This window comes from Myripristis murdjan, chromosome 18 (genome assembly GCF_902150065.1).
Source record: "Myripristis murdjan chromosome 18, fMyrMur1.1, whole genome shotgun sequence".
NCBI classification, from domain to species: Eukaryota; Metazoa; Chordata; class Actinopteri; order Holocentriformes; family Holocentridae; genus Myripristis; species Myripristis murdjan.
The window spans coordinates 2,122,124-2,243,362 of record NC_043997.1 but is presented as its reverse complement, the minus strand read 5'-3'; the positions used below and the strand labels follow the sequence as shown (position 1 = coordinate 2,243,362).

General features: G+C 42.4%; 2 protein-coding genes and 1 long non-coding RNA gene across 5 annotated transcripts; 1 reads left to right on the top strand and 2 right to left on the bottom strand.

The window, feature by feature from the left end:
- Positions 1 to 6,554: 6,554 nt before the first annotated feature.
- On the top strand, positions 6,555 to 51,092 carry LOC115376648 (uncharacterized). The gene is made up of 13 exons (XM_030076368.1): positions 6,555 to 6,567; positions 22,563 to 22,740; positions 37,185 to 37,327; positions 38,151 to 38,186; positions 40,192 to 40,449; positions 41,250 to 41,486; positions 42,631 to 42,825; positions 43,564 to 43,653; positions 44,430 to 44,495; positions 47,106 to 47,195; positions 48,192 to 48,536; positions 49,521 to 49,610; positions 50,684 to 51,092. The coding sequence occupies exons 3-13, from the start codon at positions 37,297 to 37,299 to the stop codon at positions 50,725 to 50,727; spliced, it is 1,482 nt and encodes a 493-aa protein (XP_029932228.1). The 5' UTR covers positions 6,555 to 6,567; positions 22,563 to 22,740; positions 37,185 to 37,296; the 3' UTR covers positions 50,728 to 51,092.
- LOC115376661 (programmed cell death 1 ligand 1-like) lies at positions 10,887 to 114,981 on the bottom strand. Of its 3 annotated transcripts, none has more exons than XM_030076397.1 (5): positions 114,859 to 114,981; positions 114,014 to 114,409; positions 112,635 to 112,636; positions 71,069 to 71,426; positions 10,887 to 11,122 (listed from the first exon to the last, which is right to left on the bottom strand). In XM_030076397.1, exons 1-5 carry the CDS (start codon positions 114,929 to 114,931, stop codon positions 10,932 to 10,934), a joined length of 1,020 nt encoding a protein of 339 aa, XP_029932257.1. In that variant the 5' UTR covers positions 114,932 to 114,981; the 3' UTR covers positions 10,887 to 10,931. The 3 variants fall into 3 exon arrangements, with proteins under 3 accessions (XP_029932257.1, XP_029932256.1, XP_029932258.1); XM_030076396.1 differs by lacking the exon at positions 10,887 to 11,122 and adding an exon at positions 70,358 to 70,661; XM_030076398.1 differs by lacking the exons at positions 10,887 to 11,122; positions 112,635 to 112,636; positions 114,014 to 114,409; positions 114,859 to 114,981 and adding exons at positions 70,358 to 70,661; positions 73,080 to 73,183; positions 92,482 to 92,497 and having other exon boundaries at positions 71,069 to 71,434.
- On the bottom strand, positions 80,381 to 96,971 carry LOC115376751 (uncharacterized). The gene is made up of 3 exons (XR_003929843.1): positions 96,961 to 96,971; positions 93,224 to 93,227; positions 80,381 to 80,466 (listed from the first exon to the last, which is right to left on the bottom strand). It is a non-coding gene; the product is annotated as an uncharacterized LOC115376751 (long non-coding RNA).
- Positions 114,982 to 121,239: the final 6,258 nt, after the last annotated feature.

The window sequence follows — 121,239 nt, the reverse complement described above, 5'->3', positions numbered from 1 at the left end:
GCAGGAAAACACTCCCTTTTTCCTGCAGATCCAAATTGCTAACAACATGCCCCTACATGTGACAGAGGCAAAGTTTTGATCCAGAGCTACAGATTAACTTGAGTTCAGGGAAGTGAATCTCTGACATTATCTTAGTGGTACACAGTATTTTTTTTTTTATTTTTTTTTTTTTTTTGATATTGGCTTTTTTTTTTTTTATAGTGGCTGAGGGACAGTTTCTATCATGGTGGACAATAAATATATTTCATTTAATTGCATTTTTTTTAATTGGACCACACAACTCAAGGAATCCATTGGTACCAAGCTTGTCATGCAAGACGGAGCAAGGCAACAACTGGCCAGTCTGTTTCCAGCAGGTCCCTTGACCTCTGACCTCCAGCTGTGTGAATGAAAATGGGTTCTCTCCCCTTTGCAGACACGCCCACCTTCTGCTAATCCCATGCAGTTTGGGCCCCAAAGCCTGCAGTCCACATGTGTTCTTGTGGCCTGTTGTAAAATGGTGTGTGTGTGCAGACTGGGGCCTAAACAGTCTTGGAGCTGCATCAGTTGGCTTTGACTGGAAAGCTGAGACTCTTGTGGATTCAATGAGCCACATTTGATTCCTGTGTGATGATGTTGGCCCCCATAGCAGCCATTTCACTGCAGGCAGAGACTTTTGTCAAGCTGGACGTCGCTGGAGAAAATGACCTCTAGTGACCTCTAGGAGAATCACAACCTCATCAAACTTTACAGACACAAACTAGAGAGCGAGGCTGTTCAGAGGAGCTCTGCTTCTCCAGCTGGACTGACAGTGAGGGCCAGTTTCTGACACATTTACAAAACACAATGCTCAACATCCAATCAAAATGCATTTCTCACAGAAATCTCCAAACATCAAAAGTTTTCCACACAAATCACAGCATGGACTTTTCCTGTGGAGTTCCTCAAGGTCTCGGTGTCCTGATGTGGGATTTTGGAGGATTTCTGAACATGTTTGTCAGTTAAGTAAGTAAGTAAGTAAGTAAGTACACTTTATTAATCCCACAAGGGGAAATTCCAATTTAAGTTACATCCCGTCCAAGAGACACCAAACAGACATGACAAATACAGGGTTACAGGATCAGGAGAACTTCGGGTCAGCCACCGTGCGCGGCGCCCCTTCCATTAGATGAGAAAGGAGGACATTAGGGAAGGAGAGGGGGGAAAAAAAGGTCAAATGTCAAACTGGGCTCCAAGGGGAGCACAACATGGCATTAGCAAAAAGAACACACCCCAGCACAATGAGCACATAATAAAACAACATGACTCAAGACATTGCACATGTGGAAGGGGGGAGGGATTTGGGAAGGGGGAGTTGTCCAGCACAGACGAGGGCCGTATGCAGCCACTATGGTGCTCCGCACCCACAAACTGCACTGAAAACGGGAGGGAGAGGGGGTGGGGGGCCAACGAGGCGTTGAATTTCAAGGAATGCGTGCATATGTATCCTTGTGTATGTGTGTGCATAAGTCCAGGACCATCTTCCCCATACAGACTACACATTGTCTCTGCCGTCTGATAAGATGACACCCCCGGCCGTTGCCCGGGAGACGGCCTCGAGAGTCCTGCACAGAGTTGAAGATCCCGGGTGGAGGGAACTTATGCTGTCTGCATAAACATCCAGGAGAAACTGAAGATAGCGGCCTTCCAAGGTCGCTGGGGCGCCGAATTGTGGATAAGGTGATTGTTTTGGTCAGGCTGATTCTGCAATTTCCATCAGCCTTAAGTCTCTGTGGTTCTCTCTGTGATTCCGAATAAAGTTATATAGTTATATATATATATATATATATACTATATATATATAGTATATAGTATATAGTTCTCGATCAAATCAAAAAGGTGAAAATTTGTACCAGTGAGACTCTTATCATTTGAATAAATTTGTGTGTTCAAGTGTGATGCCAACTCAACTTTGGACTTTTATAGGAACTCACTAATATTTTTAGGACATTTTTGGGTTTGAATTTTCCAGTATTTTCCATGCCAAGAAAAGGAGCCTGTAAATGTCTGGGTGTTCCAGGAAGCCTGAAAGCTTTGTATATTTAACAAGTCATATCCTGTTATGATGTTGATCATGTAAACCCTTTGGCAGGTTCAACCAGTTTCTGTCACACACCTTTAAGTTTCCTTTTTAGTTGACTTTTCTCAGCAGGTACAATATAAGGCACCAGGCATCAATAATAATCAGAACCATAATCCTTCCTTATCTTGTCTTTTCATTTATGAATCGAGGCGACTCTCCCTGTCTCCTTAAATGCAGGAGCATCAAAGGTCCAGGTGCAAGTATTTCTCTAGTGTCTGATGCTGAATCTGCCACTTGGACAGTCCTCAGTGATATGAGCTGCACATCATAATTATTGATCAGGTTTCCCAGTTTTGTTTTTGAAATCTGAAAATACTGTGATGTGAAAATAACAGCACTTTAATTGCAGTTTTTTCCAATTGCTTTACCTCCTCTGTCAACTCAGAAACCCTGGTAACAAAACAGTAAATCCATCGGCCTAATGAGAGGCGCTCTGCCCAAAATAACACATTTTGTTTGCAAAAGGCTCTTACCATGACAAAACATTTCAAACATGCAGCAAAAGCACATTTTGTCACCGCCCAACACAACTAATCCAGCCACTCACTCACTTCATACTCAACACCAAAATGCAACACACCCTTTTCAGTCTGAGCAGGTTCCACTTTCCTTTCTCCTGTGTGTATTGCAGTCATTTTTTTTTTCAATTTATATAGTTATATATTGTAAAACAAGTAGGAAAGGCCAATATTTCCCTCAAACAACTCAACTTCTGCCCAAATGAGTAGATTCCTTCAGTCAGCTCTACTGTCCTGTAACACAGCTGACAGCAGAATACAAAATACAGCTGTCAGTTTGAACAAGGTTCTCCTGTGAGCTACACATTCAAATGTGAACTTACAGTAAAGAACTGCATCCAAACTCAGAAAGACATTGAAGTGACATTTTACTGTATTGGTGGCAAAAACTGAAATACTGTAATTCACATACAGTATTACACAGAAAAACTCAAAGGAGTTGAAAAAAATACAGAATGCAATTTGTAGGCCCCTTTTCTGTAGGTGCATCCTGATTGATTGGTGATTGGTGGAAAGGGCAGTGATGCAGGTGCAAAGTGAAACGTGTGTGAATCCAATGAAAAGGCATGAACACATTTTCAAAAGAAAACTTCTGCTATGGTTTGGAGGTAGAGATGACGACAATGTGGATCCCACAACTGAAAGAATCTGAAAATGCACATGTGGTTACAGGTAGACAGGCAAAAGGCCAGTAAAAACATTCCCTGCTGGTGTCTAAGCAGAATTTTTGAACCGAGGCCAAGTTTGCTGAAGTGAGAGCAGCAAAGTTATGATCTCAACCGTTAAAGACGCGGCAGGTGTGGCTGAACTCGTTTGGCTGCAGTTTTCAAATGTCAGTATTATCAGTTTTATCTCATGGAAAACAAAGTCTGCCCTCGGAGTCAGCTCATGCAGACGCTGCTACAGAGCACAAACACACACTCACACACAAGGTCACCTAAAATGAGAATGTACAGGAGCTCAAATCCACATCTCCATCCCAGTTTAATCCCAATGAAGCTGAAAAATCCTTCCACACATCAAACCTCTCATTAGACCTGCCATAATAATCATGTTTTCATATACACAGATAAATGCCAGGTGTGGCTCCTCTGAGGCTTTAGGCGAGACATGTACCAGCAGGTTTGGCTTCATGTTTTTCCTCTGAGCACTGACATTCACTCCAGCACAAAGAGAAACAGGCCCTGCAGCCTGTTCACTGTGTGTTATAGAAAAAGACATTAATAATGGTGAAGAGTCATAAGGATCGCACAGTGGTTATCTACATAACCTACAACCAGCATGTATATTTTTGTATATATTTTGTATATTATTGTACATTTTCAAAACCATTTATTTATTTAATATATGAAAACTGCAATTGCAGCTTTCGTCAATGTATTGATCCTATTGACAAATCCTTGTGTAAAGGCAGCTTCATCAGCCACTCCCTCCACTGAAACCTAAACCTCCCAGCATCCTCCTCCCTGCCCTGTGGTGACACAGACACAACACTGAGTCCTGACCAGGAGTCTAGAAAAACAAGGTGACTCAGCGCTGGGCTATGGGCTGCACTCCAAAGTCTGTCTTCCTTCTTCCTGTTCGTTCACTCGTTCTTTTTGTTCATTCTGAGCAACATATTGTTAGTCCAAAACAACAACAACAACAACAACAACAAAAAACCCTAGGACAAGAGAAGCAAGAGAAGCAAACTCAACTGATGTCGTATCCTCAGTTTGTCCTGAGTGAGGGGGAAAAAGTCCCAAGGAATCCCACTGGTGGAAAGTTTTGAAAATCACCTATTTATGACCATAAAATACCAAAAAACAAGGTTCAACATTTTACTTTCAGATATCACTATAACAATTCACAAGTTGATTACACACACAAAGACAAGAAAAAAAGTCAGTTACAAGTTCTTTGAATTATTCTGTTTACACATGCATATCACACATTATCTGATTTGATATGCGCTAATAAGGAATATAAGGAATAAATGCCAGAACAGATATTTAAACAGTGAATTAAAAGGTTACTATATATATAGTAACCTTGAATTAAAAGGTTACTACATATATAGCAACCCTAATTCACTGTTTAAATGTCTTTAAATGTCCCCTCACTCAGGACAAACTGAGGATACAAAATCAGTTGAGTTTGCTTCTCTTGCAGTTTTTCCAAGGTTGACCCCAATTTTGGCCTAAAATGACCGGACTATGTGGTTCATGTCGGGGGTTTTTTTTCAGTATGTGGTGGTTTTGATCAGCAGGATCATGTTGAAGTGCTGCTGTATTGATCCGGCTTCCAATCACAGATCAATAAACCGATCAGAGACAGCAGGGGGCAGCATGTCTCCGCCTCTCGTCCAGATAACATGAGGAAGTTGTTTTACAAGAAGAAGGTCACTATTATGAGCATTATATATACAACGACATCATTACAGTGGACTACAGTGTATTAGGGTTTTATTTGTCCAATTTCCTCTTCGCACTACCGCCCAAAGTACACGAAACTTGACTTCTGCTTCTACATTATGAGGAACAATCCTCACATAGAAGCTGACGGCAGAAACACACACCAACACATCTACAGGGGGAGAATGTTTCTGAGGTCGTGGTTCCACATGAATGTTCATGTTCCCAGAGGAAGAACCTCTGAAGCAACACGAGGCAGGAAGACCACGGCTCTTTGAACAGACATCATGACTACGTGGTGATGCTGACTGCCATCTGGAAACAGTCCTCATCTGACCTCATACACACACGCACACACACACACACACTATAATTGTAAGAACACACACAGCAGATGATTCAGACCACATTCCTGGTGCTTTTTTTTTTTTTTTGCTAAATTTACAGACATAAAGTCACAAGGACACACAGACGTTGTATTGCTGTGTGATATCAGGAAACAGCGTCTGGTGGCTGAGGGTACACACGAGAAAAAAGAAATAATAATAATAATGGTTGTTTGCAGTAATAATAATACTGATGTGAAACTGTTTAGTGTAAACACCAAGAGTTTACAGTCTTCAGCCACCAGCCGCTGTCCTCCAAAACCCCCTGAAGCATTTTGACAATATTTTACTAATTTTCTTTTTAGCAAATTTTTGGATTGCTGTCAACTGCTGTTTGACACCTCTGAATGAACACACACACACACACACACACACACACACACACACACACACACACATGCACACACACACACACAAGGATCCTGGTGAAGTTCAGGAAAAGGTGATGGCTGAGGTCAGCAAACTGAAAGCAGAGTTTTCTGACTCCAAACGAACACGGTTCTTGTTTCAGTCGGGACTGGATCGCGGGTCTCTGGAGTGAAGGTCCGTGTGATCGGTCCAATCACACGGCACGTCTGGCTCCAGGGTCCCGTCTGATTGGTTGAGACAGACTGATGACAGGAACAGATGCTAACAGCCTCTGAGCCACTAGGAGGCGCAGCAGGGACCTGCTGACCCAAACCTGTGGGGGGTTTGGACTGATAACGTCCAGTCAGGTGAGGTCACCGTCCAGTCAGGTGAGGTCACAGTCCAGCCAGGTGAGGTCACAGTCCAGCCAGGTGAGGTCCCAGTCCAGTCAGGTGAGGTCACCGTCCAGTCAGGTGAGGTCACAGTCCAGTCAGGTGAGGTCACAGTCCAGTCAGGTGTCATTCCCACAGCAGCAGCGTGGCTCCATTTAAAAAGCCTCTGTTTTGAAGCTTTGAGGCCTCGTTGCTCGTTGCTTCAGCAACTGAAGTCAAAACGAGCTGCTGAAAAACCCCCTGGTGTCTCATTTCCATGGTTCATTGTTTCTGCCTGCTGACAGGCCAGATGGTGGGGGAGGGGACGCTTACACACTTCTTCATTTAGTCAGAAAACAGCGGGTGGCGTTCACACTAAAATGTAGAGCAAAGTGACGTTTAGTTACAACTCTCCCATAAACTCCACACAGGTTTCATGTTGTCTCCCATGTCCTTGTCTCCAGGGTTAGGGTTAGGGTTGGGTTCCTCCTCACAGCGAGCCGACTGCATGTGGCTCAGTCTCGTCTGTGTCAGCCCACAACAGCTTCAACAGAGACACAAGGCAGGGGGCTTTTACTTTGGAGGAACACTTTGTATGTGCTGCTCTCTGAGTTAAAGCTGATCAAAACCTTTGGAGGAATTTAATAAACTCTGGGGTTTGGGCTGAAACACTGAAGGGCTGTTTTTTTTATGCTTTGAGTAACAGAAACTTTCTGTTGCGCAGTTTGACTGAGTTTCCTTCCTGCAGTTTCGAGTGGGGGAGGGGCTGCTGCTCTGTTTAAACACTTCCTGTTGATGAGAAACCGCCTGCAGCTGAACAGAGATATCAAACTGAGTGTAGCCTCAACACAGTGAATTCCCTAACCGTTTCTGTTTCATTTCAGTGAAAATCATCAGGCATTTTCAAAGAAAGGAAAGCACCAGCTCCCTCTGTGTGTCTCAGTGTGTCTCCTCCCAGTTTCCCCAGAAGAAGAGCTGGAGTCTCTGAGGAGAGGACAGCGAGCGTCTCCTGTCTCAGCTCAGCAGCCACAGTTTAACATTCAAAGTCACTGCAGACAGTCTGAGCCTGTTTAGAGCCTGGGGCAAAGTTACAGGGTAGAACTGTAGTTTTTCAAAGGATAAAAAAAAAAAACTACGAGTATCCTCTCATTACACATCTTTGATCTGACAGATATAATCTACATAAAATAAAACTTCAGCTCCTATCAGAATGAAGTGTGTGGAACAGAAAACACAGAAGGGACTTTTGCCTTTTTGCTTACATTTGAAATTCAAAACCCCCTTATCAACTGACTGCAAACACAAACCTGCCCTGTGGCTGTGAGTCTCCACCCACCCACACACACACACACACACACGTCACATGACTGACAGGCCTACGTGACTGAGAGCAGCAGTTGCCTTTTCTTGGAAATCACATGGTACAGAGAGAGAGAGAGAGAGACAGTCTGATGCCAACCTGTAACCACCTAAAGTCCAGCTCCTAGGTGTGTGTGTGAGGTCTTTTAAATGTCTTTGTAAACTCGGACAGTGAAGGAACATTTTCTTTGGAGTGGCTTTGCTCTCCTCCACTCGTTTGTGTCACAGTGTCTCTCTGCTCTCTGCCGTCTCACTTCCTGATGAAGCTGAGGAAAGTGAGCTCTGCTCAGCAGCAGCTCCAACACACACACACAGGCTGAGCTGTCTCTGTGTGAAACAACAACAACAACAAAACACACACACACACACACACACACACACAATCCACTGTGCAGCCCCAGACCTCTGCCATGAGATGCAGCTGACTCTGCTCCTGTTCACACCTGTTTACCTCTCACACACAGGCTCAGCTCTTAACCTTAACCCTGTCTCTAACAACAAAACACACACACACACACACACACACACACACACTCTCCTCCAAACCCTGAGGTCTGTTCAACAAGTGCATTGCAGCGAACTGCTGAGTGCTTTACAGAATAAATGATACATGAATCATAAAGAATCTGAGAAAATTTAAATGACAAAGTGTTTTACATTATAAATGAATTAACAGCAAAGTCAAGAAAAACATCAGACACAGGAAGAATCCCAGCCTCCATCACTACAGACTTAACAAGCACGTACAAATACAGTGAGAACAGCTTACACACACACATGTGATGAATCTGCCTCGTTCTTTACCACTGTTGAACTTAAACCCAGAAGAAGAGAGGGAGTGAGGACAGATTTCAAACCTAAAGTATCACCTGATCAGCTCACACCTGTCCAGGTAGACAGTGTCAATAAAGTCTGTTCAAAGCAGAGACGCTGCAGCTGGAAGTTTAGATGAACACAGAGTCACAAGTCATCACCATCACATCATGACTCAGCATGTCTCTTCACTAACACACACAGGCTTTAGTCACAGCTGAGGGAGCAACTTAATAAAGAGCCACAACAAACTCCTCAGCTTTCTGAGGAGCTCATACAACCTCACCCTTCTCCTGTCTTCGTTCTCTCCCTTACCAAAAAGTAGTATACTCAAGTATACTTATAAGTATACTTTTTATGAACTAAGTATACTCTCTGTGAACTAATACTTAGGTAAGTATACTTTTCAGATTACTTTGAATGTACTATCAGGAATATACTTAACAAAAGTATACTTAGTTTATACTGACGAGTACACAGACAAAGTTTAAGTATAATCCAAGTATATCATACTTGCTATACTTTAAGTATAATATCCAATAGTAGTTAAAACTTAGTACAAGTATATAAAAATGTTGTACCTGCTTGCAACATGGAGTGTTATTTTACTGTATTAGCTGGCTTGTTGTATAGCTATTTTACACATTGGCTGCTTTGCCATAACACATACACTGTGAGTGAACCTGTAGTGTACTGCTTATACTTGACTACATTTACACTTAAATACTACTATATTTATGTATATACTGTTTATAGGTTCAAGGTTGCCAGTTGCCACACACAAGTACACAATGCTCAAATCAGAATTCAACTCATACTTAAAGTACCATCCATCTTTCTTTATAAAACACATTTAAAAACAACAACACTGTGCCAAAGTGCTTTACAATTAAAAAAAAAAAAAAAGAAAAGAAAAGAAAATACACACTGCACATGAATCATCATATTGTAGTCACGTTCATATACATTCGGCAACATACAAATGATCAACGTCATCAAGTGTTTTGATGACGTTGATCCCTTCCAAACCTTGTGTGTGGAAACTGGCAACCTTGAACCTATAAACAGTATATACATAAATATAGTAGTATTTAAGTGTAAATGTAGTCAAGTATAAGCAGTACACTTCAGGTTCACTCACAGTGTATGTGTTATGGCAAAGCAGCCAATGTGTAAAATAGCTATACAACAAGCCAGCTAATACAGTAAAATAACACTCCATGTTGCAAGCAGGTACAACATTTTTATATACTTGTACTAAGTTTTAACTACTATTGGATAATATACTTAAAGTATATCAAGTATGTTATACTTGGATTATACTTAAACTTTGTCTGTGTACTCGTCAGTATAAACTAAGTAGGCTATACTTTTGTTAAGTATATTCCTGATAGTACATTCAAAGTAATCTGAAAAGTATACTTACCTAAGTATTAGTTCACAGAAAGTATACTTGGTTCATAAAAAGTATACTTATAAGTATACTTGAGTATACTACTTTTTGGTAAGGGACATCTTTCGGGACCATATTTGGCCAGATTGCACAAACATTACCAGTCTTCTTTTTTCATTCATTCATTCAACCTTTATTTGGATTCGGAGAATCATTGAGAGCAAGCCCTCATTTACAATGATGCCGAATGTACAACAACCATAAAAACAACACGGAATTACAATACAATAACAAAAACAGAATAAAACAGGGACTAAAACAGAATAAAACAGGGATTAAAACAGAATAAAACAGGGATTAAAACAAAATAAAACAGGGGTTAAAACAGAAAAAACTGGGAATAAAAACAGAATAAAACAGGAACAAAATTAAAAGCAGTTACAATTATGAGTATCAGAGATTTGAACTGGTTGAGGTGTATAATTGTTTCAAGCTTCAAGTCACATTGCAACGTGTTCCAGCTGTGAGCTGCACAGAAGCTAAAAGCAGTTTTTCCAAGTTCAGTACGTAGGCGCGGTACTTGGAGCAAGAAAAAATTGGAAGAGCGTGTGGAGTAATTCCTACTGGACCACCTCAATAGAGAGCTCAGATAATGAGGAAGCCTTCCAATGAGGGTTTTATAAATGAAAACAAGCCAATGCCTGTTCCATCTGACAGACAGGGAAGTCCAGCCAAGTTTATCATACAGGACACAATGATGGACAAAATAACTGTCACCAGTAATGAATCTTAAGGCTGAGTGGTAAACAGCATCTAAAGATTTTATTTCATTCAAGCGTGCTGCATTGTTAGATCTCCATCAATCAAAAAACATCGATATGACCAAAAGCAGTCACCAACAGTAAAGTGGTTACCCAAAGATTGACCCAAGTTTTGAATGCCATGCCTATTTGTCACATTTGCTCTCACAGGGTTGGCGCCCAAACCCTGCAACATTTTCATTCAGTAGTACAGGAAATAGTATAATTTAAGTATACTTATATATAAGTAAAGTAACCTTGAAGTTTACCCGAGTATACTCAAAAATGGGCCAAATCAGGGTACTTTTAGTATAAGTATACTTTGTAAGTATACTAACTAGTACATATGTAAGTACACTACTAGTACATAAATACAAGTATACTTGGTAAGGAAAGTATACTTGATAAAGTATACTCAAACTCCACTTAAGTATACTTGGAAAGGTAAACTAGAAGTTTACTTCTTTTTGGTAAGGGCTACTTGCTTTTTGTTTTCTGTGCATCACAGCAGCCACAGCAGAAAGAACCACAATAAGCACAGCCAGTACAGGAACTACAGCCACTGCAGGATGACCACGCCCAGCAGGTTCACCAAGGTCATTCACAGAGTCTTGACTCATTTTGTCTCCATCTGAAGCGTCTGAAACTAAAAAACAAAATCAAAGAAAAAGACAGAGACAGAGTCAGGTTGGTGAGTAACCAGATGAGGGTCAGAGGAAAAGGCTGCATGTCCTCCTCATCAGACTCATGTGGGAGTTTGTCTGGAAACATGTCAGTTTTCTCTCCTGACTCTCACTGACTGAACTGAGGGGAACATGTTTGGTACCAACAAGGGTTAGGACACATGTTCAAGACAACATGTCCATCTGTGAAGGGCTTCACTTGTGGGACAGCTGGGACAAGGCCTTTTGAAAAATGGACCTCACTTTATACATTTAAAAATATAGATTTAACAATAAGGAAGGAAACAGAATAAATGATTCCTGCTGCTCACATCAGTCATTATCTACTGTAGTGCTATGAAATCATGATCAAAGTATAAAGTCAAGCTCTCATATTTCTGTCCTGTGTCTGTTCAGAATCCACCTCCAACATGAAATAAAACAGACCTCAGGTCAGATGTCATCCTGTCCCAGTTAAACTCACCTGCAACCTCCAGCTGGATGATGCTGATGGGAGCACCATCAATAATGGCTCTCTTCCTGCGTTTGGCTCCAGCAGCTTTAAAGCGACACTCGTATGTTCCTCTGTCCTCCTCCTTCACGTTCTTCAGAATCACAGACAGGTCACCGTTCTTCATCTCTCTGTCTTTCAGCTCCACCCGGTTCTTAAAACACTGAGGCTGACGGTCTGAGTCAATGTGTCCGTCTCGGTAAAGGAAGATACATTCTATCTTCAGGTCAGTTCTGCTCCACTCTGCTGCTGTGATGTTGACATCAGGAGCCTGACAGCTCAGGGTGACATCGTCTCCAGGTCGAGCTTTCAGGTTCAGGTCTAAAGGAGGATGGAAAAACAAACCCAGAACAGAAAAGTTAACAACACAGATTGTAACGGTGGGCAACTGGTACTAGTTATAGTCAACAGTAATTTCTAGTGTTTGCTGTATTGGTTTTACACATTGTGGGATTGACCAGTTGTCCTCAGAAAGGAGATAATCATTTCAACTTGATTAAAACAACAAAAAGTAATAATTTCATTGGATAATATATTTACCACATGAAAGGAGTACATCATAATATGTATAAAAAACTACAAACGATGAGTTTTGAACACACACACACATATACATATGTGTGTGTGTGTGTGTGTGTGTATACACACACAAATACACACACATTTTCGGGAATTTATATTCACTGCATTCACTCGGTCATATACATATATACATAATAAACATTTTGGTTTGTTATAAGCAGATATGCATGCAAACATGTTACATTATAATGAATTTCCAGGGAATTTTCAGGAATTTTCCCCAGCTGAGTCAAACTGTCGTGAATATTGGCATAACCAGTGTACGAAATAAGGGGGAGCAAAGGGGAGCACAGCTCCCCTGGCTGGAAACATTGTGAAATTTTGGGGGAGCGGTGCCTGCTCGGTGCCGGCCAGCACCGCACGGAGTGTGTGGCCACCCGGTCAGGTCTGCCAGATCTGGTTGATTATTATTATCAGCTGATTATTGATCGTGTAATGCCGCAATTCGCAGTTAATCGCACTGTGCGCAATAAATAAATTTGCGGAAGCAGGAGGACGGCATGATTTACGTCGTATCCACGTTTGCGCGCTGCGTGCATGACCGTGCATGTGCTCGTGCATGACCACCCGTACGGTACTGGAGCACACCCCCTCCAACCGTACCACAGTAATTTTAAGTTGATTTAATTAAACAGTCAAAAGTTACTTTGGTGGTCCGTGGATTAATTTTTATCATATGAATTGAAGTTTGCATAGCCCATATAAATGATCGGGAAATCTGTTGTTCAAATGAAATTAACCTGATCCATCGGGGCGTTTTATGTAAATATCCTACATTAAGATATTAATGGTATCACCCACGTGCAACGAATTTTCTCTTTATAATAATCCTATGTCTGTTCTTTTGTAGGATATTAATGCAATGACCAGCAGTTATACAGCGTTAGTAAGAGGTTTAGGCTATTAATTCAGGCATAGGACTGTGTGCAGTACTATTTTTAAGGTGTGCATATGAAGTGGTTCAAACTACCCATTAAAATGCATAGAAATGCAGGAAATTGAATCGTGATGCTGATATGATGATCGCCTGTCTCAGTGGAAGTGCTGTAGCCTAGTGGAGTATAGGCTACTGATTGATGATGATCAAATGTGCTCGAAATTATTTGCATATGTACAGTTGAATTTGCATTGAATCATGCAACATATTTGTTTCCACCAAAATGCAAAGTTGACTGTTTATAAGTTTTATATTTAAGTTTTATTTCACACACTTGGGTATGGGGATGATGATTTTACAGTATGCTGGCATTGTGGCCTTTGGGTTAGAGGTGAGTCCTGAGTTCAGGATATTAAGGTTTCCATTTACAAAATGGTGATATTGATGTTGACATTCATTTTATTGATTATTGTTTATTTTTGCCACATTCACCTTAAGTTAACAACAACAAAAATGAAATTTCTTAATTTCTTAAAAGCTTAAATTTTCATGGAAACTTTTTAAAAAACCTCATTCAAATTGATGACAAGAAAAAAAAAAGAAAATTCCCCAAATTCCCGAGCCAAATTTTCCCGGGAATTTTGGGAAAAAATGGAAAAAAAGTGACAGAAAAAACCTTCTGAAAATTTCCAATGTTCCAGAGCAGAAATTCCCACGGGAATTTTCAGAAACTTTCCGTGAAATTTACCGGAAACTTTCCACCCCTTTGCAACACTAATATGTATATATATATCACTGATTCTTGGGAATTTGGTTATATCAGTGCTCAGATTTGTTATTTTTTGTACCAAATAGTTAAATAAAGTTGTTAAGCAAGAAGCCATTGACTTGAGTGGTATAAATTTTGGAAATGTATGTTGTAATGAGGCCACTGTCACCACCGTCAGATTAGTGTCACCACCGTCAGAGGCAGTTATATTGGTTTTAAATAAATATGCTTACAATATGTTTCTTTGGTGCTGTTGAGTTATTAAAGTAATAGTCTCTTTAATACAAAAATATGTTTTTCAAATAAAAAAAAAAAACATTACGTTGACGGTGTTGACAAAAACAAAGTAGCCTAATAACTGGAAAAACCTATTTTGTGAAAAAAATGCAAAATGAGGAGGTTGCACCGGCATCAGTTGAGGCTTGAACTCAGTTTCTGGCATAAAGGACAAGGCTCTATCTAAAAATACACATATTGCATCTAGACAGCATGGAGATGTTGATCATTTGTTTTTAACAATGATTGATTTGCTCCATAAGTGAAAAACTGATGTTTAAAAATGCCATTCTTGCATTGACTCTAATTGTTCACGAGAGCAAAATTCATTTTTATTTAGATTTATTTACCAAGAGTTTGCAAGTGTTTGTTTACAGTACTGTTTACTGTCAAACATTCTGATGCACTGTAGGCTCAATTACATACATACATACATAAATACATGTATGCATGTATGTATAAAAGCCACCGTAATGTACATAATGCGTTTCACTGCTGATTTTTAAATACACAGCGTTTCATGAATTTGCAAAAAAAAAAAAAAAAAAAAAAAAAAAGCGCGCTCACATGGACAGAGGCGTGTTTCCGAGACCCGGAAGTCAGACGAGAGTGGCACTTCTCCCCATATTAGACATTCTCTGTCTATACAAGCATATGAGGAAGTAAAGGAGGTTCTTAACCGTAAAGGCAATGAAATCTATATTCTCTTATTATATTAATTAATTAATTTATTTATTTATTTAATTTTTCATTTTCTTTTCAGTGTAGCCTACCTATTCTGCTGTTTATTTTATTCAATCTGCTCTCGCCTTTTACTGAAGTACTTTGGGATTCTGCACTTACATTGATTTTATATTTCCTTGCCTTTTTTCCCCTATATCTTTGATTTATGTACGATGGAAAAATGCCACAGTTGTTAATCTTATACCTTCTTAGTAAATAAAAAAAAAACCTACAACATAATCTTTATACATAAACTTTTATTTTTAAAAAAGATTTAAATCACATTTAACTACTGTTTAAAACTCAGAAATCACAAAATCAGAAATTACTTAGACATCTCACGTTTACAGACCCTGAAGTGTTTTGTTTCTTTCGTTCCTTTCTCCACGTTGTTATTTGTTGTTCACTGTAAATCATTGTAATTTCTTTTTTTTTTTTGTTATTTTTATACTGAAGTGTATTTACAGCAATATCTCTACTGAAAAATGTGTGTTGCCTTTATAATTCATGTACTTGACTTGACTTTGACCTAATAAAAACGAAAAAACAAAAAAACAAAAAACGTAAAGGCAATTAAAGCAAGGGAGACAGCGTGGCAAAGTGTTGCCGACAAACTTAATGCATAAGTCGTCGTCCTGGATTAATTTAAGCTTGACTTCTAGCCTGGTCCGGAGCAGGCTAAGGCTTAGGCTGAGTTTCCATGGTAATTAAGGTGGGATTACTTTCATGAAACCAAGTTCAGGCTAATTATAGCCAGGTTTACTGGCCAGGTTAATCTCGCAAAATAATCCACCTTTCATGAAACCCATTAATCCCTAATCCTGGCTATATTAAGCCAGGATAGCTGCTAAATCCAGGTTTAAAGCCTAATCTAGGTTTCGTGAAATAGGCCCCTATCCATTCACACTCACACTCACCTTCAGAGGAAGCAGCCAGGTGACAGATCAGGCAGCTCAGAGCCAGGAGGGACGCAGCGCCGAAAAAAGCCATGGGAGTGGAGCAGATCTGCCTCAGACTGTGTGGCTGTGACTGTAGCCTTATGTGTGTTTCTCTCTGTGTGTCTTCCTCTCTCTCTGTCTTCCTGCTTCCTGAACGTTTCTCTTATATGGAGGCGCGCCTCTGGCTGCTTTACAAGAAACAGCTCTGCTTCTTGTTATTCAGTTTCAGTGCGTAAGCACGTCGCCCAGCGTGCTAAAACAGCGCGATGACGTATCGAGCTTTCTCTCTATATCTGTGGACGGTATAGTCAGCTACCCAATGAGGAGTTTCATTCGTCACGAGCACAGATATTGGCTGAATCTCAATCTCCTCCCTAAGCCCTGAGCCCTGAGCCCTCACTGACTTAAGTAGCTGCACCTGGAAAGTGACTGAGTGTGTGAGGCTGCAAGGGGCTGAAGTAGTGAAAAGGGAATGGGACAGCCCTTTGTTTGGTTGTCAACAGCGATGCATCATGTTTCTCACAATCGCAGCTTTGGGACTTTTTATTTTACGTTTTTTGCTTGGTATTTTTGAGGAGTCGTAAAAACAGCATTAAAAAATGATCTACTCCCACAAAAGGCATTGATGAGCTTGCCAAGAGATAAAAACAAAAACAAATATGCATTGCCCATCTGCTTATTTCCTTCGTTTCTGAAGGCCATCTTATATAAAATATTATACTCACATGAGAACTTCTTTTTTGCGGTGTCACTGCTGATTGCACCCTCCATGTTTTTTGTTTTTTTTATACCATGTAGGATTTATGATTTTATGATTTATGATTTTATGTGTGCATGTTTTTTTTCTTTTTAGGCTGTGCAGGCAGTGCATTATTTTATTTTATTATTTTATATTATCTTTTCCTCTTCTTCTTCTTCTTCTTCTTCTTATTATTATTATTATTTTATCTTATTTTATTTGATCTTATCTTATTTTATCATGTTATCTTATTGTGTATTTTACCTTTTTATTCTGCTTCTATTGTGTTATCCTGTGGTGTGTTATCTTGTGCAGCACTTCGGAAAACCTTGTGTCTGTTAAAATTGTGCTTTATAAATAAAGTGGATTGGATTGTTTACAAATTCGCTCGTTTCACTTCGCTCTTAGCGGCAGCAGCTGGTTTCCCCAGGGGATTCATGTCATCCGTCACAATGCAATGAACTATGGGTAATTCCCTTACGCTAAGTCTGCGGAGATGCCCACTTACGGAAAGGGTGCATTAAGGGCTCAAAAAGTCCACGAGAGATCCCTCACGCACTTCATGATTTGTCAATGGGACAACCCTAAGCCCTCACGGACTGAGCGGGAATTACCCATAGTTCATTGCATTGTGACATATGACATGATTCCCCTGGGGAAACCAGCTGGCGGCCGCGATAAAAGCGAAGTGAAACAAGCGAATTTGTAAACAATCCAATCCAATCCAATACACGTTATTTATAAAGCACAATTTTAACAGACACAAGGTTTTCCAAAGTGCTGCACAAGATAACACACCACAGGATAACACAATAGAAGCAGAATAAAAAGGTAAAATACACAATAGGATAACACGATAAAATAAGATAAGATCAAATAAAATAAGATAAAATAATAATAATAATAATAAGAAGAAAAGATAATATAAAATACTAAAATAAAATAAAATAATAATACAATTATAATTTAAATAGAATAAAATATGTAAAACGCACTGCCCGCACAGCATCAAAAGAAAAAAAAACATGGAGGGTGCAATCAGCAGTGATGCTACAAAAAAGAAAAAGTTCTCATGTGAGTATAATATTTTATATAAGATGGCCTTCAGAAACTAAGGAAATAAGCAGATATAGGCAATGCATAGGCTATTTGTTTTTTTATCTCTTGGCAAACTCATCAATGCCTTTTGTGGGAGTCGATCATTTTTAATGCTGTTTTCACAACTCCTCAAAAATACCAAGCAAAAAATGTAGCTGCGATTGTGAGAAACATGATGCATCGCTGTTGACAACCAAACAAAGGGCTGTCCCATTCCCTTTTTATAGTAGCTACTTCAACCACTAGCTGCCTCACGGACTCAATCACTTTCCAGGTGCAGCTCCTTAAGTCAGTGAGGGCTCAGAGCTCAGGGCTTAGGGAGGAGATTGAGATTCAGACATACATAGGTAGACTGGACGCCTTCCGGTGGAATCCCAGTAGACTGACGTCCGACGGCGGCGCCATCTTGCTGCGGTCGACCCCGCGATTCACTGTACATTACCAATACAAGCTTCTGGAAATAAATATCTATTCCTCTTGAATATTTTGAAGTTGTAGTGGTATAGTTGTTATCACACAAGACTTATTATTTATAGACTCGGGTTAAATTCGCACTAGAAGCATGTTTTCCCCCCTCAGATGCCCATCAGAAAGCACTTTATCATCAGATATGGCGAATTTTAAGATGTCTGTCAGTCCATTTGTTATCAATTTCGTTTCTCATGGCCATATATTGAAAGGTTAGGCCTATGGAAGAAATATATTTTGTCAGTAGAATAAGGACACATTATCAGTTTTCAAGGTAAATATATGCACATTAATGTGACAGGCATATTAGTCTAAATAGTGTAATGTTGATGATTATCTAAAATGTGGAAATATTGATGATTATCTAAAATGTGAAAACATGCATAGCCTATATGGTTCTTTGTCAGAGGGCCTCACTTGATCATTTTCTTTTTGATATAATCAAATTCAAGGTAAATATATACACATTAATGTGAAATGTGATCTAAAATGTGAAAAAATGGTTCTTCGTCTGAGGTTCTCATGTAGATATTGTACCTGTGAACACTCTGCCAGACCACCAAGGATCACACACACATTATTATTCAAATGATGGCTCAGTAGAAAGTCATGCATTAACATTAGACCCAAAATATACATTAAACAGTCTATGCTGTGGGAACGGCTTGAGGGAATTTGTGTAAAATGCACACTGAGTACAGGGTTTTCCCTAGCTTTTTGGGGGGCTCAGGTGGTCCCTGGTAGGCTAAGTAATAATGGGTAAGTTATAATGACCAAATTAAACTAAACATGCGTCTTACATGTGGAAGGTGATTCCCTGTTGTCTGGATTGTGCAGTACGTCGGTTTTTACAATTGTAGGCTGCACAATGTTGAGGCATTTTCCATCAACAAGCTTTATTATTGTCACCGAGTCCCACTCTGTGTTTGGGCGGTCAACCGCTTCAAGATGGCCGCCAAGTCTGACGTGAAAAAAGGGGGAGTGGCCAATCTAGCCTCTTTCTATGTCTATGGTTTAAGCAAAGGTGGATTGTGCGGCGGCTACTGCAACCGGAAATGCCTCTCTCCGTAGCTGTCAAATCCACAGTAGTCATTAAGCAAACTGCCGCGGCAGCGTTTGCCTCAGCATCAACACTGTGCAGTTTTGTTAATTAAAAGTGTTACATTCATAGTGAGTGCTTTAAAGTTTTTTTGCTATTCAAATGTATTGTCATTATGCCAAGTGCAGGTAGAGAGCAAAACGGAAAGATGTGTAGGCTACATTTCAGACAATAATTTAAAGATTTAATTAATAATAATAATAATATATTACTAATAATAATTAATTATTGACAATTAAGCACACATCTGATCGGAGTGTGAAGGCATAGTTCGGTGCGTGACATGCATGCCGTGCAAGAACACATTTAATTTCAGAAATACGAGGAAAACTATTTAACTGACACGCCTATATCACGCGTTGTAGCGACTACGTGAGAATGATCCTTTCGCCATTGTAGATCAGGATCAGGCTACGGCAGACAGCGCCGGCACGACGGCTGAAGTCTCGATCAGCAGAGTGCAGATCTATTTCGGGTTGCCGTAGCTGCCGCAAAATCCGCCGTTGCTTAAACTCCCTAGTGAGTGTGTGAGGGCTTACATTGGGATTGGGCCATTGACTAGTTTACATGCACAATACGCCTATAGGTATCTGGTCTGCCGGAAATACAGAAGAAGAAGTTGCTATATTTATTGTTTATTGGAAAACTATTTTCAGAACAGCCTCAGAAGCTTCAGATCAATGTTTTTGATCACAATAGTAAACAAACTATTTACAGGACATTTTTTTTTTTATAAACACAGAACATGAATATTCTTAAGTGCATCAGTGAATACAACACATGCAGTGGGCAATTATTAAGTACTAGAGAGAGAGAGAGTATATATATATATATATATATATATATATACACATACACACACACACACACACACACACATACATACATATATATATATATATATATATATACATGTATGTATGTGTATATGTATGTGTGTGTGTGTGTGTGTGTGTGTAAGTGGTGTGTGTGTGTTAAGACTCTGACTCTGCACCGCATCCAGTAAGAGCAAAGTTTTCCAACTGAATTTATATCAGAAACCAGCCGGTAAGAGTGAGCAGATGGTAAAAAAAAACAAAAAAAAAAACGACCTCTGTGTCTGCAGTGAGAGACGCGACACCAGTCACATTCTGCCCCAACCCCTAACCTTAACTCTGCTCAAAAGCACTGCGTCTGTTACTGATGTGGAAAACTTCGGTCCAGATCAGGCTAGATTGACTGCAGAAAACTTCTTAGACTTGGTACCAAAAACACCAATAAAATAAGTCTTGGAGGCTCCAAAAATCAAAACTAGGAACCAGGCAGAGTCTCAAGCAGGCAGGTTTATTTTCATTCGAGATCTCAAATGGAAACAAACAGTGAGTCGATCACAAAGGAAGACGACTAACATTCTTAGTTTGTGCACTTGATTTTATACCCTCCCAACCACCGTGTCAGTGATTCTGTTCATACAAAGAGATCATACATGATCATAAGAGTAGCAGTGCCAGTGTGAGGCTTGCTGGTGAGATAACAGTTTTTAATTGGGCCCGATTTACCTTGGGTGTGTAGATCTTGGACTCTGGCCAATGATTAGTGGTCTTTTTTTTCTAAATGAGAAAAAGCTGACTGGATACATTCTAACTAGGTCAGACTTTGATCTGCATTAAAGCATGGCAGTTGTGGTCAGTGCAGGTGGAGGTTTGCTCACTACAGAATGTCACTTGATCCGTGTGAACCTTGATGTCAACACAGTGAAAAAGCATCACCTAAGTGCTTATGTTCCTGCTACAAAGCATTGCTTAAGCCCTAATGTTTCTAGACTAATTCATGTTCATGCTGATTCATGTTCTTCAATATGAGCTCTCTCCTCTTTATTACCCTCTACAGTGTTGATTTTTTTCAGGCTCAGAATTACCTCTACATTACCAACCAAGTTTAGCAGAAATTCTACTGACTATCAGTGATTACAGACCGAGCTGAAAAAAAGAGTCATACCTGGATGGTATCCAACGATGTTATGATATGTAACGCTGTGTGACGTCGTCTCATTGAATGATGTGTTTGGTCGTAACACCAGAGAATCTCTAATATGGGGAGAAATGCCACTCTCGTCTAACTTGCCGTTCTCGGAAACACGTCTCTGTCCATGTGAGGGCGCTCACGGGCGAGTGCAGAATGAATGGGAGTCTATCGGGCTACACCCCTAAAAATCCACTTTTCTCTGGAAATAATTTTTTGTCAAGTAATTTGAATACTGTTTTCAAAAGTTGGGGCTAAAAAAATACCCTCAGCTGAATATTGGATTTTTAAGTTCACCTATCTGTTCTAAAAAGCCGTTCAAAAAGTGTGATGACGTCACACATTGAGAGGTGCTGCTTTACGGCGATTTCCAGAGCCCGTCTCCACAGAGCAGACGGAGACACTCAGAGAGCCCGCCTGTGCTATATTAGACATTCTCTGTATACACAAATATCAACTTTGATGGAAAAGTCCTCCTTAAGAGTGGTGTTTCCCGTTTCTCTTGGTCTTCAGGTGCCATCAGGTGGGATCCCTCGTCGTAAACAGCCGCAAGTCCGTCACTGACCAGTCAGCATTCATTAGCAAATGCTAGCGTGTTATGGCCAACAACAGCCCAAACTGTAGGAAACTGAAAGGATATAAGTCCTCGCTAATTTCACTTTTAACCTATAATCCATATTGAACTTTCAGAAACTGCAACAGTATTTGCGATTTTTCAAGCATAAACAGGAGTAAGAGACAAATTTAGCCGTTTAGTTCCATAGAGCCCCATTCATTCTGCACTCGCCCGCGATCACCCCCAGTGGAATTACGGTGGAACTGCAACCAAGTTTGATACAATGGGGGTTAATGGAGAGTGGCAAGGCTCGTCGTAGACGGGCTCTGGTAACATTTTGCCTCGGAGGCAGTTTTCCTCTGTTTTGTGGGCGTGTCAGAGGTGTTATCCAATCAGCATCAGCCTGTATTTAAGCCTCCGCCATGTAAAATGATAGAGCTCCATTGTGGCTTCCAAGCTATGACGGATCCCTGCACGGGCACATTTGGCACATGCCCAGGGTCCTGGCAGCCAATCAGGGTCCATGGCCATTCTTGGAGTGTATTTTTTTTTTTTTTTTTTTTATTAAATCATGAAAATAAATGTGGACCCCCATTAAACACCAATAAATCAATAAATCAATAAAGTATACCTATCTATCTACCAATCCCTCATAATTTGTCTTTTTTGTGTTTCAGTGTATTCCACGCTCTGATGTAATGCAATACTCAACCTGCGGGGGGCAGCAGTACGCGTATAAGTGTCTGGTCTGCCGGAAATAGAGAAGAAGAAGAAGAAGAAGCTGATATCCTCCATGATACTGAAGTGTTTGACCAGCTGAAGGCAGACTGCAGTCTCCTGGCTCTTGCTGCTGTTCGTCATGTTGTTCTCCCTGCTTGCGGTAACCATAGAAGCAAAGACCCAGGATTCCTAGTGATTCCTTGTGAATCGAGCATGCGCAGACGTGACTGAATATTCTGGTAAGGGGCGTTTTCAGATTAAGGTGTTAACATGGCATAATATCCTGGTTGGAACAGGCGTATGTCAGGGGTCTGATTCAGAATTTTCTCCATATGACCTTAATCGGGTTCACTGTGTTTATATGACTCGTGTGCAACCGGATTATTGAGGATATTCTGAATAATACAGCAATATGGTGTGCATGTAAACGTGCTCATTGACTCATATTACTCGGATCATACTCGTACTCAGCAAAAGTGCTTTATCCATACCGGATACTCGTTTTAGCCGAGTATCTGGCTCAACCATACTGGGCATGCTGCTCTGCACTGTACCCAGCACAGAGCGCGGTACAAACTGTGCACTATGTGAAAGCCCCTCCAAAGGTCAGAGGCCTGTACCATAAAGCTGGATTTGGGCTTAGCGAGCTAACTTCAGGGTTAACCCTGCTGGCTTTTCTGTACCATGAAGGTGGCTTACTTTTTATCGGGCTACGTTGCCGTGGTAACATACGCTGAACACCTCACCTGCTACGGAGCAGGTTAAGTTCAGGATAAGAGCTCAGCAGGTAGAAAACTCCCACCTACTGACCAATCAGCTCTCTTGGAAAATGGCCTGCCCATTGGCTGAGAACCCAGTGGATCTTTTTTTCCAAGTTAGGCTGAGTATTTTTTTTTTTTCCCCTTTCTTCATCTTCTTTTATAAAATTAATAATTTTTTTAGCCTTCTTATTTTAATTCTGTTTGTTTTTCAATTTTGAAGAGAAGAAGAAGGAATTTTTTTTTGTTTTTTTTTTTTTAATTGAATTGAATTGAATTGAAAAAAACCTTAAACGCAAAAATCCCCAGGGGGAAACTGCTTTGCCAGGATAAAAATACATAAAAATACATCCACTTAACAGACATTCCCTTGTTTTGTTTTTTTTACTCATGACTCTTTTGGTTCAACCAAAAATTTATCTTGTAGACTGGTGATTTTTAAAAATATTTTTGAAAATAAATGAGGGGAATTTAATTCAGAGGTTTAAATAAAAGCTTGATAAAATACACGCCAGCCTCTGGGCTCCTTTAGTCTTTAAGTGACAGTGAAATAATATTTCAAATAATATTTCAACCGTACAGAAAGGAAGGGGTGGGGGTGAATGCTTCAGGGGCTCAGTGATCATTTCTATAGTCACGTCCCAAACTCCACAAATAAAATCTAACAAGTAAAACAAAAACACAGCACAAAAGATAAGAGCAGCTGTTTATCAAGAGATGATTTCAAAATTATCTATTTTAGATTTAGATGAATCACTGAGGGATTTATTTATGCAATCTTTCAGTTTTTTAGCCAGAGGTGAAGACAAACAGCAGCCTCTCACAGTGGACTCCCTTAACACACACCAGCAAATCCTACCTGACACTGAGGTAAACTTCACACAGGACACTAATGACTTAAAGGAACATTCCAACCTTTTGGGTAAAATCCCCTTTTTCTTTTCCCGACATCCCCAGAATGAGACCAGGGGTGTATTCAACGACGTTACGATACATAACGTTGTGTGACGTTGTCTCATTGAATGGTGTGTTTGGTTGTAACGTGCCTTGGAGGTAGTTTTCCAATCAGCATCAGCCTGTATTGAAGCCTCCGCCATTTAAAACAATAGAGCTCCATTATGGCTTCCAAGTCGCTATATTACTGCAGCCTATGTTTAAAATGTTACCCATCATTTGAAGAGGTAAAAGCACATGTATGTGGTGACTATGACGATAAATCAGACATAGTTTATAATATTTCCTCATCTTGGAGACAGTGTTTAACAATAACTGTTTTTTTCATAGTGGACATTGAATGTATTGCAGCACCCCTATAATTACGGTAATGATTCATGTAAAGTAATGTCCTGCTCAGACAGTTCTTCGGCTACAGTCGCGAGGAGAATGTCCCTCTGGGCGTCCATACTTGCAACGCTGCGTAATGCAACAGGTTGTTCAGAGCTTTATCGTTTCTGTTAGCTTGACGTTACATACCGGTACGTCTGCGCTGAATACACCCAAGATGTTGGACACTGGTTCAGTTCCTATGGGTAGCATTTCCTGTTAGCTTAGCATAAAGATTGGAAGTCTATGGGAGTCGTTAGCTTGGCTCTGTCAAAGTGAAGAAATGGATCTTGTGGATCTGAAATTCACACATTGGAATATTTAACAAAAAAAAAAAAAAAAAAAAAAAAACGGAGTGGTGTGAGGAGAAGTCAGATGGTGGCGCTGTCACGTCTGAACACATTTCTCCTGTCTGTTGCAGGGCAAGGAGGCACAAAATAGAGGAGAGAGCAGTCTGTAGCAGACACACACAAACACACACACATACACATACACATAAACAAACCCTGAACCCAGAAAGGACCTGAGGCCTGTATCAGGCAGCAGCTCAGTTTTCCCTGGATCTCTCAGACCTATCCGGATACACTGATGGAGATCATGGTGATCAGGGATAACCGGTGTCACGACGCTGGTTATCAACTCACTCACTCGATCCAGGTTTGCCTCATCAAGAGCTGTGAACGCGCACGTATAAGGGGCGGAGTCTGAGGCAGCAGACCAATCACAAACATGAGCGACAAGGAAAAACACAGCGTGTTTCACGGAGGAGCAGCGTGTTAGTGATGGGAATTCCAGCTCTTTTTAGAGAACCGGCTCTTTTGGCTCGGCTCACTAAAAAGAACCGGCTCTTTCGGCTCCCAAGCGGCTCTTCAGATTTTTTTTGTTGCTTAAATTAGTTTGTTACCAACAATAATGTAAAATTATGTGCAAAATGAATTACTAATGTAGGGGTAGGAGTAGTTACACGGAAGGGCGCAAGGCAGTAATTTCGCCTAGGGCGGCAACATGGGCAGAACCTCCACTGTGTCCAGGAACTCCAGAGGTAGTGTGTTTAAAAGGTATCAGCTGTGGAGTGTAACATTGAGGAACTCCAAAGGCATGCATTGCATTATTTTATGCCAGTTTTTCTTTGTCGACGGCATTTCATTCATCCATGAAAGCAGGATGTTTGTCCTGCAGGACAGGCAGTCCTTGAGGACTGGGTTGGGGAACACTCCCATAGTGCACACAAGAAACATCCAATCAGAGAGCTTCCAATTCTATCGGACTAGGATGATGTCTTCTCAGTTATCTGCCTTAATTTGGACTATGAGAATGCAGAGACATGACAGAATTAAGGCACTTGGATAGAGAGTTCTGATTTGTTGTCTTTTTTATTAAGGTTATTAAACTTAACATACATTTACAGATCCGTGTGTGTGTGTGTGTGTGTGTGTGTGTGTGTGTGTGTGTGTGTGTGTTCTTGTACAGAGTTCCACCCATAACCTATTATTTAGCAGTTGAATGAGCAAATAAACATTTCTATGTGGCTATAACATAACATGCATGATTACACTCAGTACAATCAGCAACATATATAGAAACTGCAGCTTTAAATATCGTACAAAAACAGAAATGCATTAGCAGTGATATAAGTGATACTATTTCTAACATAACATTAAGCCAGAGGCAAGCACGCTTAACCAAGTGGAAGGCTTACATATCTAGTATTAACCACAGTAAATTATTCTACATTTAAACTTAAATTGACAAAAAACATTATTACAATCACAAAGATAAACAGTTGCAAAATGGCCATTACAATCGAAATTCTTCATCTTTAAACCTTCACAAGCATCCAAACTTAACTGAGGGGCTATTCAGAGGGAGAGTTGACTACCTGGCCACCACTCCTTGACAACCACTACTGCGTCACTTACAGCTGTCTATTTAGTGAACTCAAAGTCAAACAACATATTTCCATGTAAAACAACCAGAGATGGACAGAGAACTTGACCCCAGTACTTGAGTAAGAGTAAAAATACTACTGGTCAAAATTTACTCCATTACAAGTAAAAGTAGCTCAGTCGACATGTTACTCGAGTAAGAGTAAAAAAGTACTTGCTTTTAAAGGTACTTAAGTATCCAAGAGTACATGCCTTTAAATTTACTTAAAGGCCCCATGTTGTACACTTTTTCAGGGTTTTATTTTAACTGTTGATGTCCCTAGCAAGATGTATTTGTGGTTTTGAGTACTTGTGTTCTGATAAATATAGTTTTACAGCTCCTTTCTCTTGCTTTTATCTGGAGCTCTGGCAAAATGGTTTGTTTAGCCAATCAGAAGAGAGAATCAGCCCCTTCCCACTGATTGGCTGACTGTTTTCTGAGTGACATATGGTTGGGCCAATCAACCGACGTCACTGTGCAATGCATTCTGGGACGTAAACAATAGACCGAGAGAAAAACGGAGGCATGCATCAGCATCTCTGTATTTGCCCGAGAGAGAAACGGGCGGACTCTGGCTATATTCTTTAAATGATAAAATTCTGTTTTTGTAACATTTTTAATGTGTGGAATAAAATTGAGCTCAGAGTCAAAAATGATGCCCAGATTTTTTACGTGATTGGATGGATTTAAAGACAGTGTTTGTAGTTTTGGTAAAAGTTTCACTCTCTGGGCCTCAGGACCGATGATTAAAACTTCAGTTTTGTCCTGGTTGAGCTGCAGGAAGTTTTCTGCCATCCAGGATTTTATGTCTAAAATACAGTTAAAAAGGGCATCAAGTGGCCCTGTGTCATCAGGAGACATGGAAATATACAGCTGTGTGTCATCAGCATAACTGTGAAAATTGATCCCATGTCTCCTGATGACACTGCCAAGTGGGAGCATATATAAATTAAAAAGAATGGGGCCTAAAATTGATCCTTGGGGCACACCACATTTTATCTCATGTATTCTTGAGGAGCATGTATCCAAGCTTACCATGAATTTTCTCGCTGTGAGATAAGAAGTGAACCACTTAAGAACAGTGCCAGAGAGGCCGACCAGGTGTCTGAGTCTATTTAAAAGAATAGTGTGATCTACTGTATCGAAAGCAGCGCTTAGATCCAGTAGCACAAGGACTGAAAGCTTGTGTGTGTCCAAATTGCACCTGAGGTCATTAACAATTTTTAACAGTGCAGTCTCTGTACTGTGATTCATCCTAAAACCAGACTGAAACTTTTCAAAGATTGAGTGGTTAATTAAAAAATTATTCAGCTGAATAAAAACAATTTTTTCTAAAATTTTACTTAAAAATGGTAAGTTGGATACTGGTCTGTAATTATTAAGAATGGTGGGATCCAAATTGTTCTTCTCCAGAAGAGGCCTCACTACAGCTGTTTTAAAAGCTGCAGGGAAGACGCCTGTCTGAAGAGAAGAATTGACAATGTTTAAAAGCTCAACTTCAAAGAATCCATAAAATGTTTTGAGAAGTGATGTTGGGATCGGGTCTAAAAGGCAGGTTGTTGGTTTGACTTGGGAACTTACTCTACCAAGCATGTCAGCATCAACCAGGACAAAACTGTCCAGTGTTTCCTTGGGGTAAAACAGACATTCAACTGACATTCAACTGACAGCACTGTTAGCTCCCGATTCCCGAAAGCCCAAGAACAGACCGGAGTCAGTCTTCAATATTCTGATGCTTTCTGATGATTTCTGATATTATGGTCACATATAAAGCAAGGAAGCGCTGGTCTCAGTGTGACAGAGCTCCTGCAGGATCTCAGTCAGAAAGAGCCCCAATATCAGGAAATGATACACATTTATGTTCTTGGGCTGGGCCTGCTCCGTACAGAGGTTGGACTTAAACGACTTAAACCGAGAATAATTGACCGGTTACCCGGACATGGACAGGCCAACCACTGTCCATGCCTTGTTTCTGGAATGTGCTATGCTATGTGTGTGAATGTTGACTGGGCCTGTATCTAATGCAACAGACCTAAATAACAAGATAGAGAAAGTACATCTGGCTCCTGCTTTATCTGTCCTCTGCTTAGCAGCCAAGCTGCCCTGAAATATGTAATACATTGGATAATGCAAGAAACATTGAACTATACGGCCAGTTGTAACAATTCCCCCTTTTGACATAATTTTATTATGTCAACAAAACTAGGTCAGAATGTTATTCTGTATTGCGGTACCACTTTAGGCGGAAAACCAGCCGGTCAGCCCCCCCAAACTGCCAGTGATTCCCAGCCTAAATAAGCAACACAATCAAACATCAGGTTTTTAATGCCCCCTTTTGGTATACTCTTATTTTATCAACAGCAAAAACCCATAATTTAAATCTTAAGCAGAAGCATGTGTTCCTACCTTCCGAGCAACCTATATGTCAGCAGATATGTGTAAGCTGGCTATGCGTAAGTGTTATTAGCAACTATCATCAGCAATTCATCTTGCACAGTTTATGGAAAACAGTAAACATTTCTATGAAAGCCTGTAAGTCTCACGCCCCTATGTGTATGCGAGTATATGGTTATGTATTAGCATTAGCGTATATCATGTGTCTATATGGGGTTCAGGGATACAAAAACGGTCTTCTTGGTCATCGTAGTCGTCTTCGTCCTGGTCCACTTCAGTCCCATCCTCCCCGGGCTCAGGGAGGGAGACCACAGGAATCATCTCTCTGGGGTGTTAAATTAATCTATAAGGAGGTGGTGCAGGGAATTTATGCAGAAACTATCAAAATTCTCCAATTTTCGAATGCAGATCAAGCCAATCAGCTAAGGGGATCCCTAAATGTTCTGCCAATTCTTCTGATATGGTCTTTAGGCTATAGAGAGCTGGAGTTATAGAGCTGTCTGCTGCAGTATTGTTTAGGGTAAAGACGCAACAGTCCTGAGGGGACATAACACACACACCTCCTTTTTTAGCTAAGAGGAAATCTAGGGCCAGTCTGTTCTGGCAGGTCATTAATGAAGGAGCAGCCAATTGTTCATGCAGACCACTGATTGCATTCCTTGTCATACTACCCTAATCTCTGCATGGTAAAAAAAAAAAAAAAAATGGATGTAATTTATCTAAACATTCTTATTTATCATGACCCACCAAGAGAATGGATCAACACAGACAAGAAGGTATCTCTTGCCTTCAGTTTTGTTTTGAGCTCCCATATCAATGAAGTCAATCACTATCTTTCAGGAAGCATCTGTATCAGAAAAACTCCCCCAGCCCTTTCCACTCTTTCTGAGCTTTAATATTTAAATTTGTTATCATTTTAGAGCAATTCATTCTTCTTTTATTTTTCATAATCCAACACATCTGCATATTTTCCTTCATAACCCTGAATTTATTTATGTTGTCTAAATGTAAATAGCCTTTATTGCAGTCTGTCACAAAACTTGTTTCTTGCAAGAACTTTCCATGGAAAGTGGATGGTTCTAATATTTCCAGACTATGTAATCTGAACTCAAATTATGTGTGTGCATTTCATGATTCCAGTAATTCAAACGCCTATCATTTAAAGCTATGGTGTAAATGCTTTGTGTGTGTGTGTGTGTGTGTGTGTGAGTCACTGTGAGTAAAATAGAGAAAGAGAGAGAGACAGGCCCTGTATCCTGTCCATGGTACAAAATATTCAGTGATATCCTTTAAATGGTGTTGCTGCCAATGTTATGAGATAAGGGCTATTCCTTTAGAGCACGCACAGTGACCTCCACTATACGCTTTCTGACGTAAGTACATAAGTACTTCTGTTGTGTGTGAATGCTATTTTATTATGGTTTAACTGAGGCTTTGGTTGCTTTTAAACTGGTTTTCATATTTTTTTTTTATCTTGTTTTGTTTTTCTTTTCCAGTCACTATTCTTGTTTTTAGTTATTTCTCCTTTATTCTTCTGATGAAACACTGGAAATGGAAACCCCCATAATTTTGTTATGCTTTTGGCATAATGACAATTAAGATTTCTGATATCTAATTTCTGATATCTGCCGCATTGTTGCCTCTTACCACTTTGCCATCTCCTTTTTGGTGTTCTCTGCACTTGACTATAGCAACCTGATCTGGTTCAAGCAGGGCATGATAGAAATTAAGTAGCTGATATAACACTGATTCTTGGGAATTTGGATAAAACAGGTTTTAATTTTGAGAAAAAAAAGTGAGTTAAATTACAAAATCTGAAGGTATATCATTATAGGCCAAGGTCTTGGCTGTTCAGCAATGTACCAGTGCAACCTCCTCATTTTGCATTTTTTTTCATAAAATAGGTTTTTCCAGTTATTAGGCTACTTTGTTTTTGTCAACACCGTCACCATAATGTTTTTTTTTTTAATTTGAAAAACATATTTTTGTATTAAAAAGACTAATACTTTAATAACTCAACAGCACCAAAGAAACATATTGTAAACATATTAATTTAAAACCAATATAACTGCCTCTGACGGTGGTGACAGTCGCCTCATTAAAACATACATTTCCAAAATTTATACCACTCAAGTCAATGGCTTCTTGCTTAACAACTTTATTTAACTATTTGGTACAAAAAGTAACAATCCTGAGCACTGATATAAGCATTTTTCAGACTTCAGTCATCACCGTCACACAGAAAACCTGACGGTGGTGACGTCTGACGGTGGTGACAAAAACCTGCTCTTTCACATGATCAGCATGAGTTGTTCACATTAGCCCGCTTGTTTTCGCCCTGTTGCTACCTGCATCAGACCTCTTCTTAAAAAGTATACATTTATTCCATAATCTAATTTAATATTTTTTATACAGAAGTGACGGTGTTGACATGTTATGGTTGTGACAGTAGCAGTGTCCAAAAATATGAGGAGATTTAAGAGAAAATAGCAAACTTCCAGGAGCCTGAGCGGTCTTGAAGAATGCAGTAGAGCTGAAGGTTTGAAAAGGGCTCCTCAGGAATGTAATTGACCTTGTAGTTTTTTTATTATTATTTTTTAAATAAATATCTGACGGTGGTGACGAATATCTGGGACACATTTTGAGCAACCATAAAATAATAGTAAATATTGTTCAAAACCCATCGTTTGTAGTTTTTAATATATATTATGATGTACTCTTTCATGTGGTAAAGATATTATTCAATGAAATTATTACTTTTTGTTGTTTTAATCAAGTTGAAATGATTATCTCCTATCTGAGGACAACTGGTTTTGTAGGGCATGGGCCAACATATAATCATTAAATTAATACAAATTAAAAATAAACCTATGAAAAAACCTTACAAATGTGCAAAGGAGCCCCTGATTATGCCCTTGATTCTTTTTATTCATTAAAATGTTGTAAATTTCCAGCAGAAATAGCATTTTTCTTAGTGGGACATGATTTATCCAAATTCTCAAGAATCAGTGATAAGTGTTTAACAGGGGTGCCAGTTTAGGTCACAAAACATTTCCTTCTCCAGTGACACATGTCCATGTGTACTGTGTAAACTGCATAGGCCAAGTCATCATGACTAGTGGTAGTTTTTCCTTTGCTAATTTACATGTGTAATCATATTGTGGTGTGTAGAGGTCTTGTGGGTGTGAGTTTTGCTTTATCTATTGGTTGGGATTAAAATGTTTGGCTCAGTGGCTCTAGCCTTCACAATGGGAAACATCTATCATCTCTATGTGGCCCTGATTTGGACCTGTTATTGTTTGGTCTGAGCAAGCGGGTGCAGGTTCATCCATCCAGTGTTAGGTAGCTTCTAATCATCGCCCTTGCCTCGGCGTAGGGAGGGGGCGAGGTCATGGGTGCTAGAGCAATCTCAGTTGCTTTTGTTGAGAATGTTTTGTCTTTAGGATCGGTATTCGTTTTCCTGAACTATGTCGAGAAGTTAAGGTCTTAAATGGCACCTGTTGTTTTTGGTTGTGCAGAGGACTTCTGAATGGAGAGTTTAACTTCTCCCAAAAAACTATGGCAATTCGCAAGAAATGTTTCTGTCCGTTTTACCTCTTTCCCTACTCTTCCTCTCCCTACTTTCTCTAACCCTCTCTGCCACATTCCTGTTTCCTGCAACTTTGCTTTTGCCTGGTCCACACTACTTGCTGCCTGCTGCCAAAACAAGCTAAAAGCGCTCAGTTTGGGTGGAGCGCTTTCGCACCCCCCAAACATTCCCTTCTCCTGCATTTCCCTTACCCAATACACAAACCTATCCATGCTTTTCTTTTCTTCCTCCTTTGGAACCTTCTTCTGCCATCTTATCAATGTTTCTATCAGCACCGACCCCAGGGAGCCGGGTTTGCAATCCTTCCATTTATCAACAACTTTTTGCGACATCATTAAATGTAGACACGTGTTAGTCAGAGAGGGTGAATGGCACAGCGCCCGAGTGGGGACCCGATTAAGAAGCTTCTACATGGAGCCTAGTACTCGTGCGCTTAATTGCTGGGGGTTCTCCCAGTCTAACCACTCGTTTTAATTCACCACCTCTGCAACACCCTAAACTAAAAAAAGAAATCAGAAAATTGAAAAAAAAGAAAAAATCCCCGTTCTAAACTACTCCAATGCCCCCCTTGCAGAACTACTTGAAATCTGTGTCAGTGCAGAAATTCTCGATCAGTCTCAACTGTTCGATACACTGCCACAGGCACAGTAAAAATATCAATCAAGTAGGAAACCACCCCACATTGGTATGAAAAATAATAAACTTTCCCTGTGTCCTTATAGAACTTTAGGCCTATGTCTACAAGAATACAGGAAAACGGCATCAGACTTTCTCTGGCATCAGACTTTCTCTGGCATCAGGCTTTTCCCTGCATCGGGCTTTCCCGGCATCACTATAAGTGGAAACTCTAACTAACCTATTTACACTAGACTAGGACCCTTATTCACCTTCCCTCACGTGAGTCCATGAATTTATACTTTACATGTGACCATTCAGTTGATAACACAAACAGTTATTTACTGTCCCATCATTTTACCATAATTTTAGGCTACTATGATTTTAGCGAATTTAGCGATCAGAGGGTTGTTGTGAAAAATGTTGGAGCTTCTAAAAAATGACAGTCAACACCGCTTCTCATTCAGGCTGATGATATTTACTGATAAAAAAAAGTAATGCTGAACAGTTACAATGAGGAAACAGACGCGACATAAAAGGAAACGAGAGAGCAAAAAAAAAATAACTAACTGATCCGTTGCCTAGCAACCTAAAGTTCTTTTGTTGCAACTTAACATCCAAATGCTACTCTAACTGAAGACAACACATTCCTAATTCAAATAAAAACATTTGTTATTGTAACCTATATTATTATTATTAGTCTATTATTATTACTCTATTGTCAGAGAAAAAATATTTACAACAAGGGTAGCATTAATCAGACAATTTAATTTAGTATGTCCAATGTGCAGAAATTTCAGATGGAAAAGGCTTTCTGCTTTACCTTTGTTTTAGGGCCCTGGAATTGTCTGAAAAAAGTTATCCTCCAATCGACTCCGGTGGTCCTCAATCGGACACGGTCTCAGAGTCAGTCAATCCGGGTCACCGGCACCAATTGTTAGCTCCCGATTCTTTTGTTGAAAGCCCAAGAACAGACCGGAGTCAGTCTTCAACCACTGTCCATGCCTTGTTTCTGGAATGTGCTATGCTATGTGTGTGAATGTTGACTGGGCGTGTATCTAATGCAACAGACCTAAATAACAAGATAGAGAAAGTACATCTGGCTCCTGCTTTATCTGTTCTCCGCTTAGTGGTCAAGCTGTCCTGAACTATGTCATACATTAGATAATGCAAGAAACATTGAACTATACGGCCAATTGTAACAGTACTTCATAGTGACCAGATGACGCTAAAGAATGCACACATAATGAGGGAAATACAGAAAGTCCATGCAGCTTCACATAGGGTGGCCATACGTCCGGATTTAGGCCGGACAGTCCGGAATTTAAATGCCTTGTCCGGCGTCCGGCGCAGCCTCAAGCCGGACGCTTATTTGTCCTCCTTTTTGGAGTTGCACATGAACGCAACGCTGGCCCGGACTGTACATCGATATCAGTCATATTTTTCGTCATAGACTTTTAAATTACAATGCAGAAAGTGCATTAATTGGATGCGCGTTAGTTTTTCTCCTCCTGCGCTGCTGTGTGCTCATGCCGGAGTGCGTGTGTGTGGTGCTGTTTGAAGTCTGAAGTCACTGGCTAACAGCAGCACACTGGCTTAGCTTGTCTATTCAGAGAAGAGGTATCACTTCGGCTTATTTTTCAATCTATGTTATCACATGCATACTACTGCTCATTCATTGGTAGCTGAATTGTTAGGTCTGTTTGATAAGTAATTTACATTTTTAAAATAATAATTTAAAATATTGTTAAATAATAAATAAAAAAAAAGCCAACATGATGCAGAAAAGACTATTGACTAAAACTAGACTAAAATACTTTGGATTTTCTTCGACTAAAACTAGACTAAAATGCCAAGACTTTTCGTCGGCTAAAATGTGACTAAACAAAAAAGAATTCAAGTTGACTAAATATGACTAAAAGTAAAAAGGGCATTTGACACTTGATTAAGACTAAAACTAAATTGAAAATAGCTGATGAAATTAACACTGGTGGACCTGACTCGAGCCCCCCCCCTCCCGGGGCCCGCATCGCCACCCCCCAAAGTGTCCTCCTTTTTGGTGTTGTGGAAATGGCCACCCTAGCTTCACACGATCTGCTCACAAACATGTCCAAACATGTTCAGTGTGCATGCTCTCAACTAGCAGTTCTCTTTTGCGCCAGCAGAGGGCGATGTTGGACCTTGATCTGTATGGCTTTCTCACAATGAGCATAGCTCATAAGCACAGCAGCCTGGAAGCATACGAGCTGAGGAAGACTACAACACTGCTCTGTGTTCCAGCAGCAAACAGATCACCAGGTCTCTAAACTCACACAGCCATTTAACGGTACTTCATAGTGAGCGGCTGTTCGCTCCCGATTCTTTTGTTGAAAGCCCAGGAACAGACCGGAGTCAGTCTTCAGTTTTCTGATGCAATATTTATTATGGTCACATATAAAGCAAGGCAGCGCTGGTCTCAGTGTGACAGAGCTCCCGCAGGATCTCAGTCAGAATGACCCCGATCTCAGGAAATGATACACATTTATGTTCTTGGGCTTGGGCCTGCCCCGTACATAGGTTGGACTTAAACGCAACCAAGAATAATTGGCCAGTTACCCGGACATGGACAGGCCAACCACTGTCCATGCCTTGTTCCTGGAATGTGTGATGCTATGTGTGTGAATGTTGACTGGGCGTGTATCTAATGCAACAGACCTAAATAACAAGATAGAGAAAGTACATCTGGCTCCTGCTGTGTCTATCCTCTGCTTAGCAGCCAAGCTGCCCTGAACTATATAATACATTGGATAATGCAAGAAACATTGAACTATATGGCCAATTGTAACACGGCTGTCGAGTGTGTTTGGTAAAAACAGGCAGACACACAGGCACACACACACGTCCTGTTCACTTCCTTTCAGCACAACCACATACATCAGCTCCAGGATGACGCTGTCAGTTTCTAACAGCTTTATGTCCAACCTGAACTGCACACACACACACACACACACACACACACACACACACACACACACAAAGACACACTCCATGTCCACACTAAGAAAAACTGAAAACACATTCTTGATGTGATACCAGACGAGGTCCTGGATCACAGCTCAGTGTTTTCACACCACAACACCAGACCAGCATCTTCGGTTTGATACGCCTCTGCAGATATTTTCCTAAACCCTGTTTCTGCAGGAGGAAAACATCAGAGCAACATGGACAAAGCCTCCACTGCTGCCCCAGCCGGCTTGGTGCATGTCACACTTTGGCCTGAGGGTGGTGCTAGAGGAAAGGTCATGAGGTCACCAAAGGTTTAAAGATATGTCGCCTTCAGATGAAGAGCTGAGTGGACAGACACATGACGCTTGTTAGAGTGTGTACCACACATCACGGCTGAGACACTGCAGCAGCTTGGGTTCAAATCCAGACTCCATGTTCCTAACTGACCTCCTGTCCTCTCTCTCCTCTTCCTCCTCTCTTCCTCTGTGACTCTCAGCAGGTGGTTCTGCCTCTGCAGCTTTACAGTCTGCAGTCGTGATGGCAAAACACTTGCTGCCCCCTCCATGATCCTGATCAACACCCATTTGTACAATATGTATTTTAGTTATCATTAGTCATGTTATTACTACTCCTATAATTAGTATTACTCAGTCCCACTACAATCAGACCAATATCCTCTATCCTGTCTTACTGATAGTAATACAAGTATTACTGTTGTTGTTCCGACTACCAGAAGTTGTATTGTTATTGCTATTAGTGTTATGATTACTCCTGTTATTACTGTCATTACTGCTACTATCACCACTGTATTACTATACAGCCCTATGCTGAACTGCATCGTTCTATGTCCAGCAATCTGCTCCCCATCCACCAGTTTCAACTGAATTGAAACTGAATTGAACCGATTGCCCCTTTACCTGGTGTGGTGTGTACAGTGCTGCACATCCCCTGTGGGTTAGCATAATTCTATCGTTTCGTCTCATTTGCATAGTTTCTTGGTGTATTCTGTAAAAAAACATTTTAACACAGTGGAACTCAGTTAAATCAAATTAGAATAAAGTATACCATACTAACTGAATAACATCTTTCCTAGAAGTGACTGTTGAGGGGAAAAAAAAAAAAAAACCCTCACCCAGAGAGAGGAAGGGGGCGGGCTTTACTCAGATCAAATTCAAAGTGTTGATCTCAGTTCGCCAGACTGAAGCATGGAGGGCACAACTCTACCACGGCTGCTCCGTGAGTACACGCTGTGTGTGTGTGTGTGTGTGTGTGTGTGTGCGTGTGTTTTCTAATTTCTCGGTGGTTATATTGGTGATTAGTGATCAGTTTTGTTGGGCCAGAGTAATGGGTAAGAGGGTAATGGGTAACAGGGTAACAGAGGGGTAATGGGCATGAAAAGTCTCTTGGACGATGCTGTGAGAATGAGAACAGCTAAAAGGTTTGAGGACAAGATAAACTTCACTGTGGGGAAACTGGAACACACTGTAGAAAATAAAACATTAAAAATACTGAGGAATAATGATGAAACATCTTTGTGATGTTTCTATGGTACAACATGCATTTTGTTGTTGATATCTATAAGAACATGGAGGGAGACGTCCTCTCTGTCCAGGATCTTTGACTTTTGTCCTCCTCCTCACGAGTGCGTCCCACATTAGCAGTGTGATGTGAGCCTTCATCATCCTGGTGAAGATGATCACTCTGATGATCAGTCAGAGCTTTGCTTTGGGCTCACCTCTGTCTCTCAGATCACAGGGGATTAGACAGGAAGTCATGAGAGGACAGCACCTCAGTCCACTGACATCACACATTTGGTGTGCGGGTCTACAGACCCTGTTTTTTTTTTTTTTTTTTTTTTTAGCGTCTCTCCTGTATTTGTGCTGCACACAGTTCACTCTCAAATGTCTCAGTAGAACCAAATGACTGTCCAGCAGCATGAAAGCCCCTGCAGATGAGATCTCCCAGTGTTGTGTGTGCAGCACAGAGGCTGGTTGTCTGAACTGTCTTCTCTGATTGGTGGAAAACCTCAAACCAACCGGACTCTCATTTCTGTCCTCAGTGCTGACGGTGTGGCTGTGCTGCAGGCCCAGCAGAGGTTAGTGCACTTCCTCCATCACACTCACACTCTAATTTAACCCTGAGAGGTCATTAGGGGTCAAAGCAGCAAACTTGCCGGAGCCCAACGGTCTTTGTTATCATTCTGTCGTTTCCTTCCTCTTTCTTATTTTTCTGTTAAGTGTTTGTGCAGAAAAAAAAAAAAAAACGTAACACCAAAAAACACGACAACTGGCAGGTGGGTTGCAAATTTGCATTTGTTTGCATTTTCCCAATTATCTTGAAAATGGCTTGGCCTGTTGTCAATTTTTTTTTAAATCTCTCAAATCACCTGTAGCTTTGCTCGGATCTTTTTCTTGATTTTTTTTTTAAATCATATTTTTGATATCTTGCCTGAAATTGTTGGACCAATTGGACTAAAACTGAGGATCATCTACAGACTTACCAAATTGAATGAAGTTTCAATAATTTTGCTATGGTTGCGAGGGTGTCTTGGCTAGTTGCTCGGGTATTTCTAGGCGGTTGCTATGGTGTTCTGGGTTGTTGCTACGGTTTTGCTAGATGGTTGCTATGGTGCTCTGCGTGGTTGCTAGGGTATTGTTAAGCAGTTGCTAGTTAGTATTTATTTTAGTTTAGTATCAAGTGTAAAATATTACTAATATCCATGTTCATATTAGTTGTTGACTGTATTTCAGTTTGAGGGAGTCTGTGCATGCTCAGTGGTTGCTAGGACATTGCTTGGGGGTTGCTACGGTGTTAGGATGGTTTGTGTGGTTGTTAGGGTGTTGCTAGGCATGAGCTCAAACAAATACTCCAAACTCCAATCAGAAGCTGAATTGCTTCAAAAAGTGCATGAGCAGAAAGAGCAGACAAATCTCTGTTTCTGCAGTAAGTCTGTGCAGGGCTGAGGGAGACTGTATGTATCCTGTTCCAGCTGCAAAATGTGTTCAGTAACACATCTGTATCACAGTGTTACAGGAATGTAATCTGATTACTTTCAGACACCTTTGGACTACCTCAATGCCAAATTTAAAAGACAATAAAAACATGTCAGTAACAAGATTATTACTGAAGAGCATTTTGAGAAGGAACAAACCAAGGTAGCCGTACAGGATGCGGCCCAGATGTTCTGATTTCCTGGACTGTCCCAGGCCGTGTGGGACGGCTGGTCACCCTGCACTTCACTGTGATGCTCTTCTCCTTTTCTGATTTAAATATGAAGTTGTGTTGAAGCTCCCACCCACAGTGATGCGGCTGCATTCTGGCTTTGTGCAGTTAGGAAATCTCTGCTGCTGCTCTGCTCTATTGTCCACTGCCTGTAGTTCTTTATTTAGAATATTAATACAAATTATATAAAAACATTTATTTCATATTATTTTAAAAATGTAGCCCTGAAAAAGAATCCCAATTTTTACAAACTGTATATCCACAGCTTAGCTTACAGCCAGCCCACTGATAATTAATAATAATAAAGTACAGTAGCTGTGTTGTAGATTCAAGTGTAATATAAAAAGTAACTAATGTGCTTGGTAAGCAGAACACTTAAACTGACTGACGTGAAGTTAAACTGAAAAACTGTGAACAGCAGCAGCAGCAGTGTGAATGGTGTTGACAGCTGCAGGTGTAGAAATAGTTATGAGCCAAATTTCACCAAAGAACAAAGTGAAGTCCAGTTCACTGGAGCACAGAGCTACATCCACATCTAACAAGTCAGTGTGACGGTCAGCTGACTCTGAGCAACACAACCCCATGGATCAGTGATGAAATGATCAGTTCACTGCTGCTGAGACCTGAGCAAACCCCCAGCTGTCCACAGAGCTGCAGACCTTCAGACCAGCTGCCAGACGGAAGTGATGTCACATGGTTAACCTCTGATACTCTCATCCAATCACAGTTTGAAAAGCGACTTAGCAGTCACGCAAACAGAAGGAGTTTGAGCTTTTCAAGTTTCAGTCCTTTTTGCACCTCGAGGGATCTTTTAGTCTCCAAAGCTCAATGTATCATCACTGATTTGTCCTTTGTCCCTCCTCTCCACCCCCACCCAGCCTCCCTGACTCTCAGGCCCAGCAGAGCTCAGCTGTTTGATGGTAAGTCTCTTCATCTGAGCTGTGAGGAAGACTCTGCTGGATGGACGGTGAAGAGGAACACGACAAAAAAACCCACAAAAGATTGTGGAGACACCTGGGGAAAACCAGAGGGTTCCTCCTGTGTGATCAGTTTAACAATCCCAGAAGACAGTGGAGTTTACTGGTGTGAGTCCAGAGAGGGAGCAACCAGCAACACCGTCACCATCACCGTCACTGGTGAGTCCACACAGCAGCTACTCAGTATAAAAACATTAAGAAATCATTTATTCATATCAATCTGTGTGTTTCTCAGAAAAATGTGGCCAAATTAATCTTTCCCACAGAGACAAATAATAGAAACAATAACACTAATAACAATACTGCTACTAATAGAGGGTTTTCACGGCGCATCATCAGCGCGTCAACAGTCCGGAAGCCGCCCTAATAGAGGTACTCCGTACCACAACAAATCATACACACATAATAGATCCCAAACGTCGTCAAGAAAAATGGTTAATTATTGCCGTGTTTTAGGATGTGCCGATAGATCAGACCAAGAAAAACATTTGGAATCTTACCAACTTCCAAAAGTGTGTGTTTTTTTTGTGTGTCAGATTGTACATGATCGAATAAAGTACTATGGAACTAACTCAGTGTAGATAGCAAACTGCAGGTCTTTGAAATGAAAAAAAAAAAAAAGATTGAAAGTCACTTGGCTACACCTTGAGTATCGGAATTACATCATACAGTTAAAGTTAGGATGATTAGGACGTTACTGTATTACAGAGTACAGAGTCCCACATACCCAGTGAGTACTGGGCTCGGCTCCAGTAGCCCGTGACACTAATGAGGATAAGAAAAGGAAAATGAATGAATGAATGTGATCATCCTGTGTTTCTGGTGAATCAGCCGTGTTGGTTTGCTCTTTGTCCAGCTGGAGGCCGATGCTGCTGAGAAATGAGTTGATGTCCTCCTCTGTCCTCCTGATGAAGTTGTTTCTAAACGGATGAAATCCTGTGGTTTGTCTCTGTGTTCAGTTGTGATCCTGCAGAGTCCTGTCCTTCCTGTGATGGAGGGAGCTGCTGTGACTCTGAACTGTACAACCAGGACTCCCTCCAACCTCCCAGCTGATTTCTATAAAGATGGCTCCCTCATCAGGACTGAGTCTACAGGACAGATGACCATCCACCATGTTTCCAAGTCTGATGAAGGGCTCTACCACTGCAACATCTCTGGTTATGGACCGTCTCCACCCAGCCGGCTGGCTGTGGCAGGTGAGGAAGTCGGTCTGACTTTGGTTTCTTTCCTGTCTTCACCTTCCAGAGTGTCTGCACTCAGGAGGATGGCAGAGGTTCATGTGAAAACTCAGTCTTACACTGTCTTAGAGAAGGAAAAGAGTGTCAATCAATCATTCAATCAAAACTTTATTTATAGAGCACTTTTCATGCAAAAGGAGCAGCCCAAAGTGCTTTACATAAAAACACATAAAAACAATAAAAACAATGCAACACATAAAAACAATACAACAAACAACAGACACAGGATATATCCCCCCCTTCTCCCACACATAAATACACACACACACACACACACACACACACACACACACACGCACACACACAAATTTAAAAACACTAAGGAATTAAAAAAGAAAACACTGAGGAAACGCTATCCTACACCCGCCACTTTGAAGTGAGGAAACACTAGAGAGAAGATAATCCATATTAAAATTTAAAATTCAGTAAATATCAACAAAAAATAAATAAATAAAAGTAAATAAAATAAATACAATTCTATTGAAGGCAAGACTAAAATGGTAAAATAATCAAATAAATAAAATTCAATTGAAAACCAGTCTAAAAAGGTAAAATAAATAAACAGACAAGTAAATAATAAAATAAATAAAATTCAGTTAAAAACCAGACTAAAGGTCGATAATGATAAAATGATAAATAAAATAAAAAATTCCTAAAATAACATTTAATTAAAAGCCATACTAAAAAGGTAGGTCTTGAGTTTGCTTTTAAAAAATGTCCACTTTTGCTATTTTCCTCAGGTCCTCGGGCAAACTGTTCCACAAACGTGGGCCGTAATGGTAAAATGAGGCCTCACCATATGTTTTGGTTAAAACTTTTGGGATAATTAAAAGGGCGCTGCCTGAAGACCTGAGAGTTCTAGAGGGCGCATAGGTTAAAAGCAAAACAGATAAATAATCAGGACCAAGACCATAAAGAGCTTTAAAAACCATTAAGAGGGTGTCATCATTCAGCCCACTAGTGTCTCCTCTCTACATGAAACTGGAAGGAGGTCATGCACTCGCCTCCGTCTGCTGGCCAGAAATCTCACAAAGAAACAGATTTGACCGACAGAGAAATGTTTGTAAAGGACAAGAAATCAATCCAGTCTGTTTGGTTTCAGTGCAACCCACGACTACAACTCCTCCTCCTGCCTCCTCTCCTCAAGTTTCAACTACACGCTCCAGCTCCTCTCCTCTGCCCCTCCGGTGGATCCTTGGATCTGCCTGTGGTCTGGTTCTCCTGGTTCTCCTGGTTCTCCTGGTTCTCCTGGTTCTCCTGGTGGTTTTGGTGCGGTACGTCTGCAGGAGATCCAAAGGTGAGACACCGACTGTACACGTTACACTGAGTACTTTTACATTTCCTAACCCTTTTACACATTACCATTTGCTTTTGCTCCTCATAAATTTCCATTTTATGTATTTAATTTTGCAATTTACATTTTACATTAAAGATTTCTTCCATTTTATTATATTTATTAATTAGTTTGGAATTGTACAACGTAAATTACATGTGCATTTAACATTTTTTCCTCTGCATTTTACATTTATATTTACATTTACTTTTCTGCATTTGCAAATTGACATTTACATTGTGCTAACACGGACACAATCAGCTATTTTTCCCTTTACATTTAAATGAAAATGTACATTTTTACATCACCACTACAATTTACTTTGACATTTAAAAATCACATTCACATTTACATTTTACATACTTACATCTAAAGCTGCATTTTACATTCACTGACACTGGCACTGCCATGTAACTTGATGACATGTACGAGGTGTTAATTTTTATTTATATATTTTACAATTATATTTTAGGTTTTTATTTTCCATTTTTTTTAATTTACTGTATATTCACATTGTCTGCTTATGTTGATTGTTATATTTACATTTATATTTAAAATTCAAAGATTTTACAATTAGCAAAAAATTTTTTTTGAAAAATAAATGTCCATCATAAGCTACTGTGTTGACTGCCTTGGTTGATGACAACATTTTGGTGTGTGTGTGTGTGTGTGTGTGTGTGTGTGTTTGTCATTCTGTTCAAGGTGAGGGTGTGAAGCTGGCAGCTGATGACATCACATACAGTGACATCAGAATAACACATGACTCACAGCGACCAATCACACGGAGGAAAGGTACTGTTTTTTTTTGTTGTTGTTGTTGTTTTTTTTTGTTTTGTTTTGCCTCTATTATTTTCAAAGAACTGTTGACAGAGCTCCAGTATGGCCACCACAATGATGGTTTGTGTGTGTGTGTGTGTGTGTTTGTGTGTGTGTGTGTGTGTGTGTGTTGACATCAGATGAGCTCTCACCACGTCAGAGTGTTCAGTTAAAGTCAGGCCTGTTAGAAAGTGTCTGGTTTGTCCGCTTTGAGCAGGAAACACAGAAAATCAAGGAAGTGCGAGCGCCCGTTCATGGGCTCTTAAAGGGAAAGTTCAGCCTCAGCACATCAGGTGTGACCGTGCGCTGCCTCTCAAGCCTTCATGGTGAACTCCCATTCCACAAACAGCAGCCGCCTCCCATCCAGAGGAAACAGCTGGGCCTCAAACGTTGTTTTACTGAACTCAGTTTGAAAAGCTCACACACGACATGCTGCTGAGACCACCGCCTAAAAACCCTCACACACACACACACACACACACACACACACACACACACACACACACACACACACACACACACACACACACACAAAGGCACACATGAAGGCTTGTGAGTAAAACTGGGTCATACATCACACATTGCATACATTCTAATGAAGATGCATGTTTTTTAATATAAATTTTAACATTTTGCAGTTATTTGTTATGTTTGGTCATGTCACCTTGAGATCTTGTGGTTAGTTGGTAGCAGCAGCTGTAGCTGCAGTGACAGCAGAAATCCTGGGATGTCATGTCTGTGATGTTTTGCAGACTGTGCTCCTGGAGCTGCAGACGTCACTTATGGACAAGTCGCCATCAAACCACGCGGGAGGAAAGGTAAAGTTCCTCCTCCATTAAAGAGGAGTGAGCTGCAGTCAGACTGCCTGTGTGTGTGTGTGTGTGTGTGTGTGTGTGTGTGTGTGTGTGTGTGTGTGTGTTCTCAGTACCAGTGAACAATGTGATCAGGGCCCTGTCCCTTGCAGCTGGATTAACATCCCCGGGCTTTCTCTTAGTTATCTGGCTTCACTTAACCAGACATCCACACTCCAGATTTTCGGTCTCATAAAGCTAATTATCAACTCGCTAACTGAACCCAGGCTTTTCCAATCTAGATCTGTGCGCGCTCACATAAAAAGGGCGGAGTTTGCTGCATACGACCAATCACAGACAAGGAAAAATCCACCTGAGCCGCATCTTTTACGACAGAGGAGCAGACAATAATCTGAAATAAATATGAGGAATATAAATCCATCATCCAGGCAAAAAGCAACACAGCTGCAGCTGCCAAAAGCCGCAAGGAATGCTGGCAAAAAATCGCCGACTGTGTTAATGCATAAATTAGTGGGATTATAATCTGATTTCCCCACCATGACGGCACGAGTAGATCTGACTACAGTAACATTTGCGTGTTCGATAAATGAATGTCTCCCACTCAGCCGTACACTCCTGCAGAGGAACTGGCCCTCTCTCAAAGTGAGGGGCGACCCTCGCTGGACCGCTGCCCTCAGTTTGAGTTTCGTCAGAATCGTCACTTTGATTCAACTGATTTTGATATTCCATCCATCCATTCATCTTATCTTATCCAGGGCCGGGTCGCAGGGGTAGCAGTCTGAGTAGAGACGCCCAGACTTTCCTCTCCCCAGACACTTCCGCCAGCTCCTCAGGAGGAACACCAAGGCGTTCCCAGGCCAGCCGAGAGACACAGTCCCTCCAGCGTGTCCTGGGTCTTCCCCTGGGCCTCCTCCCAGGTGGGGCATTCCCGGAACACCTCCCCAGGGAGGCGTCCAGGGGGCATCCAAAACAGATGCCTGAGCCACCTCAACTCGTTCCTCTCGATGCGGAGGAGCAGCGGCTCTACTCCGAGCTCCTCCTGAGTGACCGAGCTCCTCACCCTATCTCTAAGGGAGCGCCCGGCCACCCTGCGAAGGAAACTCATTTCAGCCGCTTGTATCCGCGATCTTGTCCTTTCGGTCATTACCCATAGTTCATGACCATAGGTGAGGGTAGGAACGTAGATCGACTGGTAAATCGAGAGCGTCGCCTTTCGGCTCAGCTCCTTCTTCACCACGACGGATCGGTACACCGACCGCATCACTGCGGAGGCTGCACCGATCTACCTGTCAATCTCACGCTCCATCCTTCCCTCACTCGTGAAAGGGCATTCCACCTTTTTCCGGTCGAGAACCATGGAGTCAGTCTTGGAGGTGCTGATTTTCAGCCCCGCCGCTTCACACTCGGCTACGAACCGCCCCAGTGCCTGCTGAAGGTCCTGCCTCGAAGGAGCCAACAGGACAACATCATCAGCAAAAAGCACCGATGAAATCCTGTGGCTCCCAAACAGGACTCCCTCTGACCCCCAGCTGCGCCTAGAAATTCTGCCCATAAAGATTATGAACAGAACCGCTGATAAAGGGCAGCCCTGGAGTCCAACATGCACTGGGAACAGGTCCTTATAGCCGGCAATGCGAACCAAGCTCCTGCTCCGGTCGTACAGGGACCGAACAGCCCTTAGCAAAGGGCCTCAGACCCCATACTCCTGGAGCAGCAGCAGCCCCCCACCTGCACTGTACCAGAGTACTGCTTCCCCATGGAGGAGGATTATCGGTCGGCCTCGAAGAGATTCTGGCAAACAGTCCGGCCTCACCGAACTCCTCCCAGCTTCGAGTTTTTGCCTCTGTCACTGCTCGAGTCGCGGCACGCCTGGCCTGCCGGTACCCGTCAGCTGCCTCAGGAGTCCCACAGGCCAACATGGACCGGCAGGACTCCTTCTTCAGCTTGAGGGCATCCCTTACTTCCAGTGTCCACCACCGGGTTCTGGGATTGCCGCCACGACAAGCACCAGAGACCTTGCGGCCACAGCTCCGAACAGCTGCATCGACATGATTTTGATATTTCATTTTATAAAGCCTCTGACGCCTCGTGTTTATTCTGCTGGTTAAAATATTATTTCACTGTCACTTAAAGACTGTAAAGCATTTGGCACCAACTCTCGTGGACTTTTCAGAGCAGACCCCCTAAATACTAAATATGAGCAAACTAATGGAAACCTAAAGGAGCCCAGAGGCTGGCGTGTATTTTTCAAAAATATTTTTAAAAATCATTACATCAGTCTACAAGATCAATTTTTGTTTGGACAGTGTAGAGTCATGAGTAAAAAAAAAAAAAAAAAAAAAAAAAAAAAAAAGAAGAAGCCATTTCCCAAGAGAGCTGATTGGTCAGTAGGTGGTGCTTTTCTACCTGCTGTGCTCTTATCCTGAACTTCACCTGCTCCGGAGCAGGTCAGGTGTTCAGCATATGTTACCACGGCAACGTACCCCGATAAAAAATATTCCACCTTTATGGTACAGAAAACCCAGCAGGGTTAACCCTGAAGTTAGCTCGCTAAGCCCAAATCCAGCTGCAGTGACAGCAGAAACCCTGGGATGTCATGTCTGTGATGTTTTGCAGACTGTGTTCCTGGTTCAGTTTCCTCAGAGGTGAGAGGAGCTGCAGACGTCACTTATGGACAAGTCGTCATCAAACCACACAGGAGGAAAGGTAAAGCTCCTCCTCCATTAAAGAGGATTCACAGTTTGATCAGCGAGCTGCAGTCAGACTGCCTGTGTGTGTGTGTGTGTGTGTGTGTGTGTGTGTGTGTCTGTGTGTTGTCAGTACCAGTGAACAGTGTGATCAGGTAGATTATCTCAAGGAAATTTAAATTCTTGATCACATGTCAAAGTGCTGCCATGGAGGCTGAGAAGCTGCAGGTTTTCTTTCCAACCAAAAACAAACCAGGTGAGTTCGCTGATCAGCTGCAAGCAGAGAGGAGGAGCTGATCAGTGAACACCTGCAGCCATCGGGCTCGGCTCCGCCCCTTTCTCTGAGCTGAAGAGGTTTCTAAGGGGCCGTTTACACGACAACGATTTTCACAAAAACGGTAAACTTTTGTTGCGGTTTGGCCTTTCATTTAAACGACAATGGCATTTTAGGTGCTTGAAAACGCAAACTTTTGAAACCGGGTTCCAGAGTGGAATTTTTTGATAACGCTGCTCTCCCCGTTGCCATGGAAACTGGCAATACGACATTCTTGTGAAAACGATGACGACACGGCCCCACTTCTCGCGTGACTATGACGTTCTCAGCCATGCACCAACAGGACAACAACAACAATGGTGGACTGTTGAACTGTTTGTGCGCAGGCACGCGGTGCTACTCTGTGGTGTTACACTGCAAAGTTACACCGCCACCTGCTGGCCTGGCATGCACACTACAGCGTTTTCAGTTGTGTTTGTGGATCCGTGTGAAAGAGGATCGTTCTCACAGCGTTATCGTATAAACATGGAACTTTTTAAAAACGCAAAGGAATGAGTTTTCCGTTTTCATCAGAACCGTTGTCGTGTAAACGGGCATTTGCGTGCATTTTGAAGGTTTTTTTTTTTGTCCTTTTTTTCTGCAAATTTGTAAAACGAAGTTTGAACTGACAAAAACGAACACTTTTAAAGATAACTTGAACTTAACTCTTCTGTTCTGGGTTTGTTTTCCATCGTCCTTTAGTCCTCAAAGCTCAACCTGGAGACGATGTCACCCTGAGCTGTCAGGCTCCTGATGGTGTCGACATCGCAGTGGTACAGTGGAGCAGAAAGGACATGAAGAAAGAATATGTCGTCTGCTACCGAGACAGGCACATTGACTCAGTCAAACAGCATCCATCTTTTAAGAACCGAGTGGAGCTGAAAGACAAAAACATGATGAACGGCGATCTGTCTGTGATTCTGAAGAACGTGACGAAGGAGGACAGTGGAACATACGAGTGTCGCTTTACAGCTGCTGGTGCCAAACAGAAGAGATCCATTAAAGCTCCTCCCATCAGCACCATCAGGCTGGAGGTTGTAAATCCAGGTGAGTTTAACTGGGACAGGATGACATCTGACCTGAGGTCTGTTTTATTTCATGTTGGAGGTGGATTCTGAACAGACACAGGACAGAAATATGAGAGCTTGACTTTATACTTTGATCATGATTTCATAGCACTACAGTAGATAATGACTGATGTGAGCAGCAGGAATCATTTATTCTGTTTCCTTCCTTATTGTTAAATCTATATTTTTAAATGTATAAGGTGAGGTCCATTTTTCAAAAGGCCTTGTCCCAGCTGTTCCACAAGTGAAGCCCTTCACAGATGGACATCTTTTTTATAACATCTGTCCTAACTTGTCCTAAATTCCTCAGTAAAAGTTGGGCTCAGCAGCTTTTCAGAGGAAGCTCTTAGTCAGGAAGTTTTAGTGACATTTAAGAGAACCCTTAGAGGTAAGATAAGATGTTTTGTGAATACGGGCCCTGATCAGCTCTCCTCAGCAGGGAGTTCATGTTGGTTTGATATCAGAGAAGAAACGGAGAGAATCGGCCAGTGAATGTCTTTAGAGCTGGAGAGCGCAGCGAGAGGACGTTTGGATGTTCATTCAAATGAAAAAAAAAAAAAAAAGGCGAGTCGGGGGTCAGTGGAAAATTTTACTCTCAACACCAAACCTAACAGCTCTTATCTCAACTTCAGCATGGTCCAGTGTGGTCGATGTGTGCGTGTGTGTGTTCCTCACACTGCGGTGAACATGCTGGCTGGTCTGATGAGATGTAACGCCTCTGTGGTCAGTCGCACTTCAGCTTCCTGTTTCCAGTGAAATGAGCTCACGACAGCTCAGTTTGTTCAGTCTAAAGCTGTTAGAGCAGGCAGACTGAAATCAGTCTGAATCACATTTCTTCTGCATAAGTAACAACAAACTGTTCATTTGTCAGTAAAGACTCATATCTGCCATCATGATGAGAACATTTTGTCGTCAGCTGGTCGGAGCAGCAACAATCATATTTCATGACTGTTATATTTTGCAGACTGTGTTCCTGGTTCAGTTTACTCAGAGGTGAGAGGACCTGGAGACATCACTTATGGACAAGTCGTCATCAAACCCCACAGGAAGAAAGGTAAAGTTCCTCTTCCCTTGAAGAAGATTCAGTTTGTCTGCGTCCCGTCTTTCAGGTCACAAAGCGCCTCCACATGGTGAGCAGTGGGTGCTGTGCTGAAGGTCGGTTAGCTCTGCTGTTAGAAATAAAGCTAAATACATTTTGGCCCCGTCTGACTGACGACGTCTCCAAGGTCACGATGCTGTTAAATTAATGGTTTGTAACTCAGGAAACTCAGAGACTGCAGCCACTCTGGACGGTTTGGCTGCTGGGATCTGGTATCCGACTGGATACAAGAGCGTTCGTCAGAGTTGAAATATGAACTTTAGGTGCCCAGGGTCGCGCCGCCGCAGGGCTGGGTGACATCACTGATCATTAGGGAGGGGAGGTTTGACTCTTTCTTCTGACTTTGGATGAGTGTTGAACTAAAGAGAGTCGGGGTGTCGAGTCACTCGAGTCCCTGAGTCGTGCACCCAGAGGTCCCTGCAGCACGCCGAGCCGGTTACTCCGGCGTTAGCCCCCCTCCGAGAACCTGAATGGGATAAAATAATTTAACTGTAATCAGAAGGCTGTTATCATTTTTGTTAGCTTAGCTTTCATTAGCTACTTGCTTAAGATCAAGAAAGGGTGGATCCTGGATCTCTGAAGTGAAGGTCCATGTGCCCCCCCCTCCAGCCAGTCAGAGAGACAGACTGATAACAGGAACAGATGCTAACAGCCTCTGAGCCACTAGAAGGTGCAGCAGGGACCTGCTAACCCAAACCTGTGGGGGGTTTGGACTGAAAACGTCCAGTCAGGCGAGATAACAGTCCAATCAGGTGAAACAGCCCAACAGCCAGCATAGAGTAGTTTTACTGATCATGTTATTATGAATATTATTATTATTATCATCGTTATTAATACAAACTGTATTTAATCAGGGAGAATCGACTGAGAACAAGCTCTACTTCAACAGTGCCTCGACAGAATATAAAACACACAAATATTCAGCGATGAAATGATCAGAAATGAAGCAGCCAGCAGAAGCATGTTTAAAATGTGTGTGTGTGTGTGTGTGTGTGTGTGTGTGTGTGTGTGTGTCTGTGTGTGTTCAGGCTCTCCATCAGAACCACAGGTTTTGTACGCTTCGTTGAAGTAGACCAGTTCAACCACTGATGTCCAACTGGTGGTCCACGGGCTGCAGCTGGACCCTCAGATCCTCAAAGTGACCTGCAGTACATCTGTTTATTTATTCTGCATGTTGCATGTAAAGATATCTGTAGTGGAGCAAACCCATTAAAATATGGAGCTGAATCCTCCGATTGTTCACATGCTTTTGTTTTGACCTCAGGAGTTTCTGCTGTTAATTTGCACAACCTCATGATGAGCTTTTTTGATATGTGGTTACATACATTCTGTTGAACAGGATCTGGGGATAATTGTCAGTTTTATGTTTAATTTAATTTAAATGTTGCTGTAGTGACCCAACCTCCCACATGGTCAAAGTTGAATCTTATTTGTCTTCTTGTTTGTTTGTTTCTGTGGTTTCATCAGAGCTGTGATGGAAAATTCTGCCTGTTTCAGCTCAGCTGTGGCTAACCAACCTGCACCAGCCCCCCCACCCTATTCCACCCCGAGCCTTCTCTGTAGGTGTGAATGAGTCAGAGGCTTTTTATATCAGGCGCAAGAGAACGTTTTCACACAACCACAACCGCATCCTATTAACAGCCTTCAAACTGGAGCTCTTTGTTCTCAGTGTATAAAGAGACTAATGACCCAAAAACCATCAGCTGGACTTAAAATGTAGTCAAGCTCTCATATTTTAACTTGCATGTGTTGTACTTTTGATTTAATGGAACTTAAATTACAGTCTAATCTTGACTCATTTCAAATGCTTTAAAAGGTCCCATATTGTAGAAACATTTCACTTTGCTCGTCCATATTTCAATATAAGTGTGAAGCTGCTCCTTTGTCTCCGGGTGTCAAAGTCATGTGACTGTATGAGCTGTTTTGATTTGGCTGACAGACACTCACCTTGTCAGAGCAGGTGTTCTGTTTGATCAGATTTGATCCCAGTGTTAAGGACGAGGAAGGATAAAGCCCCTCAGGTTCATGTCAACATTTTAAACGTCTTGAATCTCATATTTATTTATTTATTTAAAAAGGGACAGTACATATTAATGAACAAATAAATGTAAATATGTCGGATTATAGCCGTAGGCTAATTTCCATCCGTAGTCCCTTGGCAGGTAGATGTTCACAGTGGATAGAAAGTAAAGACAATAGACAAATAAAACAAAACAAACAAAAAAAACAACAACAACAAAAAAACAAAAAAACAAAAAAACGGGTACACAGAATCACACAAGACATACACATACCGTCAGAGCCAGTGTGCAAAGAAGCGAAGTTGGTTACTACAAAGTGCCAGTGCAGAAAAGTGCTAGTGCATATTTACAAAGTGCCATTGCAAATGAGAATTGCACATTGCTCTTGTCCATCTATATTGCACAATGCCCTTAGAGAGTGCTAGTGCATATTATACGTGCTGCTGCATAGCGTCGGAGTATATATAAACAAGAAAGGATTACACATTGCCCAAATTTGCATATTGCAAATTAAGAGTGTTGGGAAAAGAAAAAAAAGAAAAAAAAAAAAACCTCAGGTATATATAGAATTTACACATGGTCACAGATCTGGTTGTTCCTTATCCACACCTTAAGAAGTCTCTTAAATATTGCAAAGCTGGGAGATTCAATGACTGAGGATGGTAGGCTGTTCCACAGCCTTCATAGGACATTACATTTTGACCTATTGCGGTCCACCTGAAGGGCACTTCACAGTCACCTCTAGAGGTGGCTCGTGTTTTTCGCATCATGGAAATATTTCCTTTCTGAAAAATAAAATCATTTAGTGGCGGTGGTGGTTTTGATATCAAATGTTCATAAAAACATAAACTTTGGAGTGAAGCGCTCTTATATTTTGGGTTATGATGGAGTAAAAGAGTCTTCCTGAACTCCTGAGGCATTTCTAAATGTGATTTTTTTGAGGACTGAGTGGCCAGTTTCCACCCAGTAACACACACACTCCCACACTGACAGCAGAGTGGTGAGGTACTGACAGTGGTACGGTTTCTCTGAGTGTCTGCTCAGATGTTCTTTAACTTGAGTCCCACTCAGGTGGTGCTCACTGTATATTTCAGTTTAAAGGCAGGAAGAGCACATGAACGTCCTACAAAGTCACACAATCAAGTCGGTAAACCAAAATAAATTCTAGATTTAACAGGATTTAACAGTGCAGGGTTTTCTGAGAACGGTAACAACCTGATCTAATAAGACCTCAGTGAGCCGCAGCTGGCGTCTGAAAACACGACGTCATGTCTGCTACATGCAGGCCCCACATGCTTTGCCTTCTGCTGTGGTTATTGCAGTAAACCAGTGGAAAGGTTTTTTTTTTTTTACATCTAATTTTACCCACCAGGAAGTGAGAGCTTGAGGAATGAGGAATTAAATGCAAAATTACACTGACGACAGTGGTTTGGTTTCTCTCCCACATGGCTCCTCTTGTGTACTTAAAGAATTTACAGAAATTAGGGAGGCAAACTCTTCTGTTACTCTGAAAGACAAACTGAAGACTATTTGTTCTCTTTGATCTGTCAGTCATATAATCCAGATTTGGGCTCTGAGGGCGGCTCAGTCTCTCCTGTCTTTGTTGAGTTTAGTTCCTGCTGGTTCAGATGTTCCCCCACAGTCTCTCTCTTCTTCTCTCTCCTGTCGTCCTTCAGCTGTGACCGCCATGTTTTCTGAGTTTCTAAGCCGCTCTCCTCTGTGTGTGTGAGCGCTTTGGGTCTGTGTGGATGTGACTTCCATCTTTAGGCTCTGTCCCCGAGCCCTGCAGTACCTGGTCCTGCTCCCCCTGCTGGCCCTGCTTACTCCTGCACCTTCCGTAGCCGTTAGCTTTCAGGCCCAGCTGTTTCCTCTGGATGGGAGGCGGCTGCTGTTTGTGGAATGGAAGTTCACCATGAAGGCTTGAGAGGCAGCGCACGCTCACACCTGATGTGCTGAGGGTGAACTTTCCCTTTAAGAGCCCATGAACGGGCGCTCGCACTTCCTTGGTTTTCTGTGTTTCCTGCTCAAAGCGGACAAACCAGACACTTTCTAACAGGCCTGACTTTAACTGAACACTCTGACGTGGTGAGAGCTCATAGAGGAAGAGGGAGAGGAAGCTGAAGCACGACTGACCACACACACACACACACACACCATCATTCTGGTGGCCATATTGGAGGTCTTCAGCTCTGTCAACAGTTCTTTGAAAATAACAGGACTGCCTTTGTTCTGCCACCTGGGTCCAGGCCTCCTGCTGCTTCTGTTGTCATGTTGTCTGCTGCTGTGTTTTCTTGCATTTGCTTACGCTGAGTTGACTTTTCCCACCAAAACCAACCAGAGACAGATTTTACAGCCAGTCACATCACAGAGCTAAAGGCTCAGTCCGTAACTTCAGGACAGAGCGCTGCTTATTCTCAACACGGACTGAACTGCAGGGGTGGGCAGACGAAGCCTGATGAGGCTTCAGGGCTTTGAAAACAGAGAGCACAGTGACACCTGCTGGTCTGCAGAGAGTATAGCAGCCATTTAACCTGGAGACAGTTGCTGACACGCTGCTACAACACTGTGGACCTCATCCTCTCAGTCCAATATGTGTTCAGGTAGAAGGCCACCTGTGCTCATTTTAATCTTCTCATGTTCACTTATTGAACTGCTACAATAAATGTCACCTGTATATTATTGTGGATGACAATGTGGTGCAATAAAATAATGTTTAAATATGTTGTCCAAACAGTTCACAGCCTACAGGTTGAACTTTTATTTGACCGATAATTTTAGAGAACAGCTGGTTGTCCATGTCACTTCCCAGTGCTGATGCATTTTCCTTCATGATTTACATTCTGATAAACAAAGTTTAGATTGACTCCAGCAGAGAAACAAACCCTGCAGTCTTTTCACCATGTGCATTACAGCACACACAATACTACTGATAATAAATACAACAACAATAATAACAGATACATAAAGTCTTTATTTTGTAGAAAAGCTGTAAAACAGCATTAAAAAGTGCTTTACAAACAAAACTTCAGCTACAGAGGAACAATCCCATTTTCCATCCCAGTAACAGGGCCTTCAGCTGTTGGGACATCACATTAATAAATACAATACAATACAGTACAACACATACAGTACAATCCATACAGTCCATTGACACACAGGCTTCAGGGGCTGCCTCTCTCAGAGCCTGTAATCAGCCACTCAAAGTGCTTCAGTGAGTCTGCCTGCTGTGGCTAGCTGCCCATCAGGAGCGGTTAGGGCTTCAGTGTCTTGCTCAAGGACACTACGACACTCTCTGGAGTGGCAGGGGATCAAACCGGGAACCCTCTGCTTCAGATTAGCTTTTTGTTGACCATCATCTTGCAAACACTGAACTGTTTCCTTGTTTTTATGTCTTCATTTCTGATCATCATCCAAACACAAAATGTATGGTTTCAGTAACTAAATAAAACAGTTTGGTGACACCACATTGTGTTCTTGCAGATTTCACCACACACCTCCAGCAGCTTTTTGATACACAGAACCATAAACTGTCCTGACTCTCCTGCTTCCACCTGTGGAGATTATAGTTTCATCACAACACAGTCAGGTCTGTGTTGTTTATGAGCTCTGTGATTTCTGAGGATCACAGTAAAACCAGTAACAGCAGAAACAACCACCAGTGGGCGAACACAGCAGCGTGTCCACGGCCGGCAGGTCCATCAGGTGGAGCTTCAGCCTCGTCCTGTTTAGCCATCTCACCTGAAAAGCACAAAACAGGTTCATCAGGTCAATAATAACTGGCTGGGAGAAAATCCTCAGCAAAATTTACTCGTCGTCAGACTCTTGGGAGTTTAAGGCCCCGTTTACACGACAACAGTTCTGATGAAAACGGAAAACTCATTCCTTCGCGTTTTTAAAAAGTTCCATGTTTATACGATAACGCTGTGAGAACAATCCTCGTTCACACAGATCCGCAAATACAACTGAAAACGCTGTAGTCGTGTAAACAAAAGGCCAAACCACAACAAAAGTTTACGGTTTTTGTGAAAATCGTTGTCGTGTAAACGGCCCCTAAAACATCGGACTTTTCTCCACTGACTCACATCACTCATTATCCACTGCAGGTTTAAGGTTGTTACACACCGGCATGCGTAGCGAAATAGCGGAACGAAAGTGCGAAAAAAGTCCCTGGCGAAAATTTGGCCTTTAACTATTCACACCAATCAGCGATGCGAATGTGCGTATTGCAAAATATGAATCCCGCAGAAAAAACATGGAGTCAGCTTCGTCCTCCGATGAGGACCTTGTCACTTATTGAATTGTTTGCCCGTCCAAAGAGGAGATTTTGGGTACACCCGCCTTTACAGAGCAGGGGTAGAGAAGGGGAATCCCACCTGCTGATACAGGAATTAAAACTGTATCATGACCGTTTCCCAACGTATTTTGGGATGTCTGTGGGACAGTTGGAGACTCTCCTGGGTTTGCTGGCACCGCATCCAGAGAGACAGAGAACCAACTATCAGGATCCCATTGACCCAGAGCAGAGCCTGGCTGTCTGTGTGAGGTAGGCTGTCAGAATATTTTAGTGGGCAGCTACTGAGGAGAGACGCTGCCTCTCCTGCAGGCTCTGACCTCATGTTGTTGTTGGGAATGGAGGCTGCTGATTGGCTGCTGCAGTTTGTTCGCCTAGAAAAAAAAAAAAAAAAAAAAAAAATCGAGCTTGTTGCGAAAAATAAATCTCACATTTCAAATTTTCATATTTTGCATATTTCGCGTTCAAACTCATATTTTGCGTTCAAACTCATAAGTGAGTTTGAAAAAATACGAAATATTCGCATGAAAATAATGCCGTTGGTGTGTAAGGACCTTTAGACTAAATCACTTCAATAATCCAGTCATTTCTGCTACAAACCTATGGAACATCTGCTGTAGTTGATGCAGCTCAGTTTGATGAAGCTGCTGATGGAGCATAAACTCTGGATGACATTTCCATCCTCTGTCTCTTCATAACCAGCCAACATGGAATAAACCTGAGTCAGACTCAGTTCAGATGTGGTCCTGTACTGACTGAGCTCACCTGGATCTACAACCTCCAGCCTGATGGTGCAGATGGGTTCTTTCCCAATAATGGCTCTCTTCCTGCGGTCCTCACCAGCAGCTTTAAAGCGACACTCGTATGTTCCACTGTCCTCCTTCTTCACGTTCTTCAGAATCACAGACAGGTCGTCGCTCTTCATTTCTCCGTCTCGTGGCTCCACCTGGTTCTTAAAAGATGGATGCTGGACGTCTGATTTAAAGTGACCGTCTACAGAGAGGAAGACAGGTTCTTCTTGCTTCTTCTGGTCAGTTTTTCTCCACTCGGCTGCTGTGATCTCAGCAGCAGAGCCAGCCTGACACTCCAGAGTGACGCTGTCTCCAGTGTGCACCGTCTTTTTCAGGACTAAAGGACCATGGGAAAAAATCCAGAGAATAAAAGTCAGCAACACTGTTCATCAGTTCAGTTCTTTTCACCAATTCAAACTCACAAAAATGCCATACAAGATGTAAGTATTTACAAATTTGTACTACAAAATGTTTTCAAGAAGAACCTAATTTAAAAATAATAATAAATAACATCCATGCACCTAGGTACGTGCATGTTCTCCCACACATGAATCCGTCACATTAAGGAGCAGTGTAACAGCAGGTATGTAGCTCCTGCAGAGCATTAAACCCACATCACAGAGGCTCATGTGATGTGGAACAGAACAGTACATTTATACACACAAACTAGCAGAGGTGGTTGTTGTTGTTGCTTCTCAAAGCCTGAAACAACAACCACCACCACCAATGGAAGGCTGATTCCCACGGTCTGCGTCCGCTGAGGCTCTGTATGTTCTTGATCGACTACCTTTGATACTGAAGGCAACACGACGCCAGTGAAAGAGAGATAAGCAGCTTCCTAAGTCTGTCTGTGTGTGTTTGACGCCTCTTCCTTAAATTGCACAGCCTGCCAGATGTCAGTAAATCAGACGGAATAAAGATCAGATGGAATAAAAGCAGCCTAAGTACATGTGAGTCAGTCGGTGAAGCCGTAGTGTTTTGTCGGTGCGCGTGGTGGAACAACAAGAAGCCGCTGCAGACAATTATGATGAAACTATGACTTGGAGCCATAAACCAGCCTTAACAGCTCACCTGTACTGGAAGAGGCCAGGTGAAAGATCCAGGAGCAGGTGAGTAGAGCCAGAAATATGAAACGAGCCATGAGGCGACGTGTTGTGGCAAGCCGTCTGTTTGTGTTCCAGAAACTTCCACGAAATGAGGAAGTGCTTCTCTTTGCCACCGGAAGATAACGCTGCTTTCAAATTATAGTGACAGTTTCTTTCTTTCTTTTTTTTTTTTTTTGTAGCTGAAAAATACATGTTTACTCCACAACCAGACATGTGGGTACAACTGTAAAACCTAGACTTTTCAAATTTAAAAAAAATAAAATAAAATAAAAATAAAAATGCATTGAAACTCCATGAGTACTTGTCATTTTAAACCAGCAGGGGTCAGCAGAGAGCCACTCAGCAGCAGCAGGATGACACAAGTTACACACAAACTCTGCTGTGTTTCCACTACATCAATACCAGGCTGCTGCAGTACCAGTACTGCAGTAATACACTGATCCTTTAAAGTACAGCGCACACACACACACACACACACACACACACACACACTGACTTTGGAAGTCTCCACTTCCCCTGAGCTGCATGTGTTTGGGCTGTGGGAGAAAACCAACACACACCAGCAGAGAATCTGCAAACTCCACCCAGAGAGGATCTGGGGCCGAGATTCAAACCCACAACCTTCCTGCTGCTGCAGCACTGGAGATGTTTCCAGGTGACTGGGACCAGAGACTGGGCTCAGAGGAGCCGTTTGAAACTACAACTTCAAATAACAGAGCAAAGACCAAGGAATCAGTCTGAGCTGCCGGCTTACTGCCTGAACACAGTTTGTAGTAGACACGAAAAACTGGAACAACTGGAACCAAGAAGAAAAGAAAAAAAAAAGATATATATGGACAGAAGTTGTTTCGTTTTAAATCCCTCTGACCACTCTCAATAAACTCAACTTAGAAAAAAATAAGAATTTCTCATTAATTTGTCCTATTTTAGTTTTCATTCTCTTTAGAGTCGACTGAGTTCTAGGGTTTTTATTAGTATCATTATTATTATTATCATTTTTATTTCTATGTTAACTAGGCCTTTTTTATGACTTTAGTTTTGACCTTTCAGTTTTCTTAATCCATTAGTCTAGAATCTGACAGTAACACATTCCCTCTGTGTTTCCAAATTCTGTATCCAAACAAATAAACTTCACAAATGTCCCCCGTACAGAGGAGTGTGTGTGCCCGGTGAGCTCAGCTGGCACAGTTCAGTTTATGATCAGTCCTTTTTGTGTCCCAGTGAATCTGCTGCAGCACAACATGAAGCTTCAGTCCTACCACGGCTCAGCGGCGCCACCAGCCTCTTCATCCTGGAGGTGCAGCTCGCTCCTGCTGAGGAAGACTCCCGCACACTTTCCCTTGGTTTGGCTCGCCATCTTGGATCCAAAGTTTCCATGTGCAGATGCCAAGAAGCCCTCAATCCTCCAACAGCTGGCCCACACACACACACACACACACACACACACACACATAACACAAGTCAGACATTCTTTTTAATATGGTGTTACAGGTCAACTGATTCCCCTGTTAACTGGTGTTACAGGTCAGCTGGTTTTCCTGCTAATGTTACACATGTGAAGTGTGAGCTGACTCCACGGGTGACATATTTAATAGAAAGAATAGTCTTTGGGCAGAAAACCGGAGACACAAGATTAACGTCTTGCTGAAGATAACGGAATTTATTTCTGTCACAATTTTTTTTTTTTTTTTTAATGTCTTTGTGCTTTCATTAATGCAAATCATGAACATAGAGTCATTACACAGCGTTACCAAATCCCAGATATTTTCAATTTGGCTATATTAATAGCCTAATTGATTAATCAGTTAAAAAATCAATCAAAGTCTCTGCATCATACAATCTACAGACATATATACGATGTATCTTAAGTAGTAAATGACACACATAAAATCATTAAAGATACCACTGTTACATAAATGTACAATAAAAAATTATGAATATATATTATTAATTATTTCAGTGTACTGGTATAATAGATAAACTGTTTCAATAAACACAAGGTATCATATCATATATCTCATATCATGTCATATCATATTCCGTACACTGTAGAACTGTGTTCTGATGTTTCTGTAGGCTATCCAATAAAAATAAACAAACATTAAATAAAACTGGATCTTATCGAGTACTTAAAATCTTAGTTTCATTACCAACATCCTCATAGGTAACTCACTGGGTCACAACATGTTTTTAACCGGATCTGACTGCAAGGAGTCAGTAAGGCCAGCACAGCTCAGCGCTCTGCCGTGCGCATGCGCGTGGCTGCGGCTACGTGCACGCGCACACGGACTGCCGGTAAAGTGCACAGAACATCAGCTGATTCTGACTCAAAGCCCCTTGAAATGGGACCTGAACAGACCAGCGGTAACACCACGAAGTGATGCACAAGTGACACACACAGAGGAATAAATAATGAAGACACATACACTGAAGCAGGGCCGGCCGTGGCATAGGCAGTATAGGCGAATGCTAAGGGCGCCATCTGCTGGAGGGGCGCCGCTAGCGGCCAGAGGGGCGCCGGCTGTGTGTGCGTTTTATTGTAAACGGTGATTCCCGTCCTTAAATGTGATTGGCTGAGCCGCGTTCCATGCCGTTGTAAAATCAGTCCCTGCGTTCCAAATCGCATACTTACACTTTTTACTTTTAGTATGTACTGCAGCTGCCCTTACAAAGTATGTAGTTTAGTATGTATTGGGACATACTAATTCTTTTTTTCCCTACTAAATAGTATGGTAGTATGGGTATTGGAACGCAGGGTGTGTAACCCACTGGCAGACCGCAGCACAAAATATCCCTGCGCCAGTGTAAACGGACATAGCGTTGCCTAGCAACCAACTACTCTGCGCTCCACTTCCTCGTTTGGTTGCGTTTGTTTCAAGACTTTCAACAACTTTCAACAAAATGTCAGACTTTGTGGTGAATTTTGATTTGCTGGGTGGCCTGAGCCTGGATGAGTGGTTGGAGGAGCTGCTTGGTGTCTGTTAAAAGACGCTGAATTCACCACCAGCAACGATGTTTTCGCCGGTGTGGTAAAGAAACTCCGCCGAGAAGGACGTGACAAATCTTCCCACCACCAAGCCATAACCGAGGCAGACTGCCAGAAGATGAAGCACTTTCAGGCACCAAGTTCAGACACACCTTGGGGGCTTGACTGTAAAGTCTGGTTTGACGTGCAGCTTCATATGGGACGCAGGGCGAACGAGGGCAACCGCAAATTAAAGACCGACTCCTTCAGCATTCTCCACGACGAAATTACCTAAAATATGTCCCCCTGAAAGCACAAAAAATCACAGAGATGATGCCGAAAAAAACATAGAAAGCCTGAGGGGATTCATATATGAGCAGCCGGGTAACCCACTGTGTCCGGTGGCCTCCCTGGAGAAATAGCCTACCTCTCCCTGCTGCCTCCTGATCCACCTGCCTTTTACCTCCACCCAAAGCGGACACTGGTGGTATGGTAAATTAACAGTATACTTTTATTATTATTGTTAGATCCGACGTTAGGCATATGTCTGCGCAAAAACGCACCTGGCTCGAAACGCACGCCACCGTCCCTGCAAAGAGGAGTCCAAACACAACTGAACACTATTTAAACAATTGCACCATTAATGGAAATAGGGGGGTGGGGGTGGGGGGACGGGGGGGGTATATTAGGCATGGAGGGTCATAAGGGAGCATGGGAGTAATTTCGCGTAGGGCGCCAACATAGGCAGGGTCGGCACTGATACATATTCAGATTCATATTAAAAATGTTTGTGATACAAATCACTGAAAATTAAAAGGTTTAAGATCAAACCTGTGGGCGGGAAACGGGACACACAAGATGAACGTCTTGCTCAAGATAACGGATTTTTTTTCTGTGGGTCTCGAGCTTGGTCTCCATGGTAACTGTCCACTGGAGGGAAGACTGTAGGCGCCATCTAGTGGTGTGAAAGTGTAATAAATGTAAACAGAGTTTGTAACACCAGTTAAAAAGAAAACCAGTTAACAACAGAACCAGTTGACGTGTGAAACCAGTTGACCTGTAACACCGGACCGCGGGCTTTTAACGGCGGCGACGTGCCTGAGCCGTGCCCCGTAATGGCGGCGACACGTACGCTAGCTGCACTCTACTGACGACGCTAGCTTGAAATCCACAGAGAAAGCGACAGAACACACGACATTAAACTCTCTCGAACTGGTGCAGCTGAGCTTCTGGAAAGTTCGCTTGTACATGTCGTCTTGAAAAACAAGGAATTCCCCCGCAAACCGACACGCAGAGAAGTAAAGTCTCAACTCACCAAATCCCCGTTCACTTCCAGAGCACAAGAACCAGGATGCAGCCACACAAAAACAGCATGAACACTTCAAAATCCTAAAAAAGGGAAAAATAAAGAGGTAGATTTCCCAGAAGTTGCCTCTTTACTCCTGTTTTCCGGCTCTCCTCACTGGTTTGCGCCTCCTCTCTCGTCTCCTCAGTCTGGCGTCGCTCCTCTCTCTCTCCGGCAGAGGGCGCTGCAGCCTCCTGATTGGCTGCTGCTGCTGCACGTGTTAAAGGAGCAGCGCGCACAACAAAATACCCAATTAGTGAAATACCAAAATAAACAACACAACAAAAGCATTTTAGATCAATGCACTCACCACAGTCATTCAGTTATCCTACATTGCTCAAGATATTTATGTTAGACTGTTTATTTTACTCAGGGTTATTGATTGATTGATTGATTGATTGATTGATTGATTGATTGATTGATTGATTGATTGATTGATTGATTAACCTAGGTTACACGGTTGTCTCATGCAGGAGACCGGGGGTTTGAATCCCGACCCAGACAAGAGGACATTTATACATTAATACCTAATTTTGTTGTTGACAATGACAATAAAGTGATTCTTATTATTCTGCACGTCTCTGGCTAGATTAACCACACAGTGACATTTAGGGTTTCTGTAATTTTGATTTCTGGCCTCTTTTTGTGAATTTTTTTTTTTTTTTTTTTGTAAATCTTTTTGACATCAAGAGAAGTACAGGCAATCAGAATACAAGAGTTTCTCAAATGTCCAAAGAAAATAACAGTTACAATAGGTGTAAATAAAATAAAATAAGGCACATAGGATTTTAAGGTGCTTTGTCTTCATATTATTTTGGGGTTACAGAAAATAACTCCTTAAAATGCAGAGGCGTGCGTTCACATTTCTTATTTGTCTTTTGTGAATTTGTATTGTAACTGTTGCTTCTCAGTAATTACGTCATGCTGACATGCGTGCTACCAATCAGTGCCGCGTACAGGGGTTTCAGGAAGTAGCTTGGTGGCTGCCAGTGGGTTTGGAGTTATTAACAGTTTCTTTGTTGATTTATCGCTTTATACTCACCGTGACGAGCCCTAACTTTAAGGAGCCGCTTACCGCTGTGCTCCGTCATGAGTGTGCCTGATGTCGTCATGTAAAACTGACCTGAAACGCGAACTGGTGAGTGTTTGTTATGTTTGTAGCCGTCTCCATATATTTCAAAGGGACCGTTATCTTAGCGGCTAGTGCTACTTATTGAGTGTGTATTTTGACTTAAAAGTCTGGTGTTGGGTGCTTATATTGATTTGAAATGAACCGGAATGAATGTCAAATCAGAGATTATTGTATTGCATTGTATTATATTGACAAATGAAATGATATATTGATGCATGTTGCGTTTGACGACAGATCTCTTGTAATGCACTTTGTAACTGCGCTAGTTGAGAGTTTTCCTTCTTGATATTTCTTCACACTGGATTCCAGTTAGAAATCCAGTGTGTCACATATCACCCATCTCTCTCATTCTTCCCAAAATGAAATGATAAGTCGTGTCCTAACAGAAATCATAGGGCACATTGTGAAGGAATTGAAACAGGCCAGGATGTACTCTGTCAGTGAGTAGGTTAATGTGGAAAAATAAGACATGTTTAAGCCTTGTTCTGACTTTATGGGGAGATAAATATATCAATTGATTCAGATTCAGATTTAAATTCCAGTGAGCCGCCTACTAGGCCTGCTGACCCTCAGGAAACCACCTACAGAGATAAAGCTTATCATTATCACTGACACAGCATTCCCCCTCAGCGTCTGTAGCTTTGCTTTGTGCTCATCTGATCGTTTTCAGATCTCATTGGAGCTTGTGTCACTCTTCCTGAAGCGGAGTGTTTCGATCAGCTGTGTCGGAGCTCGTATCAAAACACCAGCGGCACGTGACCGATGACGTTTGAAGCTTTGAACGTCATCGCTGCATCACTTCGCGCTTCGTTGTTTTAAAATGTTTTGAAGCTTTTCATTGGCTCATAGTGTTTCAGTGCATTCTGAGCCAATGACGGCTTGACAGGTTTGACAGATTTGAGTTTTTTGCCGCTATACCAGCTATATAAGATGCATCATTAAGCGACGTTCAAAAGTTTGGGATCATTTTGATCTCATACCACCGAATAAGGTATAATGCAGTTTATGGCCTACATTTTATGTTTCCATTATTGAATTGTATTTTTCATTTTTAAATGGGTCTCAAAATTACAATTACTTGTAGGTGCACAAGAGTTGTCTTACTGAGACACTTGACAATCATGTCCAGCAAACCAGTGACCCTGTCAGCACTAAAAATCCTGACAGTAAGCTAAAAATATACGTATATATACTGTATATATGTATGAATGAACAAAACACTTGAATGACCACGCAGTTTTTTCTGAGCTGTTATTGCTGACATGGGATTGAAACAGTGTCAGTGCTTCACTCGTGCTCTTGAGAGGTTGCTATGGCTTCAGTTGTCCACCAGATGTCACCGTCGCTGAAGCCTTGAAGCTTTGAGTCTTTTTTCGGCACAGTTGTTAGGAAAGCCTCAGCGCTTCATGAGGCTTCACCTGCCCACCACTAAAGATGAATCTCCTGGCTCCCTCCCTCCTGGATGGCTTCACACGGTGCAGGGGAAGGGACAAAATTAAGAGTGCTGAGGAGTCGGAGGAGCCCGTCCCTGCCAACGCCTGATCCAGGTGATGAGGAGCTGATTGGCTGCTGGCTTGGCTCCAGGTATGTGTCTCTTTTACTGTGATTTCAGATTTCACTTATTACTTTCCTCACCATATTAAAAATCCTAGGTGCATTGCTCCTGTAGCTTAGTCATAATGAGGATTTGAAGCTAACTCTTTCATAATCTTCACATTGCACCAATTTGGTCATAATTTCAGAAGCCAGTATTTTTTATTTCCGCCTAAAACCTGATTGCGCTTAGGTTTGATACAGGCTAAAATGTTTATTCATTTAGAGGTCATAAACTTGTTAGTCATTTACAAAATTTGGCTGAGAGCAAGTGTTAATTGCGAGCCCGGTCATAACATTAAAAGATACTTATTGGTGTTTATGCAAACCAGGCTTTCTAGTGAAATCACAGAGTAGATGCATAACCTTACCTGGTAGAAAATGGGCACTGAAGACACGAGCAGTTTGGATCGTGTCCTCAGTCCAGTCTGCACGAAGCTACATGACAGCTTGAAGCCACAGCCGCCTTCGGGTTTGATTGTAATATTTCATTTGGTTTATGTATATTTTATTAAGAGTTAGATGTTTTGGTTTCATGATTTGTTTTGCGTTCTGTAGCTAGGTAGATTGGGAGCAAACTGTTAGGTGTTTTCACACATATTTGGGTCGACACAATATAAAATGTATCAATTTTCAACAGGAGCGGATCGGTTTCACATATGCTTTTTATCGCCGCAACAAGTCCACCGCCCTACAGAATGGAGCGTCATGTATCCATGGTAACCAGACGAAAATGACATGTGTAGCACCATCCCACCCGGAAAAGAAGGTTGAAATGAAGCCTCAAGATGTAAACAGAGCACACGTGAACGATGGAGACTCAACAACAACGCCGTCTGATATGCCTAACGTCAGGGACGTTTTTTGCTATGGGCAGTGTGGGCAACCGCTCATGGCGCAATCTACTTGGAGACGCACGAGAAAAAAAAATCGGCAGTTTTCTAGACTACCGTATTGACCCGCACATGCCAACTGATGGTGCCCCGGTGCTGCGGCCAACTGGTGCCGCGGGGGCGGGGGGGTTGTAGCAGTAACATGAAAGGGCGCAAGCCAGTAATTTCTCCCTGGGCGGCAACATAGGCAGAAAGTACTGTAAGGCATGAGGTAAACATATCTGCACATACAAACAGTGCAAGCCGCTAGCGCTGCGAGTCGTTCCCTCCGACACTTCCGTTTTCTGTCAAAATAAGAGTTGATTGGTCATTTAAGATTACAGTACACCCTTTTTTCTAACGTTAGCTAGCTCTTATTTTGACAGAAAACAGACGTGCCGCACAGTTATTGTGCAGCTAACTGTTTACCTCTGAAAAAATAAGGTGAATAGCCTTATTTTGGGTTTACCTCAATATAATGCAAATAATCGCCCCGGTGGTTATTCGGGTGGGTGTTTAATACGCAAACTGGGTGCAGACTCCAGGCGTTTAAAAGAACCAGGCGGCTATTTGCGGCCAGGTGATTAATTGGTGAAATACGGTAACAGTGTTGTCCTCTACCCCAGCCCAGCCTACAGCCCAAACTTGTGGAGTACACCAGGCTTGGGCCGACCCGGGTTCGCTGCTCGTTCACACCACTAGTTTGGTGCGCCGCACCGCACTAAAGGGCTTGGTGCGCCGCTCCGAGACCACCCCTTCAGCCGCTCTCGGTAAGGCTGTTTAGGTCGACCTCGGGTGCGGCTCATTGTGTTCACACTACTCGCACCGCACCAATTAGGTCGGCCTAGACAGTTAGGTCGACCTAAACACTGTATGTGTGAAAACACCCTTAGTTTTGTTTTGTAGCTATTTTGGTTTCGTTGTCTTGTGTGTACCCCCTTGAGTCTATTATGCCCCTTTTCCACCAGAAAAAACCTGGTGCTAGTTTGGAGCTGGTGCTAGAGCCGGTGCTTAACTGGTGCCAACGAAGAACCGGTTTGCTTTTCCACCAGCCAAGAGCCAAGTGGAGGCAATTCAGAGCCACGTCATGACGTCTTCGGAAAACGTGATGACGTGGGTGCGCGAGACGCTCGCTCAGAATCACAATAACCATCATGAATGAATGAATGAATGATACTTTATTAATCCTTTGCAGGAAATTACATTGTCACGGCAGCTTCATCACTTCAACACACATTAAACTGCATACTCATACTATACAGTGGCTGCAGCGTCTCTGTCCGCCCGTCCTGTCCTGAAGCCGGTGAAACTGATCAGTGAGTCGGGGATGATGTTCGTGAGCCGCGTCTCAGTCAAGCATATAATGCTGCTTTCCCGATACAGTTTCTGGCCCCGGGTGGAGCAGGATCTGGATTTATTAGCGATGCAAATACTGCTTGTGTCTTTACAAGCCAACATTTCAATACAGAGGCGAAAAACACAATTATTGCCGGCTGCCTGTCGGATTCGTGATCGGAACGAATGACAGCGATGTTTAGTTATAAAACGGGTGCTTCTCATCCTTAAATGTAATTTGCTGAGCCGCGTTCCATGCCGCTGTAAAATCAGTATAACCCACGGCTTCTCGGGGATTATTGTTTATGTTTATAGCGTTCGCAGTTCCTGTTTTGTTTTGTAACCCCGCCCACCAATGAGGCGGTGGGCCGCGTCATCGGTTCTTTCTCTGGCTCCTGTTTAGCCCCTGCTTGGAGTCGGTGCTTGCCTAGCACCAGTTTGGAACCAGTTTGGCCCCAGCTTGGGCCGTGGAAAACCAAAAAACTGGTGCTAAGTCAGGCACCGGCTCCGAACCAGCCCTGGTGGAAAAGGGGTATCTGTGGACTGATCACCCACTATAAAAGCCCCTCAGTGTGTCATTCAGTAGGTCAGTTTGTTCAGTTCAGTCTACCTTAAGTTACTGCTTATCTTGAGTTGCCTTTTCTTTTGTTGACCTCTTTTATGGCAGACATTTTTTTTAATTGTCTCCTTGTTTTTGACATTTTCCTGTTTTGGGTAAATAAAACCCCGTTTTTCATTAAAATGCCTGCGGCTCTCTTGCCTGACTGCTGGGTCCCTGACAATCCGGCTTCCCATCACAGATCAATAAACCGATCAGAGACAGCAGGGGGCAGCGTGTCTCCGCCTCTCGTCCAGATAACATGAGGAAGTTTATTAAAAAGGTTCATTTGGTCTACAGATGAATATTGGTAAATGAATGAATAGGTAAAATGTTTGTACCTGCAACATCAACATCACGTGACACCGCTGATGAAGGCTGCAGAGGCAAGGTAGCCGAAACTTGTCAGGTACAAATATTTTACCTTAGAGGCATTTTAAAAGGAAAAGCTGTGGTTAATGAACATGAGGAAGTTGTTGAACAGGAAGAAGGTCAGTAATATGAGCATTATATATACAATGACATCATTACAGTGGACCTCAATGTATTAGGGTTTTATTTGTCCAATTTCCTCTTCGTCTTCTTTTTGTTTCTTCCTCATTTTGAAGCCGTGAGTCAAAGGAAGCCATCACCCTCCCCTTCGCACTACCACCCAAAGTACATGAAACTTGACTTCTGCTTCTACATTATTTGGAATAATCTGCACGTAGAAGCATGCTGACCACTGCAGAAACACACACCAACACATCTACAGGGGGAGAATGTTTCTGAGGTCGTGGTTCTGTAGAAAGTTCATGTTCTCAGAGGAACAACCTCTGAAACAACACGAGGCAGACATAAAGACACAAGGACACACAGACGTTGTATTGCTGTGTGATATCAGGAAACAGCGTCTGGTGGACGAGAGTACACACGAGAAAAAAGGAATCATTTCACTTTCACTTTATTGTCAGACTAGTCTGAAACTTGTCTTGCACTTTGGTAGCTCCATTTACAAACATTTAACTTGACATTATACAATCAGAGCATCACGTAATTAGGGCCCTTGCCTCTCTGCCGGTCAGAAAGCTCTGAAGCTGAAGTTTAACCAGCAAAAAACAGCAAGTCACTAACTTGAACCACAGACTGGTACTGATGCTGTGAAGACACGATCATATCTGGGGGCGCACGTGCTCAGTGCGCATGAGGGGGCTTAATATTAGGACAATTAAATGAATAAATGATTTACTCACCAAGAAGCCACCCATCATGCTCAGTGCCAGTTTGTAGTCTGCTCCCTCAGAATGTATGAATGGAGTGTTGAACCAGGCCACCTCGCCACAGTGTTGGTTAACTGCATTTGCACATCACATATGATCTGAACATTAATCGAATGAAAATGCTTCCTGTTGACATAAACAATTTACCTGTCATGGCGCTTTTATAGCAGTGTGTGTGTGTGTGTGTGTGTGTGTGTGTGTGAGGTGTTTTAAACGTCTTTGTAAACTCGGACAGTGAAGGAACATTGTCTTTGGAGTGGCTTTGCTCTCCACTCGTTTGTGTCACAGCGTCTCTCTGCTCTCTGCCGTGTCACTTCCTGATGAAGATGAGGAAAGGTTTGTGGTGGGACAGTGAGCTCTGCTCAGCAGCTCCAACACACAATCCACACACACACACACACACACACACCTGGGAAAAATGCTGGTTTTAAATCACCAGCATCATTTCAGTCACTGTGGATTGTTTTCCTAGCGCTGCTCTTTGAATTAGCAAAACAGCATTTTAACAAGCACGTAATTCACGATAAACTGCGAGCAGCTTGTTGCTAAATTGCTGTATATTGTTTGGTATCTATTCAGTTTCAGGAAAACACGGTGTAACCACTGGCTTAGTCAAATTGTCAAGCTGCTGTTGAGCTGCTACTTGCCAATTAGCTCAGGGTGGTAAACGACTGTCTTGGGCTCCAGAGGTTGCAGGTTCAAACCTCGACTGGTGCAGAATCCACATTGTAATGTGAACATCTTAATCATGTGCTCCAAACTGCCTGAGTGTGACTGATCACTCCACCCATCGCTGCACAGCAGCTGTAATTTTACGTATATTTCCAATACATGTTCCCATACAATTGGAAAGTCATAGATCATGTATTTATAAATATATTAACCCAGTGTTCATCACATAAATGTAAATACATTATGGAGGACTTTTATACATATAAAAGTCAATATATGAACACATATATTATATATTAATATTGTATATATGGCAATATCTGAAATGCGCAATTGTTGCTTATTCCATATATTGACATATATTGCAATATATTGATGCAATATATAAATATATACCACATGATTCAACTATATATTATACCATTTATTTCTGAGACATTTTCAAATATATCAGAAGAACAAATGAATAATTGCAGATCATGTGTGTTCCATGTGCACGTCCACTCATTTGCATGTGGAAGCTGAAGCCAAGCTGCTGCTTGCTGTGGTCAGGATGAAGGTTTGTGTTTGTGGTTCTGTGTTCAGGAGCTGCCTCAACACTGCAGCTGCTCTCTCCCTCACCTCACACTCTTTCACGGGATCTCTGCTTCTGGTTTTGATCTCGTGCTGTTTATGTTCTCCCACACCTTCACTGCTGACTGGTCCACCACGCACACCTCCTCCACCCGACTCACACACAGCTACAGTTCAGCTGAGGCAGCATCTGGATCCAGAACCACAACACACTCCTGACACACTCCTAACACACTCCTGCTTTCAGCTGAGGAGTTCATGCATCCTCACTGTGCACTTCTCTGTGTTCCGCACTTGCTTTATGTTTTCTGTGCAACAGAACAGCCACAGCAGAAAGAACCACAATAAGCCCTGCCAGTACAGGAACTACAGCTGCTGCAGCATGATCACTCCCAACAGGTTCTTCAGGGTCATTCACAGAGTTTTGACTCATTTTGTCTCCATCTGAAGTGTCTGAAACAACAAAATCAAAGACAGAGACAAAGACAAAGTCAGGTTGATCAGTAAACAGATCACGGTCAGACAGGGGCACAGATAGGATTTATTTATCCATCTTCTTGAATCTGGAGGGGACACATCCCCCCCGTCCCCAGTGCCATCTACGCTCATGCGGTCAGAGGAAAAGGCTGCATGTCCTCCTCATCAGACTCATGTGGGAGTTTGTCTGGAAACATGTCAGTTTTCTCTCCTGACTCTCACTGACTGAACTGAGGGGAACATGTTTGTTAGTGGTATGAAATCATGATCAAAGTATAAAGTCAAGCTCTCATATTTCTGTCCTGTGTCTGTTCAGAATCCACCTCCAACATGAAATAAAACAGACCTCAGGTCAGATGTCATCCTGTCCCAGTTAAACTCACCTGGATCTACAACCTCCAGCCTGATGGTTCTGATGGGAGGAGCTTTAATGAAGGATCTCTTCCCACGTTTGGCACCAGCAGCTGCAAAGCGACACTCGTATGTTCCACTGTCCTCCTTCTTCACGTTCTTCAGAATCACAGACAGGTCGCCGTTCTTCATCTCTTTGTCTTTCAGCTCCACCCGGTTCTTAAAAGACGGATGCTGGTAGACTGAGTCAATGTGTCCGTCTCGATTAAAGAAGACATATTCTTGTTTCTTCAGCTCAGTTCTGCTCCACTCTGCTGCTGCGATGTCGACACCATCAGGAGCCTGACAGATCAGGGTGACATCGTCTCCAGGTCGAGCTTTCAGGTTCAGCTTCAGTACTAAAGGACAATGGAAAAACAAATCCAGAACAGAAAAGTTAACAACACAGATCTTCAAAAATATTCCAGTTTCTGTCATTTCAAACTTCAAATGGATCTCCAAACATTCAGAAGCCGTCGGCTCATCAGTTTAACATCAGCTCCATTCACAAATAAGCACAAATAAGCACAAGTCATTTGTAAGTGCAGAGAACATCCATCATATCTACAGTCTGTACAGTAAAACCTGCAGCTGAGCTCCCCTCTGTGCTGAGCTGTGAGCATAAACCCTCTGAGAATAATCATCCTGTCATCTCAACTTTATTGTCTTCTGCTTCTACATTTGTCATTTCTGTCTTCCTGATACAAAAGTGGAGTCTGGAGCAGAATCTGGGTTTCATTACATTTTCAGAAAAACAAACTGTATATGATTGTTTGATCATCAAACATGATGTGATTGTTCTCATCGGTTTCAGTGAAGGTGATGAGGTGCAGGTTTGGACCTGTGACAGCAGGCCCGTGCACACAGGACTGGACTGGAACCAGCAGGACGACTGGCTGATGATCCCTCATGAAACCAGACCAGACAGAGAAGACAGAGAGTTCCCCCTCAGCAAATCAAGGCACCAAAAACTCAACGGGGTACAAACTCTGTTCCATCCGACCGTCCCAGTGACTCATCTCACATATTCCAGCTGTTTCCACATTATAAATGTGCTGAATTCATAAACAGACAAGTTTTAATGACTTTAATTTTTTTAAATTACAAAAATCATTTGTTTAATTATTTTGTCAACTGTTACGGACAAATGTGTCATATGAACAAGAATGAGGTAAAACACATTTGTCTCTCTGTGGTGTCTCTCCGACATGTGATAAATATTAAACATGAAAATTGTATAAAAAATAATCTGAGGCCACTGTAATGTGCAGAATGCGTTTTGCTGCAGCCTTTAAAGACACGTTTCACAGCGTGTCACGGCCTGTTCAGGACGGCCTCACAGGAGGAGGAGGAGGAATGGAGCGGACACACTGCAGCTTGGATGCAACACCAGACTGTAACACCACCACACACACACACACACACACACACACACACACACACACACATGGCCGTAACCACCATTGAGGACACCGAGGTCACGTCCTCTGTATTTTGTCCAAGTGAAAAAAGAAGGTGATATAACTGACTGCAAATATACTTTGTGTGGGAAACCACTTGCGCCTCTACATCGCAGTGCGTTAGGAAGTAGATCATCTTCTCGTAATTATATAATCTTTGGTCATCGTAGTGGATTGTGGGTAGGCTGACTCAACAACAGCAAGAAGGAAATCCGCCATGTTTGAGGACAGACCGCATTTTAGGGTTAGGGTTGTTCGGCTTGTCAATGCCATTGGTTTCACGTGAATGAATTAACGTTAAGGTTGTCGGTATAATTACTGTTATATTTATAGTTCTATAGTCTCTGTGTGGACGGCGGCCATGTTACCCCACACTGACGGAGTCGCTGGGTGATGATTTTGTTGGTGGATGGTGACTGAATGGCCGCATGTCCTGCCTCTGCCGTCATCCCAACGCTGCCCCCAGACCACCAAATTTTGACATCGGCGTTTGTAAAATCCTGGTTACGGCCCTGCACACACACACCTGTCCACACACACTCACCTTCAGAGGAAGCAGCCAGGTGACAGGTCAGGGAGCTCAGAGCCAGGAGGGACGCAGCGCTGAGAGACGCCATGAGAGCGGAGATCTGCCTCTGACTGCCTTCTCTTAATACAGGCGCTCCTCTGGGTCACGTGATTTACAAGAAGCGGCTGTGGTGTTCTGGCTTTGGTAGTCTAAAGTTTGTCCACAGCTTCTCCTTCAGTGTTTTCTCTTTGTTTTGATTCTGTTCCACATTGAACTGCAGATTAACACTGAACACACCAAACTGAGAAAGAACACAACTAAACACAAGGTTTTCACAATAAAACTGAAGAGGTGGGTCCAAACCTGACTGGTAACATCAACAACACAGAGTGTGAGGCTGAATTATTATCTTTATTAACAGACTCAAGGTCCAGATATGAGACACACATAATATACAAACAAACATAAAAGATTACATATACTGAAGGCAGAGGAAGATCCACCACTAATTAACTTCTCCTCAAACCACTCAAGTTTGATTTTTTTTTTTTTAATTTCCAAGACGTGTGTTTCAAATCCATATGGAACATCCTGTCTCAGTCTGGGTAAAGTTGAGGAAAGGACATTTAGCCTCAAATGTTGGAATATTCCTTTAAAGAGACAGCCAGCTGATGAGGAGGCAAGAGCATGCAAACCCTGAACCCAGAGAGGACCTGGGCACAAACCCAGCATCTTCAGCTTCAGTTGTGAATTCAAACCACTAGATGTCAGTAAAGAGCCACCGAGCAGCAGCAGGATGACACAACGCTCCATCAGAGGATCTTCACGTACTGTATCTCTCATATCATGTCATATCATATTCAGTACATTGTAGAAGCATGTTCTGCTCTTTCTGTAGGCTATCCATCAAAAATAAACAAACATTAAATATCACTGGATCTTATCAAATACTGACTCAAGTATCTGGCAAATTTCAGCATATAACATATATACATTATTTGAAAATAACCCTGATAACCAGTGCTTTAAGTGGGCCGGTACGCACCAGTATGGAGTTCCGGGACTTCTCAGTTTTAGCCTGTAGCATCCCGGGACTTTTTACGGCGTACTGGGACTTCTCATGAGCTCATAGTACCCTGTCTTGTTCTATTTCTCTCCTCTCATCTCGTGGACGTTGAATGTAAACATCATTAGTCAACCTACCTACCGTTATTACAAATGTTGGCGTGGCTCCAAAAAGGCCAAAAGAGAACCCGGACCGATGACGGACCCGGTGAAGATGACACAGGACAGACAGATGTTAATTTTGAAAGTGGAGAGCAGCCAGGTAGCAGTAGCGGTGGCTCCTGATTCACCTGTTGCCTGTTGTCAACAATGCCTCAGTCTCCACAGGACGAGAATGGCCAGACCGCTGGTCAAACGACCAAATACAGTATTTTGCTCACAGAATGAGTGGCTTATAAGCAGGAACAAAAGGCTTGGGTGCAAGTATCAGTATCATGTCCTAGTGTTTAAATATATCACTTAATGATCTGCTGTTACCCACCGCCTAATTTAACTGGCATCAGTTGAATAAGGGGAGGACCGGCATTTTTTTTTTTTTCCACTTAAAGCACCGCTAATAACTATCTTGTACCTTTCTATTGCCATATCGCTCCCATTCTCCTCTATCCAAGCCCAGAACGCCATGTATGTAGTGTGTACCAATAGTTTGCATACACATGCATACTGCATACTACACTACATACTTTGCAAGGGCAGCAGCCGTACATACTAAAAGTAAAAATAGAAGTATGCGATTTGGAACACGGAGCTGGTCAGCTCACACCTGTCCAGGTAGACGGTGTCAATAAAGTCTGTTCAAACCAGACGAATGAAGCAGAGAAGCTGCATCTCTCCTGCTGCTGAAGGATGCCAAGTCATGGTCACCAAGTCATGACTCAGCGTGTCTCTTCACTCACACACAGCTACAGTTCAGCTGAGGCAGCATTTTGATCCAGAACCACAACACACTCCTGACACACTGCTGCTTTCAGCTGAGGAGCTCATACACACTCCCTGTGCACCGGCCTGTGTGCTCTACATGCTTTTTGTGTTCTGCGCATCACAACAGCCACAACAGGAAGAACCACTGCCAGTGCAGGAACTACAGCCGCTGCAGCTCGTCCACGCCCAGCAGGTTCACCAAGGACACGGTCATCCACAGGGACTTGAATCATTCTGTCTCCATCTGAAGCGTCTGAAACTAAAAAATCAAAGACAGAGACAGAGACAAAGACAGAGACAAAGTCAGGTTAGTGAGTAAACAGATGAGGGTCAGAGGAAAAGGCTGCATGTCCTCCTCATCAGACTCATGTGGGAGTTTGTCTGGAAACATGTCAGTTTTCTCTCCTGACTCTCACTGACTGAACTGAGGGGAACATGTTTGGTACCAACAAGGGTTAGGACACATGTTCAAGACAACATGTCCATCTGTGAAGGGCTTCACTTGTGTGACAGCTGGGACAAGGCCTTTTGAAAAATGTACTTCACTTTATACATTTAAAAATATAGATTTAACGGTAACACTTTACAATAACAGTACAACAATTAACGTTACTTAACGTTAGTTAATGTTAGTTAATGCTGTAATGGTTATTTAACTGTTAGTTAATGATTATTATGACATTTACTAATGTTAATAATATGTACAATAACCCTTAAATAACATATAAAATAAATTAGCATGAGCAGCATTAGTAAACGGTTAGTTAACTGTTACTTAATGTTCATTACTTGTTATTTAATGTTTATTACGGCATTAACGAATGTTAATTGTTGTACTCTTATTGTAAAGTGTTACCGATTTAAAAATAAGGAAGGAAACAGAATAAATGATTGTGGAACAGCTGGGACAAGGCCTTTTGGAAAATGGACCTCACTTTATACATTTAAAAATATAGATTTAACAATAAGGAAGGAAACAGAATAAATGATTCCTGCTGCTCACATCAGTCATTATCTACTGTAGTGCTATGAAATCATGATCAAAGTATAAAGTCAAGCTCTCATATTTCTGTCCTGTGTCTGTTCAGAATCCACCTCCAACATGAAATAAAACAGACCTCAGGTCAGATGTCATCCTGTCCCAGTTAAACTCACCTGGATCTACAACCTCCAGCTGGATGGTGCTGATGGGAGGAGCTTTAATAATGGCTCTCTTCCTGCGTTTGGCATCATCAGCCTGAAAGTGACACTCGTATGTTCCACTGTCCTCCTCCTTCACGTTCTTCAGAATCACAGACAGGTCGCCATTCTTCATCTCTTTGTCTTTCAGCTCCACCCGGTTCTTAAAAGACGGATACTGGTAGTCTGGGTCAATGTGTCCGTCTCGGTAAAAGAAGACTGGTTCTAGTTCCTCCAGGTCAGTTCTGCTCCACTCTGCTGCTGTGATGTCGACACCATCAGGAGCCTGACAGCTCAGGGTGACATCGTCTCCAGGTCGAGCTTTCAACTTCAGGACTAAAGGACGATGCAAAAACAAACCCAGAACAGAAAAGTTAACAACACAGATCTTCACAAAGATTGCAGTTTAATGACTAATAACATCACTTCATGTGTGGAGAAGGCCCTGTCTCTACAGATTAGTAAAAAGTGCATTACTGTTTTGTTACAGAGCCCTAAAGTCTTATTCTCCTCTTACCTCACAAACCACTAAGCAAGCTTGGGAGGAAGATCTAGATGCTATAGATGACGCAGACTGGCAGGAAGTCTGGTCCCAGGCCATGAACATTTCTGTATGTAAACGCACCAAATCCATACAGTTCAGAATTGTTCATCGCACGCATATAACACCTGCTGTCAAGAACAAAATGGATGCTAATATTCCCCCGCTTTGCTGGAAATGCAATTCTGAGACTGGGAATTATGTCCACTGCCTCTGGTCATGTGTGAAGTTACTAAGGTTTTGGTCTGGTATTCTGAATGAACTGACTGCTATCTTTATGTCTCCATACGGATGGACCCTCTGTGCCTGATACTTGGTCTCCCCGATGGTCGGATCACTGACAGTAAACACAGGAGGCTTTTCAATATACTGACTTTTGCTGTTAGAAAGAACATTCTACCCTTCTGGATCAAGAATGTCGCTCCAACAAAAAAAATCATGGCACAACATTGTTATGGACTGCATTCCTAGTGAATACATCACATGCATGCTTCACTCCAAAATAGATACTTTCTACAGTGGTGGAAAAAAGTTTTGGGACCCTCCATGCATTTGTGAAATATTGCATTAACAAATCACTCTTACACTCTAAAAACACTTGGGTTATTTCTTTAACCCAGTTCCTGTGTTCCTTGTGTTGGGTTACATTTCTGGGTTATTTTTCCAGAGCCATAACCATTTCTTGGGTTATAAGGATTTTATTTTGTCCCAATTTGTGGGTTTTTCAAGTTGGGTAATATTTCTGGGTTATTTTTTTCTGAGAGTAACCCATTGTTGGGTCAGAGACTTGGGTTTGATTGATTGATTGCTTATTGATTGATTGATTGAATACTTTACGAACAGTTTGTGTAACGAAGAGCACTTCATTACTAGTGACTGATAGCTTTGCTTGTAAATATTGCACAACATGGTTGGTAGAAAATGCACTTTAAACAGAAAACTTAACTATGCACTTTAATAATGGCACTTGGCACTTTAGTCACAATAAATGTACTTTATTATTGGTTTGCACAGAATATTTGCACATTATAATAATAATAATAATACATTTTATTTATAAGCGCCTTTCCTGACACTCAAGGACACTTTACAATAATAAAAACAAGTACAATAAAACAACAGATAAAAGGCATACACGGTAAAAAGAAATGGAGAAATGGAACAAAGTAGTTATAGTTACAGAGAATAGGCTATCTTAAACAGGTGTGTTTTGAGTCTGGATTTGAACACTGGAAGAGAGTCAGTGTTTCGGATTTCTGGCGGAAGTGAGTTCCAGAGTTGGGGAGCAGAGCGGCTGAAAGCTCTGCTCCCCATAGTGCTGAGACGGGAGGTGGGTACAAAGAGGTGGAGGGATGAGGAAGATCTGAGGCAGCGAGAGGGGGTGTTAATATGGAGGAGATCAGACAGATAGGGGGGGGCGAGGTTGTGGATGGCCTTGAAAGTATACAGAAGGATTTTAAAGTTGATTCTGAATTTGACGGGGAGCCAGTGAAGCTGCTGGAGGACGGGAGTGATGTGGTGAAAGGAGGGGGTTCTGGAAATGATACGGGCTGCAGAGTTCTGGACCAGTTGAAGCTTATGGAGGGATTTGTGAGGGGCACCAAAAAGGAGTGAGTTACAATAGTCAATACGGGAGGTGACGAGGCTGTGGACCAGGATGGCAGTGGAGTGGGGGGTGAGAGATGGGCGGAGACGATTAATGTTACGTAAGTGAAAAAAGGCAGAGCGGGTTATGGTCTTGGTGTGAGAGTGGAAAGACAGTGAGCTGTCGAGGATGACACCCAGACTCTTAACCTGAGGGGAGGGGGACACTGTGGAGCTGTCAATGGTGAGGGAAAAACTGTTAACTTTGGATAAGGTGGATTTGGTACCGACTAAGAGAAGTTCTGTTTTATCACTGTTGAGTTTGAGGAAGTTAGAGGAGAACCAAGATTTAATTTCTGAGAGGCAGCAGGTATTTGCACATTTTATACAGACTATTTATTGTCTATTTATTGAATAATTTACACCTTGATAATTTAACAGTGTAAAAACCGTGAGTGATGTGTGTCTTCGGGCTTGGGTTGTAGTCAGGGCTTGGCTCCACCTCTGAGGGTACAATTGAATTAGTCACTGATACTGCACTTGTGTGTGAGATTGCCTGTTCAAAATTGAGTAGTGTTATGTGTGTCAGCGTCTGTAACACTGTGTGTGCAGTAAGATCATATAAATGTGGAAGTGCTTAATTAGTAAGAATACTGTGAAAGTTTTAGCCCACTCATCTTTTGGGTTGAGTGGGTTAAATGAGTAAGACCTGTAAGTTGGGTTATATTGACTACAATCCTGGGTCATGTTAAAAGAAAAATTGGGTTATTTCTTTAACCCAGATTGTGGGTCAAAATGCATAACCGAGTTTCTTGAGTCAAAATAACACAGCAAGTAGTTGGACCCTTTTTGATCCCTTCTGGATCAAGAATGTCGCTCCAACAAAAAAATCATGGCACAACATTGTTATGGACTGCATTCCTAGTGAATACATCACGTGCATGCTTCAGATACTTTCTACAGTGGTGGAAAAAGGTTTTGGGACACCCCATGCATTTGTGAAATATTGCAGTATTGGGTACAGAGTATTGGGTCATTTTGGTAGCAGTGATGAAGGTCGTTCTTTTTATTAAAAGACCCACTTTTTGTTGCCAAGCTTGGTGTCTATATAAAGCAGCACATCTGAAAGTTCTTCAGACACAAAAATGGCTAAAACAAGGAACCTAACGCAGGAAACACGCCTGAAGATAAAGATTACACTGTCAACTATTTAGTTTGACTAGTTTTTCTTGGAAACAATAAACAAAAAAATATTATTTGTATTTGTTTCTATCTGTCTAACGCAGCCACACCTTTTGAAACACAAAAAAGATTTTTCCACAAATATTTTATGATAATATTTGAGATTGTTTTTTCCCCATTTTTTTCCACCACTGTATAAGGTCTGGGACCCTTACTTGCAGCATTTTGGGCCCGCACTATCATCCTCCCTGCTTCGTGGATTTCCCAGATCAGCCTAGCCCGTCTTTGTGACTCTGTTTTGAGGCCTCGCTGTCTAACAAGCACCTTGTAGCCTTTCTGTGTTTACACATTCTGTACTCATTCTCATCTGGATACTGCCTTGTCTTTCTGCGGGAGATTGAGGGGTTAGGAGGCTAATATAATAACACACTCTTATAATGTGCCCACTGTCATTTATGTTTTATTTCAGATTTACTGTATCCACATGCCCACATTCTGCTGTTTTTTTTTTTTGTTTTTTTTTTTTTTTCCGTCATGTCTGAGCAGTTCTGTACATTTTGTGTTGGAGAAAATGTAATAAAAAAATATCATAAAAAAAAAAGATTCCACTTTTTGTCAGTTCAAACTTCAAATGGATCCCCAAACGCTCAAAAGCCGTCGGCTCATCAGTTTGAACATCAGCCCCGTTCACAGATAAGCACACACACATACATATATGTGCATATGTGCATATATCTCTCTCTCCCTATGTACACACACACACACACACACACATATATATATATATATATATAGAGAGAGAGAGAGAGAGAGAGAGAGAGTGTATAAATATTTATTTATACACTCACGCACACACTCACCTTCAGAGGAAGCAGCCAGGTGACAGATCAGGGAGCTCAGAGCCAGGAGGGACGCAGCGCTGAGAGAAGCCATGAGAGCGGAGATCTGCCTCTGTGTGTGTGTGTGTGTGTGTGTGTGTGTGTGTGTGTGTGTGTGTGTGAGACTGTCTGTCTTCCTGCTTCCTGAACCCTCTCTGATATGGAGGTGTGCCTCTGGGTCACCTGATTTACAAGAAGTAGCTCTGGTGCCGCCTTCAGGTGCCACACCTTCTCATTCAGTGTTTTTTCTTCATTTGTATTGTTCTCTGTTAATGTTGCGGTCCTGAAAGTGGGTGAAAGGGCGCAGGTTCATTTGGGTCCCTTTGCTCATTCCAACATTGTGTCAGTGCTCTATCTCTCTTATATTATTTCTTCTCCCACATGTTAAAGGAGTGCCTAGGGTAGAGGGGTAGATTACTATTTGCTAACCCCAGCGATTAAATTTGTTTACTATAGTCAGTTCCTCCTCAAGGAGGAAGGAAGGGAAGGAAAGGGGGCGGGTTGGGGGGTGTGGGGTTGGGGAACTGTTTTGGCCACAGTCAGCGCTACAACAGTGACATGCTACAGCACACTCATACTTCTGTTGTCATGTTGTCTGCTGCTGTGTTTTCTTGCATTTGCTTACGCTGAGGTGACTTTTCCCACCAAAACCAACCAGAGACAGATTTTACAGCCAGTCACATCACAGAACTAAAGGCTCAGTCCGTAACTTCAGGACAGAGCGCTGCTTATTCTCAACACAGACTGAACTGCAGGGGTGGGCCTTATGAGGCTTCAGGGCTTTGAAAAGAGAGAGCACAGTGACACCTGCTGGTCTGCAGAGAGTATAGCAGCCATTTAACCTGCAAACAGCTGCTGACACGCTGCTACAACACTGTGGACCTCATCCTCTCAGTCCAATATGTGCTCAGGTAGAAGGCCATCTGAGCTCATTTTAATCTTCTGTTGTTCACTTATTGAACTGCTACAGTAAATGCCACCTGTATATTATTGATGACGATGTGGTGCAATAAAACAATGTTTAAATATGTTGTCCAAACAGTTCACAGCCTACAGGTTGAACTTTTTATTTGACTGATGATTTTAGAGAACAGCTGGTTGTCCATGTCACTTCCCAGTGCTGATGCATTTTCCTTCATGATTTACATTCTGATAAAAAAAGTTTAGATTGACTCCAGCAGAGAAACAAACCCTGCCCCTGTTCACCATGTGCATTACAGCACAAACAATACTACTGATAATAAATACAACAACAACAATAACAGGTATAAAGTCTTTATTTACAAAGTGCTTTACAAACAAAACTTCAGCTACAGAGGATCAATACCATAGTTACACTTCGGCCGACTTCTCAGTCATTTTTAACCTTTTAATTGCCGTGACAACGACTCACCAGTCAGCTGATTTTTATCTACAACCAACTTATATGAACAGTTATATTTAAATACAGGCTACTCCTTTCCAGTGTCAGCGCCACAACAGACATCTATCTTTTCATAAACTCACCGGCAGATGTTTTATTTCAGCTGGGGGTGTGTCACTCCAATTTAACGTCAGCTCCCATTAATGTGGCTAATCAGCAAAAGTAAGGACAGTAAGCAGTCACATTAAGGCTGAACAGAGTTATAGAATCACCTTTTCAGGCTGTTATCAATTTACCTCTGAAATAAAGACCACAGTTTTCACAGATGTGTTGATTTATTAAAAGTTCATTTCAATGTACAGACGCAAACAAATTGACAAATTAATTAAATAAATGGCCGAGGAAGCGCATAAAGATTAAACAAGTTAATAACGATTAATAGACTGATTAATAACTGAGAACATTAACACATTAATAACAAGAACAAAGTTACAGCCGCACATCTCCGTGGAAAATCTGACAGGTACTGTCCGTGGTGCTGAATCTGCCTCAGCGGGTACTGTCCGTGGTGCTGAATCCACTGAGGCATTTCATTCTCTTTATTATAGAAATTAAAGCTCCATAAAATTCACGGAGGATCTTGTTTAGCTCTTCTTTCCTTACAGGTGAGAAATCAGCTGTTTGCCCGGTGTTTGTCAGGTAGTCTTGTAGACATTTGACAGCCCAAGACGTTGACCGGGCCGTACCGGCTTCATTTCCTGACCTCTCCAGCTGATCCAGCTCTTCACTCGTCACTCTCGCGTATCTCTCCTTTTTCTCTTCTGTCTTGTCTTCCTCCTTCAGCCATTCATCCAAACTTAGGTCGCCAAATAAATCAAAATTCACAAAACGGTCCATTATGCAGGCGAACAAAGTTGACAGCGGCTTTTGATGCGGGTTTCAGTCAAACGTTTCGTGTTGCCATGGAAACCGCACAGACTCGGGCAATAAGATGTAGGCGGAGTAATATTTTCAGTGATGAGGTATTTTTCATTTGAGCTCGGCGAGCGGTGCTGTCATGCTCATTTGAGCACATTGTAAACGTCTGATTGACCAATCAGATTGCTGGTCGGATCTACCTGTTGTATAATAGATATTTCATTTGCATGCGCTATGCAATTTGAGTTCTGCTGCTTTAATTGACCCATGGCCATGCCAAGGACCCCACCGCACGTCCGTCCGTCCGTCCGTCCGTCTGTCTGTCTGTCTATCCAGACAGACAGACAGACAGACAGACAGACAGATAGACAGATAGATTTATGTCAAAAACACAGGTATGGTGAGAACTTAGAAAAACAATCAGAAATTAGCTATCCCTCTCAATCTGGCTGAGGGTTAGGGTTAGGGTTAGGTTAGGGTTAGATGGAACTCGATATCTCACGCCAACTTCATCTCCAATTTCGGTAGTACAAGCAGCATAGTTGTGAGTTTTCGGGTTAAAAGGCACTGGCCCTCGCACGTTACTGGACTGCAAAAACCCTGAAGAACATCACGTCTTAACCAAGGTTCGGGGTTAGTGTGATACCATGTGGCAGAACCTGATGCCCGGGACTGGGATTCAGGAACTGTCAGACTTGGTCCAGCCTTATGGAGTCACCCCCTACCCTCAGGTCATAACGTGTTGTAACAAATTGGGGGCCTAGTTCTAATCATAAGTCTACGGCTTGAGATCGCTTTCTGGGGTCAGTGGGGGGATGGGGTTCCGTGTACTTCGGTCCCTGTCCCTCCAAATTCCCCAGCTATCGCAAAGGTCCGATAACCTGGTTTGTTGTAGTTTTATAGACGGGACGTCTAGTGACCTCCATGCTATCCGCGGAGGATAGCATGGTTAAGGTTAGGGTTAGGTAAGGTGAAAAGAAGGTTAGGTTTAGGAAGAGTTAGCGTCAATGGGGAATTTCTTCTCTTTGTTTAGGGTCCAGGTTCTTCCTGTTAGTCCCTAATTCTATGGCACAGTGGATGTCCACCCAGGGACTAGGATCAACAGCTTGTGGGCTGCTTTACTAGTTCCCCACAGAGACCAGATCCCTCCACTGTGCCTGGTTGAGTTTATTTCCCCCGGACGTATTTTTTATTTTAACCTAAGTTATCTTGAAGTACATTATTATTATTAGGTGGGGGGATTTTCTTTAGTTTTTTTTTTTTTTTTTTTTTTTTTTTTTTTTTAGAGTTAGAAAAAAAAATGGCTTAAAAGTGCAGACCAGAGGATCTGAGAGGGCATGATGCCTGTCAGTCATACATTCATACTGGTTTTATCTATTGTAACCATCTGTATATTTCATATCTCATATTGTTAGATGTTTATATTTTTACTGTCTATAGTCTTTATTGTATATATTTCTGCATTAATTCTGTTTAATTTTATTTTATGTTTCTATTGATGCTGCTGTAACATAAGAATTTCCCAGTTTGGGATCAATGCAGTAAATCTATCTATCTATCTATCTATCTATCTATCTATCTATCTTGCTTTGTTTGCTGCTTCCATCATCAGCTGAAAAAAAAAAAACTGTTTAATTCAGAAGGTTATTGATTAAGGGTTTTTATTGTCTTCTGGATGCTGATGTGGCTGATGAGGTATGATCTGAAAAGTTCTCGTGTGCCGTATTTATAATTCGTACTGCTCTTTTCTGTGATACACATAATGAAAATGAAAAGGTTTGACTGCGTAACCAACTTAGCTCCTGAAGTGTGCTTAGCTCCTGAAGTGGCGGCTGTGGTAAAAACAACAAAAACGAAAAATGAAACGCCGCCTCTTTTCTTTGCAGCAAAACCACAAGCACCAGCTCCAAGAGGCCGCCATGTCTTCCTGTCTCACGTTGCTGTCTGACTCTGATTTGCACTCTGTGATGGGTTACCGTCAGCCGACCTACTGGCGGTTTGTCAAAAAACACAATTTAATCCTTTTGAAGTGTTTTTAAAGGTGCCACATCATAAACACCTGCAGGTAGAATTGGGCGGGCGGCATATTCCTCAAAAAGGCATCTGAACTGATCTAATCATGTCAGTGTGATACTACATGATACTCCTATGCCCATGAGCACTGCCTTCACACTGTGGGCTCATCCCATTGGTCCATCCACTTGCCAAATGTGGAAGCAAGACAGTAAATAAAGCAGCAGAAAAAAGCATCTACTGCCTCCTGTTCCCTTTTCAAAAAGTGCCAGAACCTGTCAGCACGCAGGGCCCCTGACTGGAGAATGAGCCCAAACTGCATTTCATTTTAATTTTGCCATTATAAGTCTCTTAAAAGTCCCCTGAAACCACTATCTAAGGGGTTGTTTTTCAAAAATTTCTCCTGCAGGAGCACACCCCCATACCCCCCCAGTCGGCCCGGGCTTAAGCCCCAGATGTCTACAATGTCTGGCAGCGCCTCTGTGCAGGGATTAAACTAGGTGAAAGGTGTCAAGTTGACACAGAGCGGAATCTGTCAGTGAAACGACGAGGAGGAAGCTGTTGCATGCAGCTCTTAAAGCCTCTGTCTCCTCGGAGATCAAACACAACACTTGTGGTTTTTAACAGTCACAGTGAAGCTGCCACCTCACCGGAAAGCTAACAGAAGAGCTGAGCCGTAGTCAAGCAAAAGCAACGGTCAAGTCACATCATGTAGTGTAGCATCAGTCATTTTCAATCACAAACGAAAAAAAAAAAAATGAACAGCTTGAACGATTAGTGGCTGAAAATGAAAAAAAAAAGGATTCACTGCATTTGGGAGAGCAAGGCATGCAGTGCACAGACAAACGGTGGAGGAGAATGAAATAAAATCATGAAAAGATGAAGACAAATGAAGACCCAGAGGAGACAAAGAAGAAGAGAGTGAAAAGAGAGAGCAGGAAGAGAAAAAAAAAATCAAAGCAACAGGATGTGGGTGGGTCTTACTCGGTGCTGCAGGTAAACTTCAAAGTATTGATTTCATACTGCAAAGAAAAGCTGTGGAATGGAGGGCACGTCTCTGCAGTGGCTGCTCAGTAAGTATAATCTGTGTGTGGGATTATTTGTGTTACAGCTGCACTTTGCTGGAGACGAGCGAGGGCCAATACGGGGCTCACGGACTGAAAAAGTCACCGGCTGGATTCACGAAAACCCACACAGGACGAGACTCTCTGCGGCTCTCACTTCACGCCAAGCTTCCTCACCCCGGATGGAGACGCACTAAAACCTCCTTCATCCTCCACAGCTGGATGTAACCATGGAAACTGTCCATACCACATCAGAGGAGTCATCAGAGGCCGCGATCTCTCAGATTAAAGGGAAGCTCATAATCCAACCTGAGCATCAGAGCTCTGGAGTGTTCTTAAACCACAGCCAGATTTATATCATGTGAAGCAAAATGCAAATCTCCCCGAGGACGGACTCTGGGATTTTCTAAAAGATATTTTTCTCAGGTACCTTTGTGTTGTTTGTCTGCGTTCAAACCTTCAAACCAACCAGAGTTTCATGTCTTTCAGTGCTGACGGTGTCGCTGTGCTTCAGACCCATTAAAGGTTGGTCCACTTCTCCTATCACTGTCACAAAATCTGTAACTGGTCCATTGTATGAAACCCAGATATCAAGTTAGATTAATTATCACTGTTATCATTATTATTATTATTGCTATTATGATCAGTATTGGTGAGCTGTTGTTCAGGTGGCAGAGCTACGTCACATCTGGGCTTTGTCAACAGAAAGAGACGCTGCAACAGTAACAGACCGACTGCAGGTGGCGCTGCATTTTCTAGTACAGGCAACTCCGGCCTTCCGGGAGCCTATGACGTCATGTGATTTAACGCTAAATATTCACGTGAATAACTTTGTTCTTCAGCCCCTCTGACTGTGCGCCCCAGTGGATCTCAGGTATTTTATGGGAAGTCTGTCACTCTGAGCTGTGAGGAAGACTCTGGCGCTGGATGGACGGTGAAGAGGAACACGGCCAAGAAAAACATGTCAGAGTGTGGAGGCACCTGGGGAAAATCAGAGGGTTCCTCCTGCAGAATCAGTTTAACACTCCCAGGTGACACTGGAGTTTACTGGTGTGAATCCACAGAGGGAGCAACCAGCAACACCAGCAACACCATCAACATCACCGTCATTGGTGACTAATTCAGTCATTATCCACTATCAGCATCTATCTGGATTAAGATTAAGTTTGTCAGTGGATGAACTCCTGTGGTTTGTCTCTGTGTTTAGGTGGTGATGTGATCCTGCAGAGTCCTGTCCTTCCTGTGATGGAGGGAGCTGCTGTGACTCTGAACTGTTCAACCAGGTCTCCCTCCAACCTCCCAGCTGGTTTCTATAAAGATGGCTCCTTCATCAGGACTGAGTCTACAGGACAGTTGACCATCCACCATGTTTCCAAGTCTGATGAAGGCCTCTACCACTGCAACATCTCTGGTAAAGGACTGTCTCCATCCAGCTGGCTGGCTGTGGCAGGTGAGCAACACTTTCTAAATCCAAGCCTCGGCTCGTTCCAGATCAGTATTCCCTCCGATCTGAGCTCTCTGTCTTGTCTCAGTCATTTCATATCTGGGCTCGATATTTTAGATATTAAGTCTGTTTCTGTTTACGTCTGTGTCATTCTATGAGACTTAAAATTACTCTTTTTCTTCATCTGATCGGTGTAATCTGTCATTTCCTCCTCATCCGTCCTTTCTATATGCCCAGAAAGAAATCAGCTGCTACAATGTAAATATGTGCATGGAGATGAAAGCTCTGAGGTGCTGATTTGTATTTAAAGTGCAGCCACTCAGACCTCAGAGGTATGAAGCTCACCTTTGAGATGAAAAACTGCCAACCACTTCTGTTGATTGGAAAACACTTTAGTAAATGTATGTGGACATGTATGTTTAAGTACTAATAAGCTTCTCTAAAATGACATGATGACCCTGCCGAATGTTTTTTTAACCTGGAGTTTGAATGAGCATGACTGGCACCAAGACGTTTGGTGTGTGTGTGTGTGTGTGTGTGTGTGTGAGTGTGTGTGTGTGTGTGTGTGTGAGTGTGTGAACATGAGGTGTGTGAGCTGCAGTCACTGCTCACAGGACCAGGTGCTCCTCTCTCCCCAGCTCTGCCCACTGACAGCAGCCCGACCTCCAGCACTGCTTCTGTCCAGCCTGCAGCTGGCCTGCTCTGTCCCCTGGTGGCGTTCTGTTCTTACTGCACCTCCGCTCTCCTGCTGGGCTCTTTCCACTGACACAGACTCGGCGGTAAGAAACCACAACTTACTGGCAGGGATGGACATATCTGCTATAATTAGGGTTGGGTACCGAAACGCGGTGCCAATAGGGCACCGGTTCTGACGTAAATGGTAGTAACGAGACCGAATAAGAATGAAAATTTCGGTGCGTCATTTCGGTGCTGCCCCCTGGTGTTCCAGCGTCAACTTGCAGTTGTTGTTGAACGTAACGTCAGCGCCGCTACTCAGCACACCTGTTGATCAGAACCGATTGTGAGAGGATCAATAAAGATGAACTGATAGTGAGAGGATCAATAAAGATGAACTGATAATGAGAGGATCAATAAAGATGCCAAAGGTTTGGCTGCATGTCACCTCTGAGGAGGCTGCAGACTGCTACATGCAACAGACGCCTTAAAGCAACGTCATGCAAGGGAGGTAACACGTCAAATTTAATGAAACATTTGGAGACACATGGAGTTTATTTAAAAGCCGAACAATGCACCGTGTTTGATAATCTACGTCAGCGGTCCCCAACCACCGGTCCGCGGACTGGTACCAGGCCGCGAGACATTCCCGACCGGGCCGTGCAGCCCGACCGGAACCCTAACCCTTTTTTTTTCAGTACCGGTTTGAGAACCGTTTAAGCACCGGAACCATTTAAAAAATACCGAGTAGGCACCGGTATCGGATAAAACCCAACCGATACCCAACCCTAGCTATAAGCCTCTGTCGATGCTATTGGCTTGGCGTGTGTGCTGGTGCGCTGAATGTACGGAGCGATTAGGGATAACAGCTCGTAAAATGCACCGTCCGACATACGGAAATATTCCCGGTGTTTCCCCTCGTGAATCGCGTGCATCGGCAGAACAAGGGAAACAAACACCCCGTTTGCTGTACGGTTTTGACTGTGGGGCTGCACCTACCACCTCCAGTGGCGACGTTGTTTTCATTTATGTCGCAGTCTTAATAGATGCAAAATTAGAGTTCTTCCTCCTCGAGCATATCTATGTTTGTTTACAATACATGTGATATCCAGACAGTACTGGCTTTTTCACGATTTCCAGGTCCGACTGCTGCTGTCTGGCCCTAGTGGAGACCTCCACTTCCATGCATTTTGGACGCAGCACGTGTGTGCACTGACAAAGTGCACTGAGTATGCGTACGTTAGGTCATGCACAAAGTATATTCCGGCCTATAGAGTCAGCATGGCGTCGAGGCAGAGGCGTTCAAAAGTTTGGTTCTACTTCGAAAAGACGACAGCAGAGCCGCTTGTAACGCTTGAAAAACTTCTGTTTGGACAAAGGCAGGATGTGCTAGCAGCAGAAACATCTGTCCACACAGCAGGCAGTTACTCTGCAGGAACATCACGTTTTTGATACGCTCCGGAGTGACGCTAACGCTAATGAATCTCAACCAAGCAGCAGCAGGAGCACGGCTAAAGCTAGCACAGCCAAAGCTATCAGTGGCTAAAGCTAGTGCGGCTAATGCTAGCATTGTCTAGTAACATGTTAAACTGATATTTAGACATTAGAATTCCTGACTTGGTGTATTTGCCACTGCTGGACTGGTTTTATTTTTTAACAACACAATAATATAAGAAAGTTAATTCAAATAAACCCATTTGTACTTTTTTTTTTCTTCCCCTTGCTCAGTGAGATTCAAGAGAATCCTTAAAGAATTGAATTGATAAGCAGATTCGATCATGGAATCAGAATCACTAAAATCTTATCAAATCCCATCGCTAATGTTGGCTTACTAACTAAATAACCAAATAATCACTGTCAACAGAGGACTGGCAGTCAAAGACGAGGTAAAATAGACAATCAGCTCTCTAAGAATCTACTGATCACCAACTGAACCAGTCAATCAATCAATCAATCAATCAGTCACTCAGTCAGTCAGTCCACCACTGTCAGTATCAGTTTGAGTTGTAAATTTTTGGGCCTTTAGTTCAGGTGATTCATGTTGTTATCTCTCTGTATTGGATAACTTACAGTATTTGAATTTTCTTTCAGCCTTGCTGTGACGGTAGAAAACAGCCCAATCGGTCACCATGGAAACAACCCCAACCAACCAGGCTGATGATCTCAACAATGCAAATGCACAGAGTCTTGCTTAAGCATTAAAGTGTGTGTGCACGTCTGTGTGTCGGAAATGTGAAGACTGACTGCCACATCCTCTTCCTTTCCGTGTGTGTGTGTGTGTGTGTGTGTGTGTCTTTCAAAGAGTTCAACCTCTTTAGCTGAGCTTGAGTCCTCACATTTTGTCCTGACTGCTGTATACTGCACTTAATTATTTTAGAGTGTTTTATTCCACCTTGCTATTAATATTCTTCTCACAGTCTGCTTGTTGAACTCTGTGTGGCCTTTATTTTGAATAATGTAGAAATAAAGTTTACTATACAGCTGTTTGGTGTTGTTGTCATTTCATGGCTCTCGGTTATGTTGGCAGAGAAACTGATGCAGGATCGATTTTGCTGGAAAGATTTTTTTTCACCCGTCACTTTGTTAAAATAATATCCATAACAGCAGCTCAATCCAAGGGTGTATTTTGACAGGAACACACAGAGTTTCTCTTGTGCTGCTGTGCGTTCATTCTTGAATGAAGGATAGATCCTAGGATGCTCTGGGACACATGGTCACTGATGTGCATGATTTCATCGGGCGTTTCGGGTCTTTCAGCATCAGACGCCGTCCCTCAGGTGACCCAGCCAGGGTTGATCAGGCCCTGGTTTGTGTCCCAGCAGCATTGTCCCGCTGATCGCTCCTCCTCATCCAAAGCCATCTGGAGGCTCTCTCTGCAGCCTCCATGGTGTTCTTGGTGGCTTTCCTTCTTGCAGCCCCCATGATGCCAAGCAGAGTGTAAACTTTGCACAGTGAGCGGCCAGCAAAACCTCGGCACCCTGCTTCAATGGGCTCACAGCCTTCCAGCCTCTTCCTTGGCATTGCTCCACCAGCTCCTGGTACTTTGGAGCGCTTCCTCTCATTTGCCTCCTCGATGTCAGTTCTATCAGTGGCACTTGCCTTGAAGAGATGGAGGAAAGCACCACATCTGGCCTCAAGTAGCCCTTTACCACAAAAGAGGTTCCAGGGCTGGTTTGGAGCCAGTACCTGACTTAGCACCGGTTCTTTGTTTTTCCACCGCCCAAGAACTGGTTCCAAACTGGTTCCAAACCGGTTCCAGGCAAGCACCAACTTCGAGCAGGGGCTAAACAGGAGCCAGAGAAAGAACTCACCACGTCATTGGTGGGCGGGGTTACAGACCCAAACGGGAACAGCAAACGCTAAAAACTTATAGCTAAACGTAGTCGTCGTTTGTTCCGACCATGAATACGACAGGTACGCAGCGATAATTGCGTTTTTTTAACGTGCTAAAGGATGTTGTTGTGACGTGGTCTGGGAACTTGAGCCGCTTGCCCAGGTCTGCTCTCAGCTCCCGGTCCAACGCTGAGGTGGGAAGGCCGGCTGCCGGTTCGGGCTGTGACTGAAGATAAAACCATGTCCTCATGGTTTTACACAGTACTTTACTGTGGTATTGCTACACTACACTGCTATTGCATTATTTCTTTATATTGCATATGAATTAGATGGTATTCATTTTGCTTGGTTTAATGCCTGTTTTTAGTGTTTGCTCTCCCTCCTCCTGTTGCTTCTGTATTGATCCATTCTCCCCAGCAGGGGGCAGCACATCACCTCCTGAACAGCAGATCATATAAGGAAGGTCAGTTTCTGTGTTTCCTCTGGAGCCTTTGTCAGGTCTGAGAGAGCTGTTCAACGCTGGCTGAGGTTTGCTTTCTACAACGTCACACTCACACTCACACACACACTCACAAACACAAGACACACACATCTGACTGTACGTCTCTGCAGTCTGATGGGGGGGCGGGGGTGGGAGGCGGTCACCAAACACTTTCAGGGGGCTCAGAGACTGAGGGCTGAAAGATGTTTACGTGTTTATTAAAAGGATTTCTAATAAACATAAAAGTAATAAACATCTCTTTTTTTGTAGCAATCGATGAAAAAACTCCATTGTCCATTTTAAGTAACAGAGGTCTCAACAAAGAGCAAATTCAGATTACAAGCCCCGCCCCCAAACCACAGAGGCAGCCTGGCACAGACATACAGGGTCCAAACGTGACCCAGGAAGTGCCTGATTGTTTATTATTTTGTTTGTTTGGTTTAGATATTCATTTGGAGATAAGATGCATTATAAGCCTTTATAAGCCCTTTTTGGTTTTTATCTCGTCTGTGACTCTGCAACTGTTTTTTTATTTGGCAACATTTTGTCAGGATTTCAATTCTATGTTTTATCAAAGTGCAAACACACTGAATTGAGCGACCACTTCCTACTACCTCACAGATGAAAAAAAAAAAAAAGACACACACACACACACACACACACACACACACAAACAGGAAGGCAGGAAGGGGCAAGTGTCACTTGGTTTTCACAGGTAAAACTGAAAGAGTTGTTGATCTCTCAAAGCTGTAGAATGGAGGCCACATCTCTGCAAGGGATCTTCTGTAAGTACAAACTGTGTGTGTGTGTGTGTGTGTGTATTTCACCATTTTTCACAGATGATCTTAACTGCAGGTGGGCTTTCTTAGAGCGGAGTATGGGTAAAAAAAAAATGGAGCGACGTACATAAAAAGTCATTGGCTGGCTTCAGGAACTTCTCAAGATCAGATGTACCGTGTTGAGTTCCTTGGACGAACTAGTCAGCATCAGAAAGGCGACAGATGATGAAGTAGAAGAGAACAAACACGACTAGAGATGAAAGACGCTGCCACTTAAACCTCAAATGTTTCACCTTAAGTCGTCTCAGGTTTGATCTCAGCTTTCTGAAGGCTGATGAGGGATGAGGGAGATGTTTGGTCCGGAGTCGCTGCCGAAAAATTAAAATTCATTTTTTTTTCAGAGTCAGAGTAATAGTGGCAACCAGTGTGGAGATTTAACCTGCATCTATTCTGTCCTGCTGTGCAGACATTTCATTGTTAAACATTACAGAGTAGAGCCGAGTCAGACTGCTGTGAATATCTCCGGTGTGGTAAAATGCATCACAGCCCTGCTCTGCTCAGTTCCTGCAGGTACAACTGTCTCGTCTGACTGCATGTAAAACCTCAACCCAACCTGAGTGTCATTTCTCCTCAGGGCTGACCACACTGCTGTGCTGCAGGCCCACCACAGGTTAGTGCACTTCCCCCCGACAGCCACAGTCTCTGATGACTCGCTCTTATTATAAAGGCCGGTGTAACAGCCCAAAGTGTACACCCTGACCAGACTATACCCCAGGTAAAGTCCAGTTTATACCCCGGGGTATACTTTGGGCGGTGTTATTTTATACCCGGGAGTATGCTCTGGGCCCGGCTAAGCTATACCCGGGTAAAGTGTGGTGTAGGGTCAATCTGGCCTGTTACACCAGTGTGCTTGAAGAGTTCAGGGTGAGATCTATTGTACTGATCTCCTGTGGTGATGTGACGTACAGTAGGTCACATCACCACAGGAGACCATTTTCCTGTATTTAATTTTTTTTTTCATCATGTTATGAGATATTTACTGATGTTCTGTCAGTAGTTTTACAAGGGGACGCCAGATGAGTTCATGGATCACTGATGTCCTCAATCGTTTTCCTCCCGTCCAAATTGACCATGTCTGTGTTTTTTTTTATGGACGTCCTCATTAAAGAGCAAATAGCTGTTTTTTATGAAACTCAGATGTCATCTGATGAACTTAATGCCATCCAAATGGAAACCCTCAGATAGGATTAAGAGAAAGGAACATGTTTACATACATTTTGACTATTTGATTTCTTCTTTATTGTTGGGTCCTCCTGGAGTGTTAATAACATGCCTTTCAGAGGAATATGTGCACACACCACTGCTGTGGCAGCAGGGTTTTATGGACATATTGAAAGTCTCTCTCCAGTCCGGTGAAGAGAGCCCAGTCCTCCAAGCTTTTTAAATGGATGACTGCAATGACAGTGTCAGGTAGCCACGCCCTGCATTTTTTGGCCATTGATTCTAAACGGCCCTTACTTCAATCAACCCTCAGTTTTACCTCATGGGTCTTTCATATGAATCAGTGAAAAGAACCACCAGAGCACACAGTAAGGTCAAACGTCAGATAACGTCCAGACAACACTACACATTGACAGGAAAAGCAGAATGCTCTCAGTCTGAGTAAAAGCTAGTCCAATGTTGATCCTGTTTTTTCCTCTGTGTTTAAGAAAACATTTTGTGAGAAGTTTGGAGCTCAACTTTAAGCATTTTATAAACCATGAATGGGACATTTTAGAGATGGTTACAGTTAACGGAGTGTCCAGGCTTTTTCAACAGAGATATTTATATATATTTTTTTGTTCTTCAGCCCCTTTGACTGTGCAGCCCAGTGGATCTCAGGTATTTTATGGGAAGTCTTTTACTCTAAGCTGTGAGGAAGACTCTGCTGGATGGACAGTGAAGAGGAATACGACCAAAAAAGCCATGACAGAGTGTGGAGACGCCTGGGGAAAATCAGAGGGTTCCTCCTGCAGAATCAGTTTAACTCTCCCAGGTGACTGTGGAGTTTACTGGTGCGAGTCCAGAGATGGAGCAACCAGCAACACCGTCAACATCACCGTCACTGGTGACTAACTAAATAATTCGTCAGTATCAACATTTATCTGTATTAAATCACGATGAAGTTGTTTCTAAATGGATTAAATCATGTATTTTGTCTCTGAGTTCAGATGGTCATGATTTTCAATGGTGAGTTGTACAGAGAGAGAAAAACAGTAAAGAATCGTATCGTCTGCATAGAGGTGAATAATACGGCCATTTAAGTCATTCTTAAGACACCTTATCTTCAAGTAACACAAAAAAACATTAATTTCCAAGACAGAAGATTTGAAATTTAATGTCTCAGGACAAACACCGTCTCTTAAAGGGTGCCATATCTTAAAGGCACACTCCTCAGGTTTTGTTTAGAGTACCTCTGTGTGTGAGGCAAGTAAAGTGCAAAAAAAAAAAAAAAAAAAAAAAAAAAAAAAAAAAATAGCATGAAAACTTTGTTGTTTTGGTTTTGAGCTCAAAAACAGTTGCCCTTCTCGGTTGTCTTTGCTCTTCTTAGCTCGTTTATAGCTGCAGTCGGCTGCTTTTTTTGGGTGGAAAGTTTATTAGGACTCTGGGGGCGGTGTTGTTCCATACAGCCAAAATCAATGAGTGGGCCTTTAAAGATCAGGACAGGGAACAACACGAGGTGCCATCAACTGCCAACAAAGACCAGCACCCAAGTAAAGGTCAGGCTTCACACAGATTTGTGTTTTGGGTTTAGCTGAGGCATCTTGACATGAAAAAGTCTCAATACATCACAAGAGATCTGCTCAGAAATCTGAAGGACACAATGTAGCTGAGCTGCATCCATGAAGTTCATTATATAAATACATTTTCAACTTTCTCCTGTGCTGTTGTTCCTTTGAGTCTGGCCTTCTTGATTCAGCACCAGAAGGCTCAAGTAATATTTTTCTCAGTGGATGAAATCCTGTGGTGTGTCTCTGTGTTCAGGTGGAGATGTGATCCTGCAGAGTCCTGTCCTTCCTGTGATGGAGGGAGCTGCTGTGACTCTGAACTGTACAACCAGGACTCCCTCCAGCCTCCCAGCTGATTTCTATAAAGATGGCTCCTTCATCAGGACTGAGTCTACAGGACAGATGACCATCCACAATGTTTCCAAGTCTGATGAAGGCCTCTACCGCTGCAACATCTCTGGTTATGGACGCTCTCCACCCAGCTGGCTGGTTGTAGCAGGTGAGCCAGTTTCTCTGACATCAACACCTTCTAAATCCAAATTTTAGTATTTCTGTAGTTCTATATTTTGCATGTCTTTCTTTTTCAGACTCTTTTATTTTCTTTACAAAATCACTACTGCTGATGTCTTCACCTCACAAGTACAATATTGAATTTTTATGTGCCATTTATCATTTCCATATGAAGAGACTCAAACTCAGGAGCTTCACATGTTTGTTCATGTGTACATCATCTCGTCCCCACATCATAAAGGCTGCCAAAGCGCTACTAAATTCATGACGAGAAATATATTAAATTAGTCTGGACACCAGTGAATGTGTCCAACAGCGGACGTAATTATTTCTACTTTATTTGGGACGTGATCATCAAGGCTTCCTGACCCTATACTGTGTCTGCGTTATCAGGAACAGTTTTCTCCAGAAAAAGTTAGCACATTCTGCCCAGATGGGTGAAACCAACTGTCCAAAAACAAGAGAGGGAGCGCAGGGCTGGGCTGCACTGCACTGACGAAGAAGCAGCCCAGAGATGGATGGACATCAAAGCATAATATCTGTGAAGAAGGGAAACACTCTTTTGACTTGTGGCTGTTTATCCAGTAGGTAGACATGAATATCAAGGTCATGCTCAAAGTCAAAGTAAACCTCATCAAGGGGACGTTCATTTACCGGGATAAGAGAGTTTACCTGGACCTTGATATTAATTTCTACATACTTAATAAATACGCCGACAAGTCAAGACAGCATTTCCGTTCCTCACAGACATTCTGCATCGCCGTCCGATCTGGAACACACACACCTGACACACCTGGATCACAGCTGAGACGTCTGGACTCTTTACTAACCCAGGTGGATTTTTTTGACCGAACTAACCAATTGCGCTTCTCTGTCTAGCTCCACCTCCGACTACAACTTCATACCCGAACTCCACTGTCCCCCCGCTGTCTCCTGTCAGACTGCTCTGCCACCTGGTGGTGTTCTGTCCTTACTGCATCTCGACTCTGCTCCTGGTGTCGATATACCGCCAGAGGTCTGCAGGTAAGAGACTGACTGTCTTTCTGTCCACAGTCGTGCACGACCTCATTTTGCTTATCTGATGTCTCCTAACAGAGACCAGATACATGATAAAACCCCTATGTAGAAACTCATTACTGTTCAGATTTTAGCAGTGGATGAATTATTTTAAGATTTTTTTTTTTTAATAAGTCTGCTCTGACTGCAGGAAATCGCCCACCTGACTCCATGGCAATGACTCAACCCAATCAGACCAATCGAGAGCTGGGTGACAAGTGTGATGATACTATTGCTAACGTGACCACCGAGCATCACTTCTGACATAAATGGACAAGAGATACAACAGAGTGTGTGTGTGTGTGTGTGTGTGTGTGTGTGTGTGTGTGTATGGGAGCTACAACATATCTCATTAGGGCTGCACCTCAAATCATCCATCGTCCTCTTTGGCCAGAGATCCGATGTGGCAGCAACCTGCTGGACAGATGTGAGTTAAGCAGCGACCTTTTCACGACATGTTTTGTTCCCGTCGGTCGCTGCAGTTTGAGAAAAATACTTTTGCAATGACGCGGTGTATCTTCTGTCTGGGGTTTGAACGAGGTGCTGAAAGCCGCTGGGCTCCACTGGAGCTACTGGAGCTTCAGTTCTCCTCCATTCCTCCATGTCGGAGGACTGGAGAAGAACTGAAACCTTAATATGTCAAAATACCTATTATTATCAGAGAGCTGCAGCCGCAGGGCAACACATTTCACATTTATAATGTTAAATGTTAAATCTTAGGTCTCAACTTGAATTGCAGTGTTTTATTGGGTTAGATGCGGCGCTCTACGTCCCAGTGATGTACGATGGCCGACCACTGGAGTGTTTGCAGTCCAGTTAAAGTTGTGTGTGAGGTATAGGTAATAATATCATCAAACGACAGCGGTCGTCTCAGCAGGACATCCAACATGTCCGTGTGTGTGTGTGTGTGTGTGTGTGTGTGTGCTGTCAAAAGCTGTGAGATGGAAACTCATCAGTTGTTGTGGGTTGGGTGTGGCAAACCGACCTGAACATCCTCTCATGCTCTCTGTATTGTGTGAGTGAGAGTATGTGTGTGTGTTTGGTCAGCGTTGATCTCTTCCTGTAATAATGACTTAATACTGCCTTGTGAAACCACAGTGGCAGTTTTTTTTCCACTCTTTGTGACTTTTATTTTGAAACGGCAGCAGAAATAAGCCGAGTGACAGTCCCACCTCTGAGTCTTCAGCACAGAGTCACCATCACTGTAATATTATAATATAGAATAAGATATAATATAACATCACTGCAACATTACTATACAGCTGAATGTGGAGCTTGCTTTGCACTATGTTGCCCCTTCTAGGGTTTTCAAACCCACCTTCAAAATTAAAGTCATTTGCATCTTGCACTTTTCTTTTGTCTTGTTTCTGTTGTTTCTATGATGTTTCTTCCTTCCTGTGTTTTATTACGATGCAACTGAACTAAATCACATTAAATTATTGACATGAACCTGGACTACATGACCCCGAGCTTCAGTTTGAGTTAATAATAATGATAATAATAAGACATGACATTTGGTGACCTGGTTGACATGGGGCTGGTAGGACAGGGTGGGGTCGAGGATGATGAGTTGTGCTGCTTCAGTTGCTGCTGGACAAAAAAACCACAAACAGCCCAAAACATGTTGTCACACTCACAGAGGAAGGGGGCAGGTTTTACTTGGTGTGACTGATGAAACTCAAAGTGTTGATCTCATATCAGCGAGCTGTGGAATGGAGAGCCCATCTCTACTACGGCTGCTCTGTGAGTACACACTGGCTGTTCACTTACCTTAGTCTTTGTTTACTTACCTTAGTCTTTGTTTACTGACCTTAGTGTTTGTTTACTTACCTTAGTCTTTGTTTACTTACCTTAATCTTTGTTTACTTAACTTAGTCCTTGTTCACTTACCTTAGTTTTTGTTCACTTACCTTAGTCTTTGACTACTTACCTTACTATTTGTTCACTTACCTTAGTGTTTGTTTACTTACCTTAGTCTTGTTTATTTACCTTAGTCTTTGTTTACTTACCTAAGTCTTTGTTTACTTAACTTAGACTTTGTTTACTTACCTTAGTCTTGTTTATTTACCTTAGTCTTTGTTCACTTACCTAAGTCTTTGTTTACTTACCTTAGTCTTTGTTTACTTACCTTAGTCTTGTTTACTTACCTTAGTCTTTGTTTATTTACCTTAGTCTTTCTTTACTTACCATAGTCTTTGTTTATTTACCTTAGTCTTTGTTTACTTACCTTAGTCTTTGTTGACTTACCTAAGTCTTTGTTTACTGACCTTAGTCTTTGTCTACGTACCTTAGTCTTTGTTTACTTACCTAAGTCTTTGTTTACTTACCTTAGTCGTTGTTTACTTACTTAGTCTTTGATCACTTACCTTACTCATTGTTCAGTTATCTTAATCTTTGTTTATTTACCTTAATCTTTGTTTACTTACCTTAGTCTTTGTTCACTTACCTAAGTCTTTGTTTACTTAACTTAGTCTTTGTTTACTTACCTTAGTCTTTGATTACTTACCTTAGTCATTGTTCAATTATCTTAGTCTTTGATCACTTACCTTAGTGTTTGTTTACTTACCTTAGTCATTGTTTACTTACCTTACTCTTTGTTTACTTACCTAAGTCTTTGTTTACTTAACTTAGACTTTGTTTATTTACCTTAGTCTTTGTTTACTTAACTTAGTGTTTGTTTACTTACCTTAGTCTTGTTTATTTACCTTAGTCTTTGTTTACTTACCTAAGTCTTTGTTTACTTACCTTAGTCTTTGTTTACTTACCCAAGTCTTTGTTTACTTAACTTAGTCATTGTTCAATTATCTTAGTCTTTGTTTACTTACCTTAGTCTTTGTTTACTCACCTTAGTCTTTGTTTACTTACCTTAGTCTTTGTTTACTTACCTTAGTTTTTGTTCACTTACCTTAGTTTTTGTTCACTTACCTTAGTCTTTGATTACTTACCGTAGTATTTGTTCACTTACCTTAGTGTTTGTTTACTTACCTTAGTCTTGTTTATTTACCTTAGTCTTTGTTTACTTACCTTAGTCTTTGTTTACTTAAGTCTTTGTTTACTTACCTTACTCTTTGTTAATTTACCTTACTTTTTGTGTACTTAACTTAGACTTTGTTTACTTACCTAAGTCTTTGTTTACTTAACTTAGACTTTGTTTACTTACCTTAGTCTTGTTTATTTACCTTAGTGTTTGTTTACTTACCTTAGTCTTGTTTATTTACCTTAGTGTTTCTTTACTTACCTTAGTCTTTGTTTACTTACCTTAGTCTTTGTTTACTTACCTTAGTCTTTGTTTACTTACCTAAGTCTTGGTTTACTGACCTTAGTCTTTGTCTACGTACCTTAGTCTTTGTTTACTTACCTTACTCTTTGTTTACTTACCTAAGTCTTTGTTTACTTAACTTAGACTTTGTTTACTTACCTTAGTCTGTGTTTACTTAACTCAGTGTTCGTTTACTTACCTTAGTCTTGTTTATTTAAGTTAGTCTTTGTTTACTTACCTAAGTCTTTGTTTACTTACCTTAGTCTTTGTTTACTTACCTTAGACTTTGTTTACTTTCCTTAGTCTTGTTTATTTACCTTAGTGTTTGTTTACTTACCTTAGTCTTGTTTATTTACCTTAGTGTTTCTTTACTTACCTTAGTCTTTGTTCACTTAACTTAGTCTTTGTTTACTTACCTTAGTCTTTGTTTACTTACCTAAGTCTTGGTTTACTGACCTTAGTCTTTGTCTACGTACCTTAGTCTTTGTTTACTTACCTTACTCTTTGTTTACTTACCTAAGTCTTTGTTTACTTAACTTAGACTTTGTTTACTTACCTTAGTCTGTGTTTACTTAACTCAGTGTTCGTTTCCTTACCTTAGTCTTGTTTATTTACCTTAGTCTTTGTTTACTTACCTAAGTCTTTGTTTACTTACCTTAGTCTTTGTTTACTTACCCAAGTCTTTGTTTACTTAACTTAGTTTTTGTTTACTTACCTTAGTCTTGTTTATTTACCTTAGTCTTTGTTTACTTAACTTAGTCTTTGTTTACTTACCTTAGTCTTTGATCACTTACCTTAGTCTTTGTTTACTTACCCTAGTCTTTGTTTACTCACCATAGTCTTTGTTTACTTACCTTAGGGTTAGGGTTAGGGTTAGACAGACGTTCATATCAGTATCAGCTGATTGGTGGAAGATGCACAGATGCCTTCATGTGTTTCTCCTGCATCTGTGCTGGATTAAATCTCCAGTCAAGTCTTTATGAAACACAGTGAAGCCAAATGAGTGGCCTGCAGACTTGAGCAGGTTTGACAGGAAGTCCACAGCCCAGTTTGCATGTTGTTGGAGTGCAGCTGTCTTGTGTGATGGTGTGAAAAGCTCAAACCAAGCCGAGTCTCTTGTGTCCTCAGTGCTGACCGTGTCTCTGTGCTGCAGGCCCAACAAAGGTCAGTGCACTTCTCTGGCTGCAGGCCCAAAGTGTTAGGAGAGTCTCTGACTTCCAGCTTTACAAGAGTCAGCCCAGTCAGCCCTCTGACCTTTGTCCCTCCTCTCCACCCCCACCCAGCCTCCCTGACTCTCAGGCCCAGCACAGCTGTGCTGTTTTTGGGTAAGTCTCTTCATCTGAGCTGTGAGGAAGACTCTGCTGGATGGACGGTGAAGAGGAACACGAGCAAATATACCATGAGAGAGTGTGGATTCACCTGGGGAAAACCAGCAGCTTCCTCCTGTGTGATCATTTCTACATTCCCATTAGACACTGGAGTTTACTGGTGTGAGTCCAGAGAGGGAGCAACCAGCAACACCGTCAACATCACCGTCACTGGTGAGTCCACACAACAGCTACTCATCTTTACTGCTCCACAAACACCACATTGCACTCAAAATTAAAGAAATATGAATTTATACAAAAATAACAGCAATTACAACATATCCTCCTGTACAATATGAGACCTCTTTTCAATTCAAAACAGCAAAATAAATCATTCCTCTGACTTTCTGGTGCCAAAAATGGTTGAAATCCTGTGGTTTGTCTCTGTGTTCAGCTGTGATCCTGCAGAGTCCTGTCCTTCCTGTGATGGAGGGAGCTGCTGTGACTGTGAACTGTACAACCTGGGATAACACCAGCCTCCCAGCTGATTTCTATAAAGATAGCTCCCTCATCAGGACTGAGTCTACAGGACAGATGACCATTCACCATGTTTCCAAGTCTGATGAAGGCCTCTACCACTGCATCTCTGGTTATGGACAGTCTCCACCCAGCTGGCTGGCTGTGGCAGGTGAGCCAGTTTCTCTGACATGAGCAGGTGCTGCAAGAATTCTTGTCCAAACGTTCAAGTGAGTTTCAGCGTTTTAAAATGCTTTGAGACAGAGTTTACTCCCACCTGCACTTTCACCTGACCTGCTCCACTGCTCTGTCTCTAGTTTTACCTTCAACTACAACACCAACAACATCATCACCACAAACAACACCACGACCAACAACACCACCAACAACACCAGCCCCTCCTCCAGCTCCCCTGCTGTCTCCAGTCAGACTGCTCTGCCACCTAGTGGTGTTCTGTCCTTACTGCATCTCAACTCTGCTCCTGGTGTCTCTGTGGTGCCAGAGGTCTGCAGGTAAGAGACTGACTGACTGACCGTCTCTCTGTCTTGTGCTCTCTTGCTGCTGTTTACTGCCAACACCAGGTCAGAGACTAGAAAAATATCCTCAGCCAAACTTAGAAAAATCAGTTTTTGCTGTGGATTCAGTCGATGTAAATAAATGAATCCTGCTGTTGCCTCTGTCAGTACCGGTCCTGTATTAGTAGAGGACAGATTTTCTGAATTTTTCTTCAACTTTGACCTTCAGGACCTGAGCCACCCGTCTCCATGGCAACAGTGCAGACCAACCAGGCTGATGAGGGATTGGATGACGAGTATGATGACGTCATTGCTGATGTCACCACCGAGCATGACTTCTGAGATGAATGGATGAGGACAAAAAGGAGTAAATCAAAAGGTCACCCTGCCAGAGGAGTCCTGCAGTAACTGGACACTGACAGTCAGTTTAGACAAAACATCGGCTGCCGTCAAGCAGTCCAAAAAAATCACGTCCTGCGTCCTCTCCTAACCACTTTTCCTTTACTTCGATTGGAAAACATCACGAGGAGAACAGCACGGTGAAAAATTTGACTTCATAGCAAGGCTGGACTTTAAATAAAAAGGGAATACGGGCTGCCAGTCACAAAAAAAGAAACCAAACGCTTGTCATATATAAAATGCTTGCTCACGCTCATATTTACCCACATGAATGCCAGTTAGTATGAAAATAATTGTTAGATTGTTGTAAGATTACAGGTGGAACATGTATGGCTTACCAATCTACCACTGTACATGTCATCACTGTCAAGTGTCAAACATGTTGAATTAAAAACATCACCTGGACAAAAACGCCTCATATCTGTTTTCTTTCTTTTGTGGGAGGACATCACCTCCTGTCCTCGGGTAAAGGACGCTCCAGTGTCTCCTCTGCTAAAGGAGACAGGAAAGGAAGCAGTGAAGCTCCTTTCCTTAACATTTAGAGACCTGGAGCCGCTCTGATCACGGCTGCCACTCAGAGACTTCCAGCTCCTTTCACACACATATACCAGCCATGGTGAAGCTAAGAATATGAGATTAAAAGAAATGTATTGTGATTAATGGGTTTTATTGCACTGACAGAAAAATATTTCAACAACACAGTGGAGTCATGGTACCACACAGTCACAGATGGAGTGAGGGCACCCTCTGTGGTTTCAGACTAGAACTGCAAGATTGTGAGAGGAATTTTTTTTTTTTTTTTTTTTAAATGTCTCCATGTAGTCATCAAAATACCTTGATGGACTTGGTACACAGTGTTTGTGTTCTTTAATACTACATGTTCATATTTTTTCTATCATGGCGAACAATAAACATATTTCATTTAATTTCATTTCTGATGGGGCAATGGCCTGCTAATTTATTTATTTATTTATTTATTGCCTGCAGTTTCGTCACCAGGGGGCGCACTGGATGCCACATTCAGTCACATGTGCCTACAACCCCTCCTCCCCCACTCATATTTTCCCTCATGGTTTGATAGATACTAGTGCTTCTCAATAAATTAGAATATCATCAAAAAGTTGATTTATTTCAGTAATTCAATTTAAAAAGTGAAACTCATCTATTATATCGATTCATTACACACAGACTGATATATTTCAAGTGTTTATTTCTTTTAATTTTCATGATTATGGCTTACAGCTAATGAAAACCCCAAATTCAGTATCTCAGAAAATGATAATATTGTGAAACAGTTCCATTTTGGAGACTCATGGTGTCACACTCCAATCAGCTAATTAACTCAAAACACCTGCAGAGATTTCCTGAGCCTTTAGATCAGGGGTGTCAAACTCGTGCCATGGAGGGCCGAGAGGCTGCAGGTTTTCATTCCAACCAACAACTCCACCAGGTGATTTCACTGATTAGTCCCGCCTCTCTGTTTGGAGGTAGGGTGATCAGTGAAATCACCTGGTGGAGTTTTTGGTTGGAATGAAAACCTGCAGCCTCTCGGCCCTCCATGGCATGAGTTTGACACCCCTGCTTTAGATGGTCTCTCAGTCTGGGTCAGAAGCTACACAGTCATGGGAAGGACTGCTGACTCGACAGTTGTCCAGAAGACCATCACTGACAGCCTGCACCAGGAGGGGGAGACACAAAAGGTCTTAGCTGAAGAAGCTGGCTGTTCACAGAGAGCTGTATCCAAGCACATTAATGCAGAGCTGAATGGAAGGAAAAAAGGTGGTAGAAAAAGGGGTACCAGGAACAGGGAAAAATGCAGGACATAGAGGATTGTGAAACGAAGCCCACTCAAGAATCTGGGGGAGATTCACGAGGAGTGGCCTGCAGCTGGAGTCAGTGCTTCACCAGCCACCGGGCACAGATGAATCCAGGACACGAGCTACAACTGTGGCATCCCCGTGTCAGACTCAGGCTACGTTTACACGTAGTCGGGTATTTTGAGAAACGAATATTTCCCTCCCTCCGTTTTCCAAAATAACATCATGCACACGACATCGTTTTCAAAAAAGTTTCCGTTTACATCAACCCTCATAAATACGCCGTCGAGCGCCATCATAACTACGTCACCTACTTCCTACACGGCGGTGTAGGAAGAAGGAGAAAGCCATGCAAGCCAATCAGAATCCAAACCCGACAGCAGTCTGCCCAGGTCGGACCCAAGCGATGCTGGCGGTGCTGCTGACTGGCTCTGTGTGTTGGAGGGAGGAGACTGACCTCCGAGCCCTCATTCATCTCTGCTCCTCTATATAAAAAAGCTGCTGTAATTGAAAATGCAAACATATGGACAGAAATGCGACTGCTACTGTGAATGCATCCATGATCATCACCATTATAGACATAATATACGTATATCATGTCTATGATCACCATAGCCAAATGTAAACATTGCGTGCACTTTTGGCGCATAATGTGACGTCGGCTGCCTGCAACTCTGTATTTCTCCATTTTTCTCAGTTTATATGCAAACGCGAAACAGGAGTTTTCCTAAATCTCCACTTTGGCCAGAGTTTTTAGAAAGAATCCTTCTCAGAGGCGAATTCGCCGTTTGCGTGTAAACGAAGGGCACAAACGAAGGGAAATGTCTCCGTTTTTAAAAATACCTGTGTAAGTGTAAATGTAGCCTTAGACTTAGAAGATCTTTATTGTCCCCGAGGGGCAATTTTGTGTGCATCACATACATAAAACACATACATCTACACTAAGTACAAGACACACACAGGTCACACAAGCCACTCTTGGTCCAGAGACAACGTCAGAGGCGTCGTACCTGGGCTCAGGACAAAAAGGACTGGACTGTTGCTCAGTGGTCTAAAGTCCTCTTTTCAGATGAAAGTAAATTTTGCATTTCATTTGGAAATCAGGGTCCCAGAGTCTGGAGGAAGAGGAGAGGAGAGGCACAGAATCCAAGCGGCTTGAGGTCCAGTTAAAGTTTCCACAGTCGGTGGTGGTTTGGGGAGCCATGTCAGCTGCTGGTGCTGGTCCACTGTGTTTCATCAGGTCCAGGTGTAAAAGGGTCAGTTGTGCAGCAGGAATATATATATATATATGTGTGTGTGTGTAAAAGATTATGTACAGTACTTATTGTTATTATTATTGTTACAATTACACAAAATCTGTGTAACTTTAAATTTATTTCATTTTTATTTATTTTAGTTAATACCTGACAGGTTGGGCCTCTGAGTCAGTATATGGAACTTTAAATTTGAGTTTGTACCCCAACGTTCCTTTATGGTGTGACACTGCCTCTATAACTAGTCTTTTGGCACCTTTACCTTCCCTATTGTTGTTGGTCTCCGTGGGAGAGGGGCACAGTGTTTGGAAGAAACTGACCGGAGCATTTTTTGTTTTTATGCTGTTTTCGTCAGAGAACAGCATAAAAACATCAGCGTTCTATGCGGTCATCATCTTTGCCGTTTATATTCCACCACAGGCGGACACGGATGCTGCTCTTACCACTCTGCATGACACCATCAACAAACACTACGCCAAACACCCGGACACAGCCCTCATCGTGGCCGGTGACTTAACAAGGCAAACCTCAAAAAGGTTATGCCCAACTTTTTCCAACACGTCACATGTCACATTTTGGATCACTGTTACACCCCATTCAAGAACGGATACAAAGCCGTATCACTGGCAGCTTTTGGTAAGGCTGACCACGACGCCATTTTCCTCTTACCAAAATATAAACAAAGGCTATGTCCGAAATCACTCCCTAATCACTATATAGGGCACTATATAGTGCACGACTATATAGGGCACTATATAGTGATTACACCATTTTGTAGGGGTGTCCGAATGTTTAGTGATTATTAATGTTCACTATATAGTCCACTGGATGTATCCCACAATCCACCGCAAAATGCAGTGAACATCCGATGGTCACTAATCAGGCAATATATCCCGTCATGCATTGCGGAATGGCGCCGAACAACGAGCGAAGTAGTGTCCAAAACGGTCCGCTATTGAGTTCAATACATAGTCCACTACATTGAATTCCCTATATAGTGAGTAGGGAGGGGGGAGGGAGGGAGTGATTTCGGACACAGCCAATGGCTAAGACAGGAACCACCGGTATCGCGAGAGGTCAGACGCTGGTCTGTCCAACCAGAGGCCACACTACAGGACGCGCTGAGTGACGTAGACTGGGACATGCTTCAGGGGAGCTCGGATGACGTCAACGAGTTTACGGAAGTGGCTACGTGCTTTATATCCAAGCTATTAGATGATACCATGGTGAGTGTGAAGGTTTTTCCCAATCAGAAACCTGAAAGCACCTTCCGCTGCCTATAACGAGGGACTCATCTCTGGAGATATGTCACCGTACAAGCGTACGAGCCTACAAGCTCAGGAAAGCGGTGAAAGCGGCTAAGAGGCGATACAGGGATAAGGTGGAGGTACAACTGTAGGACCGCAACAGGAGACGCATGTGGCAAGGACTATTACAGATTATAGAGGACGAGTGAACACCTCGGCTGTTGTGGACTCCTCACTGGTGGAAGAGCTAAACACCTTTTTCGCTTGCTTTGAGGCTGGCTGTGGCTAGCGTAATCGAAGCAAGCGGCCTGACAGGTGAGGCGAACCGCCCACTCTCACTCTCGGAGCACGACGTAAGGAAAGCTCTGAGATGAGTGAACAGCAGGAAGGCAGCCGGCCCAGACGGCATCCCTGGCGTCTACTAAAATCCTGCGCTAACCAGCTAGCTCCGGTGTTCACAACCATATTTAATCTGTCCCTGGCCCACTCTGTCGTCCCCACCTGCCTGAAAAAGTCCACCATCATCCCTGTGCCCAAAAAGACCAACCCAGCCGGTCTAAATGATTACCGCCCTGTAGCTCGGACCTCCGTGGTGATGAAGTGCTTTGAAAGACTCATCAAAGACTTCATCTGTTCATCACTGCCGGACTCCCTGGACCCCCTTCAGTTCGCTTATCGCCCCAATAGGAGTACTGAGGAGGCCATCACCCATGTCCTCCACTCCACCCTCTCCCACCTGGACACCGGTAAGGGGAATTATGTGCGTCTGCTGTTTATTGATTACAGCTCAGCATTTAACACCATAGTTCCCCACAGACTGGTCACCAACCTCAGGGACCTGGGGCTGAGTCCCTCACTCTGCTCCTGGGTTCAGAGCTTCCTGATTGGCAGACCACAGGTGGTGAAGGTTGGAGCCCACGCCTCCAGTTCCCGTACCCTCAACACTGGTGCCCCCCAAGGCTGCGTACTGAGCCCTCTGCTATACTCCCTTTACACCCATGACTGCACGGCGACACACCAATCCAACATCATTGTGAAATTCGCGGATGACACAGTGGTGGTAGGCCTCATCTCCAACAACAACGAGACGGCCTATCTGGAGGAGGTGGAGCTGCTGTCTTCATGGTATAAGGACAACAACCTGGACCTGAATATCTCCAAGACCAAGGAGGTGGTGGTCGACTTCAGGCAAGAGAGGCAGAGGATCCACTATGCGCCGCTCAGGATCAATCTAGAGAGTAAGCAATTACAGGTACCTCGGGGTTCACATCTCTGACGACCTGACATGGACCACACACACCACCACCTTGGTGAAGAAGGCTCGGCAGCGTTTATGCCACCTCAGGCGGCTCAGGAAATTTAAGATTTCTACTTCGCTGCTGAAAACCTTCTACACCGCCACAGTGGGGTCTGTGCTTTCTGTGAGCATCACTGCCTGGTACGGCAGCTGCAGCTCCCAGGACAGGAAGGCCCTGCACAGAGTGATCTGATGTGCTGAACGCATCACCCGCACAGCACCGCCCGGCCTCCGGGACATCTACACCCGGCGATGCAGGTCCAGGGCAAATCGGATTATAAAAGACACTCACCATCCCAACCATAGGCTGTTCGAGTGGCTGCCCTCAGACAAGCGGCTTCGCTCCATCAAAGCCAGGACTGAGAGGCTGAAAAGGAGCTTCTTCCCCCAGGCCACTCGGATCACACGGTTCTTCAGGGTTCTTCTACTTATTTGTACTTATTGTATATTGTTGTCTATTGTACATAAGTTGTACATTGTATATAGGAATGTTATATATACTTTCTATTTTATCTTTATTTTATTTTTTTAACTACTTTATTCTATCAATTTTTTACTTGCACAGTGCTGGAGTTTTTGCAATTACATTTCACTGCTGCTGTACCTGTACATTCATGCATGTGACGAATAAAAATCTTGAATATCAGATTGCTCGCATGCAAAACATCGCGTTGCTTCAAAGCAGCCCACATGAGCAGAAATTCAATTCATTTTCGGTCAGAATTTGCTTTTTTCCCCCTTGTTTCAGTGAAGGAGAGTAAATCAATATTCAAATCAGATATCAAAGGGGGGGGGTAAACATTTAAACAGTATTACAAAATAATAAATAGCTGCAACAGTCCCTTTTGTGTTTTTTGTTCCACACACTTCATTTTGACAGGAGCTGAAGTTTTATTTTATGTAGATTATATCTGTCAGATCAAAGATGTGTAATGAGGGGATACTTTTTTTTTTTTTTTTGATTCTTCCTTTGAAAAACCACAGTTCTACCCTGTAACTTTGTCCCAGGCACTAAACAGGCTCAGACTGTCTGTAGTGACGTTGAATGTTAAACTGTGGCTGCTGAGCTGAGACAGGAGACGCTCGCTGTCCTCTCCTCAGAGACTGCAGCTCTTCTTCTGGGGAAACTGGGAGGAGACACACTGAAACACACAGAGGGAGCTGGTGGTTTCTTTTTCTTTAAGGAAACTCCCCTAATTTTCAGTGAAATGAAACCTAAAAATGTCAGTGAATTCACTGCGTCCAGGCTGCACTCAGTTTGATATCTCTGTTCAGCTGCAGGCGGTTTCAACAGGAAGTGTTTAAACAGAGCAGCGGCCGCTCCCCCACTCGAAACTGCAGGAAGGAAACTGAGTCAAACTGCACAACAGAGTGTTTCCTGCAATAACCATAGTATAAATAACCATCCAGCCCTTCAGTGTCTCCATCAGCCCAAACCCCAGAGTTTATTTAATTCCTCCAAAGATTTTGATCAGCTTTAACTCAGAGAGCAGCACATACAAAGGGTTCTTCCAAAGTAAAAGCCCCCTGCCTTGTGGCTCTGTTGAAGCTGTTGTGGGCTGACCAGGGCTGGCACTAGCCATTTGGGTGCCCTAAGCACAAATGCTTTGTGGTGCTTGTTCTATAATAATTTAAAATAATAAATAAATACCACCACTGTTATTAAGAAAAGATCTGTGCAATGACTGTAGAAGAACTGAAAATTGTTAACACAGTACAAAGTATGTTTAAATAAGGAACTTTAAATAACTTTAAATAATTTGAAAGTGCAAATTTCACGAGTACAAATAACTACATAATAAAATTTACTTAACAGAGGAACTCTCTACAAAAGACCATGCTATTCTATAAAACTATGCAGGGCCGCTGCTCCCTATACAGAGACTACGCACAGCGCGTAGGGCCCCGAGTACCTGCAGGGGGCCCCAAAAATTAAGGTTGTACAAATGAAGGAAGTTTTTTCATAATCAGTGTTTTATTTGAATTTCATTAGAAATATAACCTAACATTTACACATAAAATTTGTCTGAACAACACATTAGCCCAATTGAACACGGCCATTTCATACCAGACTATGCCATACATTAGGTGCAGAGTTTCACTGTGTGTGCATTGCAAATGTACTTCTTGCACTGGGTGCATGAATAGTGTTTTTCTGTCCATCTTGGGTCCACACACCTCACAGCGCTTCTTTTTGTTACTGGCCACAATCTAGAATAATGAGAAGATAAAGATCTTTACTAACACTCGTCACATTGGCAGCTATGCGGGGCGGTTCATTTCTTGGAGACTCGATTATGAGAAATGTGAAGTTAGCGACACCAGCAACCACAGTCAAATGCATTCCAGAAAGTTATCATGAGAAGTTATCCTGTTCGACCCTAAATACCTTAAGGAATCGGTTTCTAATGACATAGCTACTCTGGATGGCATTACTTTCAATCACACAGGCTCCTGTTCCCTGGCTTGTGCATATGCGTGCATGCGCGTGCACGAACGTGCACCAACGGACATGCAAATACACCACTATAACGATAATGGGAATAGAATTGAGAATCACTATCAATAACCTTTGTTTCAAGAGAAAAAGTTCGGAGAATCACCTTCATTTAATGTTGTTTTATGGAATATTAAAAACTATAATTTTAATGTATTTCAATCTGCCAAAAAATGGTCAAAGGAGGTTTAACTGTGTTTTTTTTTTTTTTTAATGGCAGTGTAGAAAGGTGTTGTAATGACAATCCAGTAAGTACTGAGCACTGTGAAGTATGTTCTTATACTTATGTTTTATCCCCCCCCCCCCCCCAAAAAAAAAAAATCACACACACACACACACGTCAGGCTGTACTGGTTTTTATTTCAGGAAGCATCAATCAGCAGATCAAAAATATTTTTCTCTTCCACAATCCTGAGATCTGTTCAAGATGTGCATTACATCACACTGCTAAGTATGATGCTGCTAAGTAAGTATAAATGATAAATGAATCATAAACAATCTGAGAAAATTTAAATGACAAAGTGTTTTACATTATAAATGAATTAATTGCAAAGTCAAGAGAAACTTCAGATACACAGGAAGAATCTGTGAAGAATAAAGTCTGTTCAAACCAGACGAATGAAGCAGAGAAGCTGCAGCTGAAATTTAAAATACACACAGAGCTGGAGCTTCATCAGTGAAGCTGCATCACTCCTGCTGCTGAAGGATGCCAAGTCATCATTATCATCAAGTCATGACTTGTATATTGTATATACTTCTGCATCTACTCTATTTTATTTTATTTTATTTTATGTTTCTATTGATGCTGCTGTAACATAAGAATTTCCCAGTTTGGGATCAATAAAGTAAATCTATCTATCTATCTATCTATCTATCTATGACTCAGCGTGTGTCTTCACTCACACACAGGCTTGGTGTGTGATGACCAGGTGATGGTTCAGTGTTCACTGTGTGCTGCACCACTTCACTGCACTTACATCACATTTAGTGGATTATTCTCAAATAATCAGGAGAGATGCATAAAGTAAAGGATACAACAATATAGGGATTCACAGATAACACATCCACAATCTATTAGACATTAGCTCATTAACATAATATCTAACAGCTGTTTCTTCATTAAATATTCATCAGTTTACATGTAAGTTTGATTAGTCCTTCCTGAAGAGCTGCACGTAAAGTAATGGCTCACTAGCAGTTATGTTTTCTTTGGTTCCTCAGCTGTTCCCCAGTAACACTTCAAACTGTTGTGGATGTTATTAAAAAGCAGCAGCTACTCAGCTGAGAGCAAAGGTGAGTTATAACATGATGTGAAGGAGTGAAGGAGTGAAGGTTAGTGTTTGTGGTTCTGTGTTCAGGAGCTGCCTCAACACTGCAGCTGCTCTCTCCCTCACCTCACACTCTTTCATGGGATCTCTGCTTCTGGTTTTGATCTGGTGCTGTTTAGATGTTTTGGATTTATCCTGTGAGTTTGATCGTGGCATCATCTCATTATTCACTGGTCAGAATCACCGTCTGGCTCCTTCCACTAAAGCCTCCTGCAGCTGCTCTGCTCTGACAGCAGCTCTGCCACCACTCTGACCCCCACTTTGCTCATTTTACTGGTTTTTCCCCCAAAATATTTTTGCCCTTTTTCCCTTACAGCGCCACCCACAGGACAGTTTATGAACCTGCAACTGTCCTGGGTCAGGATGGACTTGAGCTCGAGTCAGCAGAAACGCATCACTGACTGCTGAGCTCAGCACATTTTCAGGACATGCTGCACATTTTAGGTGGGCAGTCCTGCTCCTGTTGATGTGGCATCAAACAGGAACGACCACAGGAGACGTTTCTCTACGACTCAACCCGTCTGCCCGGCGCCTCAGACCCACAGGGCGGCCATTTGTTCCTGCTTCTCACAACCTGACATCAGCCAAGCCGACCCCGCTGGCCTCCTCCACCCGACTCAGACACAGCTACAGTTCAGCTGAGGCAGCATCTGGATCCAGAACCACAACACACTCCTGACACACTCCTAACACACTCCTGCTTTCAGCTGAGTAGTTCATGCATCCTCACTGTGCACCTGCCCGTGTTCTACACTTGGTTTTTGTTTTCTGCGCATCACAGCAGCCACAGCAGAAAGACCCACAATAAACACTGCCAATGGAGGACAGCCGCTGCAGCATGACTACGCCCATGGTGATTCACAGAGTCTGAAACAAAAAATCAAAGACAAAGAAAAAGACAAAGACAAAGTCAGGTTGATGAGTAAACAGATGAGGGTCAGAGGAAAAGGCTGCATGTGCTCCTCATCAGACTCATGTGGGAGTTTGTCTGGAAACATGTCAGTTTTCTCTCCTGACTCTCACTGACTGAACTGAGGGGAACATGTTTGGTACCAACAAGGGTTGTTCAAGACAACATGTCCATCTGTGAAGGGCTTCACTTGTGGAACAGCTGGGACAAGGCCTTTTGAAAATGGACCTCACTTTATACATTTATAAATATATATTTGACAATAAGGTGGAAAGAAAAATATAAATCTTATTAAAACAGTTTATGATTTTTTTTTTTTTTGTTCTGAGAATTGAAAGAGTTGCCTAACAGATTATTGAAAGTAAGGGGAGGCTTTCATGCATGCACCATGAAAGCCTGAGTCCAGATTTTTTTCTTATGTGTTTTTACTCTTCTTAGGGTATGAATATTTCTGTGAGTCTCCATACAGGATGCAGGACTGGTATTACCATGTCATGATACTAGTAATATGTTATCAACAACAATAACTGACAGTCTCTGCATAAACCTCAATGTAGGGGAGCAGCAGAGAATACTCTAACAGCTAATATGCAATTCCACCATAGAAACCATTGCATTTAAGAGAAAATGACTTTTAAACAGCTGTCCACTGTAGTGACCGCCATGTGCCAGAGGGTTAAAATGGAAAAAGAACAGAATGAATGATTCCTGCTGCTCACATCAGTCATTATCTACTGTAGTGCTATGAAATCATGATCAAAGTATAAAGTCAAGCTCTCATATTTCTGTCCTGTGTCTGTTCAGAATCCACCTCCAACATGAAATAAAACAGACCTCAGGTCAGATGTCATCCTGTCCCAGTTAAACTCACCTGGATCTACAACCTCCAGCCTGATGGTGCTGATGGGACGAGTTTTAATTATGGCTGCCTCTATTAGTTCTTCAAGAATATCGTTACACACATGTTTGGCATCAGCAACTGTAAACACTCGACACACGTATGTTCCACTGTCCTCCTCCGTCACGTTCTTCAGAATCACAGACAGGTCACCGTTCTTCATCTCTTTGTCTTTCAGCTCCACCCGGTTCTTAAAAGATGGATGCTGGTAGTCTAAGTCAAAGTGCCTGTCTCGATAAAAGAAAACATATTCTGGATCCTTCAGGTCAGTTCTGCTCCACTCTGCTGCTCTGATGTCGACACCATCAGGAGCCTGACAGCTCAGGGTGACATCGTCTCCAGGTCGAGCTGTCAGGTTCAGCTTCAGGACTAAAGGACGATGGAAAGTTTTTGTCAGTTCAAACTTCAAATGGATCCTCAAACACTCAGAAGCCGTCGGCTCATTAGTTTTAACATCAGCCCTGTTCACAAATAAGCACATACACACACACACACACACACACACACACACATACACAGATGCATGTCAATAAATCAGAATACCATCAAAAAGTTCATTATTTCAGTAATTCAATTTAAAAAGTGAAACATATTTATATATTCCTTACACAAAGTGTGATACATTTCAAGTGATTCATTCGTTTAATTTGGATGATTATGGCTTACAGCTAATGAAAACCAGAAATTCAGAACTTGAAGAACTTTTGGACACACACACACACACACACACACACACACACACACACACACACACACACAAACACACACACTAACACACACACACACACACACACACACACACACACACATACATTCACCTGCAGAGGAAGCAGCCAGGTGACAGATCAGGGAGCTCAGAGCCAGGAGGGAGGCAGCGCTGAGAGAAGCCATGAGAGCAAGATCTGCCTCTGAGTGTGTGTGTGTGTGTGTGTGTGTGTGTGTGTGTGTGTAAGGCTGTGTGTGTCTTGCTACTTCCTGGAGCTTCTCTATATATGTGGAGGCGTGCCTCTGGGTCATGTGATTTACAAGAAGCAACTGTGGTCTGGCTCTGGTAGTGTAAAGTTTGTCCACAGCTTCTCCTTCAGTGTTTTCTCTTTGTTTTGATTCTGTTCCACATTGAACTGCAGATTAACACTGAACACACCAAACTGAGAGAGAACACAACTAAACACAAGGTTTTCACAATAAAACTGAAGAGGTGGGTCCAAACCTGACTGGTAACATCAACAACACAACTGAACACACACAAACACACACACACACACACACACACACACACACACACACACACACACACACACACACACATATACACAGTACTGTTTCCATCACTTCAGAGGACATTACATTGACTTACATTCATTTCCTGGAAATTTCTTATCCTAACCCTAACCCTAACCCAACCCTAAAGTTACCTTTAAATCAAGTCTTCATTCTAAAATGAATGATTTTCACTTCTGGGGACTTGCTTTTTGTCCCCATAAGGGAGGCGAGTCCCCACAACATGAGTGTGTAAACAGATTTATGTCCCCACAACATTAGCAAGACCTAGACCACACACACACACACACACACACACAGCCCTCACACAGCCACAGGTGTGTGTGAGGGAGTAGGGATGGAAATCTTCATCCCCGGGACGATACGATATGCATCTCGATATGTAGGCTACGGTACGATACGCTAACGATTCACATGAAGCATCTTCCGATTCAATACGATACGATTTATCTTCCCACCGCGATGCAGTCACGATGCAATCACGATTCAATACAATCTAATAACAATGCAAATCTGTGTAAATTAATCATCAATGTAATGCTCAAATAATACTGAAGATGGCAGCAATGCAACAAATTGGATGCCAACTGCCGTTAAACGCCAAAGAAGAAGAAGACGAAGAAGCAGAAGAAGATGGGAGGAAAACAAATAGCGACAGAAGAAGAAGTAGTAGTCTTCTTTTTCTTCTGTCGCTATTTCTGTATTTCTGGCAGACCAGACGCCTATACGCGTACTGCTGCCCCCCGCGGCTGAGTGTCACATTACGTCAGAGAGTGGAATACGCCAAAACACGGGAACATGCCAAGTAACATGTAAACGGAATATTCCAGTTGGCGCAGCGCAGAACCGGGATATGTGTGCATGTAAACGTAGTCCATGTCGTCGCCTCAGGTGAGTATTCTGGTTGGTCGTGCTGCCTGTGTGCTTGATAACAAGACGGCATATCTTACAAATGGCTTGGGACTTGTCAAGGTTTCCATCCCTCTTAAAATATCCAAAGTGACGCCAAACATGCGACTTGTATGTATGGCTAGGCAAACTATGAACTTGTGCGTCTGCCATGTCCAGCGCTTGGCGGAGTCGAGTCAACACGTGTTTCTTGTTGCCTGCAGCAGTCTGCCTGTTGCCCGGAGGTTGATATTCAGTGAGAAGTGACGCCGAGTGGTGAACAGATGAATCAGAGTGTGTTTGTCGTTCCGCAACAAATAGTCCGCTTGTGAGAACTGCTGAGATAATTATGGAAGTGAATTGACTGAAAATAATCATTTAAAAAATATTTATATTAATAATGAATCGGATTTTACCGATGCAAAGCTTTGACAAGGCGATGCATCGTGGTTTCAGCCCAGATTCTATCCGATGCACACCATTCCAACCGATGCAACACATCGTAGACCCTTGCATCGGTGCAATGATTGCATATCGGCTAAAAAGTCCATCCCTATGAGGGAGCCCTCTTCAGGTTCAGAGGAGAGCTGCAAAAGTGAGAGAGAAAAATAAATTATGAGCATGTGTGTGTGTGTGTGTGTGTGTGTGGAGTTGTTCTGGTAAAAGTCAGTGATCATTTCTATAGTCAAGACCCAAACTCCCCAAATATAATCTAACAAGTAAAACAAAAACACAGCACAAAAGATAAAAACAGCTGTTTATCAAGAGATGATTTCAAAATTATCTATTTTAGATTTAGATGAATCACTGAGGGATTTATTTATGCAATCTTTCAGTTTTTTAGCCAGAGGTGAAGATGAACAGCAGCCTCTCACAGTGGACTCCCTGAACACACACACACACACACACACACACACACACACAATGGACCTGGGCACAAACCCAGGATCTTCTCATTGCCGTCCAGAAGAGCCTCAAACACTTTGGATGTTTGCTTCAGCTGTGAATTCAAACCACTAGATGTCAGTAAAGAGCCACCGAGCAGCAGCAGGATGACACAACGCTCCATCAGAGGATCTTCACATATTTAATGGTGAAGGACCATCACGCTCTGCACTGGGCCTACTGGCACAACCAGGGCTACCTTAGTCTATACACTATAAACACTAAACACTGTACAAACACTGTAAAGCCACTACTACTGCTACTACTACTACTACTACTGCTACTACTACTACTACTACAGCTTTTACTACTACTACTGCTGCTACTACTGCTACTACTACTGCTACTACTACTGCTACTACTACAGCTATTACTACTACTACTACTGCTACTACTACAACTATTACTGCTGCTATTACTACTACTACTGCTATGACTACTACTACAGCTATTACTACTACAACTACTGCTACTACTACTACTACTACTGCTGCTATTACTACTACTACTACTACTACTACTGCTACTACTAGTACTACTACAGCTATTACTACTACTAATACTGCTATTACTACTACTAAACACTAAACACTATACAAACACTGTAAACCCACAACTACTGCTACTACTACTACTACAGCTATTACTACTACAACTACTGCTACTACTACAACTATTACTGCTGCAATTACTACTACTACTACTACTACAACTACTGCTACTACTACTACTACTACTACAGCTATTACTACTACAACTACTGGTACTACTAGTACAACTACTACTACTACTGCTACTACTACTACTACTACTACTGCTATTACTACTACTACTGCTACTACTAGTACAACTACAGCTACTACTACTGGTACTACTGCTACAACTGCTACTACTACTGCTACTACTGCTACTACTACTACTTCTACTGCTATTACTTATGCTGCTTTACTACTACTACTGCTGCTACTGTTACTACTACTGATACTACTACTACTACTACTGCTACTGCAACTACTGCAACTACTACTGCAACTACAGCAACTACTGCAACTACTACTACTACTACTACAGCTACTACTACTACTATTACAACTGCAACTACTGCTACTGCAACTACTACTGCAGCTACTACTACTTCTACTACTACTACTACTGCTGCTACTGCAACTACTGCAACTACTACTGCAACTACTGCAACTACTACTACTACTACTACTACAGCTATTACTACAGCTACTACTACTACTACTACTACTACTACTGCAACTACTGCTACTGCAACTACTACTGCAACTACTACTACTACTACTACAGCTACTACTACTACTACTACTGCTACTACTAGTGCTACTACTGCTACTACTACTACTGCTAGTACTACTACTGCCACTGTTACTGCTGCTACTGCTACTACTACAGACCAGTATCCAGAAAGAAAGGGGGTGGGGGTGCAGTGCCCGCTCTGGCAAACAAATTTTTAGCCAGTTTTTCAGTCGCATTTAGAGGACTATCTCATTTGTCATTGTGTTCCTAAGTCCTCACCACACCTACCTCTGTTTTTTTTTTTTTTTTTTTTTAACATAAATCTATCTATCCATCTACCTAGCGATCTATCTATCTATCTATCTATCTATCTATATGTTTGTCTGTCTTTCTGTCTGCCTACAGTATCAGCCTATACTATCTGCCTATACTATCTAGATAGATAGATAGATAGATAGACAGACAGACAGACAGATAGACAGTAACGTGCGGTGGGGTCCTTGGCATGGACATGGGTCAATTAATGCAGCAGAACTCAATCTGCATAGCGCATGCATATGAAATATCTATTATATTACTCCGCCTACATCTTATTGCCCGAGTCTGTGTGGTTTCCATGGCAACACGAAACGTTTCACTGAAACCCGCATCAAAAGCCGCTGTCAACTTTGTTCGCCTGCATAATGGACCGTTTTGTTGTCAGTTTTGATTTATTATGCGACCTACGTTTGGATGAATGGCTGAACGAGGAAGACAAGACAGAAGAGAAAAAGGAGAGATACGCGAGAGTGACGAGTGAAGAGCTGGATCAGCTGGAGAGGTCAGGAAATGAAGCCAGTACGGCCCGGTCAACGTCTTGGGCCGTCAAATGTCTACAAGACTACCTGACAAACACCGGGCAAACAGCTGATTTCTCACCTGTAAGGAAAGAAGAGCTGAACAAGATCCTCCGTGAATTTTATGGAGCTTTAATTTCTATAATAAAGAGAATGAAATGCCTCAGTGGATTCAGCACCATGGACAGTACCTGCTGAGGCAGATTCAGCACCATGGACAGTACCTGCTGAGGCAGATTCAGCACCACGGACAGTACCCGCTTTAACACATCTTGGCTTTGACAACAAAAAGAGACGCTGCAGTAGTAACATACCGACTGCAGTTGGCGCTGTGTTTTCTAATACAGGAAACTCTCGCCCTCTTGCAGCCTATGACACCATCCCTGCATTCCAATACTCATACTACCATACTATTTAGTAGGAGAAAAAAAGATTTAGTATGTCCCAATACATAGTATGTCAGATGCAGTATGCCAAGAGTACCAGGATGTTTTACTACAGCCAGTCAGATTTCGCAGTATGCATGTCAGCATGCTGCTCTGGCCATGCTGACCCACAATCCTATGCGCAGCGGACATTACATCGCACTGACTGAGTTGCGTGTACAAGCCACGCCCACATACGGACGACAACAAAACACATATCACACAAAACTCGCTCAGTGACAGCAGAAGCAACAGGAAGACAAATCAGAAATATGACAAACGACAGCGCAGTATGAAACAGCACCGGCATTTTGACAACAACATTCAAATTTGCCGCTACGGACGGAGGAGGAAGTGAGCGAGAGGCCGGACTTCAGGGACGATGTATGTAGTGTGTCCCAATAGTATGCATACGCATGCATACTGCATACTACACTGCATACTTTGTAAGGGCAGCTGCAGTACATACTAAAAGTAAAAAGTATAAGTATGCGATTTGGAATGCAGGGCTAGTGATTCAACTCTAAATATTAATGTGAATAATTTTAAAACAAGTTTTAAATGCAGCCACCTGATGCTATGGCACTAAAAAGCTCATTTCTCAGCCATCAGCACTCACTGAGAACACTACATTTTGCTTTTAAAATATAAATATTACATATATTTTTTGTTCCTCAGCCCCTTTGACTGTGCAGCCCAGTGGATCTCAGGTATTTTTTGGGAGGTCTGTTACTCTGAGCTGTGAGGAAGACTCTGCTGGATGGACGGTGAAGAGGAACACAACCAAAAAACACATGTCAGAGTGTGGAGACACCTGGGAAAACGAGCAGCTTCCTCCTGCAGAATCAGTTTAACACTCCCAGGTGACTGTGGAGTTTACTGGTGTGAGTCAAGAGAGGGAGCAACCAGCAACACCATCAACATCACCGTCACTGGGGACTCATTCAATCATTATTCACTATCAACACCTGGATTAAATCAGGATGAAGTTTGTCAGTGGATGAAATCATCAACATCCTCATTAACGATCTTTGATCTTATATGAATGTTACAGTTTTTCTCCATTGGTTTGGCTCATTTCTTGAGACCGAAATTACATTCTCAAAACTTCAAGATCATTTGGCAAAACAGTCTTACAGTTCAGCACAACACCATAGCTCACTTGCAAAAGCTCATATCTCTCCCAAAACAGTTCACTCATGTGTCAAAATGAAGTTTCCTTCTCATATCAACAGTCAGTGCCCCCAAAATGCATCGTCCCTTTGGCATTGTGTAAGCACTGCAAGTCAAAATGTTTAGATGTTTTGTCACTATAGCAGAGGACCATTGAAATATCCCTCATGTCCACCTCTCAGTCTTAGCCCACTCCTTCACTGACAATGGTTACTGTACTATTTTTTTTTTTGTATAGCTAACACCATACAATTGTGTATAAAACTGAGGAAAAAAAAGGATTTTACGGTAAGAGTAGCCTCCAAGGTTTGACATCACACGTTGCACTCATACTGCCAAGGAAATTGTAACCATTACAGTTTTTTTTTTTTTTTCAATCGCTTTACCT

Bases quoted from the DNA above. Each gene is read 5' to 3' on its own strand.
- LOC115376648 (XM_030076368.1), top strand. From the start codon at position 37,297: ATGGAGGGCACAACTCTACCACGGCTGCTCC. The intron at 37,328-38,150 runs GTGAGTACACGC...TTCTGTCCTCAG, and splicing joins AACTCTACCACGGCTGCTCC to TGCTGACGGTGTGGCTGTGC. The intron at 44,496-47,105 runs GTAAAGTTCCTC...GATGTTTTGCAG, and splicing joins CAAACCACGCGGGAGGAAAG to ACTGTGTTCCTGGTTCAGTT.
- LOC115376661 (XM_030076396.1), bottom strand. From the start codon at position 114,931: ATGGCTTCTCTCAGCGCTGCCTCCCTCCTGGCTCTGAGCTCCCTGATC. The intron at 114,410-114,858 runs GTGAATGTATGT...ATCGTCCTTTAG, and splicing joins CCTGGCTGCTTCCTCTGCAG to TCCTGAAGCTGAACCTGACA. The intron at 70,662-71,068 runs GTGAGTTTAACT...TTGTTGTTTCAG, and splicing joins GCTGGAGGTTGTAGATCCAG to ACACTTCAGATGGAGACAAA.